Source organism: Cyrtonyx montezumae, unplaced genomic scaffold (assembly GCF_038088225.1).
Source record: "Cyrtonyx montezumae isolate F1298 unplaced genomic scaffold, pur_monq_1.0 scaffold_10, whole genome shotgun sequence".
NCBI lineage: Eukaryota > Metazoa > Chordata > Aves > Galliformes > Odontophoridae > Cyrtonyx > Cyrtonyx montezumae.
Genome location: NW_027071826.1, coordinates 31,267,757 through 31,387,914, shown reverse-complemented (window position 1 = coordinate 31,387,914; position 120,158 = coordinate 31,267,757). Strand labels below are relative to the sequence as shown.

The following is a 120,158-nucleotide window of genomic DNA, read 5'->3' as shown; positions in this document are numbered from 1 at the left end:
GGTTGTCTGGAGGCTCTGGGTGTCCCTGCTGCAGCAGGATTGGGTCAGATGGACCCAGGTGTCTCTGGCAGCCCCAGCCACCCTTTGAGTGCATATAGCATCTTCTTTCAAAAACCTGTGTATCAGCATGTTGTGTAGTGCTAAGCAGATTCCATCTGAGTGGTTGTTAAACTTTATCAGCTTTCTTCCTGGAGGAAGCAGATACAAGGATAATATTAAATTACCATAGTAATTTCATCAGGTGAGTTTATTAGCCAGTTTCCCTCTCCTCCTCTTTCCCAACTTGTTGACATGGCTTTATGGGACTGTGTTTCACAGCTGTGGTCCTGAGAAAACATTTCCATGGAGAAGTCTGTGAGAGTCTTAGCTGCACTCTCATGGCTTTCCTTGTGACTGGCTTTAGGCAAACTGATGCTGCATCCATGCTGCCTTCTCAGAATGCTTCCTATTAGGAGCTCTGGCTGTGACCTTGCATGCAGCTGAGGGATGTTCTGTGCCTTACAAAGCTTCCTCAGAAAAGGATCTGTGAGAGTGTGCACTGATTAAAATGAAGAACAGTGCTGTGTAGACTCAAGCCATGGCTGTCCTTGTCATATTGGAAAACTTTTTTTCTTGCTACTGTAACTGATTCTGGCAGACTTCACTCACTACAGGGAAGGCTGTGCGTCTCACACTTGGCTGCTAAAACCAACTTTCCTAGAATAGTGCTCCTATTGAAGGAGGCTAACTGTGCTAAGTATGCCGAACAATTATTCAAATTGCCTTGTGTCTGATTGGCAGTTATTTGCCAAGCTTTTGTGCTTGTGTGCGAAGTAAAACCTCTGTCAGTAGGCGCTGTTTCTGCTTTCTCACTCAGTGGGCAGGTCTTCCAGCCAAGTCTCCCTCTGATAAGGTTCTCTTCCCTCTCATCCTTCTTCACCACCTCTCAGCAGCCTAACATTTGTGCCTGGCTTGCATTTTTTGCAATGATGCAAAGGCAGTTGTTCTTAGAAAAACTGCTGCTTTTGCCTGGTATCAGCAAATACTGCTATTTGTTAATTCAGCGATGTCCCTTTAGGTGGTTAGAGGTTATGTGAGCTGCACTGGCAGATTTTGACTTATGCACTGAACCAACTGTCAGACTTGCTGTTACTTACTCCTTTTCTCTTCCTTTTGGAAACGGATGTTGGCACTTAGCTGTGTGACAGCCCTCTTTCTGTCTGCTGCATCTGTTGTCATAGGACAGATGACCAGACCACCAAGCGTGTTTTTTTGTATGATGTAGCTGAAGCTGTCCAGTTAGACTGGTAACAGGCTCTGATCAGCTCCAAACTGAGCCCAGAGATATCCTAGAATCAATTATCTGACTGAATATCTGTTTTTTAAGCACGGTGCTACACTCAACAGCAGTAATGACTGGCCTCTAGTTAGAGGCATGTCTTTGAAAGACCCCTAGTGTTGTCATGGTAACTTTCAGCTCCACATCTGCCCACTGTGGTGCGTCCATGCCGTGCCTCCCCAGGCTCCTGATCGTGCATGGTGGTTCCAGCTGTCAGAGAGCATCAGTCCACATCATCTCTGTACTGTCTACTGATGTGGATTGGATGGGAGGGATAGACAGATCTTGGCTAGTGATCACCAGACAGATGGCAATGCATCCAGTACTTGGGAAAGTGCAGCTGAACGCAGGTTGCGCGAAGCCCAAAGAAAGCAAGCAAGCTAGTTTTGCAGAGGCAGGCAGAGTTAGAAAGAGAGCTGTACTTCTCTGTATGTCTGTGGCTAGCAACGTACCTGTGGAAGGTGATAGGGAAAGGCTTTGAGCAGGCTGAGAAAAGAAGTGCTAAAGAAACCTTTTGTTTGTTCTTATTCATAGCGATTGTGTGAGGGAAGTGTTCTGAAGAAAGTCAAATGAGATGTAAAGAAAACAATGTCTGAACTTGGGGTGGGAGAATTTGGGAAACTCAGAACTGGTTGATTTAAAGGCAGCATTTTGTGGGGATGGAGAAGTAGCAATGTGAGCTCTATGCCATGCTCCTTTTTCATTTTTGACTATTGCTTGCTTCAGCTACTTTAATTCTCACTAGTATTAAGCACTTGATGAACCACTAGAAGTAATCTGGATGTTAATAACACTGGTGCAAATAGATTAGAAGCTCCGTCTCTCTGAATCGGTTTAAATTTTGAGTTGGTTTTCAAGGTATATTGCTAACATCAATTGAAGAACATCAAGCTGTTAAATTGGAAGTAGTCTAAGTTAGATGATGCGATGGTTATTTTCCATTCATTGGGACAGTACTTTTAAAAATTATTCTTTTTATTTTTTAATTTAGAACAATGGAGATACTAGCAGTCTGATGTTAAAAGTTGTTAGCATGAGGATTCCCAGGTGAGGGGAACTCAGGCTGAAAGAAATTGCTTTGTTAATAGGCAAAATATTTAATAATTATCTCATTTAAGTACCTAAGTTATACATGAGTTCATATACAATAGAATGGTGGGTTCACTTTTGCAAGCATTTCTTCTCAGCCTGTTTCAGTAAAGGTCTAAATGTTTAAAAAGATACAACAACTTCTATCCCCATTCCTTTGTTATTTTGCTTGTGGCTTCTTTTTTTCTTTCTAAATAGCAAATATGATACAGAGTCTGGGTATACAGTTCAGAGACTTAATTATGAAAAGTGAGTAGTAATCCATGATTATGTGGATGTATATTCCTGTTTTTATTGTGTGAGTAACTAGAATGGTTTCTAGTGAACTTAGAAAACACGTCATGCAGCTGTGCTTATGCTCCACTGTTGTGAACAGGTACACAAAAGGCATGCAGGTCATACACTGTAATGGCAAAGATAATACCATAGGCTGCAACATGCCCTTATATAGGGGAAGTATTCACCTGTGGTTGGCTTTGCCGTGTTAGAGGATCATGGTCAGGGTGAGAAATGAGTAGAAAGGAAGGCCAGAAAGGCCCAAAGGTCTCACAGAAGCAGAGACTTCATCCACATCCCTGCAGTGCTGTGGGGCTTCTGAGTCCCAGCTGAGCTGTCGCATGCCATGTGGCTGAATTGCAGTAAAAGTGCCACGGAAAGCCAGCTTGTCTGCCAGCCAGGCACTGGAAGAAAAGAGTTCTGCAAAGAAATTTCGGTCTTGAGTGCTTTTTTCATTTGTTTTCTTTTTCCCTAGTAGTCATACCAGCTTTGTCAGTTAATTGTAAGATACCAAGAAAGCGCTGTACAGAAATTTTAAAGGAATTTGATCAGTCTGTTAACTTTCTTTTAGCTGCAATTAGAAGGAAGTGTTTGAATTTCTACTGAAATTATACTGTGTAACGATTTATGGGCTCTACTGTGTTCCACTCAGATACTGAAACAGATCTTCAGATGTTCTTGTGTGAACCTTTACACGTGTTGGGATAAGGAAGAAAAAGCTGTTCCGGATCAAGTTCTCCTTGCCTGGCAAGCCTTGATTAACCTCTCCTTGAAGTGCTGCTATGTCACGTTTTCGTTACTTTCTTGTTTGTAATGTATAAATACTTCTAAAAATCCTAAATGGGGACTGTAAAAGCACTGGTCAGCTGAACAAAAGCGCACAGTTGTGGCATGAAGCTGAGAATAAAACAAATGCAGTCCAGCACAGGGACTTCTGTGGCTGTGGTTTAAAAAAAAAAAAAGAAAAAAGAAAGAAAAACAATCGAAGTTCTCCCCTCAGGGAAACCACTTACTACTTTTCTTACTTACTGCTCTAAGTGCTATTTTAAATGCTGGCATCAGAGCACATATCACTGTTCAAGGTGAATGCTGCTGTATAAAGATGTGGACTGGATTTGAAGGAACCAGTGACACGTGATGTCTGGAGAGAGAGAAAGGCATTGAAACCATCAGGAATCAGCTGCTGTTGCACCATTTGCTTGTGGCTCAGTCAGTACCTTGTAAGCATCTATGCTGATTCTTTGTGAAGCAGGTTCTGCTCTTCCATCTTGCAGGTTTATTTTTTGCATAAAGTCAACGTGCCCTTGCTTTTGAAGTGGTTAAAGGGATTTACTCAGCTGCGTGACCTGGCTGAAATTTGTTGTGACAGTAGTGATATTGAGCATTTTAGAAGTGAGACTGTAGGCTGCTCTTTAATAGGGGCAACCATTACAGAGCTTAAAAATGGCATACTTTGTCAAAAGAAAAGCGGTATTAGGTCTACGTACTTCCTGCCACATGTCTTCTGGGACTTGGAGTTCGTGGCAGGAGGAGAATGGCAGAGTCGTGTTTCTTCCTTGTCAAATGTAGATTTATTTTAGGAGCACCGAAGTGGAAACTGTTTTTCAAAGCTTTGCTTTTCTGTGGCCTTCTAGTGGTATTTTTTTTTTCAGTGCCTAAAATGCATTTTTTTCCTTCTTTTCTTATTTATTTTCTGGGCCTTTGGCAAAGCAGATGTCACATTTCTCCACCTAATTCTGAAAGTTTTCTGCCTATCACCAGCTTCTCCATACGCTGGAGAGATGCCAGAACTTTTTCACGTGTTAATTAGAGGCTTGAGTTTAAATACAGGCTGATGCATTTTCTCTGAATTTAACTTTATTGTATTAACCAGTCAGACAACTTGAGAGAAAAGTGGTTTTTCCCTATAGAGAAGAGATCTTTGTTTGCCCTTATACTGGTAGGCAGAGAGATAATTGCATCTGTGGGACAAGGTTGGATTAGCATGGGAAAATCTTGGTGTGCCCCAAAGCTGTCATCTTGAGACTGTGATTTAGAGAGAAATTTGAATTTCCTAACTTACCTTTTAAAGGTATTCTGTACTTCTCCCTTATGGATTACTTCTCAGGTGTGGAGAACAGGAAGATTTTTCTGTGAAACCACCATAAATGACATGTTTCTGTCATTTAAACATTGCCTTAGTGAATTCTTTCAGATATATAGTATTTGATTGTTTTCATCCATGTGGTTTTCATGAGGACACTTGATGTGCCTTCTTCATCTGAATGTGCTTATAAGTGAGTAGTGCAGTAGGGCTGAAAAACTGATTTAATACTGTATACACACAGAAGTTATCCATCATTACAATCATGGCCTGCTTGCTGAAGATCCATAATCAATGAGAGTTAGTGATTCAAATGATTTCCTGGTTATGAACAGTGACTAATCTAAATATATGTCGATAGTTTTGTTTTGTTTTAATGAGGAAGGGCCAAAAATATTCCTACAAGTTGGGATGCATGAATGCTAAGTAGACTGTGAAGCAAGGGAAAACGAGGAATTCATGCCAGTGAAATATTGTCACAGATGGTGAAAGAGATGAGTCAGACTTGGATATGCTAATAGCTGTTATTGATGAAGGAACTCCTTCTGAAGCAGTTGTTAGTATGGTTTAAGCTTATCATCTCTGGACCTGTGTGTTCATTCCCATGCTTTAACAACAGGCTATTCAAGAGCTCAGGGCTCATAGCCATTGCTCCCAGTTGCTTGCACACACGGCTCATTGGAGAGAGTCTCCAGCAAGATGAGCTGGGATCACTGACTGGATGCATTGTTTGCCCCTAGCTAAGAGTACATGTTGATTATTTAAATAGCTCAAAAGAGCAGGAGGAGGGCAGAAGAATGGAGAGCTTTAATCTTTTACCAGCGCATACTCAGTTTTGGAAGCCTGCTTATTGGGCACAATGAAAGTGTCCAATTATATATAGTAGGAGGAAACTCTGCCTGTCAGTGCAATAATCTGTGTTGAAGAGTGGGATGTTCTTAATTGTGCTTCTTTCAGCATACTAATAATGAACTTTGCCATTGGAGGAACAACTTCAAGGGAACGAGGCCCAGATGTCAAATTCAAATATACATAACTGGATCAAGTGTTCGTTCTGAGTGGTGACTTTGAAAAACTTATGTAAGTGGGCAGTGTCGGTGTTGTCTAAGCAATTGTTTGTTGATGCCAGCTATGTGCTAGGGCTCTAGATGTTTGTTCAACTCTGCTGCTGACTTTCTAAGCTTCTACTGAAGCCCCACTCTGCCCCTGCATGGAGGGGACCTTCACAGACATAACTTTGCTTCTGGTCAGCTATTGAAAAAGGTACCTCACGTACTTAATGGTATCTCAGGAAAGGGTGTAACTGTCCCACAGCAGTGAAGATCTGCCCTGAAGTGCAAAGAGGCTTGAAAGAGTTATCCATGTTAAGCATGTGCTCTTTTGCCCACTGGTAGCATAGATTCTGAAAACCAACCTTGAAGATCTAGAGCTTTTGATGTTTTCTGCAGCTAAATTCCTACTTTGAAGACAAGACAAACTATCTTAGTTTGCCCTTTCATAAAACTCTGCTTTTTATGACTTTAAAAGAATAATTTTTTGTCTGAAATATAAACAACGTTGCTACTAGGGGGATCTTTGAAAAGCCACAGGAAGAATACTTTCAGCTTTGCAAATGGTTCCCTATTACAACCCTTGCTATTATCTGCACAAAGCTGCTTTTTGCACTCTGCAAGTTAACAGGAAAGTTTTAAACAACAGTTTCCTAGCAGGGAAACCTAGTGATTGAGCTAAGTGATACTTTCTACTAGATGAGAGGCTTAGCAGAAGGGAAAATTAAGCCATTAACTAGAAAACCTGCTAAGTGATTTTTATATTTTAAGCTTGCATGCAGTATGAGCTGAGCATATTTTTAAGTCTCAATTATCACTTCTTGCTGTGCTTTTCAGTACTGAATTTAAAGTTGACTGGATGCTTCATAAAGAAATGAACTGAATTACTGAGCTGTAGGAATTCATATTGGAGTGAGATGTATCAGCATAGAATTTGTTTTTCTACCAAGGGATGAATTCCTGTTATGAACCCTGAATGCTACTTCTGTTACGGCCAAAACAGATGTGGTAGTTGATGCTCTTGTTTAAAATCATCTTGTTCTAAAGTGATATTAAAAAGCCTGTGTGAGAAGTCAGCAGTCATCTGAGTGCACGTTCATGTGAGTAATGGGAACAGAGTGGCTGCTGCTTTGGGTTGTGTTAGAGGTCTTCTGAATTCAGAGCTGACTGTTACCAGTCTGTGTCTGGGACCAGTACTGGCTATTTGAGAGAGGCTCTGTGGGAGGTGCTAAGAAGATGCGAGGAGAGTTATGAAACTGCACAGTCATTACCTTGCATCAAGTTTCCTCTGGTAATCCTATTCCTAAATACTGATGATGTTAATGCTGTTATAACCAGTATCCATTAATTTAATCAGCTATTAGAATTGTAAACAGACAGGTTCATCTCAAGAGTTAGCATGCCTGTCTGCTGACTCTTTTCTACCTGTTTCATCCATTAGTCAGATAAAATGTTTCACCTCCCTGTATAGAAATTGCTTTTCTGTTAGTGGCATCATTTGAAGTATTGCTGTTGTATTGCTTGTCTTCTCTACCAGTTAACTAGTGTGTATTTTAAGCAAAGAAACATCCAAGTTTTGAAAGTTGATGTATTCTGCTGCCAACCTTCTGTTACTGAGAATTATTTAAAAAGATAAAAGATAGAAGTTGGTCACTAGTTTTTCTTTGCACTGTAATCCTGCAGGGCTATCTTTGAATTCTGCATTCCAGCAGCTATTCAGCTGATTCATTAAGAAGGTGAGCAAGGTTTAACTTGCTCATATTACTGTCTGAACCTTTTAAAATTAAGAAAAACAAACTTGTTTTCCAGTTATTGAAAGAGAAGCTGAACTTAGTGAGGCTGCATGTTTTTCCTCTGTATCTTGTTGTTTAGAAGATCAGCATCCAGACCTCATCCTTTGATACTTGCAGTCCAAACCCCTTTGGATTGTTTATACTAATGATCCCTAATTCTTCCACTAAGATCATTAATGCTACCTTCCTGTTTACAAAAATATCGATGTGAAGATGTGTTACTGAATGCAGAAGTTGCTCTAAAGTGAGAGTTCTGGTCCACCTTCTGCAGGTGAGCTCTGGGTAGGGACTCTTATTTGCTCTTCCATGAACTTCATTTTTTCTTCTTTTCTCATCACTCAAATTACTCTGGGCCATCTGCTTTATTTACTGTTCTCTAGATGTCTTCCTGTGGTTCTTCAGAACATAATAGTGTGTTTTCTGCGCTCCTGTCCTCTGGAACAAAAGTTGACCTTAAAGAGAGTGTGATTTTTGGTTGATTTATCAAAGAAAAGCTGCAGTTTTTGCTGATATTTTGCAGATCAGAAGAGTGCTAACCCAGAAGATTTTCTGTGGAAGGCACTATGTTCCTATGTTCCTTTCTAAGGCACTCTTCTGAGCAGCTGTCAGTGCTCAGCTTATTGTGAACTCACTGACTACTACTGGGCTTTTGTGAATCTCACAAGCTCTGAAATTGTATAGCAGTCAAAGCCAGCCCTTTACAGATGGCCCACATGATTCAGGAATTATTAATATTTCAGTGAAGAAAGTGGATGACCCCCCAAAATAGCAGGTAGTGCTTTGCCTTTGTGGATGATTTCATAAAGCTATTACAACCTATAGATGCAACCCTTAGGGGTAATTACTTGCTTCTGTGCAGAAATGAGGAATTTAGGTTGTTTTAACAGCTCCTTTCCACTGCTGTATCTTGTTCAGAGTTGGAGATTTCTTAAGAATACTGGCAGATTTTTGTATGCAAAATGTGCTCTCTTTTCCTTGTCTTTATCTTTCCCTCTTTCAAATATCAACAGTTATGGCAACAGGAAGTCTGGAGGCAAATAAGCAGCTGATGGTGTTCCTAATGCTCAGAAACACAGGCTGGAGTCTCTCCTGAATTCAGTGGTACAGTGACAGAATCACAGCAGAATTGCTAGTGGTGACGTAGAGTGCATTTTGAGCTCTTAGGGTTGCTGGATTTAATGAAATATTACTCATGCAAAATCTTCTACCAAAGCTGAACAGCATGTTGTATACAAATGCAGATTACATGGTCTAACATCTTAAAATGCCTTTCCTATTTGTGTGTTTATTCTATTTCTATTTCCAGAACAAAATGAAGTTTTGCTCAACTCTTGCTCTGATATACCTATATTGTGCTTCAGCACATTCTATCTTTGTCTACTGAGTTTCCTTAGCCCCCATAACTGCTTCAAGTTACAGGACAAAAATGGTATTTTACAGTCGATCATCCAGGAAGGTAAAAAACAATTGGTAACTTCAGCCCCAGAATTAGATTGTGCAGAAAGGGTTTACCAGGTCAAATTCATTTCTTATGTATTTGAAAGGCATTGAGTGGCTGAATATGTCCTTAGTATCTTTGAACAAGGGTGAATATTCCAAAATTCAGATTCCAGTCTACTCTTTCTCCTGAACTTCGAAGATATTTTGGTTGGAATTTCAATCCAAATGCAATTGCTTGTCTTTATCTGCATACTGGTTTGAAAGTAATATTGAGTTGAAGCACCCTCCACACTTCAGGGAAGTTCAGATTTGAATTTCAAGAGCAGGGTGGATTGGGAAGAAGACTGAAGGAGAGTCAGCAGGGTTTCCTAATTACTAGTAATGCTTTAATTAAGTGGAACAGAGCTGCACAAACTGATAAGCTGAGTTCCTCTTTGAAATATTTGTCTGCTAGGAGATACCCATACTGGAAGTGTATCCTGCTCATAGTATCAAACCTTTGTGAGAGCCATTTTATCCTGTCACTTTTAATGAAAGTTAAACCAGGAGTATTTGGAGTGTGTCACTTCTGGCTGACATCTACTTCATCTCCATTTTCATGCATTCAGCTTTATGTGTATAAGCTTCCCCTGCAAGAGTACAGCTTTGAATATACGGAGTTCTGCATTCCTGTACTTTACATGGAATACCTGCAAAACACATTTGACTGAGAACTATTCAAAATCAATGCTTAGCTTGTAAAATATGGGAATGTGCGTTTGTGTCTGTGTTCAGTGACAGGATTCAATTCAAGAATACCCTCCAAGCTGAAACTGTAAGCAGCTGTAAGCAGCTTCAGCTGTTGTCAGCAGTAGTAGGTAAGGCCAGCTCAGCATATGTCAAATTGTGTGGTGGTATGCGTCAACAAAACAGCTCTTCTGTAGTCACAGTCAGACACTGTTCTTAGTGCTGGGGCATCCTGCAGTACTGCAGCTGCTGCTGTCTGCATTGTAGGGTTCAGGTCTTCACTTTGCCCCCTCTTAGCTTCTCCTCCTGCCTCTCTTACTCTTTCCCTGTGATAGAGTGGCCATGAAATGCCAGTCCTGCAGATGGCACCCAGTCCCCCTGGGTTTTGGTACCCACCTGTCTAGAAGCAGTCAGAGCCCTTACAGCATTCTAGGGGTTCAAGAGCAGAGAAAGAGAGATTGGGGCTGTGAAATTTTATCGAAGGTTGTTTCTGCATTGCTCAGAGCAAGCTGTCACAGTGTGCCAGGCTTTCAAAATGTGAAAAAGAATTGGAGTCTTTACAAGCTCATCCAGAAAGTGAAGCCTTTGCCACTGTACACAATCAACATGAGAATTCAAGCCAAGCTGACCGGGGACGCAGGGAAAACAGCAAGAAATCACAGTAGCAGGGAGAACAGGGATATTCTTACCTCTTTTGTTTGAAGAGAATCTTCTCTTGGGGATACAATTCTCTTGTAAGGTCATTGTGTTACAGTAGAATTTAGGCTTCAGTTACCAGAGATTTTGGCATCCAAGGATGTTCTCATCACTGTCTGAGAGGCCTTCAGCACCTAGAAGACTTGGACTGCAGCTCTTCACCCATACTGGTCTGGCATTCGGTCTCTTCCTTTTCTTCCCTAGACCTTGTGTCGCTTTCTGAGTGTGGTAGGACAGTTCCTCTTTCCTCTGTGCCGTGATTCCTGACGGAAATTGGTGCTGTTTCTTATCAGTGAAACCTGTTCTGTTCCATGTGTCTTTTGGGTTTGCTTCCTGAAGTCAAAATTGCTTCTGTCTGTAGTTTCAGTATATTAGAAGGAGGATGTTGCTTTAAAGCAAATAATGTGAATTCTAAAAATAAAAATGCTTTTAAAGTGTAATTTGTTTCGTGAAGAAGCTGAATATAAAATGAACAAAAAAATCCTAAACAAATCTTAGGCTATTCAAAGCAAAACAAACTTGGCACATTTATTTAATGTGTTAATAAGCGTCCATAAAATAGATGGTGGTTTCAATCTGATATGACATTTATTTTTCAGTCCTGTGGAGACAGCTGATGAATCATACATAGTTATGGCACTTGTGAATCTTAAGTCTCCTCATGACTGAAGGTAAATGTCAAAGATACCATGTGTTAAAACAAGATATCTTGCTTGGCAGGTATGGCTTATTCAGGAGAGAGACTTTTCTTTCATACATATACTCTTTACATTCCTTTGATTGTATTGGTTCCTTGAGCATCGTCCTGCAGCTACCTTGTGTGCTTGAATACCTCCTCTCCATTTAGATAAATAACATCTTCTTTGGTAGTGAAGAAAGAAGAGAGTATGATCAGTGAATTCTTGCTCTGGCTCTGATCTAGTAAGCAATAAACAAAATACATCTGTCACCTTTGCAGATCAGAGCTGCAGCATGAGCTAGGTTAGAACTGACTTGCTGGAAGGCAAAACTTTTATGGCTGTGAGCTCTGTTCTGATTGACCTTGACATCCTACCTGAGTGGGAGCAGGCTTCTTCTGTCAGTGCTCAGACCTCCAGCCTGGCCTTTCCTTAGCAAACAGAAGAGGTTTCATACAGTCAGACAGAGCAAAGGACATTTGATGAAAAACTTTTGTCACTCAGTCTTCCAGGGCTTTTCTGAGGGAAGTGAAAGCTTTCCTAGAGGACCTGGATCTGAAACGGTTTCTTGAAGAGTTTTCACATCTCCTGGTGGTCTCTTCTAGCTTCTCACTGCTATCACCACAGAGCTTGTTCCTGTTGATTTATCCCAAACCTGGGACCTCAACAAACTCTAATGGTGGGTCTTTTTGAACCTTATGAAGTTCAACATAGCAAAGTGCTGGGTTTTGCACTTGGGTCGGAGTAATCCCAGATACTGCAGACTGGGAGAACACCTTGAGAGTAGCCCTGCAGTGAAGGACCTGGGGGTTCTGGTGGATGAAAAACTGAACATGAACCAGCAGTGTGCTCTTGCATCTCAGAAGGTCAGTGGTATCCTGGGCTCCATCAGAAGAGAGGTGGCCAGCAGGGATGAGGAGGTGATTGTCCCTCTCTACTCTGCACTCATGAGGCCCCATCTGGAATACTGCATCCAAGTCTGGGTCTCCCAATACAGGGAAGATGTTGAACTGTTGGAGAAGGTCCAGAGGAGGGCCATGAAGGTGATCAGAGGGCTGGAGCACCTCCCCTGTGAAGACAGGCTGAGGGAGCTGGGCTTGTTCATCCTGGAGAAGGCTAAGAGATCTCATTGCAGCCTTATAATATTTAAAAGGGAATTATAAACAAGAAGGGAATCAACCTTTTATAAGGGTGGACAGTGATAGGACAAAGGGGGAGTTCTTTTAAGCTCAAGGAGGTAAGGTTTAGATTGGATGTCAGAGGAAAGTTCTTTACAGAGAGTGGTGAGGTGCTGGAACAGGCGCCCAGAGATGTTGTGAATGCTCCATCCTTTGAGGTGTTCAAGATCTGGGCAACCTGGTCTAGTACCAGTTCTGGAGGTTGGTGGCCCTGCTGGGGGAATTGGAACTTGATGATCCTTGGAGTCCCTTCCAACACAAGCCATTCTAATTCTATGATAAATCCAACAGTAGTGGCACTGACGTTGAGAGAGGAGAAGAGAGAAATGGTGTCCACTTTTTGGGGCAGGGACAGTCGCTGCCTGCAAACTTTGCTCAGAAGTGAGCGCTGTTCTTTTTAGGTAGCATCTGTGTGAATGCTGGACCATCGAAGGGGAAGCAGGAAGAATATGGCAAATTCTGTCATTCATGCTAGCATTGCTAGCTGAACAGCCTCCAGATAATGTGCTGTATCTGCCATAAACGCAGCACGTGATTGGTCCTGATGAGCCTATCCATCTTCTCCCTTCACCTGTGCAACTAGTGTAACTCAGAAAGAGTGGAAGACTCCAAATTCATACCGTAACTGTAAAATCTTTGTATTCCTGATGTCTGACTGAATCTGCAGGAAACAATAAAATATGCTTTAGGCCAGGCACAATGGAAGGATGGGATTGGTATGAGCGAGAGGTGAGAGTACCGGTTTCATTATAGCTTGGCCTCAACAAATCAGACGTCAGGTGTTACCTTTGTTGAGTACATCTAAAGATAAAATTAACAAAGTATTTTGTCTGTGTGAATGATCCAGTGAAAGACACATCAAGGAAAAACAGTGGAGCTTCAAGTTGTGATAGTCATCTTCACAAAGATGTGTCCCTAGTAGTCCAGAGTGGATGGAAATACCACTGTGTGCATTGCACAACACTGGTCTTTCATGCACATATGAAACATGCTTCTGTTGTGGATTTTTCAGTTCTTAAGTGAATCACTGATCCACTCTTCCACTGTAGTCTCGGGGTCATATTTTGTTCTTTGGCCAGTGGTGAATAATGGAGCAGTTATAAGGAGTGATGGGGATGTAGTTCTGATGAAAATGGTTGGAATGGAAGGTAGGTTAATCCTGTCCTGGTGCACACCTTATGCATATCTATAAGGACTGCATGTGTGGAGGTCTCCTTACTGCCAGCAGTGAGTTTCGTAGATGCAAAATTCTTATTATTCTGAATTGTTATGGGTATATGTGGGCAGACATGTAGCAAAAGATATTGTCTGCCCCTCAGCTGCTGGGAATAGGATTTCAGGGCTGAATGAGATTGAGTGGCAGAAGCAGGAGATGCCACTAAGCAGATTTTAAGAAATTTCCCTCAAACCAATATTTGCACAGTCTAGCATCTGAATCTCTCTTTTTTTACCACATTCAGGAGATGGGATTAGCAAGGAGATTTTAAAAGCAGTGTAGTTTGAGATAATGGAAAACACCTGACCTCTATCTGATTCCATCTGGAATCTCAGTAACAGCTGCAAATGAGACCAAGCTGAATTCCACCAGCAGAGCAAGATCTCAAGAGCACCTTTGGAGTATGCCTGGAATACAAAGCACAGCTAACTCCCTTGTATTTATTAGCATACCAGCTCTCTGAGAGGGAGAGAGAGGATGTGTGTATGTGCGACTAGATGGTTAAGGTGAAATTGTGCTGCTTAAATTTGTAAGGATGAATTTGTAGAGTTTTTGCTCGTTGATGAGGTTGGGATGCTTTTAAGCTGGGAGAGGTGAAAGGTTGAATGCCTGCTGAGATTCCATTTTGTCAGGCAGTTCCTTTCTTGATAATGATGGGACTTGTTCTGCTGTGACACATTTTTAGTAAAAACTGTTTTTTCATCTCAAAGGCTGTTTTGTTTTGTTTTTAGATTTTTTTTCCCCTCCAGGAAACATTGATTGCCTATGCAGTCTCAGTGGGATTTACCAAAAGAAGTAGAGGCTTTTGGGGAGCAGACTATAGGGATTTTTGCGAAAGTTAATAATGCAAAGAAAAACAACGCACTGAGCTCTTGTCAAAAGTTGGTTTATTTATATGTATGTGAATCTTTATGTATATATGAATGTATACTCTTCCCTCATATTTAATATACACTACACATATAAACGTAATATAAATATATCATGAGGCCCTGAACTCCTTTGAGGAAAAGATTACTATGTCAGTATTTTTCAATTTAATCAGACAACCCTTTTCAAAATCAGCTCTAATAATTCTGATTCCTTTAAGGATGGATGAAATCTGCACCTGTGACTTCACCCGTCAGTTGGCTCCAGACTTTATTATGGATCAAATGCTGTTCATGGTCTAGCCCTTCTTTCCTTAATTCTTTGAAGAACTGTTAAGTCTATAAGCTCTCCATCCTAGTGTGCTAAAATTGGTAGTGTCCTGCATCTCATAGAGCCCTCCAGAGCTTTACAGACAGACATTCCAGAGTAGACCAAGGATGCATCAGGAATTTGAACCACGTGGTTTTTCATCCACCCTCCTCAGCACAGTGTGCCCTCCCATTGTATCTTCTTCATGTCTGCTCAGGCTGTACCCTTTACTCACTCTATAGGCTTTCACTGTGCATGCCTTTGTGTTGCAGTAGAGCCTTGCATAGATGTGCTCAGCTGGTTTGGCGCTGGAAAGAACCATCTTTGCTTTCTCATCCAGCTAGCAACATTTCCCCTTTGTGTAAATATGTCAATTGCAGGTTTCTTTGTTTCCCACTTAAGGAGGTGTGTCCCAGCACTAGTAGGCTGGTGTGTGTGCAAGCCCAAGCTATTTGCTGGTAGTGCTAAGGAAGCATAGTTATCATCTGTCACTTTGCCACTTTCATCCAACTAAGGGTTTGCATTGTTGTGTTACTGCCTGCCAGGCTATGTCATCTGTCTTATTTAGTGGTGAGCAGCAAATGATACAGGACACACCATTTAGATCTACGTATTCCACAGGGCTTTATTTTCATGAAGAAAACAGGCAGTGTTGCTGTGGTGCAATAACAGAAGTTTTTAGCTCTTGCAGAGGAAAGCTAGGAGTTGCCATATCCAATAATACTTTGACAAGTTTTGGTTTCTAGATCAGTAAGGTTCATTCAACTCAATTTGCTGAAATTCAATGTGTTTTTTTTTGTTACATCTAAAAATAAAAAGGAACTGTGCCATCCACAGGATTGTTTCCCCGTCCTTCATCAAATAATAGATAACAAGAACTAAAAGGAGTTCTTGATGGTAATCAACAGAGATGTCAAAAACAGACTAGAAGCTAATCCTAATATCTATTCTTTCTGAAAATCTGAGACATAAGTGTGCCAGGACTCTGATAAAATGCTCTAGGTGTGAAAGTCAAAACTCTTGGAATCAAAAAAGGTCAGTTTTGAGCTGTTACCTCATTTTCCCCTCCTTTTCTCCTCTTGTCATCAACTTCTCTACAAATCATCTCCCTCTTATAGGTGTTCCAGGATCACATGAGCAGTGGAGATGCTCCTCTGTTCTTGCAGAGGAGCTGTTGAGAACTGTTCCTTGTCAACATGAGTTCTCTGGCCAGAATTTCCTCCTGAATTCAGAGATGACTTCTATGGCAAGAGGAACCTAGGAGGAGGAGAATGAATAAGACCATAAAAGAGGAGACACAGAGGATATTTCTTGTTCTGTTGTCGAGAAAGTGCAGTGGCATAAGTCAGGGGTGTAGGAGGTGCATAGAGGCTGTTTCTTCCTAAAAAGACCAGACAATTGTTACACCAGGGCTCTGTTAGCAGACCCTGTAGGAGACACATCAGCCACATTCTACTAAGCCAGTTCTGCCTAGGAAGAGGGCTTTGCTCATCACCTTTCTTCCTGTCATAGCGCTGTGACTTTGTTCTCCCACTCCCTGTGTCTGGTGGGCGAGATTAGGGGTTAGAAAGGAGTGCTGAAATGGGAATTCACAGCTACCTGGTAGGAGAAAGGGACAGGACTGAAGAGGGTTAAAACCGTTCTGTTCCAGCAAATGCACATCCATCTGAAGTACACCAGTGCACTCTAAGTGTAGCTGGTATCTTTGGGGTCTTAGCATAAAAGCAATGATACTGAGGTTTTGCTATATGTTCCTAGATGCTGATGTCACTGCAATGAAAGTGTGTGTGAAACTGGGGAAGCGTGTGATATCCACTAAGAACCATGGGGTTATCCTACTGGAGAAGATGAAAGAATGGATAATTTAAGTACACAACTTCTTTAGACAACATCTGTTGCAGACTGAAAGGTACTATCCTCGTATTATTGTATGGCATGTCATAATCTTAGATTCATGTGACAATCAAAATGGAAATGATAAGGATTAGAAGAAAAAATTCACAGTACAAGTAGGCATGTCAGATTTGAGAAGCTGGAGGATTTTACTCTCTCAGTCTATTGTTGCCTTCCCAAGTGCGATCTTGTACTTATCCTGCCTCAGTCAGAATGACATTAAGGCTGCATATTTGATTTTTCAATAAGGAATAGTTTTCTAAGTAATGATCATACAGTAGCTTTAATTCTAAAAAGTCCTGTCCTTCAAAATAACACCTCCACTCCAATTCAGAGCTGCAGAACCTTTCTTGCAGTTATTTTGTACATGAGTTACTGTCATGGATGGTGGCTGTGATTACTGCTGTGCAAGGGGACAAGTAAGGCTAAACAAGCAACGTGTATTCTTTCAAGACACACAGAAATGAAACCTCTGGAGACAGTGGAAGCAACTATCAAGCAGTGAACTCTGAGGTAAGTCTGAGCAGGCCTAAAGCGTGAAGTCTTGGAGTGTTTGAAAATGCAGATAAACCAAAGGTGTGTGTGTGGGGGGGGGTGTCATTGGCAGACTGTGTGCAGGCTATCCTTAAGAGCCAGATGGAAGGTATCCAGAGTGACACTGAGACAGCAAGGCACAGAGTCACAGAGTTCCCTGGGAGGAGCAAGCCTGCTATGGGTTTTGTTTTTGTTGGCAGAAATAAGACTTTGCATGTGTTGCTGTGGGCCAGCAGGACTGCACCTGCAGAACCCCTTTACTGATACAGTCATATTTCCTGATAGGAACATAGATGGGCTTCTGATACTAGCAAGCTGCTTAGTCAGAGTGTTGCAACCAGTAGAAGAAAAGTGCTGCTGTATTTGTCTATGTATTTTAGTTCAGTTAAGTTACAAGGCTTTTACCAGGAGTGAGTTGATATCACTGTCTTGGGTTGGTTATGACTGTAGTTGTGGATGAATGTGCTTTAGTATTCATGACGCCCACAGTTAGGAGCTGGCAAACTCTGATATTTATTTGAAGCAGTGCTGCCATTTTTATATACTTAATTTCTTCAAGCTTAGTTATGAGGATGATTAGCAATTCAGAAGAAGAGAGTTATTTGTACCTTGCAAAATTATATACTTAAGCTTGTTGCTTTGAGTTTTTCAGTGATTCGGGGCTGGAGAAATCTATGCTAGCATTGGAGCTTGTTCATAAGAATGCAAAAATCACTTCATTAATTCCTATCATAATAAGGTAGTCCATTAGCCTGCAGTGCCACCTAGCCTCCTTATCCTTTTGAGAGCAGCAAGTATGGTGTGACTAGGAAAACATTTGTGTAATGATCCTTTTCCTCCTTTGTTTAAAGATATAGTTCAATTTCATTAGAAGATTTTCATTGTCATTCTGATAATCATTATACCAGTATTAGCCAGTGTTGGGAAAAAGCAGTGGAGAAATAGAGACAGTTTTCTTCAAAATGTTAGTTCTTGGCACAGTACAAGTATTACTCATAATTTGTAAGGTCTGAGCTTGGTGAGGAAGCAGCCAAGCTGGTGCATGACTATGAAAGTTTTAACTGTCTGATTCATCCCAAAGTGATTCAGAGACTATTGATAGTTGTCCTGACAGGAGTTACCTTCTCTGTGGTGAAGTTGGAGGGGTTAGTGACATACCAGTAGTGCTCTGTTTAGTGTGAAGCCATACTCTTGGAATTGTAGGAAAAGACTAGGATATTAGCACAAACATGGGATGGGAACAGCCCCCAGTCAGGTAGGATGCAGGAAGTTAGTGGAAGATAAGAAACATGTCTTTACATCCATGAGCTCTGTCAGCTTTTGACACGGCTCTATGCCTCCACCAGTCTCTCTGTCCTGTCAGCTGAATCTTCTCCATCACTATTAAAAGGCAGAACTTTCCTCACCCTTTGGGTGGTTAGGTTCACATTTCTTACTTGCTATTCAGGTGTTAATCTGACTTGTATGTTGTATTGTTAGTAGGTGAGGAGAGAAATAAAATAATCAATTTATGACCAGTATACTTCCAGGGCATCTGTGATAGCTTCTGCCTTCCTAAATAATAAATGCAATTAATCTGAAGTTTTGCATATATGTAGCTCCGTGGAAATAAAAGCACAGCATTTTGCTTTGGCACCATTAACCTGAATCACTTTGCATTTAGGAGCTGAAAGAGATGAGAATGTCAGGTCCTTTGTGAAAGACAACAATGGTGACTAAAGCTCTGGCCGCACTCAAAATGTAAAGAAAAATAGGTAAAAAGTGGAAAATGCTCACTGCCACAGTCTGCTTTTGTGCTGGGGACTCTGTCAATTAATTTGCTATTGCCAAGTAAAACCTTAAACCAATTGTAATGAATATGAGTAGGATGGGACACCATTATTGGTTTTCTTTGATATGGTTTTCAGCTTATATTGCAGTACTCAAAACAATTGGTAGCCAGATAGGTCATGTGTATCACAGCACGCTTCTTCGGATTTGTGGGTGGGAGGAGTGAGAAACGAATCTATTTAGTTCCATCTCCAAATCCTGCTGTATTTTCCTCTGTATCAGTAAATCTTCCTCCAATGTTTGATGATCTTATGAAATGTGAACAGTTTTGTTTGAGAAGGTACTGCAGTGGATCTGAGCATGACTAAATAATCAGCTGAGCAGTGCATGCTTCTCTGATGGTTAGCCATGGCCTGCTCATACAGATGATGTGCAAAAGCATGTTAGAGCCCCCAGGATTTGCCTCTGCGCTAAACAAAGCCCATCACTAAGTGTTGTAGAGTTGTAAAATGCTATACATATTATGAAACCATATGAATAATCTTAAGAGTTAACAGTGAAGCCATGCTCTCCTGTTGCTTTGAGGGTGAGCTGTCTGTATCTAGCTGATCAAGAGACACGAGGTACTCCTAGGGTAATGGGTGCCTACCATTCATCCGTCTATGCTTAGGCATAGATCAGTGTCTTGCTCTTGAAAATTAATAGAGCTTTTTGAGTGGGAGGAGTTAAAACTAGGAAAGAAATCTGCCAATCAAAGCTGCCATGGAAGTACCTATAGGTGGTGCTGGTCAGTAGAGCACAGTAGTCTTAATCATCAGAGGGCACTTCTGGATGCACCTGCATCAGATATGTCTTTTGGTGCATTCTTCTAGAAGCTAAAAGGTTGCTTGTGTTGTTTGGATGCTATAATAGTGCCAGAGAATCGCAGCATGCTGTTGTATCAGCTGGCTAATCATGCAGCATGGGACAATGGAAGGTGAAATAAGAAAAGGGAATTAAGAGTTGCAATTCTGAAAAATAACCATCAAAATCAAAACCCTCAGCGACCCATAACTGATTTGCAAAGAATGGATGCAATCCACGTAAAGGCACTGAAACAGTTATAGTTACTAACCGCAGTTGCTGAGCTGTGAGACTAGCTTACAAGCTGCATTTTACTCTACTTTGCACACCATTCAATGTGATATTTTTTTTATGTTCAGGCAGCTGATCAAACTGCAAAGAGAGCCTAGGTAGAGAGAAATGAATGCTTAATTTTAAGGTGTGATGCTTACATGCATCTTTTTATTGATGTCTCATACCTTTAACTTTTCTGGAACGCCGCTATGATTCAACTGCAGAATATGATACTCAGCTGGACAGAAAAAGAGACCTAATACCCATGTATCTGATGCCTGCACAGTAATCAATAGGCAGTTTGGAGGTGCTGGGCCAGCCTAGCTAAGCATCTAGTGAATGTGTCTTAGAGCATTGAGTGAGCATCCCGAAAAGGGTATAAAATGCCATAATCTGAAGTTTTGGGTGCTGTCCTTATTGGAGTGTGCTTTAAATCTACAAGAGTCCATGTTTCCTGCTCCTTGTAATGTAACCATCAGGTGATTATATCTCACCCTCGTCTTTGCACGTGTATCATTGCACATCAGTTCTCTTTGACCCTGACTGTATACACTGCAAGTTTTCTGTTTGGCTAGATTTTGGTCACTTTGATTCCCGATACCTCCATGATGCAGGGCTGGTGGCATGTCTTTTCTCTTGCTATATACCCATGCCATCTCTTTAAGTTGCTGTAGTGTCTTTCTGTGTGTTTGTACAGTGTCTAATAGCATGAGTCCCTGCTGCCCTCGCTGCATCTTATAAGTGTTACTGTACCATGATGTAAATAAGTAGTCTTAAGATGAGACTGACAAAAAACTCTCTGAAACTAAACCTGTTTATCTCCTCAGGTATATAGAAAGTTACTGTTACTAATATACCTCTTAGCTGCATGTAGTGGCTGCTCTTGAATTATTACTTAGTGCCATTAATTTGTTAACAGTATTAGTAACTACTTGTCTAATCCTTACCATCAGAATGAGCATGGATGTTCAGCATTTCCACCCCACTTTCCCTGTTGTATATCGATTGCCTGTCAGCTGACAATGTTGCTTCATGTAAACTGTCTAAACTGCCCCTGAGGGCCCTGCCTGTTCTCTCCTGGGCCTCTCCCAACCCTTTCCATTGCCCAGCAGCCCCATCTCAGTCCAGCCCAGAGTGGTCAGTCTCTGCCCCAGCAATGCCTACCCTGGTAGGATGTTGGATTCCAGCCCTGCCCTGCTGTGCTGGACCTGTGCATCAGTATCACAGCTTGGCTGGACCTTCTTCATCCCTGTGAACCTGATGATCTGGACACTTGGCTGAACATGGCTGCCAGCTCCAGGCCTGCCCTGTGCACCTTGCTCTTGAGTTGTGGGATGGGGCCTTGGATAGTGAAGATCCTGCCCTGCCAGTCATGTTATTGCCTTCAACTCTCCATCCCCATAGAAGCAGCCAGCCTTCAGTGCTCCCTGACAAATAACCTAATATTCAAAAGTTAGGAATTGTAGCTGCAATGAGAAAAGAGACAAAATGTAACACTGACTCAATGAAGGAGTTGAATGCAAATATTAATTTTGCTACCTCAAGCTACTGACACATACCTAGCTTTCAGCTGTGGCTCCCCACAGTCTTGCTAAATCCTTTAAATCCCTAATTTGACAGGGTTTACTTCCTTTTTTGGTGCAGTCTGAAGGTAACTATTTTACCTACTGCATTAACATAGAACAAAGGACAGGCCCTCTGGCATTGCTGGCATCCTGTGCTGATTTCCTCTCCCCATTTTGTTGTCATATCCCACACTCAATAACCAGGGCACAATCAGCCAGCTCTTTGTTATGTCTCAGGTGGAAGTGAGATAAAACTCTTTCAAATCAAAATGCTTCCTGCAACATTCCTGGAACAAAGCTGCAAAGCTCCAGCACCCATCCAAGGGATGATTTGTTATTGTAGATGGAGGAAGGGCAGCATGACTCTCTTTACATTCTAGAATATCCTGCACAATCCTTAGGGATCTGATAAAATACTGTCTACTTTTTAAAATGCCATTTTATGCTTCCTTTAAAAACGGTAGTCTTGGCTAATGTACTCAGAACGGGATAAGAGTGACAACTTGATGTGGGCAAAAGCACTACATACAATCCAAAATGACAAGTTGTTGAAAAAGGTAATGGACAGCCAGGGATGGTGTACCTGATTTGGAAATAAGACCATTACATGTCTTGACATTTAAACTTGGCAGCCCAGCTGTGAAATGTACTTGAAAGCCCTATTGTCTACTGGGTTTCTAAGGAGCTATGGAAAGTGAAGGAGAGTAAATTAAGGAAAGGTGTTAATTTAAGCTGGAATTCCTGACTAGTAATGCAAGTAGACAGACCCTCAGGTACCACCATCACCTCTAATGCTTCCATTAGTTCTCTCTTGAACTTCTGTTTTTCTTTTGTTCTTGTCCCCGGTGGAATATTGCGGCACTCCTTAGAGTGCCCAGCAGTGCCACTTTCCTGACTGGGAACCTGGAGGAGGTGGTTGAAGTGCTCTCAGTTGTGACCTTGATGCTATGTAATTACTGAAGGTAATACCTGATTCTTGGTTTTCTATTTCATGTTGGTTGGTAATGTTACTATCTACTTTTAACCCTTTCACTTCTTTTTTTCTTCTTTTCTTGCATTATCTGACTTACAGGCAGTGATTCTTGAAAGTACACAGTCTTATGTCACAAATAGTAAGTGTGAATGACCAAAGTTGAACATAAATGGATGCCTTCTAGGAGGGTGCCAAGGATATGGAGAAACTCAGAAAACTAGACCTTGCAAGAGGCTGTTTAGATGTGAGCTTTAGACACGTATCTGGGAAAATGTTTGTTTTTGCAGTGTCCTACAAGTAGCTTTGGGATCTGCTTTGATTCTGAAGCTACTTTTAGGACGCAGAAGGAACGAACAGCTTTGGGATCAAAACAGATCCCAAGAAAGAATCTCCCTTTCTCTTTGTATTTGCAATTCATTTGAATGCTTTTTAATGCTTAGACTACGGTGCCCGTTAGCAGTGCGGCTATCAGCAGCATTGTACTCACACCTCTGAAATGGAGTAGTTCTGTTTTATGAGTGGTATCAGCCTGAACTTTTGGTGAAGCATTTTAACACAGCCCAAAGCAAACCAAGCTTTGTCAACAATTTATGTGACTACTAAATAGCTTATATTAATGTCAGGACATCTGTATTCAGGTTGATCCCTTCTGACAGGAGTTATAGTAAGTGTCCTACAATAGAATGAGGTAAAAAGGGAATTTTCAAAGGATCCCTCAGACAATGGTGAGACTATGTCACTATGTGGAACAGCTTCTTTGTGAGCAGGTACATTTGTGATATTGCTCTTGCAGTTATATTTCAAGTTAGGGTGGAGTGAATCTCGATCTTCATGTGCAAGTGACACTTACTGTCTCTCCTACAGCGTTATGTCCTTTAAATAACAAATGCACATTTAGACTGGCTTTGATCTCTTAAATTTAAAGACAAGCTTTCAGATTTAATTTTTTTCCTTATGTTTCTAAAATTAAAAGTGGGTATCCACTTTTATTTATTTTCTTTCCATAGGTGATTATTTTAGAAATGTTTTCAGGACAAAACATGTAAGCTTATGTCTGTCTGTCACCCGTCTGAACTACTAAGTATTTATAAGTGTCTGTCACAGGAATGTGGGCTTTTAGTCTTCATTTATTTTGGTGAACTTTGCAGACACTAGAGTTAATTTGTCAAGTAAGCAAGTGGACAAATGTGGGAAGAGATTGTGTGCTGCTCATCTTTTCTAATTACATCAGCTGATCTTACATCATCTATTCTCTTTCCTTTCTCTTTCTTGTATTTTTAAAACAAAATCTCTGCCAGAACAGCAGATAACCAAAAGTAACAATCTGAGAATATCTTTGACAGTTTAGCAGGATCCCTGTGGGATTCAGTAGGAGGTTTGCTTTACAAGTGAGGGCACAAATGATGGAGCTTAGCTCCTTTCAGTGGGAGCCTTTTATTGCTTATCGGTCTTTAGAATGATGCTGGGGGTTCAATCTGTCCTCTAAATAATGTCTGGACACTGAGGTGGAAGGGAGGAGGAGGCACCCTCTCCCACCCACACAGACTGTTCCTGCAAGCCTCAGACTGCCAAAACCAGATGGTTTAAAATGCCCAGCAGGGTAACTGGGGTGGTGGGCTGGAGTGCTGGCCCCAACCCCAGCATCATGTGCCTGGAGTTGCTTAGCCCACTCATTAAATAACTAGCCTGAATGAAATTGCTGTGCTGGAGTCCCTGCCATACTGCACACTCAAGACCGAGCTGTGTTTTTTCCCTTTCAAAATGCAAATGCCTGCAGTTAGGGCAAAGTAGTTCGAGGTCTCCTTTGTCACCAGCTGGGGGATAATTTTCATGGCTGACTCTCTGAAGCTGGCAGTTAGCTATACAGGACATGAACGCTCTCCTTCCAGGCTTGCCTGCCTGCAACAGAAATCCTCCTGCAGACTGCTTAATAAGTCATTTACAAGGCTGCATCTCTATGGTCTTTTCTTTCTGCTCCTGACAAGGAGAGGTGATCCCTTCTCATAGACAGGATGGTTCCCGTGTGACTCGAGACAGGATCGGGACGGGCTGGGGCATGCTGGGCTTTGCTGATGTAACAGGCTTCCTGCAATTTTCATTCAGATCTGGTTGGCTGAGAGCTGGCAGAAAGCCTCAGATACGCCTCCAACGCAGATGAGGTCATCCCTGCTTTTTTTTCTTCTTTTTTTTTTTTTCTTTTTGGGCTGCTCCAGAAAGTCTGCGGTGTCTGAGCATTTAAGGTCATCGTGCCAATTCGCACACCATCTCGTATCTGTACATGCGGGAGCCCTTTTCTACTCGAGCTACACCCCTTCCCAGCACCGTCACAGACCCTTCTCTCCCTTTAAAGGGAGAGGAGGAGCAAAGGGAAGATGAAATTACCGCAGTGGATTTTATAATTGACTCTTGCATCCTGGTCAAAGGGAGGCGTTTGCTGGCAAGATGTTGCAGAGCTGCCCGGGTCTAACTCGAGCGTAAAGTAGCTCCAGGACAGAGGAAACTCCAGACCCTGCCACTAACAGAAGTGAAACTACTCGCCGTGCCCGGCCGCTTCATCCCTTCCCCGCCCTCCCACCGTGTGCCGTGCAGAGATGCGTCCAGCCAGCAGAGGAAGGGGTAGGTCTCCCCGGCTGTCAGTCAGCAGGGACTGCCCGGCCCGGGACGAGCTGATCCCGAAATAAGGACTCTCCCTGGCGGGCAGCAGAACACAGGGAAGTGCCCGGACCCGCGCCGTGCCTGGAAGCGTCGCCCGCGCGGCGCCCTCCTCCTCCCTCTGGCGCCGCCGATCCCTCTCTACCTACCTCCGAGAACTGTCTGTTAACTTCGGCTCCGACGCCCGGTCTGCCCGCCCGGCTGCGGGCAGGATGGCGGCTACAGCATCCCCATTGTGCCCGAGGGGCCGCCGGCCCCTTCCTCTTCCTCGTCCCGCCGCCGAGCCCCGCGCTGGAGCGCCTGTGGCACAGTCTCCTGGCCGTGTCCTGCCGGGGGCGGGCAGCCCTCTCCGGAGCGCCTGAGCTCGGGCCGAGCCCCAGCACCGCGGACAGCTCCCAGAGGACTAGTGCGCCCGGCTCCCTGCCTCGGGGCCGCTGCTCATTGCTTTCCACAGCCCCGTGCTGAGTGTAGCAGCACGCTGCTCTGCCGAGGACGCCGAGGGACCTCCCCCAGGCACAGTGCTACCCGCGGCGATAGAAGAGGGTTTATCTTCAGGCTCGGAGTCTGTCTTCTGTAGATCGGGATTTACGAGCACTAATGGTGCTTGGTTACGGTGGTGCACAAATCTACAGACTCCAAGGTGCGCTACTGAGTTGGAAAGAAATCTGGGATCTGTCACGTTGGGGAAGGGTAAAAGAAGCCCTATACAACCAGCAAAACAAGCCCAAATCTTTCTACCTTCCTACAACCAACTTTACACCCCACTTCCTGACCGTGAGCGTTTCTCCTCCCTTCATTCTCCTTCCTTTGGAGGCTGTAGAATGAAGCATTTCCTTCTGGCTGTCTCAGGGTAAAAGGATACCCTGGGGGCAGCAACACACATCTGGCAGGGATTGAAGGGTTTAAATCCAGCCTCCACGGCAATCAACAATGGCCAATGAACCGGTGATTCTGAATGTGTATGATATGGTGAGTATGAAACAGTTTTGTTTATGGGGAGCAGCGAGGCTAGGTGGGAGCTTATGTGTGGAGGCAGGCATTGTACAAAGAGGAGTCCAGCACCGTTCCTCAGAGAGGATGATATCCACCCTCCTCCTGCCTTCTCTTCAAGTAGGCATGTCATGTTCTGGCTGTCAGAGATGATGCTGACCGTGGCATTTTTCTTTGAAATGTTTAGCATATTGTGCCAGACTACAGGTAAAACCATGCTAGATTTTCTGCAGAATTTTTCAGGAACAGCAGTGGGTGAGGGGAGGACTTTTTAATTTCCAGTGTCCCAGTTAAGGAAGGAGATGTAGTCACCTCTCTCTCTTTACGGGAGCCAATTGTCATTTAATTTTGAGAGATCAAGCACTGCCAGGATGCAGGAAGAGGGTCAGGATATCATCCAGGGATGAGAAGTATCTGTAGAATTGTATTAAGGATGTTGTTTCCAGGCTAATAATAATCTGGATCAATACCTCATGCATGAGATCATAGTTAATCATTGTCTCCAAAGGTTAATTTCAGTAGGAGTACGGAAAAGTCAGAACAGGTGGAGTTTCAGCATGAGGAGGAGAATAGGGACATGCTCCTTGGAAATGATTTTTTTTTTTTTTTTTGGAAGTTCATCGTGTAGCAAGTTGGTTTCCTTGCTCTCTTCTTGCTTAGAGGATTGTAGTTGGAAACTATCTGTGCTAAAAAATCAGATCTGAATCCTATCCTTGACACAAAGGCCTACAGAGAAGATGGTTTGGCTCAACCTGTTTTGCTCTCTGGCTTAACGTAGGCTTAGGATAAGCATGTTCAGATGAGGAACGTTTTGATAGTGATTTACTTCCTCTCCTACATTTGTTAATGAGCTGAAGATTAATAAATAAATACTTTCAAATCTTCCAAAAAATGTAGTGACCTTTACTATGGAAAAATCTAACTCTATGAAGCCCACTTTCTGCCTGAGCTCCATACATCTAGTCCCTTTAATGTTACTGCATACATTTGCTTTTTGTCATCAAGTGTTAACAACTTTCAACAGGAAGCCTGTAGAGTAGCGTGGGTATTCATATTGGGAAAATCCAGTCACCAAAGAGCAACGAGTAGGCTCTGGTAAATGCCACACCTCTTATTACAAAAATTAAGTGATCTTTTGTTGTCTGGAAAAGCTGGGTTATTTCTCATGGAAAGAGAGAGTAGTGAAGACTATTCAGATAGGACTGTGTCTGTATTGAAAGACCCTCTGAAAAGCACAACCAGAATAGCTTGAAGCTGCCTCTTCCAGAACTGTTGTAGGCAAAATCGACCAAGTTGGTTTAAATTCTTAAGATTTACTTTTCAGTTATTTCAGTGATACGTTCAGATGATTGGTAGCTTGAACTGTGAACTTCCCCAAGCTGTTCTTGAAGTAAGGGCTGGTAACCCAAGCATCTGGTGGCAAGTTCTTGGTAACCAGAGGCTGATATTGCAAATCTCAAAGAATTCCTAGCTAATACTTTGAAGAAGGTAAAGGGATTGTGTTGCTCTTCTGTTGTATGCACTATCTTCCTTGGAATTTTTTTTTTTACTTTGTTCTGCTGCAGGCTGTGGTCTAAACTTTCTCAGTCGCTATTGAGCTGTCCCAAATCAGTGAATGTTTTGCTACTGAGCTGAAAAAATCTGAATACTGGACAAACTTGGTCTTTGCTATTTTTTTTTAATGTCACTGACTCTGAAGATGAAGCCCATAGGAAGCTGGGGAGAAGGAACTTGCTATTTATGATCACTGTGTTTTGAGATGGAAACTTGGATGCAGCGAACTTAATTGAGGTCACCAGTTTAATTCAGACTGACTTTTGCTTCCTAGCGAGCCACAGAAACCTGCACATGTCAGTACTCCATGGGTTAAGCACAAGTGTTAATGCTCTGTACATAGGAACCATTCTATTTTTGTATAGCATATTTGGCTACCACTGAGTCACCTCCAGTTCAAATTCTACATTATGATTATTGAAGCTTCATGCTTTTCCATTGCTGCTATGATTTTAACACCATGGAGTTTGGAATGTAGCCATGCAAAATCTGCACTTTGTTACATTGTGATGGGGAATTGCGGGGGAACTGGGAAATGAACACATTTGTTTGAATGGCTGTTGGAAAACTAGTCTTGAAGAAAAAAAGACAGCTGGGGATAACAATTAACTGGATGTAAAGCTCTGCTTTGCTGACAAGAATCATGACCCCTGTATGGCATCTGGAAGCACTTACACTGCAGGAAAGCTTACCCTTAGGGCAGAAGTTCAATTATGGGCTTTGTGCAGCTATGAAATACCCACTGTATGTAGTCTCATGTATTCAAATATTATAGCCATTTATCCTTTTTACCCATTGGATAGTACTAGGCTTTAGACAGAGGAAAAAAAAAGCTTGTACTTAATAAGGTGCATTGCACAAATTACTGAAGCAGGTAAACCCATTTATTAGACTGATTTTCTTCAGCATCCAAGAACTGAGCAAAAATCACTGGGCATTCTAAGTGTTCAGAATATTGATATAAAAAGCAATTTCTTAGTCTCCCAGCATGCAGGGTGATTATACTTTGTTTACTTGTTGCTGAAGAACTTCTGCACACCTGTACTCACTTGCAAAAAGAGAGGGAGAACTTTGCAAGAGTATTTTAATGAGTATGCAGGATACTGAAGTCTAACTTAAGCATGAGCATGAACACTGAATAACAACACAGACTGGGGGCTTGATCATGGATAGATCTCTTTCCCAGTTTGAATCCATTTCTCATGTGGACTTAAGACAACCGCTGTTTGTAGACTTACTGGAAATGACTGGGTCTGATCTGATCGGTCAGTTATCACTTTACCTTTGATTGATAAAACAATTTCCCCTTCATAACTTGCAGCTCCCTTCCCTCCAACTCCCCTTAATAAGCTATTTATTGAGGATCATCTTACTCGGATCACAGGACTGATTTTCTTCAACAAGAATCTCATCCTGTTTCCTTATTGCTTTATTTTTTTCTGTCTTAGTTTGGAATAGTTGACTAAATCTTTGTAACATTAATAAATGTAACTTCTTTAAATCAAACATAAGAGTGACTGCAGATATTGCCTGAGTTTAAATCTTTAGCAAACTAGCTGAACACATTCAGCTAAAAATAGTCCATTTGGCAGAGATTCAAGCTGGGGGCTCTCATGATGTTTTCAGCTTATTTGCACAGCACATTCATGCTACCAAATTTAAAGAAAATATATTTATATCACTGCTGTCCCTCTCTTATTGCAGGTATAGTTGCCCCAAATTTCCACTGTCTTTGCAGCTGATAACTCCCAAAGCTTTCACTTTGATCTGCTGGTATTTTTGCTTATGCTTTATGCTGGTGAAAATGAGCCCCTGAGCTGTGTTGCAGAGAAGAATGAGAACCCTGGTCAGTGGGCAGTGTTGATGTAGCATCTATTTGGATGAGAAGAATGAGTCTTTTTCTCTTCCTTGTGCCACCTTTATCCTATTGACAGAAAGGCCTCAGGATACCATTGGCCTTCTTGGCCAAGAGTGCACATTTCTGGCTCACGGTCGACCTGTTGTCCTTCAGGACACCTAGATCCTTCTCTGCAGAGCTCCTTTCTAGCAGGTCAGCCCCTCACTTGTACTGGTGCATGCAGTTATTCTTTCCCAGATGGAGAACTTGCCCTTGTTGAACCTCATAAGGTTCCCATCAACCCAACTCTCCAGCCTGCCTAGTGTGTCAGCCAGTCCTCCCAGCTTTGTATCATCAGCAAACTTGCTGAGAGTGCATTCTGTCCCTTCACCCAGGTCTGTTGAAAATGCTAAACAAGACCGGACTCAGTACAGTCCCCTTGGGGACACTGCCCTCTTGGGACCACTGCTATAGGCCTCCAGCTTGACTGGCTGCTGATCACAACCTTCTGAGCTCTGCCAGTCAGCCAGTTCTTAGTCCACCTCACTGTCTTCTTATTTGGCCCATGCTTCCTAAGTTTATCAATGAGGATATTATATGAGACAGTGTCAAAAGCCCTGCTGAGGTCAAGGAATCCTCCTTGACCATAAGAAAATTACATTCAGTTCACTGTGACCACAGCTCTTAGTATTAGCCAGATGGGCTGAGATCCTACCTGCAGAGTGAGGGCTGAGGAAACACTATGAGGGTGGCAAAGTAGCTCCCTTACTCTCTGCAAATATCTCTGGTGAACAAGCTGTGGTACTAAATGGTGACAGTACAGTTGCTTGTGCACAAGTCCTAGCCTGTGTTTTTTGTACCCTCTGTCCTATTGCCAGGGAATGTGTGTATGTGTGGCAGGGCAGAGGCTTTGCAAGAGAGTGCCCTTGCTACAGAGAGAATGATGGGAGTAGAAGGTGAGGGCTGACCTGGATTGACCTTTCTGTTAGTGATATTGCAACGTTTCATCGGGGTTGAGTAGGTCTATCGCTCTCCTTAGAAGAAGTGAAGCAGTTCTAGCTGTACCACAGGGAACACGGACCATGCTCTGTATAGCTAATCAGCTTCTGGTCTCCCAGCAGAAGCTGATCGCAGCCTGTGAGTGATTCAGGTGGGGAGAAAAGCTTTGAAGAGTTTGCTTATTTCTGACTTTATAAATGCCTTTCAGCTTGCTTAAAGAACAAGGTCTGGCAGGATAATGCAGTACCAGGTAGGGAGGATTCTCAGACAAGCAGCTTGTGGTGGGGAAGCCTGTACGTGGTGTTGTTCTACAGCAGACACTGAGATAGCGTGAGAGTTGGATTTTGTATAATTTATGTACTCTGAAAAGAGAGGACAGGCCAGTGATCTGTGAGGAAAGGCATAAAGCTGGAGGCTCTGTTTGGCCACTGTACAAATGCAGAATGCTTTAGTGCTTTAAGCTAATTTCTCTCTTACAGAACAGGAGATGGGAGCTCCTTTGCTGCCCTTTCTTTTCAGCTGAAAGGCATTTTTCTTTAACATGTATTGCTTGCATCTGCTGTGGAGGCAGTTTAAAAACCAACACAATCTCACTATTCTAGCATTGCTTTTTGTTTTTCTGTGCAAGTGTGTGACTGTGGCCACTACAGTTACGTGCTTCAGGATGAAAGGAGTTAGAGGTTCCTTGTATTTCCAGCTTCAGTACATAAGGAGTCCTTGAATCTATTTTAGAAGCGGCAGCATGATTGCAAGCAGAACACTTCATTCTCTGGTGTGAATGTTTTAAGCACTGACTAGATCACAGAACATTTTATTATCTCTCTGTTTGGAGGAAAGAGTAAGTCTAGTTTCTCAGATAAATGTCAACATATTTCTGATTACTGTAAGTAGAAGTCTTGGATGCTTTCAGCTCGTTTAGCCAGGCAGGAGAGAATTCCTTTCGTAGGTGGTGGTCCTGCTTCTTGCACTACTCACTAGTGGTGAGCAGCTATGTGTAGAGAAATGCAGCATCACCTAACTGTTTCTAAGAAAACAAATAGAAAAGGGATCTTTTTCATCAAATAGCTTGATAGATGTAGTGTTTCCTGGTGTGATGTGCTGAAGAGATACTCTAAGTTAATGCAGCAACTTGTGGTCTTGAAAGGTGAAGTGATATAGTCAGTGGGATCTCTTCTTTCTCTTTCCCCTTCATATATTGGCCAGATAATTAATTTATCAAACAGAGAACAGAATGCTAAATATTGCCTTCAGGAGATTTTAGTTAAATTCTGGCAACTCCTGATATATTAAAAAAAGAAAAATGTTGTTCTGAAACAAAAACACTACTTATTAAAACACACTAAATGAAATGTTTTGACTTTTAAAAAAAATGTTTGCATATCCTCTGGCCGAAAGTATTTGTCAAATCTGAATCGCTTCCATTCTCAGAAACACATTATTCGCTGAAGTTTGCCTTCTTGGAAAAACTTGGTAGGGGTACGATATCTTTATTTTTTCTGTGACCACTCTCAAAGCTCATAGGAATTCCCTCTTCCATGAATGAGCTCTGGCTTAGGAAGCTCTGCAGTGTCTTATTTTCTTCACAGGTTTCTTATGAAGTAAATTTAAAGGTAAATCTTTAAATTGCTGAATGACAAAGGAAACATTATGGTCTTGGGATTTTACTTTATTTCTGACTCCATTTAAACAGAACCTTGATCTTTTGTCTACAAATCATATCACATAGAGCATACTGTGTAACAAGACAGAATGGTGAGATAACAGTTGCCTGGTGTCTAGTAGTATGTTTCCCTACAGTGGTGTAAAATATGCCCTACATAAGTGCTAAGCTGTTTCTTTTTCTGCAAATAATTGAACTTGCCACTAGTCACAAGCAGCAGCGAGAGGGGAGGACCAGGTGGATCTCAAATGCTTGTTTTCCTTTCCTTCCTGGGGTGGAAGGTGGCTTTTTGTGGCCTTTTGTGCTAGCCCCCTTATGGGACTGGGTTTAGACTGTTTAACTGTACTTGTATTGTGTAATAGGGCTTGGGTTCACAGTAAGCCAGGTAAATTATCCCCTGCAAAGTCTGTAATGGCAATAATCATACTAAGATACTAGTTGTTATGGGTCCAGCAAAATCTCTGGGAAAACTCTTGGTTAGAAACCAGAGGCTGATAGACCAATACTGAGTGAGGGAAAGCAGATAGTAGAGAAAGTTGCTGAAATTGGATGTTAGCAGAATCCTTAGCTCGAGGTATGAGAGACTACTTTACCTCTCTTGGATGCAACATTTCCTGGTGCAAGTGTCTCTGGCTTTAAAAGCGTATAGTTTGAGTGCTTTAGCAAATTTACTGGCAGTAGATTCAAATCTTCAAATAAGTCAAAGCTCTAGCTGAGCAGCCTGGCAGTGGGTGAAGATGGGGGAAATCTAGGCTTTCTTTCTGCTTTTCTCCCAGGCTGCATCAATTCAATTAGAGTGATGACAGGCTGACCACAGGCAGGCCAGGCACGGAGTGGGATTTCTGCCTTGCTCTGCCTGAGAATTGGAGAAGAAGGAGAAGAAAGGTAGTTTGGTGGTGCAGATCACGGATGTAGTCAGTGTCTGATTCAACCATGCGAGAAAAATGATGACATGGAGATAGACATCCTTTCTCTCTTGCATCTTTGGAGAGAGGAAGTTGGAGAGAGAGAGATGAAGAGATGAAGCAGCTAACACTAATCTGCAGTTGAGTTTAGCAGTTCAAGAAGGACCCAAAGTGCAACTTCTTATCTAAAGCAATTAAGAAGCTGTGGAGTAAGTGGCAGAGCCTGGGTTAATAAGTCCAGTGATGAAGTGTGCCCATTTATGCATGATAAACGGGGTTTTGTTGTCTTAGCAACAGCCTGAAGATTTTGTCCATCAGGGAACAGCCTGTTTTGATGTTGTCAGGGTGACAGGCTGGCTTACCTGTCCATGTTATTGCTAAGCTTCTCCAGCACTGCAATCCTGAAGCTGACGATTTGTGGATGAGATGTTTTATGAGCTCAGTCTCCTGACTGTATCTTTCTACTGTACATGTAGTATCTCCAGCTACAGCATTCACCCCATTAGCAGCTCATTGGTCTTGTTGCCCCATGAACTGACTTGAATTGATTCAGTGAGGATAATGTGAGAATTCTCACTTCTGTTAGTCTTATATGCACTAGGGAAAACTGCTATACTACAGGCTCTCCTTTACTTCAGCGCTGGCAGTATAAGAAACCTTGATGAGAAAGGAGAGCTGAAGAAAGGCTAATGCAGTATGAAAAACGTGTGAGTTCTGCTTCTGGAGTAAAGCCTCACAGGTCCTCTTGTAAGGCTCTTACGGCAGTTCTTAGAGGTGCCAATCTGACTTAGTATCTCTAAAGTCATTTCAGTTCCTGAAGAGGCAGGATTTGTCTTGTTTATGGGCAGGATTTTAGGTGTAAGGTCAGTTCTAACTTGGAGATACAAAAAACTTCTGTTGCTGCTGCAATTTTTGTCCTTTAACCTCATCTATGGGCAAGGTCACAATCAGCTAACCTGTCTTCTGAGCATGGTTCTGAGCAACTCTGAGAGACCTGATTGCTTACCCTTGTGAAATTGTGTGAAAGCTGGTGACTAGTGAATTTTCTCTGGTGCTTTTTGTGGTTTCCTCAAACATCAAAGTAGGTTTCTGTTAGAACATGGCACTTTTGGCAGCAAGGTTTAGCCTCTGGCTCATTACGCTGTCAAGGTTGTTAATGTCCTCTTATTTTAAAATAAATCTTAGTATTGTTAAAAGTTGATGGGTTGACAGTACAGGAGACTGTCACTCTTAACCAAAAAGACCTGCTCTGCCTGTAGCAAAGCAGACCCTTCTGCCTCTTGTGCTTCTTCTGTAGTTTATAAGTTTGAGCCACTCTGGTGCCAGGGCTCAGCTGGCCATCTAGCTTCCCATTGAGATGGCCCCTGAGGATCAATTAGACATGCAACGGGGGCTTCTGCTGCAGAGCTGAGCACCAGTGACTGAAACAGAACCACTAAGATGGAACAGCTGTCAGATGTGTTTCTAAAGGTGATGGTGGGCAGCTAGGTATATATGTGTGCATTAGTGAGATGGACTGAACTTCTTTGGTTGTTCTAAGACCCTAAGATGCTTTATTGACTTGGGTTGTGCTTATGTAATTCTTTGTTTTGGTCTCTCTTGTTCCTGTTGTTATGTCAAGATGATGTAGCTGAAGCTGGAGAGGGGAGTAGGAAATCAATCAGTATGTTAGATCTATATTTCTGCTGGGAACTACTGCCTTTCACAAGCTGACACAAATTTTTTGGTGGGATGGGGGGAAGAAATTCAATGTTATTCTGTCTAAACACTGGATGTTCTTGAGTGTGAAAGGTCTAGGGGGTGGAAACAACCCATTACTTCAGAGCTTTATCAAATAATCATTATCAAATAATCAGCGAGATTTCTCTTCTCAGGGCAAAATATGAGGCTACTTCCTAAGAGTGGAAGATTTGTCTTAATTTGTAGATCAGTTTTTCAGTGTTGAATATTAAGGTGTGTGGAAAAGCAATGGTAAGAGGAAAAGAAATGCTGTTGTCTACCAATTGATTTTAGATGGGCAGGGATGCTTATTTACATAAGGGATTGGCAGATGCTAGAAATGCTGAAAGCATTTCAGCCAGTTTAATAAGTGCCTTCATCATGTGGGTCAACACAGAGGTCAGCTACCATGTGGATACTGATGGGTTCACATCTCTCTGGGAGGTGGAGGATCTGGCACTGTGAAAGCTCTGTTGGTAACCTGCTTTGCTTAAACTTCAACCCTGGATCTGTTACTATGTTTCACCTCTAGTCTTAAATCAACAGGGAACTCCTCAATATCTTCTACTAGTTATCAACTGGATGTTGATGTAAGAAAAGGTTCCTAGGCACTGATTGCTACCCAGGGGTTAGAATGCATGAGGACCCCAGTGGTGAGTTATTGGTGGCCTTTTCTATAGGTTAGCTTTCTGTAGGTGCATGATGCAGGAAGACTTGAGTGTTTCTAGACATCTGTTCTTGATCTTATGTGTCTTTCACTTTTTGAGACTACTTGGAGCAGATGACCTTGTACTTGCCCTGTTTGTCATCTTCTTCCAGCTCTGAATTTGCCTGATGAATGTCAGATATAGCAGAAAGAAAAGATCAAGAAGTTAAGAGTGGAACTAGCCTGATAAGTCATTCTCTCTATTGTTAACATGTACTCTTGGGTGGCTTGTAGGACAAACCTCAGCACACTTCTAGTTGGATGAAATTTGGGCTGTAGGTATTTCCAGATGGTGCTGAGGTGCTTTCTTAGCCAAGCATTTACATGGAAAATGAAGGGCTCCGTTTACTTGTCTAAGCATAGGCACTGGGGCAATTTTAGGATATCAGCCTGATGTCTGATTTCCCCTCAATGAAGGTCCAGGTCTCTTCTCTCATCGATTCTGTAATTCCCATAATCATCAATCTTGTTGACGTGCCTGGTGTATTTTGGAGCATTGCAGATGGCATAATATTGTTGATAGTTTCTGACATAACCATTAGATGTGTACTGGGGAAGAATCAGTGGTATTTCTGCATTTGATTACTATCATCTAGTGTGCTGATTCATCTAGAGTGACAGAGACCTGGTTAAAGTCCCTGAGGGAGTCAAACAAACTGCCCCTTCATGAAGGTCTGCCACAGAAGCAGACGGCAGGACACTCAGGATCTGGTCATTCTGGGCCTGCTGTGTCAAAACGTGTAATATTTGTTTGAAATATTCCTTTAGTGAAGAGTAGATGTTTCTAGTGGGAGCAAGCTGCTCCAGGAGGGTGTCTAGGCTGGATCCATGTTATGGCATTATTCGTACTTGTTCTCTGGTCCAGTGAATGTGTATTTTATATAAGAAGGGATCTTTCATTTGCTTCCTGTGACAGGGAACTACTGTGAACTACTTTACCATGAGATGCTGAGAAAACTCAACTCCAGATACACTATGAGAGTATGGTCAAGTTGCTTCCTTCTGAATCCCCTCTAGCAGGCTGGAGAGGTTAGGAATTTGGCCTGTGTCCTCCTAAACAAGTGCCTGCACTCATTGTTATCGGTTAGAAGCAGAAAGCACTTGTTACTCCGTGTAAATAGAGGCCAACTGTACTCCTATGGCTTTATTTCCATTCAAGACGTTCTCAGACTGAAGTCCGGCTTTGTTTGCTGACTCCTTAGATGACTGCACAACTTGAGAGATCAGTTACTTATGCAGCCTCTCTTCTGAGTCTGTTGTAGCATTAAGAATACACAGGCTAATACTTCATCTTAAACTGCCCCTGTGACGAGGGCATTATGGAAAGGTGGGAAGGCAATGCTGGGTGTTTCAGAATCTGTACAGCCTGGAGCTAGAAGTGCATGTTCTGAGCTGAAATCCACCCACTGGCTTTGGCTGATCTGTCTTCAGTTCTAGTGCTCATTGTTCTTGATTGCAGTGTCATTTGCTGTGCCTTTGTTCACTCTAATTTTTATGTCTGCTTGTTATCTGAGACAGCTGGCTATCTTCTCTTTGGCAGATGTTGGAATGTGGAATGAACCAACTCCACTTCCTTCTGCTGAAGCACTGTGCCTCTTGGGCTTGCTACTGTGTAGATACTGGGGGCAAAGGTTTGAGGAAGGGAATGTACCAAACTAAAACAGAATAACTCTGGTGTAAGCCAAGTAGTAACAGATCAAAGAGAGGCAAACTATATCATTGCATTTCAAGCTCAGACCTTGGGACTAAAAGAAAAGAACTGCTATGAAACATTATTTTTTTCTAAAGCCTAATAAGCTTAAGAGAACTGTGGCTTCTCCAGAGCAAAAACTTTTTGAAGAGTAAACAAATGCAAGCCATGTGAATCCTTGCAAAATTTGCTTCTTTTTACTGTCTGTGGACAGTTCTGGCTCTTCCCTCGTGTAGATTGCTGCTGGCAGGAGATGCTGCACCTTGGTAGCCAGAGGCCTTGACAGAACAAGGCAAGTAGGCAGGATGGATGCTGGGAAAGGGAGGACAAAAAGGCAGCTGTCCCAGTCCTTGTTAGCTGGATTAGTCACATATCCTTTTGGCCTTGCAGCACTTCTGAGTGATCTTTTCCGTCCCTTGTGTCGAGGCACAGCTAATGAGAGGGACCATTTCTTCTGGGTGTTGAATCAGGGGGCAAGAGAAAAGGAGGACAGAAGGGAGACACTTATACTTCACTCCCTCACAGTATTTCTTCTTCGGCTCTATGTAACCAGTCAGCATTTGAACTTTTCATCATCCTTTACAACTCAGCCTATTTCTGAGAGGAGAGTAAGGAGCAAAATGCAATAAAACTGACCTCTTCAAAATCCTTTGCCGCAGTGAAGTTATTCTAGGAAGCTAACTGTCCATCTGCGGCCTTAAGTGCTGTTTGTTATGTGGCATGCTATTGAAATGCTCCAAGGATTCCCTTTGTAGTGTGTAATTACTTTGAGATATGCAGCTCAGCTCCTGTTGCAGCTGTTGTTTTGGATAATCTTGATACAGTTAAAGCTCTTGCTGAAAGAGAAAAAGATCAAGAAAAAAAAAAAGCAAATGGAAATTTCTAAAGTTAATGTTAAGAACAATTTAATATTCTCTAACATATCAGGTGCTTAAAAATCCTGTACTTGGTGCATCTGAACTTTTATTCTACTTCTCACACCCAGAGGACTTTGAAGCATGTTTCCAGCTGTCTGTTACTTCTCCAGAGGTCTCAGAGGTGTCTCATTAAAGCTGATGTTAAAGCCTATTGAATACATAAGGTAGCTTCTAAGGATGCATCTCATTTAGGAGAGTTGTCACCAGGAATTGGCTGAGGTCATTGCTGCTCTGATTCCCCAGTGACTGGGGTAGTGAAACTACCTTGAGAAGTGCAGGATAATACCTCCTCATGTGCTGGGAGACAAAAGGTGATGTGCCTGGAAAAGGCTGCTGACTTCCTAGGCGCATGCCAACCTTGTCACCTTCTCTCCCTATCAGGTCCCCACCCTCCTCCTGCAAAATGCAGCCTCAGCTCACAGAGCTTGCAGATGGGAGGCATCTGTCCTTGAGCTCTGTGTCTCCAGACAGTTAATTATTAATCATCACAATATCCCTTATGTCAAGCATCTGAACTGCTCATGAAGCATGGAGATGTGTTTTATCAGTCAAGTTAGTAAGGTTTCAGTGCCCTGCTGCTCATTATTTGTGATACTGTTGTTCTCTCAGAGAGCTCAAATACTGGAGGTTGGACAAAAACACCCAGAAGTAATGCTAATCTCATCTGAGCCCCACACCTGATGCCACAGTACGCCCAGAAACGTGCTAGCAGGGACAGTGTTGTAGGAACATGGAAAACGGAACAGAAAGTTAAGCTCACATCGTGGATCCTGTGGCAGTACTGGTGTTATACCATTGGGTATGTTTGGAGGTGTAATGCTACTGCAGTATAAGTATGTCGTCCTCTGTGAGTAAAAGCACGTAAATATTTGTCTCCCTTGAAAGGCGCCTAAATAACATTTAGATCTTGGGGATGCAACTAGATGCCTGTCTGCAAGATGCTGTTGTTTACCACTGCTCTAGGAACAGTGGGACACATGAGCTTGTGTGAGGCACCTGCAGTTTGTGTTCAGGTAGTAGGCTAGGTAGGAGACACTTAACAGACAGACCAGAGAACTGGCATGGAAAAAAAAGAAAGTCACTCAGCTTGTGTCAAGTTGTAGGTTGTTTCTTAAGGTTGGGAGTATTCAGATATGAGAACCTGACCTCCAGCTCCTTGTAGCTGGGACTATCCTAATTAGGAAAAGGAATGGCACCAGCATTTTATTTGTTTTTGCTTACATACACTGACACAGATCTGAAAAGAAATCAAAATCCTAACTCCTTTTCATTTATCCATTGGACAGTTTTTACAAGGGGTAAACTTGTTTCCCTCTTCTTGTTTGCAGAAAAAGCCTTTTGGACGTCATAGTGTGAGGGTTACCCAAATAAAAAGAAAGTTACTGATGTTTCCTCTTATCAGTGTGGCACAAATAACTTTACTAAATACCTTGGAGCCTGCAGCTGTTGCTAGACAAAGTGGTAGTTTTCACTAAACACCGGGTACCTGAGCTCTCTTCAAAAGTGTTCTGAAGGCTCTCAATAGCAAGAGCATTTTTCTAATAAGTTGCTTGAGCTGACAAGCAAAAACAATGTTACGCTTTCCTGCCACCATTTAAAACCCTACTGTGTGAATTCTTCAGTGTATAAGTAAAACAACTATTAAAACAGGATCATGCGTGTGTCTTACTTTTTTCTTCCACTGTGATACAATTAATGCTCAGGTTCTCAAGGATCTCCAATTCTCTTCCATCCTACCTTCTATCACAGATGCCTTCACAGAGAATGAAAGAAGTGATGGTGAATCTCACAGGATGCCTCTTTTTCTCGGTGAATTGATGATGGATTGTCACTAATTAGCGTAGCTATGGTTCAGTTTGCTTGTATTTCATTCCCTCCTAAGATATCATGATAGCAGACAAACTTGGATTTGTGTGTAGTAATAGAAGGGGAGAGATGTTTTTTTCCTCTCCAGTTCAAACATAACATCATGTTCAATGACACCGCTATGTTTTTGTGAAAAGTACAAGTGCTTTGAACATGTGGGAATAAAAGCTCTAAATAGATTGTGTAATGCTGCCAACAAAGCATGTCCTTGGACCCTAGCCGAGAACAGGAAACTCTTCTTTTTGACTAAAGCACTGGATTTTGAGAAATACCATGACTATAGTCCTAGTTGTCCCCCTCTCTCCAGTAGTCATACTTACAGCAGGGTGCTTAAATCTCTTTGCCTTGGTTTACCTCACCTGTGGGAAGGGACAGAGTGCTCTTGTTGGGGTGGGTGGAGATGACTGTGGGATGCAGAGGAGTTAAACCCAAACTGCTACTTGGAATCTGAGGTGTAACTGCTTGGCTTGGGTTGAAGGAAGGGCAGCTGGCAGCAGGGTTTCTGGGAGGTGCACTGGAGGCCTGCTGATGGACCTGCCTGACCCATGCCCAGGTGAGTGGACTCCTAGGTACCAACTCTGCTTCTACTATCTCACTGGCTGCTCCTGGCCTTCATGGGAATGGGGTGATCTCCCCTGTCTTTGCCTCCTGCCTGGGGATGTTCTTTAATCAATCAGCCCATGCACCTGCTCCTGGCCTTTGCTTTTACTGGCCATTAATTGCATAGGGCAGATGAAGTGTTTAGAGGCAGCTGCTGTTTCTGTCATTAGTGCCCAGGCTTCCTAGGAGAAAGCTGCTGGCTTTGTGACAGATGAAATCTGAATCAGAGGGAGCATTTTGTTTTAGCATGTACAGAAGGAATGGGAGAGCGAAGTAAGGAGGAGGGGAAAATGGTGCTCAGTTTGCTATTCATTTAATTATGCTAGGAAAGCCCAAACAATCTGAGGTGACAACGTGCAAATTGCAGATGTGCATGTTGCAATTCATTGGCATTGTTGCAGATGTGTGATGAGTAAGAAAATAATTCATTGCAAAGAGCCACGTGCCCTGTCTTGCTAGGACACATTAGTTCCCTGTGAGCAGTTCCGTGCTCTGGGGTTGCTGCAGATATTTTCCAGTTTAAACCAATTTTGAGTATCTCTGTGTTGCACTGTTGTTGCCGGCGCTGGAACAGGAGGGTGCCCAGGAGATCTGCTTAGCCTTTTCAACCCTGGCATGTGATCCTTTCTGTCTTCTCTGCTGTACTTTCTAGTGCTTCCCTGGAGAAGGAAAAAGCTGTTATTCTCATCCCACAGCTGAGGAGCTAGCATGCAGAGAGCGTGGCTTGTCTAATGCTTAGGTGCTGTGCTATCTCATGGGGTTTGATTCAGAGTTATGTTTGTGAGACTGTTCTTCCTTTTGTCCAACTTTGGCTGCTGAAAGTACTCGAATTTCTTTTTAAGGATTGTGACAGATGTCTCTATGCTAAGCATTTTATCGAGGCTTCCCAGTTTACTTGTGCTTTCCTTTGATGGATTTTGAATAGTTTCCAGCAGTGGAGGAGATGGTGGGGTCAAAAGCGCTCTTCCAGAGCTCATTTTTCTTAGAATGAAAGTGCAGGCTCTGTGTTGCTGTCATGATTTCCAAATTGAAAGAAAACTCCTAGGATTTCATGTTGTACTGTGACACTAACAGGATCAAAGATGGTTCTTTCCAGACCAATTAACTTATAGAACAGCTCTGGTAATATAATTCAAGAAGCTTTTCTGAAAAGATGTCACTTAATATACAGGGGTAGATGAGCAAGAGCTACAAGAATTAATGCCCCACTTTTTTTCCCATGATCCTGTCAGGCCTGTTCAGGCCTTGGACTGAAATAGAAAGAGATGAGGAGAAACAGTCAGTCCTAGTTTTACCCAATGGCTAGGCAACGGGATTTGCATGTATGTTAATCTACCCAAACTCATCTTCTGCTTTAGAAGCAAAAAAGATTGCTTTGGGCCAGCCTGAAGTCATTAAGCTGGCCAGTTTATACGGATTATCTTTTAATGTGATGGCTACTAGATTTGAAAGTGGTTTTGAGTTTCATCTGAGACTTGTCAAAATAGAAAGCAACCTAGGATTTTGGAGATTGGGACACAGCTAGATTACACACTGGGATTACTGGAGAGGGTGTGTTTAAATGTTGCATGCACATCTGTGATCTGTGAATGGCTTGACAGACTGCAGGCTTTTGGGAAGAACTAGTCTGGCAAAGGAGGGGAGAGAGCATCTATCAGTAAATAGGTGGATAAAGATGTTCTGTGCTGCTTTTAAGAAGCACCAATCATCTTTATAACTTTGACAGGTGGCACTGGGGCAGGGAGGGAGAGATTCAGAGAATTGTGTGGGTGGTGGAGAAATTAATCCTAATGAAATGGAAGAACAAATCCACAGTGGGCAGAAAGCTTTGGATTTCTGCCTTGCTGGATATGGCTAAATGCAAGAGAATCCCTTTTGCATGCAAGAGCTAATTGGGCAATTACCATGTAATCTCAAAACCATTGCTTAAACTGTATCCTGACTGTCAAAGAGTGTGACAGATTTTCTTCCAGCAGTTCATAAGGCTTTCCCTGAGTCTTTCAGATAGGAGTTTGAAATAGGTCTCCTCTTTAACTCTCTCTCTCTTTCAAGAAATACAATTTTGCTCCTTTTTAAAATCACTGTTATAAGAACTCATTTCCAAGAGGTTTGCTTTTTATTTATTTATTTAAATGTTTTTGTTATTCTTTACACAGAAGAGAATACATGAACATAAGAATGGCCAAACTGCCTCAGGACAAGGGTTCATCTAGTCCAAGACTGTTGTTCTTCCCATTGCTGGAGACAGAGCAGGCCAGGCATATAACATTTCTGGCTAGCTCAGAGCTAATGACCCATGGCTCTTTCTTTCTTTCAGTTCTCTTGAGTGGATGCATCAACCCTCCTTTGCTAGGAATTTGTCAGGTCTGGTCCCAATTGTGAAAAGCCCCCCAACTACCCTGCCCTGAAATGACTGCCACTAGCTTCTTTTGATGGGTCCTGTAGCTGACATTGACTAGTCAATTTCTATCTACATTTTTCATGCTACCTGCAACACCCTGTCCTATCCCTTTGTCTCATGACTAGCTATATCCTTAAGAACATATCTGGAAGAATGTCATAAAAAATTTTTAGAAATTACAGAAATGTCAGTAAGATCACTGCTTTCTCAATATTCACTGATTTTTTCAAAGAATATCAAGAAGTGGATTTCATGGGGCCTCCCTTTGCAGTAATTATGTTGATCCTTACTCAAACAATCATTTTTATTGATCTTTTACTTATACCCTTTATTACAGCTTCTGTTAGTTCATTCGGACTAGACACCTAGTTCACAGATTTGTAGTTCCTGGTTCTCAAGTAGACCTCCGTTAAAAGATTGGTATTACAGTTACCGTCTTCTAGCATTTGGTTCCAAAGATGCTTTATACTGGAGAGGGTGCCCATGATATTTGCTAATGCCCTTGTTTTATTCTCCTGTCCTTGTAGTTTCTCAGAAACTTTTGCATGTGTATCATTCTGTCCCTGGGATTCTTCAGGGCTGGTTCTGCCTGTTCATATCATACACTCATCTGCGTCTACTTCAAACTTCCGATTTCCTCACTCTTCCTACTCTTTCTACAAAAATAAAATCGGGAGGGTCAGGCATGGGGACCTCACCAGTTTTATTTTAGTGGAAACAAGGAAGCTCTGATTTTTTTAATTTAGTTTCTTTGCAATAAATGTGTCAAGTTTAAGTTCTCTGTTTTACAGCTTTGGTACTGCTTGGCCCTACAGACTTTTCTGATGTGTCAAAAGGATTGATGGAATAGTTAAATGTTGCTATCCTTACCTTCTTCAGGTCTATCTAAAAGCTGTAAGTGACAATGTCTTTATTTGCTGTTGAAAGCCCAGATTATGAGGCAATTTGGATCCATAAAAGAGCTCTGCATATTTTGAAGTTTTCCCATCCCTAGTTAATGGATTCTTGCTATCTAAGTCTTTTATGTGACTTGATTCAAACTAAAACATGAGTGTTACAATGGTAAATGATTCTATGCTCCAATGAACTTGTCTGTAGGCTCCCCTAAGCAGTGGTATCTTAATACTGAATGAAGACTTTAAAACACAGTACTGATTCCTTTTTACTTCAGACATCTTGCCAAGGCCTGCTTATGATGTGAAGCATGTTGTTTTCCATCTCACCTTTCTGTTGAATGTAGTTGGTATTCTTTCTCTCAGAGGGAGTGTTTCTTAAGAACTGGCACCAACGCAATGATTCATCATCAAACTTGTCTTGCTCTTATTCTTTTGACCATCTGATCTGACAAACAAAGAGGCTGTGCCTTGCTAACACTGAATTGGAAAGGAAAGCCAAGAAGATACGTGCAACTGCTCAAACCCCACTGGCATTAGTATTGGAGTGAGGTAACAACCATGGCTACAGGACTGGATAAAATAGAAATGCAGCTGACATCGCAGTTTTGTTGGGTTTCTTTTTGCAAAGAGGAGAAGATGCGTTGGTGGTTTTTATACATCTAGCACTGTTTTCATGCTTGATTACCTGGAAGCTACTGCTGCTGAAGGATAGAAAACCAAGCTGTGTACTTGCTCTCATGGCTCACAGCTTACAAACACACCTCTGAGGATAAAGCATGCTGGGAGAATGTTGAGAAAAGGGCTTTGTTTGTATTTTCCTTGCTGAAGGAAGCTGGCCTCTGAGCAGGCTAACCACTGACACGGCACAAGCATTTCTAGAGACTCAGCAGCACTCCTGTGCAAGTGACTGCACTGTGGAGGAGGTATGGTTAGGAGAAAATTGTTCCCATAAGGAGACTTGCCAAGGATGATTATATAGTGCTGCACCTCTGATGCACTTCTAGATACGATTCTAGATTTTATTACTAAAATGTATGTGAGAGGGGGCTTACTGTCAGTATAGCTGTGGCTGACTATGAACGGGCTCTGGGCATGTTTTCTTACCATTAGCAGGGCACCTCACGTAAACTGGAGTTAAAATGCTGCTGTTCCCTAATTCTTCTCTGTTTTATTGCAATTGTATGTGTGTTTGTATGTGTGAGCAAATACATACCATTTCTTGTGTAAGTTTTAACAATGTTCTTCAGATGGAGGAGTTAATACTCTCTTGCTTAATGTTGGTATCTACTTTCCTCTGCTGTTAATAAATTATTTTAACGTAACCGTGAGTCCTAGCTATGAGCTGGACTTCCACTGTATTTCATGAAGACACTGGCAAGTGGAGCAAGAGAGTTCTGGCTAAGAGTTCACAAGCTACTTTTCAACTAGATTTGGTAGGATGCATGCAAACAGGGATTGGTTTATTAGCTTGAGCGAGCATCTCTAACCAATCTCTAACCACTTGCAAAAAGAAGACTTCCCCAGATTCAAATGTCCCTTTGGTTGTGGAGTCCAGACAGATACACCTTTGTTCCTTCCCTGAAGTCTTATATGGATTAATTTTTTAGATTTCTTTGGGTCTTTTTCACTGGCAGAGAAGCTGAGGAATATTTTGAAGTGTTAAGGGAAAGCACAGTAAAAGGAATTAATACAAGTGATACCAAGCTTACATTTCATAGCACAAAAGAAAGTTTACCATGAGATGAAATACAGCATCTGGGCTGCTGATCTTATTTGTTTGATGAATCTGTTTACCTCTTACATGCATTCATCTAACTCGGGAGAAGACAGATATATGGAGTGGGAACTGAATGGTCTCAAATCTATCCATTCATCACTTCAATGACTTCCATTCCTGCAGTGACCCAATACTTCCCTATTATATGGGAATAAAAATCTTTCTTTTTCTCTTGGTCAGCAAGATAATTATCTTCACTTGCAGATTTAGTGAAAGAAAGGAGATCTACATCTGCTGCACAATCCCCTTCAAATCCCCTTCATCTCTTGTGAGAGTTTTGTCTGTCCTATCTCAATGGGGTCCAGCTCTGTGGCATTCTGCTTGTATTCTCCTGCTTTACTGTCTGAACATTGCATAGAGCCAGCAGATCACTTTAGAAAGAGGGGTAATTTCTCAGGTGTCCAACATGTTGGCAGTATTTTTGAGTATTCACAGAACTTGACTATTGGGTTTAGTAACCCATTATTAATTGTATGGTGGGTTTTCATGGGTTTTTTTTTTTTTGTTGTTGTTGTTTTTTTTTTTTTTTAGTACTAATCAAAATGTGAGTGTTTGGTTTCACTCCTAGAAACGAGGTAGTTTGCTTTTGAGAGAAGTTGTGGCTCCTTGTCAGCTGCGACTGAGTAAGACCTTGGTTTTTCTGTAACAGGTATCTGGACATCTAGATGATTCTCGAAAGAACTAAATCATAAACTAAATCATAGGGAGAGTTTAATCTGAGAGCAGATGTCTTTGATACTAGATGATGTTGTGAGCTAGATGAGGCATTCACAGTGTTTACCTTGTTTTCTCCTGTATTAGCCTGGCCATAGTTCAGATTAGCTGTCTACTCTGCATACAGGAAAATTTTTTGGCAAACCTCTGAGGAATCTCACAGATGGTAACATTTGCCTGCTGTGGTACAGATATACAATCACTTCCCTTTTAACTAAAATAAATAGAAGCCAAAATGCAGTTGCAGTATCTAATGGACTTTTGTGGAGAAATAAAACTGGGGGAGTGAGGTGGAATATTCCTGGTGAATCTTACTGTATAAGGCAGAGATCATTCCCCTTAATCTTCTTGAACTGTTTCCTTATCCAGCCTTTCCCTTTCAATCCCTGATCTCACCACATGTGTTTCAGATGTACAGGTACTGTAAGATGAGCATCCTTGAAGAAACCAGCTTGATGAATTGCAAGGCCATTTCAGGTCTTTTTCTAGGCATACACACAGTGGGCTAGCATAGAAGTTGTGTTTTGGCAGAAGTCTATAATTTTTACCATACCCAGCAGATGGAATTACTTCAAGCAGCCTGAGTGATATTTCAGCACTGGTCTCACACATGCTGTGGTGTTTGGAGGGAGGAGAGAGGACAGGTTTACTTTATTTCCAAAGAAGCTGCACATGTGGCATGGTTGTGCCTGTCCCTGTGCGTGGGGTGTGTGACTTGTGAAAACAATCACAGAGGCTGTCCCACTGAAGGGCTGTACAGATGCACACATTTCAACCTGAAATTACATGATTTTCACCCCAAACAGGGTCTTCATAGTGTAATAAATGCTGATTATTTGTTGCTAACTTCAGTGGTTAACCGTCATTCCCATCTTTTGGTAATGGATGGTCATTAAATGGTATTAGAGCCACACATCCAGTGCTGCTTATTAAAGTCAGTGGGAATCCTTGAAGAAAAATAAATCCCCTGTAGCCCTTGAGCAAATCAGAGTACAGAATATTGCATTAGAGTCATTAAGAAACTCCCACAGCTTTTTAATTTTTTTCCCAACTGTTATGGCATGCCGCATGTGTTAATCATTCTGTTGCCTCTTCATACGGGGGTTAAAGTATCCTCAGAGCTGTTTGTCAGCATCCAGTAGCTGATTGTCACCAATTAGAAATGATTACTCAGACTTCCAAAATTATCAGTGGCTAGTGTTGCTTTCAGTCATCTTAAATTAGTGTTAAAATTACTCAGTGTAGAAGCCATTTGGTCGTGGGTTATAAAGGAGTTTCTATCTGTACTTCTCTACTTGCTGTTTTCTTATCAGTTTTGTGTTTTGTAGTGGATAAGTACTCCAAAAACCAATGTGACATTAGACTAGGTTACGTGGCAACCCATTCTTTTTAGATAGTACCCTTTGTGAGGAAATGTTCTTTGCTCCACTCTTTTATCATCTTCTTTGAACCAGCAGAAACTGGCCTTTTAGGGAAGGTGTATTTGAATTCCCAGAGCACAGCAACATTTCTTCACTGCTATAGCTGAGTTCCTTGGCTTCTGTTTTATCCCTTGAATTTTAATATGGAAGCATCACTGCAGTGCATTTCTTAAGTAATTATGATGCAGACAGAGACTTTATGATTATGGGACAAATGTACCAATATACTTTTTCTTGTAGGAAGAGACAATGCAGAGAGATGAGGCAGAGTGTAAAACTGGCACTGTATTTGTAGAGTTTTATCCAAGACAGGACAAAGCTCTGTAGGAAAAAAGGACAAGGCACTTGTTGAGGAAGGCTGTGTTTTCCTGTATTTTCCTAAGATAAGCTGGTTAGAAACATTGCCAGCTAGGCATGGCCCCTGGAATCTCTCCAGGAAAAATCTCAGCTCGCACTTTGAAAGGGTTTCCCCCGTCCGTGCTGGAGAACAGATTCCCTTCCCAGAAGCTTAGAGATAAATATTGATTTTTGCAACAGCAAATTAATGTCGGTGGCACCCAGCCAATTTCTATCATGGGCATAGTGAGATATTTTGAGTGTTCCACCAAAGCCAGCATGGCTTCCTTGGGTGCAGACAGCTCACACCCCACTCTTCTGACATTTCTGCTGCTGACTCATGGGACAGGCACCATTGCTCCTGGTAAGTGAGTGAGAAGGCCAGAGTGAGAACTTACACGTCTGTGTGCCATGTAAATACTGAACCTGATAACTTGATTTTTGGCTTTACACAGCGCTTGTGTGGAGAGGAGATCTAGAGGATGTTTTTTTTTGTTTGTTTTTTTAAGTGGTTACTTTTATTGCCTATAGGAATCCAGATTCTCTAGTAGTAGCTTTAATTCCTGGCTGTGAGGTGCTGCTGTTACCATTGTGAACTCCAAGGTGAGGTCTATGTCCATGGACTTTCAGCAGAACATGAATTGCACGTGTTCTTTTTTGACATCCTACCTATGGGATTGTCTGTACAGTCCTTTAGTGGTTTGTCTATGGATGTTTAAATGCAATTCCATCTCCCATTTGAAGCTAAGATACTTTTCCTGATTTTTTTCAGGCAGTAATTTTCTTTACTTTAAAGTTGATCTGCCTTTTTAACCCCTTACTACTGAAGAAGTCAGCATTTGTCTAACAAATTTTAGCCTGCCAGCATACAGATTCCTTTGAAGTTGTCTGCTGTCTCCCTTGAGCCTCTGCAAAACAGGTATAAAGCAGTATGCTGCTGTATTTTTTATTAAAGGAATGGAACAAAAGGTCTGCTTGTTTCACTGCCTGTGGTGTTCCTAGCTCTTTGGTGACATTATGAAAAGGCTTCTTGTCCCTTTGTGACGACTGTAATTTACAAGGACTTTGTTACCTCAACCTTCTCTGAGTAGTTATCTGCGCAAGAACTTAGCAGAAGTCAGAAGTTGCTTTAACTAGTTTCTTAGGGTAAAGAGAGTAGATGTCACTATATTATCCTTCTAGGAGACTGTTGTCCTTGGTGAAAATATTAATGGAGTAAGTTGTAATGAAAAAAATGATGATAGTTGTGTAAAAAAGCAGGGCTGTTGATGTGAAATGAGGATTGAGTATGTTTGGATGACCTGGCCGTCTAGGTAAATGGCATAGAATAACTGAAAGAAACACCGTTTGGGTAGAGGGGCAGCTTCTCCAGTCCACCCAGCAATGGATTTCTATCCAATGTTAACAGCAGACAGACTTTTTTTTTTAAAGGTATTATCTTTCTCTCCAAGACGCTCCGATGGCTGTACCTATGAATCAGATCCTACTGAGCAATAGTTCATTCTTGAATTACTAATGGATGGAGAGAGGATAAGAAAAGAGGATTCAAGCTAATCTGCCCTACTTGGTCAGATATAGGCAGTCGGTGTGCCAACAGATGTATATGTGTTCTGGCTGAGCAGAAACACCCTCAAGGAGAAAAGCCAGAGCAAAAGAATCAGTGCTGTATGGATATTTTGCCACTGTGGGAGAGAAATTCAGGTACCCAAGTAGGGTGAGAGCCACTGGCGGAGAATTCTTAACTACCTGTTTATATGGTGGCATGGATCTCTTTCTCTCCTGATGGACCTGTTTATGTGCACATACATCACATTGGTGGAGAAGCTATAGTTTGTGATAAGGATGTTCATCTTGGATGTGACAGGCTGAAGTTCAGATTCCTGCTACAAATCTGCCAGAGCAGCGAGATGTACTGTGCATTTCAGCACTTTGCAGCCAAGCTGCAGCTGTCAATTAGCTGCTCTATGGAGAGCTCAGGATGCATGGTACCTATGTCCTGGTTTTCCAGACAAAAGCAGATACTTGGGTCTAAGCAAACTCAATAGGTAGACTGGAGATCACGTTTTCAAAGGATGCACTAAATGTCACTTTTCCTTCTGTACTACTGCCTGTCAGGACAGGGCTAGCTTCTGGACAGAGAGGGTGAAGAACCACAGAATTGGGCAGCCTCTTGGATGTGTCAGCTCTTGAGGAAAGCTGTTGGATGGAAGGGTGAAGCACAGAGCCCTGCGGCCATGCTGCTGGCTCAAGGTTGGCCATGACTTATCTGTTTGTTCTACAGTCTGCACTCGCACTTCGTTTGCCTCGTGGTAAGCTGGCCTGTAGGTTATTTATCTCTCTGTGGTTTTGCACGAGTCACCTGAAATGTTCTTTGGGAAACCTGCTTCCTGACATGCTCCAAGGACTGCTCTGGGGGCTTACAATGTGAAAAGGTGTGCAGGATACAAAATACGCTCAGCTGGGAATGTTAATAGCTTCCTAGACACTACCAGTGGAAAACATTTCAGACCATTCAATACTTCGTCTTGCACAGGCACACTAACAATTCCTTGATGTAGCTTTCGGTCATATAAATCTTTCCTTGTGCTTTCTTACTGTCAGAAAACTCCAGAATAGTTAGCTTAAGTCTGTCTTCATTTTGAACTGAGCGTGTTACTCCTACTTGAATTCTTTTGTACCATCCTTCAAAAGTCTTCTTGCATAATTCATGTCAAATGTTTGCAAATTTCTCATCCGTAGTCCTTGTTTTGCTAAGCTATTAACTCTTTTGTATTAATTCTGTTAAGTCGGTCGGTGATTGCTTAGCTGTTCTTCTTGAAAACTTCTCAATTTGTCATTGTGAGTGCATCTCAGGGAAAGGTATTGACACTTAGCTGAGTTCCAAGCACACACAAGTTCTCCAGGTGTATTCCTTGCCTTCTTCCACCTTCTAACCCCACTTTCTTTTGTCCAACTGGAAAATGACTAATATGTGTGAGTCATACAGCAACTAATTCAGTCCTGCAACATATGAATAATTCTACTGCACATGAACAAATCCTGTGTACAATTTATGTACATCATGCCTGGTTTTTCAAGAGAGTTCAATTCCCCTTATGCTGTGAACTTGGTTTGTATTCAGACGGCAAGCAAGGTACATCTCCAAAACAGAGGTTTTACTGTGCATAGGAGCTTTATCAGAAAATATGTTAAAAAATATGGCTGTCCTAAGACTGAGAACAAACCTAACTCCAACCATATAGACTGTATCACTTGAAGCAGTGACTTTACTAACACTCAGTGGTATACTGTGAGCTAGGGCAGAGTTATTAAGGCCAACCTAAGAGTTAAAACTCTTCAGTATAATCCTGCAAATGGATGCATTTTTTTTTCCTTCTAGCTCTGTGTTCTTGAGATTGATTGTACAGGAAAGTTCTCAGAACTAAGGAGACGGAGCATGTGAAGTGATGTGCAATAGCAGCAGGGATAGTCTTTCTGAAAGGATTATTGAGTGCACCCATCTCCAGCAACACCCCTTTCAGTGCTTGCATCAGATGCCTGCAAACCTACTCTGGCCTCCATCAGGCACACTCAGAACTGAGGTTAAGGGAAGCAGGCAGAGGTTGCCATATGCTTCTCATATGGCACAGATAATTTACTACAAGCATCATGTTATGAACGCAGATGCCCAAACTGGCATGTCATGACTGCTGTGACAAGCCCTTGATCTGGTGGGTTAACACCTGCTAGCTTCTGTGTGAACATGCAAGCAGCAGAAGGCATGGGGATGTTCCTTCTACAGGGACAGAAAACAGTTGCTTGTTCTAGCCAGCTAACTGTCCTCACTCCTCTAATAAGGCAGGTCCCCGCTCAAGTTCCAGAACACCAGTTGGATGAACCTTCACTATCCCCGAGAGGAGTTGGCTGCATTTAACTCAGAACTTGCCAGTTCAGCTACCATCTGAGCATCAGGTTACAAATGTGTATGGCTTGAGGGTTACGCAGGGGTGAGCTTTCTCCCTGGCATGGTTATAGGAAAGGAGCTCTGCTCAGCATGACACTTGCCATCAGTGCAATAGGGTGGAAAGTGGAGTGGCAATGGAGGAAGTTGATGACTGTAAGAGACTTCAAGCGATGTTAGTATACTAAGCCAGGACTATGCCTGCCCTTTTGTAGGATGAGGTGGCAAGTGGAAATGCTGAAGGTATTTCGTTCTCACAGCTAATTATTTTCATATTTTTAAGTGTACAATGTTCAGAATATACCCTGAAGTTAACAGCTGGAATACATGTTGTTTCCTTTCCGCATAATGATTAATGTTATTCTGTCCTGCTGTTCTTCCAGTAAAATCGCATTACATCACAACATTGAAGCATAAGTAGATTTCCAACTCTCCCTCAGCAGCAGCATCAGTTTTTAATCCACATGCGGAGTTCAGAAGCCACAGAAATAAACCCTTTATGTCTCATGACTGCTAAGATTTCAGCATTGGTTCATGCATCAGGCAAGTCAGAAATGTATCATGATGTCTGAAAAACCACAGCAACCTTCAAAGAAATTCCTCCTGAAGAGACAGCTAAGGAATGTACTTAAACCAGCTTGAGGGGGAAAAGATCCTGATGAAAAGTAGAACAGTTGGCTGTCACAGTCCTGTGGGTGTCTAGCCTGACTTACCTCCCCAGGGTACAGGTGATGCTGTGCTAGCAAATGGCCACTCTGACATGTTGTGATGCTTTGTCTCTTCTCTTACTTTAGCATTTATTGGACTGTAGGAGGGAATGCACTTAGCAACATAAACTATGAATTCTAGCTGTAATTGTGTGGAAGATTTCCTGTTTACTGAGGTGTATTACCAAGAAGAGTGGGAAACTGCTCTCTGCAGAAGTTAAGAAGGACCAGTCTAAGAGGTTAAAGCCCCTTTCATCCGAAGTGCAGCGGAGCAGTCAGCTGCACACAGAGGTCCCTTGCCTTTTTCTTTCCGTAGTGTGACTCTGCTCCTGAGATACCTCCAGCCAGTTCTTCTAAAAGTCATCACGTCCAAATCTGGAGTCTTCTCTTGTATGACCCTTCATCTAAGGGCCATATCTAGCTTCACTGAGGCTGCAGCCTTCTCTGCACTTGGTTGCTCTTCTGTAGGAAGCCCTGGAGTTCCCCAGGCTTTGATCAGTTCTGCCACTGTGGTTGTTCACAAAGATGCCTGTGACTGCTCTCTGTGATCTGCTTTTCTTGAGACTTGCCAGCTATTACCTATCACAACTGGAGCCTGATCCTGTGGGTTTGGTCTGTTAGAGAACTTTCTGCAGTACTGTGTTTCTTTAACATTATCTGGCATTTAAGTGAAGTTAGCATACCTGACTAAAACAGGCACTTTTGGCTAATAGGATTTAGGGAGACTTGATAGCTGATGCAGCAGGAAACTCGCAGACTGATCCCTTTTGCCAGCAGCAAAGAGAACGTGGCATAGAAAGTGATCCTCCAATCGAGAAGACTCATTTTCTGAGTGCTGCAGGATGAGCACCTATCCAGACAACTTTTCCCAGGTATAAAGTACCAAAGACAGGTCTCTGTCATCACTCCTCTTCTCAATATCCTGTTAAGCTTCTTTCTCAGTTGATGTTCTGCCTGCATGTATTTAAATCCTTTTATGCTTAATCTGTATTCACAGTCTATTAGGGAAATAGCATTTTAGATTTGGTTAATATAAAAACCTTGACCTTCTGGAGAAGAGAGTGTAAAAGAGGCACAGGTCGCACTGAAATGAGCTTGGGTCTCAGCCAGTTCACAAAGAAAACTTACAGCCGCCATGCTGTATAACTGTCATACCACATGAATAGTGATGTTTCTAATTTTTTTGTCTTATTATTATTATTATTTTATTACCAGAGCTCTAGTCCAGAAGGAATGAACAGCAGAAGGACTTGGACGTAATGGCAGATCTGTGTGTGTGCCTGGGGCTGTGGGACATAAATGAATACTGCCGTAATATGACTGAAGTGCCTTGACAGAGATCTATAGGAAGCCTGCTGTTCTTCATGTCTATAGTTGAGATAACGCTTCCTCTGTTACAGCAAGCATTATATAGAGAATATTCTGTGAGCTGTTTTGCACTCTTTCTTTCCACCTCTGCATGCCCAAGATTCTAGATTTTGGTTTAGAAAAATGCACTGGGGGAAACTGAAACTCTTTTGAAGGTGCTGAGCATTTGCATCTGGCCTTATCGGGCTTAGATTTCACTCCTAGATTTCCTGAAATGATGTTCTGTAGCTTCCCCTGTAGCTTTGTTGTTTGTGCTCTCATCTTTCACATCTGAATCAATACAAGTCAGAAAATAATGCCAAGGTACCACTCTGATGCTCCCTGGCTGGTCTCCTGCATCAATCAGATGTTCTGTTTAATACTGGCTTTTGGCTTGAGCTTAAACAGCACAGATGAATTTTTCTGGTGTTTGATATATGACCAACCAGTGCATTTATGACTATTCACGCTTCTCTGCATGTTTTCCTGAAGTTGCCTAGGTGAGGTAATGGCGGGGCCAAGCACTACAGTGCCAGGAAAAGGCTATGCGGTAGGAAAGGCAGAGGAGAGAAGACATGCTCCATGTTAGTCAGACTCCTTTCGTGGAGCATACCAGTAGCAGCTAGAGTCATGAGTGGCCTGCACTGGGATCTGTCAAGCCAAGACTCTCTTGTGCAGTGAGCCAGCTGCCCTGTCTTGTGGGCAGTCTTGTCTCCAGTCTCGGGGTAGCTAGTTAGGTTGGGCTGCTCAGTACAGGGACCCTGGAAAGAATCTGATGATGTCATGGAGAATAATGGTCTGAAATAGGGCAGGTAAAGAGAAAAACAAGCTATAAAAACTTGGATGCTACAATATGATATTGATAGAAGGTTGAAGTTAGTGGGGTATGGATGGGTCTCTTTCTGGAAACCCATATTTCTAGTAGCAGTTCTCAAAAACTCATGTTCTGAAAAGTCAAAGGGTAACATTATCTACAAGTATTGCACTATCTGCTTTTTCCTGTCAAACCTAACAGAAGCATAGTGGTATAATGAAGCTCAGTTTCTTATCTAGAAATCTGGGATATGGTTTACTGTCCCAATAAGACTTTCACTTCTATCTCTGCGGAGTAAAGATGAATAAAACGGATAACGTAACAACTGACTCACAGCATCTTCCAGAATCTAAGCTATCTCACCAGACATTTGGATCTCTGAAACAAACCAACCATGAAATCAGGGATGACTTGAATAAAAACTGGAAAATTCCAAATTCCACTTCATCAGAGACCTGCATTAAAAGATCTTAACTGAGACACTGCAAAATGCAAATGGGAAGAGGTTCCTCTCTGGGTTTGAATTTGATTCCTGGGTTGTCTCCTGCTTTTCTGAATCAGCTGCAGTCTGATTTGTCTTTGTTCTCGCCTCTCATCCATTCTGAGCTTTTGTTTGCGACGGAAATAAGACAGAATGCTCCAAGTCCTTCTGTATAGGCTTTACAGAGTGATTTTGCAGGCAGCGTGCAAAGCAGACATGAATCACAAGTCCTTTCAAGATCCTGCTGAATTCGGTCCCTTAGCTCTTTCATCTGGCTCAGAACAGGTTGCAGATTTTTTTTTAATCTAAGCAATAGTCAATTTACTCAAGAGATGAGTATTTGCTGACTGTTGCTGCTATACTTATGCTCAGAACTGCAAAGCCTTTGGAAAATGAGGTTGGCTCATGCTTGTGCCTACAAACTGGGTTTCAAGTCTGGCTTGGATTCTCTCTTCCAGCTCAGCAAGTGACTGACATGTTCACTTCAGCGTAGCTTCCTCCTGAGACAAGCTGTGGGCTGTGCCCCACTGCCGTGAAGTGGTTGCTACACGTTCTGTCGCACACTGGAGGCACATTCTGCAGTACCCTGGAGATAGGGGTGAGCTGAGGACAGCAGCAATGATTCAGAGCTGCTTTGCATTTTGGTCTTGATAATAGTTCACTGCAAATAAAAATCTTCAGTATTATCTAAGATGCAAATCAGATCCCACTTCAATAACACCCCTGCATTATTAAGGTTACTTGAAAGAAAACACTAAACAAGTAAAGTTTTTGCTTGGTTGAAGTTCAGGTGTGGCTGAAGTTGCCACAGTTCTATCCATAACTGTTCATTAAAAGGCTTTGTATTAAAGAACACAGCATTTAAGTACAGAAAAATGTGTGTTATGGCTGTAATCATTCAGCATCTGGCATCAGCAGAGAAACACTTCTGTTCCTCTCCCTTCCCCGTTGGTGGAGCCTCTTCACTAGCTGTCCTGCTGTCTCAGCTCCTGGGCAGAGGTTGTTCTGGGGCTGTGGCCATGCTGGCAGGTGGGCGATGGGAATGGCTTGTGACGTTCCAGTGCTCTGCTTATATAAGGCAGCTGTGTTTAGTGCATTATTTTTCCCATCTGTTTGCTTATTTGTTTGGATGCAACATAGACTTTAATGAGGAAGAAGGGAAAACTGTATTTGAAAGTGGCTTTCAGTTTAAGTTCTTTGTTTGAAATACATAAGCCAGATGTGGCCTGGCCTCTGCAGATAGCCCTGACTAGCTAACATAGAAAAGTACTTCTGATTTGAAAAAATCTTCCTATTAGTTACTCCTGTAAGCAAAGCAGCTGGTGTGATCCGGGTGTGTTCTGCTTGTATTGTTGCTGTGAGCCAATAGCTCAGCCTGAGGGAGAAGGTAACCTACTTACCTTACCCTGCAGGACTGCAGAAACCAGCATTTCTCTGAATCTTACTAATGCTGAGAGCCTGTGGCATTAACTCATGAGGCTGGGAAGCGGAAGAACTGAATTGAGGGCTTTATCCATATGAAGTGGTCTTGGGTTCCTCTGCAATTGTGTCTGGTGTCATATGGGTTCCTCCCACATGCATCTCCTTCCATAGTAGGAGCAGGGGTATCCCTCCTGCAGTGGGCAGGGAGACGGGTCTGTCGAGAAAGGCAGCAGAAGACAAGTGGGCATTCATCCCCAAACAACAGGCCCACTACTCGAGGTCTCACTGCTCATGTCTCATCTCAGCTGGTGGATACTGAGGGCTGCTTGATCTGGCTTCGGTCCAGTGCTCTGGTGTATACAAAATCAAGAGTTTGCATAATTAAATGATGAGATAAATGGAGGTTATATAAAGGTTGAAGAGAACAGTGGAAAGGGTTCCAGCTTGGGTCAGGTGCTGGCATCCTGCACAATACATTACCTATGATACTAAAGCTCAAAGAACAAGAAGCATTACAGATCTTTCTGGAAGGAAAGGAAACTGCTGTACTGCCAGAAGCAAGACTTTTGGGGGACACGGTGTAAGATTATCAATTCTGGCCAACCCCACATCAAGTCGGGCCGGGGTCTACACTCTGCATATTAAAGCTACTGTGTTTTTCCAGAGTAGCAGTGGTCATGCAGAAAGTGTTTCTACGTGATTTACAGAATTACTGCATTCAAGGCAGTCATCAAAAATACATAAGAAAGCGGAGTGCAGGAGGTAGATGGAGTGTGCCAGAACTGCTTGAGAGCAGAGTTCTACTTACCACGTGGCAGCTCTGTGTTGCTGGGTACCAGGGAATGCTGCAGATCGTTCTGACTCCACCAGAAGCTGCCACCTGATCCATAAGAGAATTTACCCTTAATGAACCTGTCTTATAATCATACACAGGGATGAGTGAGCACCACTCACTTTCTGTGCAGTGCTTGATTACAATAGGTTGCTCAGATTTACTAGAGATATGTTTTCACTGCATACTAGCTGTAAGTGAACTGTAAATACACCAGGCACTGGCAATTTCCACTCACTGCCTGAAAACATCATCTCTGCAGCAGCACAGCTCTGCAGCTAACCTAATAAATACTTGCGCTGAGCAGGGCTCATTATCTCTAGTGCAGCACTGCCCTGGCATGGCTGTACAGCTTCCCACTCCAAACAAAGCCCAGCTAGGCTAATTCTGGATGTCTGCACTGTCCTTCACGGTGTGGTGGAAACAGGCCCTGAGCAGTGCTGGCAGAGGAGCAGTGCACGCGTGCTGTGGTGCTCCTCTGCTCTATGCTTAATGGGGAAGAGTTGGACCCCAAAGCAGCAGTGGCTTAACAGCTCCTCTTGAAAACGTGTCTCGGAGCTGGGTAATGTGGTTGCCTCGCTCCTGAATTTGGAGCAGCCACGCTTTCATCTTTTCTGAAACAGTGCTTGATAGTGTAAGGTGCCTCTGAGCAAAATATTGACTGGTATGTTCAGAACTCCTTTTTTCCTATAAAGCAATTACTGATGATGTAGATAACTAATAAGTGGTGCTCCTCTGACATACAGGAGAAATGGATTTGTCTCCAAGATCTGGTTGCCTAAATAAACCTACCTAAAACTTGCAGAAGATGTTGAGAAGTGATGCAGAATAGTGTGCAGGAATGTATTTGGGAATGCTTTAACACAAGCTGTTCAAGATCTTGAAGATAAAGACAAGTAAATATGAAAAATAAAATTTAACTATTTAAATGAGGAGAGGAATGAATGACCATGTGCTACAGCAGCCGAGTTTATGAAGGTTCAGGTCTGTTTGTGTCTTAATATAGGAAAATTCCTTATATGGCAAGGATCAGGTGAGCATGTTTTGAAGAAGTAATCCCAGTCTGCTGTATAAACACAGAGCCCACTTCTGTTGCTCTAGAGAGAGACACAATTTGTCTCAGAAAAATTACAAAAAATACTTCTTGTCCTTAAGAGAAGTTGCCTAGAGGAAGGGAGATGGAGATGTGCCCTAGAGCAAGACTGCATGTTTCTTTCCTGCAAATAATTCCAAATATGACTTTTTTTTCTTACTATAGTACTGGATAAATGAATACACCTCCACCTTGGGCATTGGTGTCTTCCACTCTGGCATTGAGATCTACGGCAGAGGTATGAAGTGTTTCCTTTTAATTATCTGCAGTACATGGATAAAAAACAATGTGGCTGGTCTGATACGGTAAAGAATCCTAAATTTATAGCTTTCAGCAAGGGATGTTTGGAGCAGAGAAAAACTCTTCCAGTTCTGTTTCAGTCTGTTGTGTAGTTCAGCTAGAACTCATGCTGTTCTGCCATGAACCAAGTAGTTCTTCTGATCTTCAGCGTGTAATTCCAGGCTCAGTAGCTTGTGCAGACATGTAGCAGGATAGCAAGAACCAATCAAATTGGAAAGACCTGCAGTGAAGGAAGGGAAAGACTGGGATGAGGGACAAGAGTTGCATCAGTAGCTGTATTGAAAGCTATGTAAGGAAAGTCTGTGCTAAATCTGTGAGAGGGAAAACCAGCTTTGCGGTAGTTCCTTATAAATGTCTGCGGTCTGTAAGTTTTGAAATTAAGAAATATTTTGGAAGAACTCTTCCAAATGGTTTGAAGCTGAATAAAGCACCCAAGGGATGTGGTCAAGGTATCTGTGAGAAGACATGTAGCACAGCGAAGCCAAAGGACAAGACAGCATCACAGACTTTCCATTTCCCCCTTCAGACAATGTTGCATGGCAGTGACTGGAATGATCTCACTCATGGTATTTTTAGCTAGTGCCATGTAGCAGATAAAATGCCGGGGGTGCTGTGTTCTGTCTCAAGCACAACTGCTTTCATAGGCTGTGCAAGATAGCCCATATAACACGGAGGTGCCTCCAGGCTCAACCCACATGCTAAGGCAGCAGAGTGTAATCAGCTTGGGCTTTTTCTGCAAAAATTTCCTCATAGCTGCTTGCAAATCCCTCTGGAAGAAGAGGACAGATTTCTTCCTACACTAGTTAAGGCTTCTCTCAGCTCGTTATCACTACTAGCAGCCTCTTGCAGTATTTCCAGATGCCTCTGCCACACAACTTTGTACTGACAAGAAGCCACCTGGGCAAACACAAAGAGATGGAAGTGGAGAGCTTTTCTGGCATTGAGAAGTAGATTAGCAGTGCTAGATACTAATTAGCAGTGCAACCAGTTGTATTAATGTTGATGGAGACTGCTCTGGAACTGAGACTGTGAGGTTATCCTCAGGCTTCTAGGTAACTGGGCAGAGAAAATGTCTTTCAGAGGCTGGCTGAAGCTGATTTTGGCAATGGCCCAGCCCCTGGTGCTGACACTGAGCTTAGCAGACAGCTGCCATCCTGACACAGAGTTCATTCGATTACTCACAGTCTGTCTGTTTTCTTTCCTTGTCAGAGTTTGCCTATGGAGGGCATCCCTACCCTTTCAGTGGGATTTTCGAGATCACACCTGGCAGTGCGGTAGAGCTTGGCGAGACCTTTAAATTCAAGTAAGGGCCCTTTTCTGTATCCTCACCCGCTAGCAGTTGCCTCTGCTAGGAGAGCAGGGAGGTCCTTTCCTCTGGGTTCCTCCCTCCTCTCTCATTAGCACTCTTGCTGCATCCTTGACATGATCCTTGTTCAAAGCGAGCTCCACAGGGTTCTTGATGACAGATAAAACGGTGTACACCAAATGAGGAGTGGTGCTGATAAGTGTTTAGCAGGGTTCAAAGTATAGTTATAAATCAGTGTAGTTCTCTCTTCCCATTTTCTTTGCTTTCTGTGCTCCCTGTTTTACCTGTCAGCAAGAATGGGAGTAACTGTGTTATGCAGAGCCAGAGCCCAGGGAAATAAAAAACTACTCTTTTTATGAGCATCATTTAGTTATAGATACTGCAGAAGTCATCTCATGTGTTTATAGCTACACTGTCACAGAATACAGAGTAGCTACTAGAGGAGTCTGAGAGGATACTTCATTAAGGCACTGTTCAGGGTACTTAGGCTTTGGGGCTGTGGTTCAAGGAACTGCCCACAGGGACTTGACTTCCACAGTCTGTGGGTTTACATTGGGGGATGCTGGGGACTTTAGAAGAACAAGCACTACTGAATGGATACTGAAAGAAGCAGTCTGCTCCCTCTTAAAGCTCTATCTGCTCCTTTCTGGCCCACGTGGAAAATGTCACTATCATGAGAAAGCAATCTCCTGTGTCCTACTGCAGTTTTCCGCTGAGGAGCTACGGACACAGGGGGAAGCAAGCAGACCCCAAGAATTAAGATATCCCTGGTGGTGAGCAGAAGGCTCAGGGGACTGTTCCTGTGCTTTAATCTGCTCTACAGATAAACTTGAGAATGTTAGCATGCCATTTTGTTAGTAGGAATCTGTCTGATAGCCCCAGATATGCATACCCATGACTTAACACCTGTCCTTCCTGCCATTGCCTTATCATTTCCTTTTCCTTGGTAATGCATGACTCTCTTCATCGTAGCTTTCCATGTTTCCTGTTGTGTTTTGTTTTTACTAGAGAATCCATTGCACTGGGCACCACAGACTTCACAGAAGAGGATGTGGATAAGATTATGGAAGAGCTGGGCAAAGAGTACAAAGGCAACGCATACCACCTGATGCACAAGAATTGTAATCATTTCTCTGCTGCTTTGGCTGAGGTAGGCACAGCTATTTTCTTACTCTTTTTATTTATTTATTTATTTTGCTGTTTCAGATCTGCAGTAGTGCTTACAGAAATAGGAAATAGGAATATAGGAGCAGAACTGCCAGGTCAGAGCCAAGAGTCAAATCTCCTGTCTCAGCCCTTAATATTTTTGAAAGCCTGTCGACATTCAGAAAGAGAGCATTAGGAGGTAGAGATGCAGCAGGTTTATTACTGGTTTGCTTTAAACTGCCTATAAAACTTGGACTCCCTGCACTGAAGCTCATTGAATAGGCTGCTGAGCAAAAATTGCAAAGACAAACCTGGCCAGCACTCAGACTAGTATCATTTTAAGAGCAAGAGTGTAAACAACCCTCAGTGATCTGAAAAGGAATAAAAATTGCTTAAGTGTTTTGCTAACAAAATATTGCAGTGTTCAATTTGTGATTGTTCCACTTTTTTTCTTCAGCGTGCACTATTTAGAATGCCTTTCTTAAAAAAAAAAAGTATTGATTTTTTTTTCTCAGATTTCTTTGATGATTACACATTTCTACTTTGCCAAAAACACTGAATTGTGACAGAGCTGGTATTTCTATTCAGAGAGGGCTGAAGCATGGAGAAGTGCAAATTTATCCTGAATTTCTGTTAATCTGGTATATTCCATTTTTCAATCGACCAAGATCTTACAGTTCTGAGGGAAAGTTGCCTTTCTTCCATTCCCAGCTGAGGTGTTCAAAGCTGATGTTAAGGAGTGTGCATTCAGCACTTGTGTAAAAATGAATTCAGGATCTTGACCCAGTGCCAGGAAAGTAATGAGAAGCAGAAAACGCGAGTGACCTTCTATCCAAAAACAATACCATGTTTCTGTGTTTTTCTGCAAGCAAACTCTTAGGAAAACCAGTTCTTTATTGATTTCACCTTTACTAACTATAGGAAGGGAAAATGAAATGAGTCCATTCAGTAAATGCTGTCACGTTAAAATAAGCAGGAGGAAATTGTATTGGTACAGAATGAGTTTCAAGAAGTACAGTGATAAATCAATGAGTTAGCTGAAATACTGTTTTGGAATCAAATAATGAAACAGAAAGCTTACAGATTATTTAAACAAAATGCAAACTTAAGTATTTTGAAGGAAATCTGGGAGAAAGCTGTATGATTATTAATGAAAGCTTAAAAAAAAGCTTTATGCGAAGCAGTGAAATAAGGCCACTTTGACGTGTAAAAATTCTGTCTTATGTCCAAGCCATAAGCTCAAAGCCCTTTTTCCTCATTTCTGCTAGAACATATCAGTAAACCTTTTACTGCCTTTTCCTTATCCAACCTTTGAAATTAAGTCAAATAAGATTGATGTTAATAGAAAACTACTAGCATATTTTAAAGTTTAAGATTTTTACTTAAGGTGAAGTAAACCTTCAATGAACACCTTTGCAGGAGTGGAATTTAGGGTTAGGTTTTCCTACATTACTTTCTTAATGGATTAAACGTGCCCATATGCGTGGACTTGCTCCTGCCCCATAACACAGCCAGATAATAAAACAAATGCCTCTTCGTTACTCATATGGAATGGGTAAATCAAGGTGGGAAACCCACCTAAAATATTAACAGCATGATCTAACTACTATAGAACTCAAAAGGGCAGTTCAATAAATCCTTCATAGGCAAGCAGAATTATTTAGCTGCTGTTGCTCTTCACATATGTTTGTGCTCATTACCCTTCTCTAAACTATTAAAAATGCAAAAAAAAAAAAAAAACAACAAAAGGAGGTGCACTTCAGGTCCAGGAGTAGGAGGCCCTGGATGATCTCTAGCATCTAGGTACAGAAAATGGACCCTAAAAATCTTAAATAGCCAGTGTTAAGACACTAAGAAATCAAAGCGATTCAATGTGTCTCAGTCAGCAATGCCAGAAACACATGTGGCTGCCTTATGATAGACTTCTCCATTCTTTCTTATAAGCACACTCATTTGACAATCACTCTGCTTTAGATGAGAGAGATGTAGCATAGCTTATCTCAGGACGATTCTGACCACATAATTGAATACTGCTTGAAATCGGATGAGGCAGAACCTCTTGGAACTAAAAGGCATTAAAGTTTCTATTCTTATTTCCCAGCATCTGAATGCTTGCTTGACTTTGCAGCCTTTAGTGCTTTCTTTTATTTTTGTGGTTCCCATTAAATAAAATCACAGAACAAAACAAAAAAAGCAGCCAGCTACCTCCCCAACAGATTAGAGACTCTAAGCCCTAGTGTGTAAAGTTCCAAGGCAGAAGCTTTCAGCTGGTAAAGGTGAGCAGAATGCATTAACTGTATGACAAGTAGGTTTTCAAGACTGTGGAAATACATCACCACAGAATGTAGAAAAGAAAAGTGGGATCTGTGCTCTAAATCAGTGTTGAGACTAGTCTTGGTATTCATATTGTCCTTTCTGTGAAGGAGTATAAGAATGTTAATTAGCATTTATTTATGCACAGCTATGTTATGTGGCAGTTAAAAGCAGAAAATAGGAGCAAGTATTCAAAGAATTAAAAGAAAGGATGTTAGAAGCTTTGTTTGGCAGAATAAATCTGCCTGGGACATAAACGGTGTGATGAGTTCAGGAGAAGGTTGTTCTGAGCCTGCTGACTAATGCCAAGCAAGTCACATCCCTGCTTTGTGCATGAGCACCCTATCTTGTACACTGGATTACTTCCTTCCTTTGAAAAGTGCTTTGAAGTCTTTTGATGAAAGCTGCCTTATCTGCCAATGTGAATTACTGGCTTGTGGCTTGTATTGCTCCATATCAGCAAGCCAAGAGGGAGCTGGAACTTGATGGCTGTGTGTTGATGTGTGAGTTAATGTGTTCACACAAGTATGTCTGACAGGCCCTATGACAGCCACGTACTTGATAGCCGTGTTTGGCCTTCCTAATGTCCTCACTTGACTGTGGGCTTGCTAATTAGTATCCATACGTACAGATATTGCCCTGGTGGCTGGGAGGATCCCATGTGGTCACCTGGACTGAAGGAGCTGCAGCCGGGTGCCCTGCTGGCCAAGGCCTCAATTCTGCAGAGGAGGTGAAAGGGCAGACGTAAGACTGACATTTCATGGCAGCTTCCTCAGAAAGTGAATCAGTGAACGTGCGTGACCAGGTTTCTTCTGCTGGGGATTTTTTGAGAAATACTTCATTATCAGGGAACTTTAGGATACCTGAGAAGAACTGCCCAAGAACGTAAGCCTCTGCCTATTAACAGCTGCACATCTTCAGTTCTGAATGAAGTTCTGCTGTAATGCATTGCAGAACTTTCTAGCAGGCAGTCATGAGGGAGAAACTAGAAGCGCTCCTTGAGCACGTGCCCAGCTTCAATTTCAGGCATCATTTTGCAGTTTCCCTTTATCCTCACAGTCTGTCAGTGTGGGAAGGTGAGGGAGCTTGGCCTAATTAGTGAAAATTAGTTAGTGTTGTCACAGCCATTCTGACTGCTACATGATCCTGTGGTATCTGTTTTTATAAAAAAAACCCAAACACTGAAGCAAATTATTTGTTGGTTACAATGAAGAGGTTCATCAAACAGAAATCAGGAATTTGTCTACAAGGATCTTGTTTATTTCATGCAGTTCGTGTTGATGGTGATCAAAATCGAGTAGTGTCAGCACCATGCTCTCTGAGGAAACTCATCAGGAGGATGGACAACCTTGGGGGGCTTATGTCTGCAGTTTCTCCAAAGGAAAAACACTTGGAGTACCAGTAGCAGAGCCCAAACTTCCTGTGTGCTGAGCTGTGCCTTGCTGAGTGTTGGTATTGTGGGTGCTTCAGGGAGGGGATGCTGCACGGATGCAGAAAGGGTTTTAGCGTTCTGATAATGTTGTGTGTGTGTGGATTAAGTTAGGACTACTTCAGTATTGGGTGAAGTCCTTCTGTTTGATCATCTGTTGGTAAGCCACTGTGTTCCTGACAATCTCAACTATACATGCAAATGGCCCTCCAGGAAACAGCAAAATATTTACGTTCCTTATGAGCTGCCCTGGCAGACGAAAGAGGTTATTTAAACTCTCACAGTTGGAAAAGAAATTTTGGCTACTGAACCTTAGAGTAAAAAAGACAAAGTAAAAAAGACAAAAATAATAAGATCTTTCCATAATAGATTTGCTGATTTTCCTGGTTTTCAGAACAAGATGTGATACAGCAAAAGGATATAAGTTGCAAATTGCTGTAAAGCAAACATAAAGGAAGAAGAACACATCTGTGCTTTCAGCAAAAAGCCAAAGTCAAAGTAATTGCTGGCTGTAAGCTACCCTGCAAGAATCCACAGGTGTGAGGTCCCAGCCATACCGATGCTTTCCAGGAGCACTTGTCACTGCAGCCTTGGGAAACAAGGAAGTATGCTACGAATAGTGTGCTTGAGGTGCTGAGAAACAGATGCAATTATGCTATCACCAAACCTATTCTTTGAGCATATATAAGGGTAAGTGCATGCAGATATAGGGAACTGTCACATTGCTGTCAGAGGGCTCTTTTCAATGCAAGAGCATGGCTTGTGATTTCTCTGAGTCTCTTCAGTACAATTTGGACTTGTGGAAGGCAAATGCATAGTTGGCACTGCTTGTACCTCCAGATACATGTAGAAAGGTTGACTGCCAGTGGATAAAATGGGGGGCAAATAAGTACCAGCCCTAGTCATTTGTAGGCACGTGATAAGTATACAGTGCCTGAATACAGCTTCTTGAGAACACAGCAGTAACCAGAGGATCAGAGGGAGCATGAGTGCTTTCTCCTTTAGCGTTCTTCAGTCTAGTGATATTTCTCAGTACTGAGAGTAAGGATACCATGTCACTGCAAGTTACAGATTCTGAAAAAGCTCCTGGTGCTTAACCCATTCACAAACAAGATGACTCATTTGACTTTCCACCAGCAATTTCCTTTTCTGAAGCTCAGTGTCTTAAGATAAGCTATGAAGCTCCATTGTTACCAGAGTGACAACAGATGCTACAGCATGTCTCCGAAAAGGGCAAACCAACATGGGAAAGGAGAAAAACACCTTTGAAACAGTACCAGAACTAGAAGATAAGTGAAATAACTCAAGGAAACCACTCCTTCTTCCTTCATCAATGTGATTACTGCCAAGAAACTGGAATGGTTGCTATTTAAATAAATTGTTTAGCACCTTACTATAGACCGCATGATGAAAAGTTATCAGAGAAGTGAGGCATTTGTAAACATCACAGAAAATAACCCCTCTTATTCCCCAGTAGCCAATGGTGGCACAGCAATAAAGTCAGTGGGTCTTCTGAGCTCTTTTGGCAAGATCTGAAGTTGATGCTCATCAAAAGAAATAAATTGAGAGATACTGATTTGATTCACCTTAAAGATTGTTCATGTTGAAATGTTACCCAAGGGCAGCTGAGACAGAAAGTTTTATTCTTTTACCACGTCTCCTCTCACTCTTCTTGAAAGAGGAATAATTTCTTGTGATTTATATGTATACCAAAACAAGTCAAAACACTGTATTTTATAGCAGCTTCTGAAATGATCTGTCTGTCTCACAAATGCTCTATTTGTTGTTGTTGTTGTTGTTTTATATATATATATAGAGAGAGAGAGAGAGCTTAGGAGACGGCCAAGTCTATTAGTAGGACCAGTTTGGAATTCTAAGATCATTTTCAGAGAATCCTAAACCTGGAATAAACTTGGCACAGAAGTACTTGAATGAACTGATATGAATTCTACTGGAGTTAACAAAATCAGAATTTGGCTGCAAGACTTGAGAGATGGTGAAGCAGAGTTAAACATCTGAAAGAGAGGTCAGACCCTGGCACAGGCTGCCCAGGGAGGTGGTGGAGTCACTGTCCCTGCAGGTGTTCAAGAAATGTGTAGATGGGGTACTAAGGAACGTGGTCTAGTGGGCAACAATGGTGATAGGTGAATGATTGGACTAGATAATCATAGAAGTCTTTTCAAACCTTAATGATTCAATGATTTCAAGATCCTTATTTGTTTCCTAAATTGTGACCTAGAGAAAGGTATTAAAACTGACTATAACCAACACTGAAGTTAACATATAAGGCTAACTTCCATATGTGATCATCCTTCAGAAGGCTTTTAAGGGTCAGACTGATATCTCCACCTTCCTCTTGTACCCACTGATTCTTTTCACCCCTTTACTCCTTAAAATACCGATGGATCTCTTTCCTTATTGCTTAGTGTTTCTTCATCCATAGGACTGGATCCAAGGGGCAGTGCTCAGAGGTGCCATCTGGGAAAATGGCTAAAAGTTGAACTAATTGTTAGGGCTGAACTATGATATCTGGAGTAAGTAATCAACAAAAGCAGAGCCTTTTAAAGAAGAATCTGACAGTCTATTAAGAATTCTCCTACAAAAAGTTCTAACAGTCAGTGATACACTCATCCTTGTATAACTACAAGCTTCCTGGATAGAGAAAAGGTCACTGAGGTGTGAGAGCAAGTTGGACTACATATTTATTTACCTTTTCTCCTTCCAACAAAAACTCTCCTGAAAATCAGACATGAGATGTTCTGGAGCTGTGTGTCCCTCAGCCTCTTCTGTGGGAACTGTCCTGTTTTAATTATTTATATAAACAGATAGAAAACACACTTCAAGAGGAGAAGAGCCCTGAATCAGAATGAGCATGTTTGTGGTTTTAGAAGCTCATTTTGAAGTTGTTGGATTTGTACAAATCTCCAGAGAGAAAAATACTTGGGGAAACTTGAGGTCTTGTCTTGTTGCACTGAAATGGCTGTCAAAAATAGCCCTGGTGAGCTTGGCCTATTCTTTGACACAGGAATGGAAGAGAATCTCCTGGGTATCTGAGGTTGTTTAGTTCAGCATTGGAAAATTCTTTAGCATCCTAGATGAGCCTGGCTACCATGGGTGTGAATTGTGGACCCTGTCAGAATCAAACATTTTGCAGCCAGAATCTTCCTGATGCAGCACTGCAACATTCCCTGGGAGTTCCCCCTCTCCTGAAGTCAGCAGGGCTCTCAATTCAGTTGACAAAGATGATCTCTAAATGCTAATAGTCTGTAGGTTAACTGATGGAGTCTGCTTGGTGAATCCTGCATGTGAGGATTCAAGCAGGCATCTGGCCTGCCTACTGCTGGTTGCTGACACTGGAGAATGAGTATTAAATCTCCATGTCAGATTGAATGGACATGCTTAGTAAAGCCACACAAACTGAATCTCCCTGTGGCTGCACTTTAGGGAGAAGAGATGGTGGCCAGCACTCCTTTCTTTCTGTCTAGTCACTTGCCCTTTTTCAGCTAAGGCTGAACTGACAGCCTTTAACAAACTTGCATCAGAATCTTGTTTCCCTTAAAGTAGTTTGACTTTCAGGAAATTTGCTGAGAAAGGCAAGTTTGCTGAGTCAAAGACCAAACGAGGCCAACTTTTTAATCACAATGAATAATTCAACCCCAAAGCTTTCCAGGTCCATCCCCAGACACACATGAGCTCTTGTAACATTATTAAAACTAGGAAGCTTTCCGTAGCCTGGAAGCTCAGAGAGAAGTTATTAAACATCAGAGAAGGGAACTGCAGGAGGCATTTGTATCACAGTCAAAAGCAACAGAAGCTTTTATAAACCATTCTGAAGCACATCCTAAGTTGACAACTAATACCCTTGGGTTTTTTTTTTTCCATAGTCAACAGTTGCTAAAAAGTCTCCTCTGTTACGAGGAGGAGATGTGTGTTTTGTTGTGCTCTTGTTGGCAGAGGACAGAGCACTCTAGACAGGCAGGAAATAGGGACAGAAATGAACAAACCAACCAACCATAAGCAACCACAGGGTATGAAAGAACACGAGTAAACCTTTGTTTCCAGGCACCTGAGCCAGTCCTTACACAAGCTGACTAAAAGACGTTCTTTATTTTAGTAGCCTTTGAATGTTGCTAGTTCTATAAGGAACAGGATGTATTTTGTTTTCTGTTTTTAAAACATGACATAGATCTAGAAGAATAGTATTAATAAAGACATCCTGCACTCGTAAATTATCCTCATAGTTTCAGACGGATGTCATTTTTCTCTCCATACTGCCTGTAAATATGCATGAATTTGACTGTGTGCTGTTAGTAAACTGCTACACTGCATTCCAGATGTGCTACTGCATTCTGTAGTCGCAAAATGAGATTTCTTAGGGTAGTTTGTGTGTTAGTTGAAATATATGAAGTATTTGGGCAGTCCTTGGAATGAAGGCTACAATAAAAGTATATTTTTTTTCCCCATCATTAACCTTTCTAGTCTTGCTACCCTGAATGAGTGCTCTATCCCAGTGAAAATGGTTAACAGAATAAGTCCAGTATGCACCTTCCCAGTGTCATGGTAATTCCTTTTCCTCCATCTACCTACTTGTGCAGGGGAATAGTATGAGGTAGCAAACAATTTGAAACAGAAATCGAACTCTCAAAACGTCAAGTTCTCAGGACATCGTTAAAATCTTTTGAAAATGGTCTGATTTTACTACATGTGGCCCTGAAATTATTTCAGGTTTTCTTTATAAAGTGAACTATCTAGCAAAAAATATTAAATGTGAAGATATTTTAAGAGAAAAATGGAAATAAAAGAAAAAAAAAACAAGCCACCAACAAAGAAAACCAACATATCAAAACCGAAACATGTTAAGTTCCCTAGGACTGGTATAAATGTGGATGCGTTGCATCATCTGTTTTGCCTTTCTGCTTTATTTTTGCAGCTGTCTTTCCAAACCAAAAGCTCTGTGGCCTTTTGTTATAACAGAGCATAACAGCTTGGAGCTAAGTTAATTCATACCCTCAGGGAAGTTCATCTCTAGCTATACCATCATGGAGCTTTTGATAAACGATAAATGAAAAGCGTCAGAAATGTAAATGTACTATCTAAGTGTGTTGAAACTGGAAGCTTTTGCTTAGGAGTCCTGCCAACATTGCCAGTCCTTTCCCTGTTCCTGTGGCTTCCTGTATTCCCCATACTCATTGCACTGCCATCCTCAGTAACCTGCTGCTGTGCGGTGTCAAGAAAGAAGGCTTCAGACTGAGATGGAAATGCAGGATTTTCTTGGTTACCTGTTCAGGAATAAGGATGCTGTTAGTGTCCATTGCTCCATGGATGTGGATTGGATGGCCATGTGCAACATACTTTGTGTATGTACATATATATTTACATATGTTATAACAGCTGGATGATCACACTGGGAAACAGCTGTTCTCAGCTGCTAGTCTTGAAGCAGCACCTGCTAGGAAAAGTGTTCCTGTCCACATCACCATGATAATACAAATAAATTGTAGTTGTTCATTGTTTTGGTATAAAAGTTGTTATTTTAAATATCAGTAACAGGCCCAGACTTAATTATATTCAGAATTCCTGAAATGGTCATCTTGCTGCCTACCTTGTCATCTTGCTGTCTGTGCTTAGAATTGGTGGACTTCAATGCTCAGAGAGTGCTTGGCCATGCTGCAGTGTTGATGATAGACAGCTACTCAGTGATGCCACTCATAATTTGGCTCTGAACATGGTCCATCAAGATGTCATATAGTTAGATTTCCAGTGCAGAGCTAGAGGTCTGTTTCTTGCTGAGATATTAGTTTCCTTAATTCTGTGAGCACTGGGCAAAGGTATCCCTATACATTGGGTTAATGGTCTTTTCCACGTGTCTTGAAGTACTAATTTGATTGTATTGCTGTTTCTCTCTTTTTATGCATGTTCTTTGGCTGTCCTAGCAGAGCCTACAAGCTTTGCCTGAGTATATGTGCTGGTTTGTGTCTAATGCCTTATTCTGAAATTCAGCAAGTCATCATATTTGCTATATTGTTTAGGCCTCACAGGAGCTGACTCATGCTAACACTGGAAAAATTCCCCTTAGACTCTACAGACCTTGCTCCTAAAGTGCTGTGGGATACATGTTAGACTCCTTAGGTGCCAGTAAAACCCTTTCGCTTTTCATAATATGTGGCAAGGGTAGTACTGTACAATAGCACAGTGGATACGTTCCCTGTGTGGATGCTACCTCATTTTCAGCAAGGCTGCTAAAGTGAAAGTGATAGTGCATGGCTTAGCAGATGTTCAGTGCTGAACTCTCAGAGGCACAGTCTGATGACAAGAATTGAAATAATTAGCATGCATTGTTTGAAGAATGTAATAGTGCCTCTGAACATCTTGATTTTCAGATTGGGGCATTATATGGTGCTTTAGAAAGGGCTCACTTAAGAAATATTCCTTGACTTATAGCATGGTTGCCCAACATTTTGGCTTGCCCGGGCCACATTGAGTGAAGAGGAATTGTATTGAGTCACTTATCAAATATATAATATAGTTAATGTATCTAAGTAACAAAACTTATTTTTTATATATTTTTATTTAAATGTAAAAAACAGCAACCAACAAAAATATATAATTAGTGGGATAAGTGACCTTCTATTTATGAAAATAATTCATAAGTGTCTGGTTCAATGGCACTCGTTGCAATTCTTAGTGAGTTCCCATGGTGCTTGTCAGAAATTTTTGATGAAATATTACTCTTCCTGTGATTCATCCTTGAAAACAGTTGCTTACAAATACGCGTACTGCAAAAAAGTGATGACATATAAAGCATGATTGTGAAGCACAGGATATTTTTATCTTTTAAGACAGGTCTTCTAAAAGTCTACTAAGGAAACATGATCAAATTCTTTTGAGTTAAATGTCTGATTGCAACTCTATACATTCCATTTGAAAATGTGTAGATAATGTATTTGTGTCAAATGAAAATGGAGTTGTGAATACGAAAAAAAAGATTATCTTTTGGAAATCTGTAACCTATTCTCAAATACTTTTATCAAAACTGAAAGCAAGGCTGCTTATTTTAGGCTATTCACAGGACTCTGTTCAGCCAACACAGAAAAATGCATGACATTATTCGCCATCATTTGAGTTTGCCATAATTTAAGTTTCATTTTGAACAGTTACGGTTTGAAACATGGCACAGATCAGTTGATTTTCACCTTGAAGACACATTTCAGCTCATCTAAATGAGTGGTCAAATCCACAAAAAAAAAAATAATGCTATTATCTGTGAGCCATTTTTCACTTCCAACTTCTGGCACAAATTTTCCTTTTGGTTCCATAAATGAATTTATTTCATTTTGCAAATCATAAGATCTTTTTAGCATTTTACCCTGACCACTTTTCTTCAGAAAAGTAAATGATATCCCTATAAGCAGCATCCACACTTTTAAGGAACTCCTGGAACTGGCAGTGATTCAGTCTCTTGGACTTAATGAAATTTATAGCTTTGATGACAATTTGCTTGATGTTATCCATTTTTAAATCTTTTGCACATAAATTTTGTTGATGTCTGATGCAATGATATTTCATCAAAATGAGTTGCCAGTGCTAATTGTGTCATCTATTAATTTTATAAGTTCCTCTTTTTTTACCAACCATCTCCAAGGCACCATCAGTAGCTATACCAGATATGATGTTGACAAGTGTTAAGGAAAATTGCTTTAACGTAAGTTTTTACTGCTTCATACAAATAAAGAGATTAGTTATCTTTTAATTGCACCAAAGAAGCTGTTTCTTCAGTGACATTATATACATTATCAATACCTCTGATGAGAATGAAAACTTGAGCCATTTTTTGTGGCATTGGCACTTTCATCTACTGCCAAGTTGTACAGTTTGAAATTAGCAGCTTTACTCTCCAGATTTCTTTCAACAGAAGCTCCTGTTTCTTCTGTGCACACGACTACAGTCTGGTGAGACTGATTTTAGAAAAATCTGCTTTTTATCAGGACACATTATATCTGCCACGCTTTCCAAACATTGCTTAATAAACTCACCATCAGTAAATGGTTTTTATTTTTTATTTTTATTTTTTGCAATCAGATTTCCTACCATATAGCCAGTCTGTTCGACTGTTAACTTTTTTAAAATGATTGTGTTGAGATGACAGACTTCTTTTCAGTTCCACCGTTTTATCTTTACGAAGCATTGCTTGATATGCATCGAATTTGGTGGTGTGTTTTTGTAGATAATGTCTTTTCAAATGGTAATATTTGAAAGCTGACAGCTTCCTTACAAATTAAGCATAGTGCCATACTATTTGTCTTGACACTGCATTGTTCTCAACAAGTGGCTCCAGCATGTGCCATCATTCAGCACAGCCCAAAACCTACTGTATTCCAGCATTTTGTCTTAGGATCTGCAACTACTCAGCCCTTCAGCCTCTTTTGAAAGGGGCTCATCTTGTCAGACTACTTCAGAGTATGTCTAGTAGATGCCAGTAGATACAGAGTGCTCAGAGTGCAGCTCGGAGCTTCGCTCTCTTTTGAAAGAGAAGAAAGAGGAGGAAACAGCACTGTCCTCTGCAAGACAGAAGACTCAGCCTCGTCCATTGCTGGATAGCATTTAAACATGTGTTTTCCAGCTGCTCTCCTGCTCAAACGAAAGCTTTACAGGGAACTTTAAGATCTTGCTGAGAAATAAACCCTAGCTCTCAGGGTATTTAACAGAGGGAAGAGTCATGGGTTGCAGTTCTTACTCCCAGAGCTGTTCATACATTTTAACCAGGGACTCATTAGTGCAAAATGACATGGCTTAAGATTCTGAGACCTCGTCCTATGTCCTACATGAGCTGCTTCTTGATGAGCTGAGATCCTGGTGTGGATTTGACAGCTGAGCAGAAGTAGCACCCAACCTGTCAGGTCCTGTTTCTCCCTCAGATTTGGCTTCGGCCCCAAATGTCTGAACTGCTGTTACGTTTTGACTCTGCAGACACCAGCTGGGTCACTCACAGCTGTAATGCAGAGTTCCCAGAAGCAACTGCAGCTCTGGGAGGAGTGTGCGACTGTCACAAGGTGCCACGCAGTGGAAGCTGCTTGTATATGCAGCCTGCACAGGGGCTTCTGCCTGAAGTGCAAACTGGTTTTGGGGAGCAAGCAGAAGCTTATCCCCTTCAAAAGACAGAAACCCACTTGTTTGTCAGACAAGAAAAAGACTCTAAAATTCCAGTCTCCGAGAACCTTTAACAAAGATAAGAGTTCTGCTTGTGGAAACAATGGATGGTAGCAAGGTTCTGTGAGTTCATTGCTCCAGTGTGTGGTTTTCCAATGAGATTGTCTTGGAGAGCCACAGTAGATAAATTTTCTGTGGACTCATATTCAAGTGGAAAACACACTTCCTCTTGCTTCTGTTGTTTTATTTAACCTCAGTTGGCTTAGCCCCATCACAGTAAGGTTTATTTGATGTTTCTACATTGGCTAAATATTGCTGGGTGCTGTAGCACAGTACATTTTATGACAAGGAGCTGAAAACAGAGGAGCAGGTTGTAGTGTCAGTGGCATTCCCTGCAGTTGCTTTTTTGCTCCTGTTGAGTATTGTGTTTTGCTGAGGAATTGTAGGCTTCACTGACAAGAAAGATACAAGCACGACTGAGGAAAGGGGAGCTACTTTGACTTCATCATTATCCTTAAGCTCCCCAGCCTGCCCTTTTCTGCCTTATGGCCTGCTGTCCACATGTCTCTCTGTCCTCAGGGGTCTCCTCCTAACCTCATGGATTTGTTCTGTGTGAAGAAGCTCCTGTAAACAAATGGCAAACATTTCAGCATCGTTTCCACATTGGGAAGAGCTGTTTCAGTTGCTAGGGGATCTGCTTAGAAAAGAAAACCAGATCTTAAAATCACATTTCCATTCCAGGCAGTCTAGCCTTGTGCTGTTCTGTTCCTTCTGGTAATTACCTGAAGAATCGTTCTCACTTTTTGGTTTCCTATTAATGTTTAGGGGGATGTTGTTAGTAAGACTTATGGATGCTTGAGAACTAAACTCACATGCATGCATACATCACAAGGAGCCTGGACTGAGTCACTTTCTACACTGGCAGAATGTTGCTTAAGTTCTTGGGGAAGAAAAAAGAGAAATGCTACAAAATCTAGAGGTAATTCTGCTGCATTTGATGGCTTTAGCTCAGGTTTGATGTTTGAGTATAAGATGTTGAATGCAGTTTAAAAAAATGAGGAATATTCTTGTGGAACTAGAGATGTCTGGTGAGAAAATTGAATAGATCAGCCAGTTTTCTATGGATAAGTCTTAGATGAAGGTAGAGAGAGCCAGTGCTTATTGATTCAAACAATAGTTCCAGCAATGGAAACCAAGGATCTGGATGGGAGAATTCCTGATGAAGGAATTACCCACAGATTATAAGTCTCAATAAGACAGATTCATATGGCTGTATCAGAGGTTAAGCATAATGCAGCACTGTTCAGAGTTGAAGTAGAAGGTACATTTGAGTTGTAAGTTCCAGGATATTTGGTAAAGAATGGAAATTTATGCTTGCAAGTGATCTTAGCAGCCAGATGTTTCTACTCATTCTTTGATACCTAATGATAATGTCTTCAGTTTCACACATTAATTTTTAAACAATATATGTCAAAATAAACTAAGTTCTGTAGTGGAATTAGCATGGTTATGGGTTGACTGCCTTCTCCTCACCTTATTGGAAATTCCATGCTGTTGGAGTTAGTGTACTTAAGGTGAATGCTGGAATGGTGCAGAGATTGTTCTGGACAGACCACAGGACACATGAAGAACCAGATGGTCATCAGTTCTTAGAACTATAAAGCAGGCTAGCCTGTCCTCTAACAACTGTTCCAGTGCTGCTCCCAGACAAATCTCTTGAAATCTCCAAGCAAGCTCTGCATTTTTATTGTCAATAACAGGCATCTCACCAGATAAGCTCTTTAGTGGACTAGGGACAAACACCCTCTTAGCTTTTGCAGTAATTGGTATTAAATTAAATGTAGTTTCAGACAGGAGGAAGGTGGCAGAAGGAGCAGCATGGACGATCTTGGAACCATTAATCCACAGAAAGTGGGATTAGTGGGGTGGAACTTCCTCCCAGTCTGTCCTGTAAACTGTGTTGAAGGAGAATTCAGGTATTATGACCATTGTACCTGCCACAGGCTTCAGACTCTAGAACACTGGTGTGGGTCTGGCTGCAGTGGCAGTATATTCAGCACAGACAGCTCTTTGAGGCTTATTAAGTTCCAGGTGCCTCTACTGTGCCTGCTAAAAGAAATTTCTGCTAAAAGAAAATTAAAAGAAATGGTAACACATGGAAAGGGATTTTTTCCTTATTTATTCTAAGCCAGATACACCTACTAAAGCCTGGCACCTGTATGTATTTGTGATCAAAATTAGTAGAAGAAACTTGACAGTATGCAGTGAGTTGTTTCATTGTGCTGAATATGATATAAAAGGAAATCAGTATTTGTGCTAGCAGAATGTAATCCACATTGGTGCCAGGATCCAGACCAAGTGAGATGCTGGGCTTGTTGTGTTTGTTGCTCTCTTCTTCACTTTTAGGAAATACCACACAAGGAGATATTAAATGGTATATGACAATAGGTAAAAGACTCCCAGATACCATAACTTGACTAATTGGGTGTATCAGTGTGAGGATGAAAAGTGAGCAGAAAGAACAGCTTCTCAGACGTCTCCATCTGCCTCATCAGGCTCAGCTTCTTGACTGCTCAAGGTCTGCCCAGCAACAGCCTAAATCTTTCTGCAAAATTTTTGAGCCAAAGATATGGAGGGCCATGAGCTGTTTTCCCCAGTCACTGCTCTGATGCTGATAAGGGCTATGGCTGGCAGAGCTCTGTATGCATGTTGAGAAGTCACTGTGTGCAGTCATTTGCATTTAGAGCTGTTTTTAGCTGTAGAAGATACTCCCTGAATTCAAACAGCTCTCTTCAGAGCAATGGGGAATTCACCCTGCTGAGATGATGGTGCAGATGGAGATAACATTGCCACTACAGATGCCTTTTGGTACTATTAACTATGTTCTTTTCTTGTTTGCTTCACAGATCCTGTGTGGGAAGGAGATCCCCCGCTGGGTGAACCGCCTGGCCTACTTCAGCTCCTGCATCCCCTTCCTCCAAAGCTGTCTCCCCAAGGAGTGGCTGACCCCAGCAGCCCTGCAGAGCCACATCAGCCTTGGCTTGCACAAGGAGGAGCAGGGGGACACAACGGACGAGGAGTCTCCCTCCACCTCTGCCACCCCCTCAGCCTCAGGCACCTCGCGAACCTGTAGACATACCCGGGTCTGAGCTGTGCCCACTACAGCCTCCAGTAACATTCTCCTCTCTTTTGTGCTGTTTCTTCCTCAGTCACCCTTTCACACACCGTGGCTTCTCCCCTCCTTTTTGATCTGACAACATAGGGGAAAGAAGACCCCTAGTTCTGAGGAGGAGAAACTTCAGACCCTTTTCAAAGGGCTGCTACTACAGTAGTTTGGCAAAATGATTGTGAACTCCAACACTGAGCTGAGGAGTGTGGCAACTATGCTGGATTCTCCTCCCAGGATCCCCATGCTCCTTGATCCACTGAGAAAGCTGCTCTCTCAGACATGAGAGCTCACATAGGAGCAGGGAGCACCATACTGTGATGTTCCTTCACTAGGACAGTTTTATCTTTTTATCTCTCCCTCCACCCACTTGAGCCCAGCAGCCTCCTCTCTATTTTGGCTTGGGTTGCCACATGGCAAATTTCCTGCCTGCAACCCAGTGAAGCAAGCAGAGCCAGAACTCAATCTTCTCATCTCTTAGACCAGCAACAAGCTCCACTCAGCCACATCCCTTTTGTAATTATCAGGTTTCTAACTCATGTGAAGGAAATGAAAGGTGCTGATGTTCTACAATCACCAGTTTTCATTATTCAAATTTAAGAGCTCAAATGACTGCCCTGCTCTTGAAAGTAATAATGAAGAGAACCCAGAAAACGAATGTGTTACCATGGCTTTTCTTTGGGGTCAAAAAAATAAAAAAGAAAGAAAGGATGGGGCTAGTGCTTAGAGGCAGCTACTAAGTAGGTGCAGAGATGACTGTTGACCATATTGGTGCTTTTTGGCACAAACCCCTCTCAGTTCTTCTACTTCTAGGCAGTGTTCCTGGTTACCTCTTTTTTCCTTTCCCCAGCCTGGCAGATCTATCTCCTAGCTGACATTTGCTGGCTGATTTTGAGGGAAATGGCCCTCTGGAGCAGTAAGATGAGGGGAAGAAATCTACTGGGAAGATCAGTACTTCCTTCAGCTTTTTCTCCAGTGCCCACAAACATAAAACATGCCACCCTTCCCCAGTCTTTGCCGAGCCAACCCAAGAAGGTGAAAAATAAATCATGAACCCGTTTTCTTCTCCTCCCTTTCTGGAGGTGGAGGGGAAAACCTAGGGCCACATCAAGAAAGCATGGATGACCCTTCCCATGCATGGGCCACCATGGTGCCTTCTGTTGTGTGCACTATTTCAGTGACATGAAAAATGGGCAGAGCTGTCTCACTGGTCTCTCCAGGCAGGTTCTTGATATGAATCTGGTCCTTGGATGTATTTCTGCTCATGGTGATGGCTGACAAGAAAGCTGAGGAGGGAGAAAAGGACAGGTATGCCAACCCTTCCACTCAATTACCTCACCAAGAGTTTTATTCAGAAGATGCAGGAGAGCATCAAAGGAGAAACCCAGGCCTCTCTCTCCCTTTTGGCTCCTCTTGGAGACACAAGGAAGGATAAAAAAGAACAGGCATGGTGTTGGCAGGAGGTTGCTACTTTTGAAATGCTGTACCGAACAGCTGATATCAAGTCAGGACTTTCCCCTCCATCCAGAAAGAACTATAAGTCCTTCAGAAATGTTGCTTTCTTTTACTGATTGCAGTAAGACCAAGAGCATGCTAAGTCCAACCAGCTGTTCCTTTAGCTCAGGTATATAGAGGTGTGCGCTCTCAGCACTGAAGGTCCTGGCTATGATGCACATCTTGTCTGCACAGACAGCGCTTCAAGTTCTGTTATATGTGCACACTCCTAGTGAAAAAGAAGGCTCTGGAGAGATGTACTGTGTGGAAACAAAACTCATGGGATGGTCCACTCCACGGCTTCCTGGAGTGATGCGTGTTTGGGCAATGAGCCTTTTACAACACGCCTCCCATTTTCATCTTCTGAACAAATTGCTGCAAGTTCTGTACTGAACGTAAGTTATACTCTTTATTAACCTTGGCTACTCACAGCCAACGCTGCATTGTGAGCAGTTCTACAGCTCCTGGTATCCAATTCAGCACCAGTCTTGATTACCCTGGCTTGTTCAGGGCTGTTTAGTAAGATTTCCATCCTGTTTCCCATTTTGCTGCCCAGAAACATTACACAATGTATTGTTGTGTGCTCTCTTCACCTGCAGTCATGGCCATTGTAGCCTAAACCAGCAATGCAAGCAAGGTCCATTCGTCTGAAGTTCCCAGGGTGCCAATAGCCAGCAGCACAGTATGTGCAGTGAATTTTAAAATCACTTTGTAGGTCCTTGAGTGAGAAAAGACTTTCCCAGAGCTTTTGTGTAGACCAGGGAAACTGTAGTCAGAAATGACACATTTCTGACATGACAAAAGCCAGCCAACCAGCACCCTCAGGTTTCCATTCTGCACCTGAGCTCCAGACAAAACATCATTACACATTTAGGAGAGAACTACGGCTTTAGTGGCACGTTTCACAAGGAAAACCCTCTCACAGTATTTAACAAGGTAAAATGTTTAACTGGCTGTGCTGTAACACAAGCAAGAAAGCTGTACTCAGCCTTCTCGAGGACATGGATAAGTGCTTGCAGTATTGGGAGTAACACTTGGGGTGAGCTGTTGGTGTCATAAAAACTGGATGTTTATCTACTTTTATGTTTGTCAGTCTTTTATGTGGGGGTCATAACAAGGAGGCATGCAACCTCTGTTGTAAGTCAAAATGAGAATATATTCCACTCTTCAAACAGGTTTCTCCTCACCTCTCTCTGTTCAAGGTGATTGACCAACAATGACAAGAACAAAGGGACACTGTGGAAATAAAATATATATTGATGATAGCTTTATCTCTGTAATCTAACAGCATTTTAGATTATTAAAAACAAAAACATTTTTAAAGTCTAATTTACTGCTCATCTCTGGCACAGCATGTTTGATTTAGGCACTCTTCTTATCCTTCTGAACACAAAATTATTGTTATTGTCATGTAATTATATAGCATTTTCATTTAGTTTCATATTTGCTTTCTCTTTTGGTTTATAACATCATGGGAAAATTCCAGATACCAGCAGTTATCAGTGAAAACAAAAGAGCAGCTTATCACTCTTGACCAGAGCACCAACACAACCCCTTAAGGGCCCTTTTAGAAGTTGGAATATGACTCTGCATGTGGCCATCAGCAGCTGTGGATTATTTCTCTAACAGAGAGAGCTAATAGCTAATAACAAAGGTAAGGTTAGCGTAATCCTGGAGTTACAAGTCAAACTGTTTCTAGGCAAAGTTACAGTGAGAGGAATGAGGTAAGTAATAACATCTCAGTGCTTCTGTGTCTGCAATAGCAGCTGTCTTGGCTTTGAGAGGTTAATCTCAGGAGTGCTCTTTGGTGTCTTCATCCTGTCCTCAATACAGCTCAGAGATGAGCATGGGCCTGATCTCATTCTTGTTCTCTCCTCCCTCAGATGAAAGTTGGCATTTCTGGAATTCAGATATTTGAGTAAATGGAAGAATTCATTGAATTGCTACTAGGAATAAATAACTAGTGGTTCTAGATCTTGGAGGAGTCTACCTGCACAGCCAGCTTTGTTTTGAGAGAACATATAAGGTTCTGGGGTACAATGTGATCCGGATAAGGGATAACAATGCAGGAGAACTGATGGTATGATCATGGTAGTCCGTTCCTTTGGAAATAAAAGGAAAGATGTAGCTACTGACTGGACTTCGGGGACTGTGTTAATAAGCTTTGATGGAAAGGTCAAAATCACAAAGGAAGCTGACAGGAAGGATGTCCGTTGGCCTACAGAAACTAATGGGGGCTTGCAGGTGCAGTGTTGAGCTGACTTGTCTTTTGTTGTAAGTGGAGATTCAGCTGGCTATGCAGCGGTCATCCAAGTGAATATTAACAACACCTATGCCGTACACGTCCCTGCTCTCAGTTTAGCCACGAAGTCTTTTCCCCCGTAATTTTTTGTTTCCTCATTTCTGAGGCTTCAAAGCTGTTTCTCGTGGAGTCAAAGCGGCTCCTTCTTCCCGCGCACACACGCAAAGGGGACTAACTCCATCTCAGCAGCACAACTCGGGGCTAAGCGTGGGTCGCTGCAGTTCTGCAGATGGCGCTTTGCTGTCACAGTGACGGCCGCGCCGCAGTAAGCTGCGCTGGAACTCAGTGCCGCTCACGAGCGATATCTTGGTATAACGATACGGCACGCTAACACAGCGCCGGGCGACGGACGGGCGGAACCCCGTATCTCGGCCGCGCCGGCAGGGGGAGCGGTGTGGGGGGCGGCCCGGCGCCGGAAGCGGCGGCAGCGGGCGGGACCCATGGAGCGGCTGCGCCGGCTGTGGCGGGGCCGCACGATGACCTTCGGCGTGCCGCTGCTGGTGAGCGGGGCGGTCGGGGACGGGTCCGAGCCCTGAGCGGGACGAGTTTGGCGGCTCCTGTAGGGGTGGCGACGGCGAACGGCAGAGGTCCGGAGGAGAGCGGCGTAAAAGACGCAGCGGGAGTTGCGCTGCTGGGGGTTCCGGGGAGGGATGCCGTCAGCTCGCGCAGGGAACTTGCGCGCAGTTGTTGGTAACGCTGTCGGTCACCAGTGCTTCTCGTGGCGTGTGGGTCAGCTGCCGAGGCACAGGGGACTCAGGTTTGTGGCGCTGCTGGGGAAGGGACTGAGCAAACCAGCGGCTGGCAGCAGCGTGCGGGTCCAGAGAGGTGGTGGGGTCTCCTCTGGAGACGTTCCAGACCCGCCTGGACGCCTACCTGTGCAACCTGGGCTAGGGAGCTGCTTGGGCAGGGGGTTGGACTCCATGATCTCTGGAGGTCCTTTCCAACCCTTACAACTCTGTGATTCTGTGAATTTCATCCCGATTCCCTTACTGCAGCAGCAGAGGCACTGAATGTGTGCCAAGAATGGGAGGAGCGTGCCTTTGTGACCTCCAAGTTCTATATTTGGTGATAATACTGACATGTGAAGTCCTGTTAGATTTTTGCGTGCAGTACATTTTTTCAACTAGACAAAACCTTATTCTTTGGCACTGCCAGACTTCTCATCAATTGTGTATTTTAAAAATTGTAATTATTGTTATTATGTAAATGAATTTTCATGCCTTGCCTCCTTGCACCACGTGTTTGGATGAAAAGCCCCTTCAGAAAGATTCCAAGGTTAAACAGATGGTAACTCAGAGACAGGTTAGGCTCTCACTATACACATGCACGATCAAATATATTTATAACAAATATTTATTCCTTTTTAGCATAAATTATCATCTTGATCCTTCCCCCCCCCATTTTCATCTGGGAGTTGTTAGAATATTTTTGTCTGGAAGGGATTTTTCTCAGTTGATCCTTAAAGCCTCAAACTGACAACAGCTTTGCCAGGAAGATGTGTCAGTCACAGTGCTTGGTCACACTTTTTCTGAAGACGATGGTGTTCCTTTGTAAGCATCAGCGAGTCTGCTGGGGATGGGGTTTAGTCCTGCAGCAAGCCCTGAGCTGTGACTGATTTAACTCTGCAAACTTGTCACTTGTTCTGCATGGCATAAGAGGGAACAATGTCACCTGCTGTGGGATGTCGGCACAGCTCACGTGCTGCCTGCTGGGCAGCCTGAAGGCTGCAGTGGAGGTGGTGAGAGCTGCATGGGTGCCAGGCTGAGTACACAGGCATAGCTCTGAAGTTCACTGCTGGATGGAGGGCTGTGCTGTGGTGACTTAAGTGTCTTTGCCAGCTGCATTGGCATCTCTTTCCTGTCACGGTGATGTAAAATCTCTCCTTATTGTGTGAAGCCTACCATATACAAACATTTTCAGGATGCTTGGCTCTGTTCTAGGAGAACTTCATCACTACTTAAAAAAGGTGAACCATTAATTTGCGTGCTCACAACACTTTCCAAATTTTGCATTTGTAGTTCTGCCTTTGACTGATTTCAAACAAGTGTACACTGTAAGGTCCTTCGTACCCCGTAAGCTGCAAAAGCCATGTGCAGCTGTGGTTCCAGTTCTTCTGTCAGTTTGTCAGAGGGGTAAAGTGAAATTCTCAGCATCTTTGCAGGCAGGAGCCACAGTCTGTGCCTCATCTGGGGATTTCCATTTCACACTTATTTAAGTATATCTCTCTATATAAGTGGTGTTTCAGGTTTCGAACCTGTAGTACATTACAAAGTTTTTCATGTCTGTAGGTGTGGATTTCCACATCTTTTCTGTTTTTTGCTTTCTTCCTTTTCCCTCATCATATAATGACTGTGTTCACAAGTACTTTCCTTGTAGGTCTCTTCCTCTCTCTGGATCTTTGGTGTTTCAAGTGCTGTATGTAGTGTTGCCAAAAGAGAGAATGAGGGTAGCCTGGAACTGTGAAAGATCTATTTTTCTGTGAATAAATGTTTTCTTAAAATGTATTTCCACTAGTGTTCATGCATGCAGGCTGTCCTGCATTGTCATCTATGTTGCTGCCTTGAGCAGTGCAGGTTTTCTTTGATGGATGCTTTGTTCCAGATGTCAGAGGAGGAGAAGAGTGGTGTTGAGTAGTGCTGTGGCCTCGTGGTCATTTCCCAGGAGACCCACAGAGAAGCCCAGTGGTGTGTCAGGCCATGCAATGAACTGCTGGTCTCCTAGCCTTATTTCCCTGCTCCAAACGCCCCCATTCCCACACATCAGGACATGGATTTCTGTGTCTGTGGATAAGTTTCCTTCACTAATGAAGACCAGCTCAACTGGAAGCTGTGGCTTATGCTCTCTCTGTAAAAAACTGTTGTTAAATTATATTCTGATAGCATATGAAAAAGAGTTACTGCAATCAACTTCTTTTTTTTATTTCTAGATGTGTCAGTGCTATTGTTAACATTGTTCTCATTGCCCCCTTGAGCAATACATGATGGGAAATTGCAGGAGTTTCATTGACATCTATTACTTCCTGGAGCTTTACAGTGAGGTGTGACATATGCAGAACCTTCAGCTCGTACATTTCTGAGCTCACCTTTTCAATCAGTGCCTTCAACTTTTCTTTTTGTCTCTTAATATTTGAAGGATATTTTCTAGATAGGTTTAGACAAACAAATAGGTATTCCTTTCTACTTTTTGAACCTGTGAGTGCCTGGAATGGTAATTTCAAGAAGGAATTTAAATCTTGGAGATTTTGGGTATCCAGCAGCTGCAGTTTGGCCACCATAGCAAACTTGATTTTCAGACAGCTGCAGAAGGAAGGGTATCTGGAGAAGGAAGGGTATCCAGCAGCTGCAGCTTGGCCACCATAGCAAACCTGGTTTTCAGACAGCTGCAGCTGCTGGGTGAAGTTCCCTGGTCATCTGAGCAGCCTGAGCCATCAATGTGTGTAATGCAAAGTGACAGGACTGTGGCTGAAAATGCCCTTTTCTGCTAATTGCTCACACTGAGGAACATATGGCTTGCTGTCTCTTCTGCATTGTTCTTAGGTTGGTTTCTACTTAATGCGTTTGCCATGCTTTCCAACCTGTTATGAAATGGACATTTTAATAAACAGTTTTTTTTTTTTCTTCCTAAGACACAGAATAGTAGCATGGGAGGCAACAGGCTGAGAGAGCTGGGAAAAGATAAGGCTCCAGGGGGACCTGACAGTAGCCTTTCAGTATCTAAAGGGGCTATAGGAAAGAAGGACAGACTCTTTAGCAGGGGCTGCTGTGACAGAACAAGGGGAAATGGTTTCAAACTAAATAGGGGAGGTTTAGACTGGACATAAGGAAGAAGTTTTTTATAGTGAGGCTCCGAAACAGGTTTCCTAGTAAGGTGCTGGGTGCCCCATCCCTGGAGACACTGAGGTCAGGCTGGAGGGGCTCTGAGCACCTGTTGTAGCTGTGGGTGTCCCTGTTCATTGCAGGGGAGTTGGGCTAGATGGCCTTTAAGGGTCCCTTCCAACCCATACGGTTCTATGATTCCAAGCATGTGGACTGGTTTTGCTGTATTGTGGTCTGTAGTCACCCGTATTGCAACTGTCAAACTGACTGCTTTCAACATACTCCACCTTGAGCCATTTAACACTGTACTTGGCCCAAGTGTAATACTGTGCCTGGAGTTCCACGCTGCGTGGCACCATGCAGGTCTGCATTGCTGGCTGCTTGTGACTGCCTCTGTTTGTGCCAGGTGCTGCCCCAGGTGTGGATGCAGCCATCTACTGGCTATTTAATCTTCTTCTGCTTGTAGTGCAGTTTGTAAGCTCTAGCATATTCTCTAAGTCAGCACTCCCCTTACTTGATTATGATCTTGAATCAAATTAAGGGATTTGTATTTTTGTTTTTTTTTTCTCTGATCTGAGCTGATAACGATTCCTGTTGATTATGAAGAAAGGCAGAGCCGGTTCTGCTCCCACTGGGAGCAGAGTGAGGTCTCAATCACTTTCTGAGAGGATTCTGCGTGGTTCTGTCAGCAGCCCTGGTGAGCAGCTCCTGCAAGTGGGAGCTGGCAGAGGAGGGCGCTTCAGGCTCGCCTTATTTCCCTGGCTGCACAAGGTGCTGCTTTGTTTAGGGAACAAATGAGAGACTTCAGTCCGTGGGCTGCCAAATTGCTGTCTTTCACCAGCCCTGCACTGTGTATGTGACAGTTCTTTAAAAAGGAAACCCCAAAACCCTTTTGACTGTGATCACTGCAGACTAAAATAAAATAATTCACGGCTGTTCTGGTTTTGAAGCTCACAGTGAATAGCTGGAAGGTTTTGCAGCAGCGGTCCTGAAGAAGAGGCTGAAAATTACCACATTCCTTCACCAGCAGTATTTATCATAACATTTTCCTGCTTCCTTTACACCATAATCTGTGTTGCCAGCACTAATAAGTGTGATCTGATTTATGTAGGACTGTGCAATAAATGTAATGTTCCTTTGTGGTCTGCCTTTCACAGTCAGCCCTGTAGCAGGGATGAGTCTCTCTAGCAACAGGGATGCTTATAACACCACCAATCGCTGCTGCCTTACGAAGTGTTTCCTGTTACTGTTTTAGCCCAAGAGACTGAAAATGGCTCCAAGAGAGTAGAGGTCTGCTCTTAACTAATTCTTGTGCTCTTATGAGTCCTCGGTGAAAATCTTGCTGTCATTGGTGACAAACACAAGTGTTACCCATCCTAAGGTGCAGTAAAGTGATCAGCCTGATGCCGTCCATAACTGATCACATAACACACTTCCTAACGGGGGAGTGAACAAATAGATTTTAAAAAAAGAATTAAAGAGAATTTTATGTCATTTTTTTTACATAAGACATTTATTGAGGTTGCTGAGTGTATGTGACAGATGGTGCTCTTATGTCACATCCTATCTTTCATTTTGTTTTGCAACACACAAGTCTTCCATGCATGCATAATTGCATTACAACATTGTGGGGTTTTTTTAGGTTGGTTTTGTGTGTGTGTGTGTACTCACTGAAACATAAAGGAATGATCCAGCATGAGTCCTTTGATGGGGGTTGTGCTCGTGGTGCTGCTGAGCTGCTCACCCTTTCGGGCACTGAGTGCTGCCTCACCGTCGTGTTCCCTGGTTTTACCTCTTAAGGTAAATTTCATGCGTAAGGGAAAAAGCACAGCATCATTTCATTGCTCTGCTGAATGCATTCAAGTAATTAAGCAGATTGTGTTCACTGCGTAATAAAGTTTGTGCTTTGCATCCTAAAGCATGTAAAATTAATGGTTCCTTTGAAGTGAAAGAGTTCCAGTGTATCTGAACTTTCCAACTTGAGTGATCTTCAGTTGCCCATGTGTTTACATTTTAGGATTTAAGAATCCGTATGATTGTAAAATCAGAATGGTGAAAAATATACTTAATTTTCATTTTGTATGGAGTTATGTTCCCAATTTTCAGCTTAACTGGAGTGTCAAGTTGCATCTGACCTCATGGAAATGTTGCCAACCTAATTGTTCTATTTATATGGTATCCTGAATAGCTCCTGCTAGGATTTCCCTTGCGTCTCTTTTGTTGGGCTGTGGTTGGAACATACTGGACTTTGCTTTGCCCTTGACTTACACCAAGCAAACTAATCATTGTAATGCTTTTTTATCTTGCAAGGAACGTACAGGTTATCTCCATTTTATAAATTGCAAAATTAGAAATGTGAGTGAGAAACACAGAGTACGCAAAGCCAACAAGCTAGGAACGTTGCTGAGACTTGTAACATCTTACCCCACTTCTGATTATTTTGCCTGCCAAATCCAGATCTATCGTTGTTTATATGTCTGTGTTCTTTCCTTTAAATACAGTGATACCAACTTATTGAGAGCATCTTCCGTTATAATACCAGAGAGAATAGCAATATTTAAGCCAAAGCCAGTACTTCCTGCAACACACTGTCAATCTGAGTACTTTGTTACCTTTAATGCTGTTACAGTTGCACAAACTCAGTGTTACATTCCTTTTCTGCTTTGCTTCTTTTACTGGCTTTTGAATGCAGTTAAAAAATATTTAATTGAAGAGCTGTCCATGACTGCTGCGGTGTAGAATCACCAAGGCTGGAAAAGACCTCTGTGATCATCTGGTCCAACTGTCCACCTACCACCAGTATTTCCCTGCTAAACCATGTCTGTGTAGCTCTGTGCTGTCAGCTAACTGCCTTGACATGCTGCTGGCTGATTAAATAAGTGCTGGATATGGTGATGTACTTTGTTTTTGTGATGAAGTCTTAGACATTGTGCTTCATTCTTTAAGACACAAATGACACAATATTGTCACTGTATTCTTTATGTTTCATGTATATACTGTGCTTTTTATACAGTCTTACTCCTAGACTCCCAGTATTACACTATGTCATATTTCAATGGCAGTTTCTTACGACATCAACGGATTTTGACTGATAGAGTCAGTCATTCTGATGTCACAACCGTAAAGTGCTGTTTGTAACTATAAGCTTGCCTATAGCACTGCTGATTTCTTTTGTTAGGATGTAATGTTTGCTAACTTGTAGGCTGTTAATTAGCATAACACTGAGTAGAACTTAACGAATATCAGCTAACGTAGATTTTTTGCTGAGATGTCAACTATATTAAGATTCATGCACTGTGTTCCTTGAGGCTTTCAGCGTATGGTGTGAAGATACCATACCTTCAGTTGACAAACTTGATTTGGCTGAACAAATCTTAAATAATTTTCAGTACTTTTATGTTCTGTTTCCTTTACTCTTTCTTAACAGAATATTTGTATGTGAAGAAGGCATTATTTTTCTCTAGATATTAATACTTATTTTTCTATTATTAATCAGTATCCACAAGAGCAGCATTAATACCTTGAACTACAAGTATGGGGCTGTCCCATTTGTGGTAGGCCTCTCGAAGTTGCTTGGTACCCCATAAGGATTTTCTTACTGACTTTTTGAAGCTGTAGTTCTGTGATGTAAGCATCCAGCTGCCAGACCACAAAACTTTGCTCTGTGTTTCTGTGTCAGGGACATGGTTCAGTAGGAAATATTGGTGATAGTTGAACAGTTGGACTGGATGATCTTGGAGGTCTTTTGAAACTGTAGTGATTCTGTAGTACTTTTTTTTTTTTTTTTTTGTGATGATCCTAACACACAGTTTCATTGTGTTGTTTTTCAGCTCTACCTTATTGGGGGATCTTTTGGACTCCGTGAGTTCGCTCAGATAAGATACGATGTCCAGAAATTACATGGCAAGGTACTTCAAGCGGTTTTCTCTTCATTTTGTTTTGCATATGTGCTGACTCTTAAAAGATAGTTTGCTAGAACAAGTGAAATATTAGTATTGGGAGATATTAGTATATGCTCTTAGGCAGTGAGCAGTGTAGATAATAAAGGCTGAGGTGATGGCAAATCTTTTTGCCAACTGTGGAAAATGATCAACAGATTGGTTCCTACTCTTCTTTGTAAGTGGCAATTCTGAATCTGGAGAAAGGAAGAAAGGAATTGTATCGCATCTGGAAGGAGGTTTTTTTTTTTTTTTTTTTATCCAGTTGACTAAACAACTTCATATTTTAAAAGGTGCACAAAAGAAAGTTGCCAGCCATTGGATCAGGCTGCCCATGGCCCCATTCAGCCTGGCCTGGCAAGCCTCTAGGGCTGGGGAACTTTGTTGTATGCACGTCTGCTGTTGCAATGCAGAGGGGCTTTCTGGTCTCAGTGCTGTTGACTTGCAGAAAGTGTGAAGCTTTTTTAAAGATTGTATAGTACTTCATATAAAAAGTGTTTGTGTGAGACTCCAGACACCATGCATAAGAGGTTCATTACAGAATTTGTAACAGAAGCAGGAGTGGGCTTTCAGTGGCTTTCTACTGTCAAGTTTTTCAGATTCGCCTGTTCAGAGTGTGGAGACCTTCATGTTTGGACTTAGACAATTGCTGTGGGCCATTTAAATCACTTCAGTAGTTGTTCTTTACTCCCTGCATTGCATACCTGCCCATGGCCCGTGGAGCACCATGCAGGCTGCTACTGCTCAGTCTCTTACTTGACGTAGCCCATAATACAGGGGAGAAGAATCTTAGAGCTCTTTTCTACAGTGCTGAATACTGGATGGTTACTTTTTCCAGTCCTGGGCTTTCAGTTGTAGCATTTAAGTTTTCCTCCAGTCAGGTGGGGATCACAGCAGGGGCAAGAAGTTATCCATTGTTCCTGTCAGTTTCTTAGTCAGATCTGTACTCAATAAGTTACAGTTGACCTCCATTAACTGCACGGTGACCACAGCCCAGAGTAAAATAGCAGTAATAGTTATGCTTATTTAGATCTATGAGGCTCTGTGTCTCAGCGTTTATAACCAAGGGAAGCATCATTGAATTAGACAGCAGTACATGAAAGCTCTGAGGGGAAGCTACTGCACCCTGGAGTTCTCTGAAAAGCTAAAAGAGGACATCTGGATTCTACTCCAGCCTCTATTACTTAAGGCTGCAGCATCTCTTTTGTGTTTTCATTATGATTTTATTTTTGAATAGATGAAATTTAAATAAAAAACAATGCAGTATTAGCTGCAATCTACCAACACCAACTTTAGGCTAGTAGTTACAGTGAGACAAATGAAAGTAATGTGTTCCATTAGTTTCTGTGTTCATGAAAATAGAGTTAAGAACCATTTTAATTCAGTAACTGCGAGAGCATAAGAGATTAGAATGTAGACTTCTTTCTCTTTATTTGTTAAAATACTTCACGTGTAACTCAGATAGACAGCAGTAATCTGTGCAATTTAAAAATGCTATTAAAAAAATTGTAAGATCTGTTACTGGTGAGACATTTTTCTCTTAGAGTAGGATGTTCTTCTTATGTAACATACTTGAACTAGCAGAAGTCCTTAACAGAAAAGGGACGAGTGCACCTCCTCGGGAGCTGGACAGTTGTATACAAATTGCAGTAGACAATAATATAAATGGAATGTTTTTTTTGTTGCTCCTCTGGAATACAAACTTCACTTAAATAACACTTCTTCCATATGGATCTCAATAAGCTTTCAATGAATTTAAATTAATGAAGCTTCATAGCCTTACTGTCAAACATGGCATGTTTATTATCTCCATATTACTGCTGAAAAAATGGAGGTTGTGGAAAGTTAAGCAACCTATGCAGATGTAGGGTAGGGTTTGTAATACCTGAGTGCCTGTCTTTATTTACTGTGTATTAAGGCTGTGCAAATTGTGGTATACTGCTTGTTATGAGCATGACTGCTAAACTTGTGTTCTTGCTAATTTGGTAGCTATGTAGACAGAACTTAGCTCATCTGATGCATGGCATTGGGATTGGTTCAGAAACAGAGATGCAGATGGTGAGGGGCTAGCAGCAAGAGCAGATATTCTGTCCCTTTAGAATATCGTCTTTGGATATCAGAGCATTCTTCACATGCATCTCTTTCAAAACAAATAAACCTCATTGGGTACACCTTGATTTACTTAGAATACCAAGACCAGCTGTGTTCTGGAAGCACACTGAGCAGTCTGCATTTAAATAAACTTGTATGGAGATGCTTATTGATGTAAATGCCTTTTATGCTATAACAAAATCAAGGATTTCTCCATCATCTGTTGTTGCCAAAATATCCATCAATGCAGATTAGGTAATCATTTCTTTTCTGGGAAGAGTTTATGCAAATTGCAGTTGGATATGGAAAACCAGATATGCTTATGGGAAAACCACCTTGAATTAATGGAGAAGCAATGGGTGGGTTTGTGTAGGCATGCTTCCAAACACCTTTATTCTCAAATGGAAAACGAAACCTTGTCTCTGTCTTACTTTATTGTTGCACATGCAGTTGAGCAGAGACGCCTTTAAAGCAGAAAGCATGATTTCTATTTAATATACAGAAAATGTTTTAAGTTTGTAACTTTTTTTTATTTTCATTTATATACTGTGTGCTCACTTTTGTCGTTCAAGGCATGGTTAGAGACATGCTGAATCAGATCTGATTTTGGATATAAGAATCTTGGACAGAAGTAACAGACAAAGTGATCTGTACTATTGGCTGATAGTCGCTGGGGAGGGCTGAAGAGCAGCAATGTATCAACTGCCTGGGGAAGTCCAGGCTTTCAGCCCCTCAGCAAACCCTTTTGACTAATAAAAGCTCTGATATGGCTTTGTTGAGGAGTTGTTACTGGGAGGCACGTTCTCAGTGAGAGGAGATAGAACCAGGCAAGTTCATGCAGCACAAGTGCTTGAAGGTAACCTGAAATCTCTGGGTCATCTTGTCAGGAAGCAAACCATCAGTTGGTTTTAAAACCTGCAAATAGATCAGGCAGTGTATAAGGGTGCATCACTGTACTGACTTTTCCAGTGGTTAGATGATATGTAGATGCTGGTTCATTCCTCTTTTTCTTTTGTCTTAAGCAATGTGATAGCACTCCAGAAGTGGAATGCTAAGAAGTCATCTTAGTAATGTTTTACAAAGGTATAAATGACTGCAGAAGGCGGTTACTGAATGTTAGTGAGTCTCACTTTCTCTGTGAATGGAAGATAATTAACACTGCTCTGTTTTACGTAGGGAATAGGAAGGTTAATTAATTCAAATAGAATTATTTAAATTCAAATGAGTATTTAAAAAAACATATCCTCAGGTGAAATCCATTAATTCAAGTGCTTGGGGCCAGGGTGAAATAGTGCTAGCAGAAACAGGAGCAGAGAACATCCTGTTTCCATTAAGGTCTTGTGTCAGGTGGGGATGCAGCTGGCAATTGCCTCCAGGAAGGTCCAGGAAATCAGCCCAGCATTTACTGGTTGCTGTGAGTGGCTAGTCAACCAGGGGTATCTGCCTATTAGAATGCTTTTGTATTGCAGTCAGAAACATTCCTCTGCTTCCGATGTGTGCTGAACTTTGTTGGAAAGCATTGATCACGACAACTGCAGCAGCTTGATATTTAGATGAGGCTGCAATATCTGCTCAGAAAGGGGAATAAGCGCTGCGAGTGAGTGGACAAGGGTGTTTTGCTGGCTTGCGCATCTATGTTGCTGTCATTATGTGTACCAACTCAGGTGTGTGGAGAGGAGTTGTGTGCAGAGCCATGCCCTGAATTACTGCTACTAAAATTGCCTGTAGGCTATTGCTTCTGTTTGATTGAGCTGTGCTTGAAATTGTATTACATCTCAATGCTCCCTAAGTTCAGAACTCTGGTTAAAACTTGACTGACTTCACCACTGCAAGGGAGTAATCTGCCAGGCAAGGTCACTGCAATTGGACTGGACTGTAAAAGCACAAGGTTTGTTCTAACAATAACTGATGGGCATGACTGTATGGTTGCCAACCCCGGTCATTCCATACACTCAGTTGTCTTCTATTTTCTGTAGACTTTCTGCTTGATATTGTTCCAAGTGGATATAGACTCATCCTCTGGATTTTCAGGTGTGCCAGCACCTCTTTCCAATGTTAAGGTCAAATTAAATTAATGCTGTTAGTACTTAAAATAGTCTAAATTGGATTATTTGTATAATTAGAGTTATGTAAGTGAAATTAAAACATCCAGTATCTGCTCAGCTAAATCTAAATGCATGCTTGTGGTGCTGTGCATTGTCTGGGCTTCACCTTGCTCGTGTTTCCACTGTCCTGAATGCAGTGCCTACTTTGGGAGCTATCCAGGCAGTCCAGTGTAGATGGTTTGAGCCAGGAATGCCTCTGTAGTATTCCTTTTTCCTTATTCAGATAGGTGCTTGAGAAAGATGTTCTTGTTCGACTGCAGAAAAAAAGCAGAGATTAAGCTCATAACTTTATTATTACCACATTCCAGTGAGATGCACCATCCTTAGTGTGGCGGTATATTTAGTTTGACAGGTAAATAATAGGTGAGATAAACATTTGTGTAATTTCAGGTGTAGAAGGATTAGGTCCAATTTTGAGCACATATCTTACTGCCTCTAGAAATACCCATCTCTATTCAGTTGACTGTAGCAGAAGCCTGAACAGTGTTCATGCTTCAAATTAGAAGCCTGCCCTTAAAAGTTCTTTCCCTGGAGCTTTTTGACTTCTTTCAGAAGGAAAGCTTATTTGATTCACTGGTGGTCTTTGAAGTATGAGGGGATTCTGGAGAGTTGCCTTCTGCTGCTCCCATGATGTCATAGGAGCAAAAAGAACCTGTTGGATGCAAGTGTAAACAAAATCAAATCAAAACCTCTTTAATTAATGTTCAGTGGATTGTTTTGGATGGGGAAGGTGTCTTTTCTAAATTTGTCACCAAGGAAACATGGAATCATTTTAGGCTCTGTCACTGGACCTGGTAGAGTAGCTAAGACTTCTCAGCTAGCTTTTGGCTAACGTTTATTTACTTAGAAATTCACCTTCATGCATTTGATTGGTTTCAATAAGCTGATGACACAAGCACAGTGTGGCAAGGGATTGATGCTGATAATTCTGTGTTTATTTTTACTGAAGCAGGTCAGGTTGGCCTGAGTCACACACCTAACAAGGACAGACTTTGACTAATTTCCTTGTGTATGTTGATTTAGTTGATTTTCAAAGACTAAATTCATTTATGATCTTGGTCCTGGGTCCTCCAAAAATTAAGAAAATAACGCACTGAAACCTTCGATGCTTTAGAGTCTCCAGTAGGCAGACATTTATGATTGCTTGTAGGGAAAAAAATAATCTTTGTCAGTCATTTCTTGTTATGTAATGGAGCACTTTTTTTGCTAAATTAAAGCAAACCTTGCTTTCAAGCATGGCCTGCTTAGTGGAGGGTTTTAGAATTGGACGTTAAGCGAAGCAGCCTGGCTCCCGCTGGCAGGGGGATTTGAAGCTTGTTATATCTTTTGACTGTGGTTTGGAATCGTCCAAGGCAGTAATTTCTGCCCTGCAATATGGCACAGAATTGAAAGGTAGCAGAGCTGCATTGTGGTGGTACCAGATGTTCAGACATCAGTTTTCTGTTGTTTCGGTTCAGTCCGGAGGGACAGTATGGAAATAAGCTGCCTATCTGTGCTGTTCTTGAAATTTTGGAGGTTCAGCTGCTAGCTTTGGATTAATGTATTTTGCATTGATTTCAGGAGAAATTAATCAATTTTGCCTGAGCTTAGATTACTTTCCCACTTCATCTGTAAACAATGTTTACTGAATTTGCTATGCCAGACAGATATTTAAGTTTTCATTCTTCAGACCTCCTTTCTGTTTATCATTTTAACTGCTCAAAAGCCAAATATGTAGCCAGGTGTGGGTTCAATAAGATTTTTCTCTCCATTCAGAGGCTGATACTTCATGTGTGCTTTCAGATGGTTTTCAATCACCTGCACCCACTGCTTATTGCCACCACTGTCAGCTAAAAGCTCTGTAGGACAGCCTGGAGATAATGTATGGCTCATACCTGCCCTTTCACATAATCCCTATCAAGGTGGAGAAAAATGAGACTCTGGTGAAGGAAGCCTGTCCTAGTGGTACCAGGAGACCTATGGACACCAAAAGACACATTTTTTTCCTACCATCCATGCTGGGGTGTCATGCTATGTGTTTTTGTACGGATACCGTAATGAAATTTGCTGAATGACAAATGGCTTCTCTTTAAGAAGCAGAAAGGTGTTGTGTTTTTAATACTGATTGGAAATAATTGATTTGAAGATTCATGGGCTTAGTATCTGTCTAGATTGGAAGTTGTGATTCCTCTGTTCTGCAGCTGCCTGGATGTTTATCACTGCTGGCTTGAAGGTCCTTCATGTGCTTAATATTCTGCTTCAGGCCAAGCTCTCTTGTACCAGAGATTTTATGGCGCTGCATTGCTTGGCATTTATTAAGTATATAGGAAATATTTTAGGCTCAGTTAAATATATTTTTCAACCTCTGTTAGGACAGTTGTGACCTCCGTTAAGTGAGCTGATGAGTACAGACTCCCAAGTTTTTCTACAGAATGACTGTAGAAGTGTAGGGGTGCTTTCTGGTACCTTCTGGTTCAGTCAGCACCCCCTTACCCAGGGAGTGGAAGGGAGTCTAAAGGCACATATCATTTCTCTGGAAAACTCCTCAGCCTTTCCCGTTGTCATTCTGTAGTTACTGTTGCTCTAATTGCTGCCTAGTGGGTATTCCCCTTCTGGGCATGTTAACTATCTTGCCTTTTTTTTAATTTATTTTTTATTTTGGAGGACTAGTTCAGGCTGTGGATTTTGCTGCACAACCAGGTGCTAGATGCCTCTAAATCTCCTGGATCTTGAGATGTGTGTGGCAGCATAGTGGCTATTGCTATGTTGCCTGTTCTGAACTAGCAAATGTCAGGTGGCTTGGTGCGTTGTTCCAGCTTTCTTGTATGTGGATGCACTTAAAAGATTGCCATGGAGTGAATACTTCATGTGAGGGCTCATGTCCTCGTTTTCCTGGACAGAAGTACAATTTCTGTCTTACCTGGCATATCTTACTTGGGAGTTCTCAGTAAAGGCTGCTTACTGCATATGTTCTGGACGGTTGCACACGAGGTAACTCTATTTGGATGGCTGACAGTCCCAGTGCATATATATTCTGCAGGATTTCCAAGCATCTAGCAACTGCGTCAGAGCTACTGCATGACTATGCTGCCCAGCATCTGGAAATTCCAGGCAAGTGGCCAAATCTATCTTTTTTTTTTGTCTGGATTGAATTTCTGGGTGGAAAAAAAAAAAAAAGGGCTACGTCTGGAGAAAGCTGGGCATCTGGCAGCTTTATCTCAGATTATTGAGCTTCTCTGTGACAAAATATGAAATAGAATGCAAGTATTCTGGATTCCCTGTTTTGAAACAGAAGCCATTTTTCCATTTCATAATTCTTTATGGTGTTTCTTTTCTGTTGTCAAGATTAGATTCAGATGAAGAGAAGACCATTAAGTGGAAGAACTCATTATAGTGCGATTGCAAGTGGAACTAATTTTGGTATATAAAACGTTGATAGATTTCACTTTTTTTATGTTTTATACAGTACCAAGTATTCTTTGTTTGTTTGTTGTTGTTGTTGTTGTTTTAAATCCTGTCACGTTGACACAATTAATTACCACTATTTTTAGCCATGCAATTGGAGGGATTGCAAGTGTGTAATTTAGCTTCAGGTAGCTTTTAGCTAAAGCATAACATCCATCTGTTTTCCCCTCACCTCCCTCAAGCACCAGAAGAACTTTGCAAGCTCCTCATGAAGCCCTGGCAGTGGGATCAGCAGGCTGAAGCTCAAGCACAAGGGCTGATGTCTCGGTCCCCAGAAGAGAATTTTCTGATGCTCTTGACTTGTAGATCTCTACGGTTTTTACCAAGAAGGTGTTGAAAACTCCTTACCTGGAGATGTTCCCATTTTAAGCGTGATCTCTAAGAGGATCTTTTTTGTGTTTTGAGGCTGGAAAGACTTGAGTCACTTGATTCTGTTGCTAACTACTGCTATGCAGCTGAAACAGCAGAGCCCAAGCTCACATCTGGAGTACAGTCACTAATGAGAACACACCTGATCTGTCTCTGTAAGTGCCTGTTACTGCACAACACATTTATACTTTTGCTTGTGATTTGATGGGTGACGTATTTTCTGTGAAGTCTGCACTGAGCCTCCTGTGTGTTACGTTGGGCAGCGCTTAATGACTTTTTTGATGACACAGAAATGAAAACTAACAACTGAATGTTGTAGCTGGTGTAACATGGTATCTTGCCTCTTTGGAGTGCAGCTGCAGGGCGGCAGAAGGTCTTTGGGTTTGTATGTTGTCCTAGTGTGGGCAGAATGGCAGCCACGAGGTCAAGAAGTTCATAAGCTCTCTTTAAAGCCCATCCACTTCTGAACTCTCAAAGAATATTTATGTTCTTACACAGCCTTCCGTCCCCTGTAATGAGTGGGAGCAAGAGGCTGCTCGTTTCAGTATTCCCAAAGGAACTTTTCTTTCTTCACCGATACAAGGAGAACGTAGGAATGCAAGCTTTGCAATACTGCATAGAGAGAGAACTTGGCCTATTAGTATCAGAAGTGTATGAATTAAAGTCTTTCTCATTCATAATTCCCATTGAACTTATTATAGTTGTTTTTTCATGTTGGATGTTTAGGCCTTAAAAGTACAGTAGTGGCCAGAGGGCTTAGGGATTGCATTCTGCACAGCTGTTGCTGAGTCCTGTAATATTTTCTAGTACTGGCAGCATTTCATGCTTCTTTTATGTTTTTCTCTGCTATAAATAGATATGTCACATTTGAAACAGTATGGTAAGTAACAAGATCCAGTTAATCAGAATATCTAATGGCAAATTGATATCAAATGGCAAATTGAACTGCAAATTTTCATCTGGCATAATGGAAAACCAAGAACTTCATTAGTCATGTTTAATTTTAATTACATCACTTCTTAGCATTATGGCTTCCTCTAATATACCCATCAGAATGTCTGAGCCTTTGGCAGGTAAGATTTTATTTATTTAGAAAGAGTGACAAAGTGTCTTTCAAAAGAGAAGAGTGCATGATATACAGATTCTAGTTATTTTATACATAAATCCATAATTAAAATATAGGTAATTTGGAAGGCAGTAAGCTCTGTACAAGTGTAAGAATAGGATTCTTTTTCTGTGAAACTTCACTAGATGTCAGTGTGGAAAGTATTTTTTACTGTAGAGTAAAAAAGAGCTGTTATAAAGGCAGTAATTCCCTTAGAACACGGATATTTAGGATGGCAGTTATTGGAACTTGGTAGGTTTTTTTCAATATGTAATTTGTTTCCAGAGTTGCAGTTTTGAGGGGACCAAAGCAATTGCATTAAGCTCACACCGAATTCTGGAAGTTGTTTCTGTTAAAATTCCCATTAAAAAAATGTCAGCATTGTTACAGTACTTACAGAAAGTTCTGAGACTTGTGTATGAAAATGGTGTTTTGAAACATAACCAAAATCAACTGGAGAGGTTAAAACCCAGCAAAATAATTTTTTCTTTTGTTTTATATTGATAAATATTTGGACTCAGCGAAAGACCTCAGTGTGTATTTTCTTGCTGTCATAGGTGGTGGGTTGTAGTCTTTTCTAACCGTAATGATTCACTGATAAAACAGTGTGGTGATAGGCTAATCAAAATGAGCAGAAAATGCAAATGTAATATTATTTATTAACAGCTGAAGCATTATAAGGAATTTTGAGAGGTTTCCTGAGTTACTGAAAAGTGCTCGCTGGTAAGTTAAGGTGTGATGAAGCTCATATTAAATATGTTAAAATCTTTTAGTAGATTTTATGAATTTTTCATAAATTATACCCAGTTTGAGGAGAAGAAAAGGAATTTTTTGAGTACTGCTTTTGTTACATTTCCTTCTTCTGGACTGATACCTTAAGGGCATTTAGTTTGTATCGTGTACTTCACACTGTTTAAGTGGCTGTAGCAGGATGGGTATCGCATACTAAAGAGCTTTCACAAAGGCACCTTGAGAAACTCTTAGTGTTTCTGAAACAGATATCTTACTCCTCTCACTGTTTTGCTTTTTAATGCTTTGTGATGGCTGATTCGGCAAATTCTGCAAGCCAGTTCCTCCAGGTTAAGTGACCAACGGTCCACATTTTGGACCACAGACCAGAATGCACTGCTGCCTTACTTTTCATCCCTTCCTGTAGTGATAGATAAAAGCATTAAATCCCCTATCACTCAAAGCAGGCTGAGCCATTTCTGTCTGTCTTGCATAGTTTATTTTGGGACCTTGAACATATTTTTCCAATTCACTTGGATGCTCTTACACTTTTATTTCTTGTTCAAAAGAAACTGAAAAGGAGACTGGGAGGAAATTACACACAATCCTTGGCAAGTTCCTCCCTTTGTACTCTTGGGCTACAGAGAAGCCAAGGTATAGTAAAGCTCAGGTGTGCCACCCTTGAGATCCCATACTGGAGAGCTCTGTTGTCCAGAGGTGGTTGGGTCTGTACTTAGGGCTAATGCATCTTCATGTACACAGCGAGATTTGGGTTTTCTCGCAGGGACCTTTCAAAAACACTGAGGATTTTGCTGCTGCTTCCAGACTTTTGTACCAGAAATAGCAGTTTTTGTGATGAATTTTACTGTAAAATGAAATCTGTGGTGACATATTCAGATCCAAGGTTTAAGGTGCTAATTTATGTTCTATATATCAAACAAATGTGCACCTGCTAATCAAGCAGGATATGAAGGCATACCATTCATTGATTAAATGCTTGAGTACTTTTTTTCTCAGAAATCAGAGCTAGAGAACTCTTGTTAGCTATGATGATTTTATATGAAGAAATCTAGATATGCTTAACTGATGAAGGGGTTGGTTTGGTCTCCGTATTAGCTTTTAACATAATAGTTTGCATTGCCCTTAAGTTATTATGTGAAAATTCATGGTCCAGATTTGGAGACTGTAAGTGTTGTTGTTTGGTTGGTTTTTTTAATCCCTCTGGAAGCAAGTAGGAGATTTGGATTTTGAGAGATCACTGGCACATTATGTACCAAAGCTGTGGGAACTGCTTCTGTAATAAGATTTAATATTGCTTCTTTGGAAATGCCTGCATTGATTTCTGTCAGAGGCTGGATGAAACATTTATTTTTTTTAACTCTGTGTTCTATACAGATATTAGAAAAGAGTCAAAGAACGTGAACCTGAGCGTTGGATTTGTTCTTAGTATCTTGCCAGTATGCAGAAGTATTCCTGTCTGAACTTGAGCAATAGCCTTACATAGTTGTCTATTGTGGGTTACATATTTGGAAGAATGTTGTTGAAGGCTGCTGGGAATGCAGCTGCATGTAAAGGTATTTTTTCCCCTGCCCTTCACTCTTGCTGATGCTCTGACCTTCGTTCCTTTACTGCCTTCAGCAGAATGACACTTAGCTGTGGATTACAGGCACACATCCTGAGTCCTGGGATGCATCCTCTCATGTCCACAGCTGCCCAAGCTGCTTATAAGCCACAGGTTGGAACATTTGTGATAGACTTTTGTAATAACTTATTGGAGTCTTTTCTTGAGGAAGATATAAGTTGTTCTGCTTAAAACTGCTGCTTTTCAATCTAGAGGAGCAGATGTGATCTGTGCATTCAAAGATGGTACTCTGTGGGACAGCCCAAACTGGTGTTTTTTTGGTTTATACTAGGTTTAAAAAATGGGTGTGGAGTACAAAGTGCAGGATTTCATGTAAGCAGTCATTTTGTGGGCTGCCTGTGTTGTGGATGCTGCAGGAGAATTGTGGCCCATCTGTTTATGCTGGTGTGAGCAGATGGGGGGGAAAAAAACGTTTAATTCATGTTCATTAAATCCCATCCATCACCCTTCCCGTTTCCAAAGTAAAAGCTGAAATCTTTCAGTGGGATTTTATTTTGTGGAGAACTGGGTAAGAAAGGATACCCATGTTTTAGTAAAAATAACTAACTAGTTTTAGGGTAGACAAGTCTTCTGTCTTCTGGAAATGTTTGCTAGAGGGAAGGTTTTGTGAAACTGGTGTGCAAATATTTGGTCAGGCCCTGGACACCAGTGTACAGCTGATGTGAGAGGGGCCTATTCAGGCACAGGACTCTCCTCATAGCATGAGGATAGCCATCCCCTGACTGCATTGCTGTGCAGCATGAGAGAGCCCACAGTTGTAGAAGGTGTACTGTACTCACAGCTTGGCTTGCCCTAAATCCCCAGGCCACAGATAGTGAGAATGTGTGGGTAAGTAAAGGATTACGGTGGTGAAGGTAGGCTATCTGAATTGCACACCTGGGTGTGTGTTTGTTGTGGGTGACGGGATGCTGCCCTGAAAATCAGAACATGGATCAACTCGCTCCTGTCTGAACACTGTATGGCTCTACTCGCCTACTTCAGTGCACTGACAGGAGGTAGTGATAGTGTTCTTTGGGCTCCTTGGTGGCAGAGCCATCCTTTGGGTATCCTTGAGGTAAAATAAGTGATGTTCACAGCTTTCACAGTCACTGTCTATATTATTTACTACTTAACCAAAATGATCACTGAGGACCAGCACAAAAATGTTAGCTAGAGAATTTTTAGTAGCAGCATTCTTAGGTTTATAACCATGCCAAGAATATTTGTGTCACATATAAAAAATACCCTTTACCCAAGAGAATGCAGAGGGACTTGCAGCTTCAACACAGCATGCTGCAGGAGGCCTTGGCTTCGTAGGGTCCATAGGCTCGAAATGTTCCTGCCCGTTTTGAAGCGATGCTCCTGGTCTGTACCTGGAGCCAGGCTTGAAGGGACATATGCCAGCTGGTTCAAACTGAAACACTGAAACATCTACCTTAACGTGGGAAGTGGGGCATCTTTTAAAAGGATTTTAGGGACTTACAGCTTCGAGTAGCTGCCTACTGATATTTCTAGGCATATTTCTGTGATTAATTCCTATTGGGGTTTTTTTGTTTGTTTTAAGTAATCTTCGGTAATCTTGAGAACCTTTAGAAGTTTAGTAAGGGGAAATTTGAAGATACAGGGGCTTGTGAGATGAGACAAAATTATAGTTTGATAACTTTGCTCTTAAACTTTTTTTGAAATTTGTTTATATACCTGTCCTTGTGTTTCCAAGTGACGTCATGCAAAATAATCCTGTACAGAGTGAAGTACTCAGAGAGTGTTTCACTCACATTGCTGTAAGCTCTACACAGAAATAGTAGGGGGTGAACCCACTTTGGGGAATGGTATCTTTAGTACTGGTGTCCAAGCCTTACTGATGGCTTCTCATGAAAGCCGTCCAGATACTTCTATGATGCCTATCAGCTTTTCGGCAGTAATTTAAAGTTGTGCTGTAATTGAAAGAACAACGTGCATCTTTGAATTCCATTTTTAGTGACAGGGCTTGGATTTAAATGGATCTTAAAGGACTGTCAGAGATTTTGCTTGGCAGGCAGTAGGCTAGTGCAAGAGGATGTTGTCTTCTGCTCCTGTCTGCCTCCTAAATGATGGTGTGGAGGTTACTGCCTGTGCCAGGCTGTGACAGCATTTGGTCTTTGCCCTTTCCTACCATCAGCTATATCAATGGAGATTTGTATTCACAACATAGCTGATGATTCATTTCAACACGTGGCTGAATACTTGTAGCTCTTTCAGCAGCACGTGTGTCGGCATGGCAGTCAAAATGAAGCAAAATGTGTGTGCTTGTGCTTTGCTCTTGTGGAAGGCATGTGATACGTGGCACTTCTCTGGTTATACCCACACTGTGAGTGTTCCTGGTTATAATCTGGAACTGTGGTTCATACTGATGTTAATCTGCTTTTTCAGAATGGCAATAGGCCCATTCCACTTTCCTTTTTTCTTACTGTGTTGTCACAAGGATCACGCAGCATGGTACAAATGCTGGGAATACAAAGCTACAGAGCATGCTTTCCCTCAACTACCCTATCAGTTCTAAAAATTATTTATGACCTGTTTAGATTTGGCAACTGCAAAGTGGGGTTTCACAGCCAAGGCTTTAGAGCACGTGTGACTTGACTGCTGTGCAGAGTCAAGTGTGTTTTAATTATACATCATAGGTATAATGATGTAGGGAATATATGTGGGGAACAGGAAAGGTAAAGATAAGAGGAAATACATCTTTGCTCCCTGGTATTTTTGTGCAACTGCAAGCAAAAACTTACATATTCTGCCGGTTGGACTCGAGTCTTTTGTTGTCTAGCAAATATTAAGCACTTGCCAAGATGTGTAGTTTGCCCTCAAGATAGTGTGTAACTGCTATTTTTTTTTCCACTAAATTAATTTGATGAATGAAATTTGTGCTTCTAAAGAAGCAGTTTCTCTTTGTCTCTCATTTATGAGGTAGTAAGAAATTCAAACTATCCTCTTTCATTTTTGCAATTTTGTCAGTATTACAAAGACAACACAGAACAGTTAATGAGTTCTGGGATGCTGGGAGTGTTTCTGCTTTATCTGGTCTTCTCCCTTCATACAGATAGAGGAGAAAAAATATGGAAGGAAGTATGAGGACAGAAGGACTTTCACTGCTTGTTTCCCTTTACCTTGTAGGAGTTAAGTTATGGCTGTGGATAACTAAGTAAAGATGCTGCTACAACCGTGTTATCTCTGCCATCTTCTTATTAACTGAAGGGAGAACATAGGAAATAAAACTCCCTCTTCCTTGCTTCTTCACCTGCTGGAACATTTATTTCCCCTTGTCCATATGCGTACTGTGAGAACGCTAAGCGTAACAAATGGTGTTTGCATTTAGTTCTGAACACACTGAGGTCTGTGATCACTCTCATCTCAGTGAACGCAAGCTCCACAGTGTGCCTGGCCGCCCAACAAGGTCCTGCTTCTGCGCCTGTGATGGATGGGATCGCTGCTCTAATGAGACATGGCTGTTGTTGGAGGTCACAGTCACAGAAAGGGAGAGGCAATCTGTCTGCAATGAAGGGCAGCTCTGTGCAGGCCTTGAATACCAAGGCACAGACATAGCATCTCATTTTTTATTTGGTGTAGGAGACCAATATAGGGCAGAATCTGAAGGTAGAAGCCAGGCTGTAGAACTAAGTATATTACTAGTCCCCTCACGCATCTGTTCGTTTAACAACGTTTTTGTTTAAGATCTAAAAATGAGAATGATTTGTCATGGTAGATTTGATATTTTAATTGATTAGCCTAAAGACTGTGTTTGAGTACTTGTACATTTGGCTGATTTCTGTTTGAGGAGAAAGACGATGATACACTTTCTCTAAGGATGAAGAATGCTTCTGCTCTCAGGCCTTTATGAGAAAGGCTAAGCAAGGAAAGGGATGAGCACAGCTCCGTCTGGGCTCAACTGCATAAAATTAATCTGCTGTTGTTCACTCATATTTCTGTTCTTGGGTTTGTTCTTTGACCAACTGCAGGGTGGCAGTAATTGCCAGCATTGTTGGTATAGAATCAAAACTAGGAAAGAGCAGTGTGTTCACCAGATAGCTGGAAGTTTGGCTCACGTGTAGACTTTGTAAAGCAGAGCATGTGCCTGTTCTCTGAACATACCATTCAGGAGTAATGAAAGTGCAGGTCTAATTACAAATGTGCTTCTGGTTTGATATGAAAGTTTGTCTCTTTTCAACCCAGCTCTTGCAGTATATTCGTCATACTAGTATCTGAACAAACAGCATATGTTTAGAGGAGAGGAAGGTTTACATGTAACAACACTTAGTTTATTTGAGGTTTAAATTTCTTTTAGAAAAATTCTTAAAAGCACCTTTTTTTTATTTTTTTATTTTTTACAGGTTGATCCTGCTTTGAAGGAAAAATTAAAGCAGAACAATGTGACGCTGGAGTCTGAATATAAGGTAAAATAAATATGTTGCTTGGGGCTCATAACCCTGGCTACCCTTTATTACCCTAGCTGCTGGTGGGGTGGGTCTGTCCCTATCTAAAATTAGATCAGCCATCTGCCTTTGACTCACTGATGTCCAATAAAAACAAGGTTTTATGTAAAGGAAGATTTTTGAACATGCAGTGCTTCTTTCTGAACACAGCCTTACTTTGATGTCCAGGTGCCAACTGCAGTGCTACAAATAAATTTCACTATGTCTGTGGTTTACCTGGTCTATAAAAATAGAGCTGATGCTGGGCTTGGATGGTATGTGTTTCTGTATGTGCCAACGCTTCTGCTGCTTAAGTTTTGATGACCTTTAGCCTGAACAGCGTACTTGATGTGCTGCCTCTTATCATTTCTTGCTTTTTAAACCTCTATATCGCTTTCAAACAACTATGATTACTTTTTCACTATATCTGGAAATTTTATAGAGAAATATTTCCTTCTTTCCTCCATAGTACCGTTTCCTTCACACATTACTGAGCTCCAAAATGGCTATTTTGTCCAGTTTAATATTTAGAGTTTCATAAATCTTCAGGGCTGCAAAAAGCCTGGTTAAGAGAACTGGCTCCTCATATCTAGAAGCAAAGCACAAAGCTGTTCCAGATAATTTTTCATGTTTTAAAATTGCATGAATCAGATGTCCAGTTAGCACTTCGTCTGTCTCCGTGGTCCTCACGATGGATATAGCATTCAACACTCCTGTCACGAGCCCTTCAGGAGCTTGATTGCACCCATAGCTCTCACACTTAAGTGGCTGAATGATGGTACATGGTCTTGCTAATAAAACCTTTCTATTACATCACTCTTCTGTGACTCGTCTATGAAAGAACTCTCAACCTTTTGCACTTTAACGTATGTAATATTGCAGAACATCTGCCTACCTGCCAGATTTATGACAGTGTTCTACCATTATAGAAAATAATTTGGGGCCAACCCTGTTCTATAACAAACTGTGTTCTGTGGTGTGGGAAATAAAAAAGATTTGATCTCTGAGTACATGTGGAAACTCAAAACATACAAATCCACTCAGTTCCGAATGCCCCTGCAATTACTCTGTCTCTCATTTTCCATAGAATATACGTGTCCACTTTGATTCATTTATACAGAAGAACCACAAGCAATAAAAAGAACCGCATCTCTCCATTTAACTCACTGCCTAACCACAAAATCAACTGATCTGTATTCAGATATACTTAGATTTCTTTCCAGCAAGATAAGTAAGTAGTTGAAGGATAATATTTAAACGGCCGTAATTGCATCAACTTTATGAAGAAATCAATGGTAATAGGATGTGGCCAGCATCACAACATATTACAAACCTACTCAGGTAATGAGGTTCTTTCCTGATGGCCAGAAGTGACAGAAGCAATCTTATTTTTTCTTAATCTAAACCGCTGAGAGTTCCCATGCTGAAACTTTTCCAAAGCAGTGCTTGGGTTCTAGGGCCAGACCAGTACAGTAATAGAAATGAATGTGATTTTGCACATAATTAGAAGAGATCCAGGTTATTGTTTTGGACTCCAGTCTCAATGTGTACTTTACTGCGAGTGCTGACTTGCAAGCAGGAGGCATACTCATTCCTTGCTTCACTGGAAGTGGTGGAACCACCAGCAGTTCACCAGTCAAGCATGTACTTCACGGCCTCTCTGTCAGTATTTGAGTTGTAATCAATACTTAACTGCCTCTCTGTTCTCATGGACAAAATCTAACCAATCGTCGAGTTACCGCTGACATTTAGGAGAGCAGTTTTCTGTGGACCCCATGTGGTCTAACTCTGAAGAACATCTAATTCTATATTTAGGTCACATTGGAGGATTAAACTGGTGGCTGTTACTAAATATGGTGTGATGAGAGAGTTAAGGGCAGTTAAAAAAAAAAAAGTTGCTGTTTTAATATGTGAAGCCTTATTTTACAATATTGTTAGCATTGTATCTGCAGCTGTTACTGAGGGTACCAAGCCAGCTCTTTGGAAGCATGACTGCTTGATGTGTGCAAATGTCCATTACCGTCCCTTCCCCTGACTTAAAGTTATCTTGTCCTTACAGATGTCTACACACTGCATATGTACTGGATTCTTTTAGAATGTAGTAATTTCTGATTAAGGATATACCTTTATTTGATTATTACAAAAGACAACAACATTTCTCTTATTTCATGCCTGTGGAAGTGTGCACTTTTTCCTTCAGAGTGGTGGTGATGAGAAAAGATGTAATCATAGATATAAGCAACTTACTGCAAGGAAATTGACAAAGATATTTTCATCTTCTTGTTCACTAAATACTATCCTCCCAAATTAAACAGAGTTTACATTTTTTCATATAAGAGTGTTTCTGGAAAGTATGCTGATTTGAGCAAGGATGAATTTGCATCTGGGTTACACACTACATTTCTTATACCTCAGATCTGTTAGTAATGCCATTCATAATGTTGTACCAAAGGAGCAAGCTACCTTTGCACATGTTCACTGTTGTTCAAGCATTCCTCTCACACAGTTGTATTCTCATCCAGCCAATTAGTCCTTGCTGCTCCCCTTTGCCTAATAAATCACAGCTCTGTCCACTAGTGACACTGGTACTAATGGAAATGTAGCTCTGCTGCTGAGCTGTGTCTTGTAGAACACACTGTAAAAAAATGTCAAGTTCTTGACCTGCAACAAAAGTCTAGAGTATCATATCTGAAAGTGCAAAAATACTGTTTGGAAAATGTGTATCTAACAGACAGAATATATTCCTTGTTATTGTTTAAACGTAATGCCAAAATTGCATTTCTTATTTTAGCATTTTGTTTCTGTACTTTTGAGAAAATAGTGACGAAGTACACAGTAAAAAAAACCATAAAAATCCTGCCTCAGTCAGTCACATCAGAGCAATAAGGAATTGTTGTTTAGGGCTTTTTCAAGAAAAAAAAAAAAAAAAGCAGCGAACATCAAGCCTAAAAAGGACATACCAATAACCTACAGAATTATAATTTTATGATGGTAAAATCAGTTGAGTTTAAATCGGATATGTTTTTAAGCAGCAGGAACTGAAGTACAGTTAAATAATGTAAAATTATTGCTATGAAAATAGTAAATGAGGAAGTAGAGAAGATTGATAAAAGGACATCACAGAGGGTTTTTTTTTAAAGGAAGCTGACAAGTTGACATATCTAGGCAATATTGAGTACTTTTTTCAGTGATCTGGAAAGAACTGTAAAATCATTACTGATGTACGAGTGACACCAAATTATTGAAGTAGATGAAGTGTGGCCAGGCAGGTGCAGGACCTCTTTAGCATTACTTGGTAAGCCAGGCCTGTCAAGTGAGCAAAGTCGTCATTAAAATAGCCACAGTTATCTGTTCAAAAATTGGAAATGCAGGTCAGAGTGGACTATGTGATGAAATGCAGCAACTCTTGAAAAAGATTTAGGAGTCAGTGAATGAATAATTCAGATTGATCTTCTATGGTGGTACTGTGGCACAAAGAGCTAATTCAGTCTTTATAAATATAAACTGGAATGGCAGATGGGAAGAGTTGACTTTTACTTCTGAGTGTGTTATTGATGAGGCTCGTACTCAAGGACCATATCCACTTCTGATGTCCACGTTTTGAACAGGACTTTAATATTCAAATAGGTTGCAGAAAAGGCTGAATATGTGCACTTGGGCTTGAGAAAATGCCTCAAAAGAAACTTAAAGATTTGGATACTTTTAAAGGTACCTAAAGGAACACTAGTTGTATATAAATACCTTCATAAGAAGAAAGTGCTAGCTACTGACAAGTTCTCTGATGTGACAAAGATATTAGAAGCAAAGGCCATTATTAACAGATAGGGACGTTGTTTGAACATAACAGCAAAACAAAAAAAGGTCTGTCTTACAGAATATTATTAAATCTGCAGAAATTTTGAAGTTTTTCTTTGAGTGGTTGTGAACTGTAGGACTTGGCACAAGTTAAGTGAGTTGAGTACAGTGCTGTGTGATAGTCTAGAGAACACCATTCTCCTGACTTATAGTATCTGAGTATTTTGCAGATTTTGTTCCTTGTAACTTGATAGATCAAATGAAGGTCAGCGTAAGCTCTGAACAGACGTCTGTTTGTCTTGGGAATCACAGCAGAAGCATTGTAATTGCAGTGCTAAAATGTTTATCCAGGGTAGTTAAAAAATCAAAATCAGATGTATGATGAGGTGGTTTGGGAACATAACTTGCGTATGTACTCTCTTAAGAGTATTCAGTAGATACATTAGAGATACGAATGGGAGGACGGTACAAGAAGATAATTCCCCAATAGCAGAGGCTGAAATCTGCAAGCATTCTGTTGGTGCCACTGTTGGTACCAGAGGATTACTGACTTTGTTGTTATTGTTTCAGAATTAACAGATTGGCCTCTTTGGTTGATCTACTTCAGTGTCTGTGAGCTAAATGCTAGTGGCTATGTTTCTTGAGCTGTTTGAGAATTGTTAAAGATACTGGGGAAGAAAATTCACCCTGGTTTCTGACACCAAGTGAGATGAGATGATGTTCCTTCTTCCTTTAACCCCTACCCATCCTTTCTTCTTTGTCAGTGTTGTTAAGCAAAGCTGCTCCTGTCAACCACAGGTTCTGCCTGTTCTTCAAGTTGTACCTCAGCCAATCACTGGATGAAATTATTTGCATTTCAGTTACTCAAATGTAAAATAAACTGGGGACTCCTTCACTATAAGACCTCATCACTTCTGGTTTTGTAGAGAAGGATACAGTGATGTTAGCTTGCCACAGAGACTGCCATGGGCAAGACAGGGGGAGGGTTAAAATAGCTTGTGCTAGTTTTATTCTGAGTGGATATGCGATCTATACATAAGCAGTTTACTCTTTGCGCTCCCAAAGTTCTTGGGTACTGTACTTCAAAATATAATTAAAAAACAACAAACAACAAAAACAGTCAGATAAAGGTGAAATTTGGTGGTGGGTATGGAATAGGGTCTTAGGAAGTGGTGCTGTGGAAAAGCTTTCTTCCAGGAAGAGAGATACCTCCTGAGGGAAGCTAACAGAGCATTGCTTCCCACCGGCCTTATTTCTTGAATTCATCTTTGCTGAACAGTTCTGTAATTTTTTTTTTCTACTCTTGTTTATAGTGTATCTCTTTGCGTGGGATTTTCTGTAGCTATGAGCTGTTTCTTTTAAGTATGTTACATCTGCACTTGTCTTATCCCCACAAGATGATGCTGATTTCTCACAGGTAAAAACCCAAGTAAGTCAGCTAACGGTACAGTCAGGCAGCAAACTGGGCTGCCATGTACGAATGTGTTAAACAAATAATCTCTTCTCCTTTTTCCAAAACAGACATCTTTGTACCTTCTTGCATCCTGATGTGGCTTTTTAACCCAGAAGAACTGAGCAGCTCTCATCATGTTAGGGCCAACTCTGTGTGTTTTCTGTCACCAAGAGTTTAAAAAACAAACAAACAAAAAAATAAAACCCACAAGAAAACAGTAGGGAAAGTGGCATCCACACGGCACAACTGAATTTGTTCACTTATGGTCCTGGGAGATGCTGCTGTCTTCTACCAGGCAGTGCTGGGGACGTTCTTCTGTGGAGCTGACTATGTAGAAATGAAAAGCACATCTGTCATTACTGGGCCCCCAGTGGGGAATTGCTAGATCTTTGGTATAAAATGTCTCTGAAGTAGCTTTCAAAATAGTATATGGGAATTTAACCACGCAGTTGAGGCTTTATACATTCCTTGCGTTTACTGCCTCTGAAGTGAATGCAGCAAAGTAGATAGTGTTTATGGAATGGACAAAAAAAGAAAAAGGAAAGCAAAACTAAAATGAAGTGGCCAATGAAAAGCCACTTTGCTAGGCCACTGAGATAAGAGCTTCCTTAGAAACTATCTGAAATATTCTGTGACTGCCAGATGATGCTCATATAGGCACTCAAGCTGTTTGAAATACTTCAAAAGATTGCTCTACAGTTCTCACATGCTCTTTGCTTTCTTCTCAAATTATTGTTGTCCATCTTTAGTACTCACACTGTACAGTGCAAACTGTACTGTGCATAGAAAGTCACTGTCAGAGAGTGGGATCGTGTATGTCTTAAGAGACTTATTGATCAAGCAGGAAAAAGAGACGGTGCTTGAGACTGATCTGGATTCTGGACAGTTTTTAATGAAATAATCAAGATCCTAATAATTGAATGGTTGTGTTCCCTGTTTAACCCTTGATGATGTGATATCTTTAGTTAAGAATTGAGTTTTGCCCAAGAAGAAACCTTTTTTTTTTTTTTTTCCTGGAAGAAATCATTGAGAAATAACAAGGCTGAAGGAAATGCTGTTAACGATTCAATCAGCAATGCTCCATCGTGTTCATGGCATCCTCCCAGCAAGTCACGGGGCAGGCAGCGTTCCGCTGTGCCGTCCTACAGCTCAAACAGGAAAATGGAGGAGGTTCAAAACTGAAATATACTCCAACCAAAGTAATACCCCAAACTTTACCTCCCAAAACTTTCTCTTTATTCTTGGAAAAAATTCAGATTTTTCAGTCTTTCTCAGGTACAGCATAGATTCTTTCTGATTTAATTTTGAGGACCCATTTTCTTATGCCCACACACCTAGTTTCACAGTGACACCTGATCATTTCTTCTGGTCGTAGTCTTTTAACCCTTCCCTCTGATATTCATTACTGCTTTTTTTCCTCTCATGAAAGAAGCCTGTAAAAGCCTATTTTTCAGATCTCTACAGAGGGAAAAACACCAGGTGTGACTTGCAAGTCCAACGTATTTTGATCGTTGTACAACACTTTTTGGTTTAGATGTTCAAAAGTATTTTTTTATATAATTATTAGACAGATATATTTTGACAAACTTGAGATACACGCAGTGAAAAAATAGTTCAACTTGGAAGTATATTCATAGTCCAAGTAAGAAATTTGACAGAAACCTTCTCTGTGTTGCCAGCCTAAAAATTCTGCAGGCATTGTTGGGCTCCAGACAGGGACAGGCTGTGGAAATCCATCTGCTCTTTCTCCTAGACACAGACCTGGAGGGTTCAGGTGTGGTTTGTTGCTCTTTCTGCACTCCTGCACTGCAAAAGATCTTGCATCCCCTTCAGCCAAGCTCAGCTTTAGATAGTTGAAAAAGAGCCTGCACACATCCCAAGAGTCTGTCCCTCTTTTACAGGGGTCTGCTATAGAAACCAGGACAGACCTTTGCAGAGTTCATTATGATACCAAGTTGGCAAGATCAGACAACTTGGCTAAGTCTCCTAGGCTGTAAATTAATAAAATAAACTTCAATAAGCAGCTTTTTACTTCCAAGCACGTGTTAACTGTAGCTTAATAAATCTTCCATATACCAGGAAAATGGAAGCCATGCTAAATGTACTTCTGTGTGGAATTTGCTTAATTCAGTGTGGAATTTGCTGAATTTTGGATGTTTGATCTTGCAGGTGGACTATTGCACTCATGCTGTTCTTTATACATTGAATGTTTCAGAATTTCGTATTTGAAGAAGGAAAAAAAAGATAAAGCAAATGACCCGTGCAACTTGATTTCTCTTGACTTCATCCATAGTGCTTTGTAAATCCTTTGAACCCAGGCCATCCTGTGTGCTGTGCAAGTGTATGCATAAATAGCATCAAGTTATTTTGTGAGATTTAGTGTGGTTTCTAAGATTTTCATATTAAGAGTGAAGGAGGAAATCATGACCAAGTTGTGTAACCATATAGTTCTAACCAAGTACCTTAATTGTTTGTTTTATTAAGTAATTTGTATCACTGTAGTGTCTTCACGCGAGGTTATGAGGGCACTCTACAAGCATTAATTAAACTCAATGATACCTCTGAGATGAGGGATAGCACTTTTCATTCTTCAAATTGGGAAAAAAAAAAACGCTCAGACAATTTGGCATTGCAAGTCTGTGATACGGATCCTTTACAACATTGCCAACTAAAGATATTTCTGTTCTCATTCACTCTCAGTCCTACAATTCCTTTTGCTGTGCCATTTCAAGTGTTTGGATAGTCTTATGCTTCAATAGAGTTTATCTGTAAACAGTATGTGCCAATGTAGTTAATTTAATCTGATTTGGAGCACAGCCCCACGGTGCTAAATTGGCCAAACTAAGGGGAAAATAACCTATGGGGAAAGAGTATCTTAACCACATTCACGATAAGTTAATTGGTTGTTGCCATAGGGGAATGGCACTGGGTCCTACTGAAGGCAGCAACAAGAACTCTTGGTTTCTTCTGTGTGGATTTTGCCAGTCTTTAGCAAAGCTAAAAAAGAGAGCCAAACCTGTGGAGGCTTAAATGCAAAAACCCCACATTTCTTCCCTTACTGAACAAAAATATTCTGGCCATTGCATTCAATTTCCTAATGTGCTTATGTATTAATAATATAAAAACTAGACATTCTCTTGTTGGAAAAAAAAGAGGTACCTCTTATTAATCTGAGGGATGCTAATCACAGATAATTAAATATAAATTAATGTCACATCCTAAGCAAAGTGAGTGAAACCAAGATTTTATTACAAAAATGGGATGTCAGAGATGTGACTCTGAAAGTGCTGTGGAAAAGATGATAATAAGGCCAAAGCAATGTGATGATAAAGTTGAGGCTTTCAATCCCTCACAAGACAGCAAAATCCTTTATTCTGCACCTCTGCATCTACGTGTCAGAGTGGAGTTCCTCAGTATGTCTTTCGTGGACTTCAAGCTGTTTTGACAGTCTGGCAAGATCGACTAGGTTTAATGCATTTCTTCCACTGCTTCCGTGAGAATGTTCTTCCCTGGCTAAGCTTTTATCTGCAAATGGCGTTGCTTAGCATAATAATGGGAAATAATTGTCTCTTTGAATTAGAGTCATTTCTTTCTATGGCACTCGTCACAGAATTTATTGCAAGGCACCGTGCAATAAACAGGATTTTCACATGTAGGAAGCAGACTAAAGCCAAATGTTTATTGCAGGTGGCACTCCTGAATTAAGTCCATCATTGCAGCAAGGCTCTAAGCACATTTTTGCTGACTTGGGTTTGTTGCGGCGTGACAACTATCCTGCAGGAGTAGAACTCAAACCCTTTAAGAAAAAAATATCTTACTGTAGGGCTGACAGAGGATGATGGCTTTTACTTACTATCCAAGCAGGCTACTAACTAGGTATCTGAACCAGCAGTTCCGGAATGAAGGCTTCTTTCTGTCCTCAGGGGTGCCCTGGTGCCAGGCAGGCTGTTTAACAAAAGTTCCAGAAGTCAAGTATGTGGCAAAGAGTTGGATGTTCTTTTTTGTTCAGTGCCTGCCTGCATAGCTGCATTTTTTCTTGGATTTACAGCTTCTGTCAGTCCTGTACTTTTAAGAGGCAGTTTAGCTGATTTAGGAAGTGAATCAGTAGATTTAATGGACTACACTGATCTTACTTTAAACAGCTAATTTTCATTATCCCTGGGGCTGTTTGAGACAAGCGGGGAAAGCGGTGCTGGTCTGATCTGATTACATTTCATTGTAGTCTCCAATGATTGACTATTTAGTACATTTGAACTGGGAGAAAAAGCTTTTCACTTTTAAAACCGCCAGATTGTATGGATTTAGTAAAAGCTAGAAGTGGTTTACCTTCTTTATGGTGAAATTAGGTGGGCACAGTACAGGTGGCTAAAAATAAAATAACTGAAATAAAAAACATTTTTAGAAATCCAACCAGGTTCACTTCATTTGGAAGAAACACTGATGTCGTGCCTGAATTCTAACAGAGCCACATAGTTTGGGCAGTTTGAAGAAGCTTTGTATCATGCGCTGCTGCACCTAATCAGAAGAGAAGTAGTTACCTTTAATGCAAATATAAAGAAAATAAATAAGAAAAATGTTTCTTTCTGCATTCAATAGACTCTTTAATTCTTTGTGTTTTAATTGACGAAAAATAATTCTGAATAGATCTCATCTGTTCCATAGTTTGAGGCAATTCCGTTTACTGCACAGAGCTGTGGTGGTTTTATTCTGTCACTACATCACAGTGTGCTTTCCAGGTGCTTTTATTCTTACCATTGGAAGAGTTTTACAAAACTCTCTGAAAAGCCCTTGTGAAGTCAGGAGCAGATTAATACAAACTATCGGTAAGGTTCTCCAGAATGCATATCTCTTGATAAGACTTGTTTATGTAGCGTATCTTTGGGTGCTACAAGCTTGGTGGTATATATTTTAAATGCTGTTTCTTGCTCAGACTTTGTGAGCCGAGCACCTTTGCGAATAGTTTAGAACTTCACAGCTGTATGGTACCTCTGTGCTTAATAAAATCAGCAGGCCTTCCATCTGTTAAAGCACAAGGTTATTTCTACTGTAATTTCCTTGAAACTTCTACCTGAATTAGGTGTTAAATTCCGAATTTGCAGAGTGGATAGTTGCTGATGCATGGGATGATGCATACTTTCCCTAAGCACCCTCCTTCTCCCTCCTCCTGGGTCAGCTCAGATCCAACTGAAATCAAATACCAGCTGGTCTTAAGGTGCGTAAAGCAGTGAAGACTGTGCCTCAGAAAGACCTGTGCCAGCTCCACTGTATGAGAAACTCAGCTGCTTCTACCTCGTGAAAGTCTGCTGTGTTTGTGCGTGTTCTCATAGATCTTCTGTTGAATGCTGCGTAATTTCTTTTGATATCTGACAAACCTCATTGCAAGTTGTACAAGTGGCAGAAATCCTTTATATAACATGAACTCATAGTAGCAGGTCTGTTATAGCTGTTGAATTGTTCTGCAGCTTTTCGAGTCCCTTAGTGTTTGCTATTTTTTTAGGTAATTGATGGCATGCAAATTAAACCACAAGCTCAGCTTAAGTACATAGGCTGCTCCAAAAGTAATGCCTCCTAGTTATTTCGATGCAAACTACAACAGGTAGAAAGAGCACAATAACACTGTTAGAGCAAAGTGGGGTGGGGCTCCAGGTCTGCACCTGCTGGGTGCTTCTGCATCTCTCCCAGTGAGACTGTGGAGGTGAAGTTTGGGTGACAACAGCTTCCTCAACAGCAACACCTGATGGGTGAAGTTAGAAGGGCCTCTCTTCCTCCTTTGTGATCTCCTCTCAGGTAGATTAAGACTGTGGTGAGCACTTCGTCTGAGTGAGGATAATAGGAATAGGTAAGGAGATCATTTAAAATCTAACTAGTTTTTAAGTATATGCTAACAGTTGGCCAGTTAGCATATCACATGTATGACTTTATGAGAGACCTATCTCTTCTGGGTACCATATAAAGGTAGGCAGCAGAAAGCATTGTGCACTTCTCTCTGGTTAAAACTGCATGGATTTGAGGGAATTGCACTGTTACTGTCTCTCATAGTGCTGGATAATTCCTCTTTTCCAGCAAGGTTTGTATCTGTGCTGACAGAGTACTTCAGGTCACTACTAAAAGTCTTTTGATGCAACTATACCAGCGCTTATCACTTCCAGCTCACCACTAGACAGACTTGCACATGAAGAACTGATCTGGAAAACAAGGTGAGCAAAGAAAAAATGAATATAAGAATGCCTTCAGTTATGTTCAGATGCTGTACGTCTTCCTGTTCTACCTTTCCTTTTCTGTTGATAAGCAGTGGCAGTAATGCCCACCTTAGTCATTTATGTAGCTATATGAATGCTTACAAATTATTTCTTTGTTGAACAACTTTTGGAGGGTCGACGATCATCACCTCTGTGGCGATGCTGTGTAGCGTGCAAATAGAAAACAATTCAGATTAATGCATGTTTTAAATCATAATGCTTTCAAGGTGACACTTCTGTTTGATGTTTATCTGCAGAAATTGGAAAAATCTGACTTGGATAACTGGGAGAACATCAGAGGACCCCAGCTGTGGGAAGACTCCAGGACTGTTCAGAAGCAGCGGCGGGAGGCTGCCCGTCTGAAGAGAGAGTGATTGAGCAAGTCTGCTCTGCTGCCTACAGAACCAAGTCTCAGGCTGGACTACCTTATTTTCTAATCCAGCATCAGGAACAGACCTGGGAGGGGGGAATTGCCCTGAACAATTCATGCCACTGTGTATATAACTAAATGTGAAAAAGGACTATGTTGTATGAAGCTCTTTGTTTGCATCCATTTGCACAGAATTCCACAGGCTGTATATCAGAATTCTCAATTAAAAAAAAAAAAGCCGATTATTTTACTGGGAATATTGCACTTTTCGTTTTTCATTGTTTTTTGACAACTGCAGTTCAAAAGTGAGGTGCTTCAGCAAGAGTCACATTTCAAGAGTGTGCCACAATGAAAACAACAGTGCTGTCATCCTGATATGTGTGACCAGTTAAGTGCTGCTTCCGAGAGCCCCTGCGTGACTTCAAGCTCTTAAGCTTGGAAGGGAATCCACAGGCATGTGAACTGTTGGGAAACAGTGAGCTTGTTTTTGGCTAAATAATATTCTTGCATTTCATTTTCAGGAACTTGTCTGTACAGGAGCATGTGCAGAGTGTCAGCTGGTAATTGGTCAAATAGCATTTGTTTAGCTGTGGACTGATTTTTTGATTAGTTTAACTATCAATGTCTGCATGCAGGCAGGACCTTTGTGTTGAAGCTTCTCTGCTTAAGTTAGAAGAAGATTTCCTCACCAAGAGCTGTGCAGTTTTCATGTGAGCAAGCACTGCAGCAGCATCTTCCTGAAGCACTGTGTAGTGGTAAAGTGCATCTTACGTGTATTGTTACATGTATATTAGTGTGCATGCACAAAAATGATTACCTTTGGATGAATTATTCTGAAATATCTTTTTGTCTTTGCTACTTATTTGCTACTAGAAGAAGATATGCTAACACTCATGGCCCTTCTGCTGAGACAACACAATGAAGAAATAACCTCACAATTTTTCAGAAGAAATAAAGCTTTTGATAGGCTGTTACAACAGACCTGTAAAACTCCTCTTCAGGGAATGGAGTACTAGAGCACACATTAACAGTAGATTCTGGATTCAGAGTATTCAGTGACACCTATATGTAAAAACCTTGGGAACTCAAAGAGGTGTGATTAATTCTCTCTGCAAGGGATTTGTCAAATGCAATCAAAATGTCCTTCTGGACACTTTATTTACGGGTAGCTTCCTTTTGCTCATGTAAATCTTTCCTCAGCATGTCGTTTTTTCAGTCTCCTGTGGTAAGGTCCAGTCTTTCCCTCAAGAAGAGGAATCTACCTTGATTTTTGAAGAGTTTGAGAAGCAATTCATATAGCAGAAAGTAAAATGTCCTAGCCATGTTTTCTGCAGGCTTTGTTCTAATGGAGTTGTTAAGACCATGAAAAAGTGTCGTGTCTCACCTGGAACAAGGCTGGAGCTGTCTGTGTTTTTCCCTGAGCAGAATCGTGTGCACCTTTGCTTCTAAATAAATGTGCCAGCAAATTAAAATAACCACATGAGAACCAAGAGGAGCAGTGCACGACAAGGCAAACATATTCTATAAGGAAATTATTTTAAAAACCTAGAATATGAAGACATTAAGCTTTGATGGAAGTAGAGAAGGAATATTTCATTGTTTCAACATACTTTTTTTTTTTTTTACCTAGAAGTTAATATGGCATTCTCAGGCAAATAAGATATAAAATAGGACAAATAAGGAGCAACTCAAACTACCTTGCTTGCTAAGCATTTCAACTCCTAAATTCAAATTCTGGTGCAGCTCTACTGGCAGCAGCAAGATTGATTGAGTGCAGTAAGTGCAGTGACAGCCCTCCCTGAGCTAGGGCTCCTACTAATACTAGCACCATGGCTGCTGCTAAGATACTAGCTGGACCACTGGAATTGCTTCCTTACATTGTCTGGTGTAGACTCATCCTATGAGGATTCTTCATATTCATTATGTCTGTTCCCGAGGTAAGCATCTTCCTTTCCTAGCCTTGACTGAAGTTGCCTTTATTTTGCGAGTGAAGAGGAATGAGTAGCTCCCAGTCTTGCAACACTGGCTCACATTGTGGGTGAATACTACCCCTGAAATAAGCACATGACTTTCTAGGAACAGTGCATAGGAGAAGTTACCTTTTCTCCCAGTGGAAGAAGAAAAGATATTTCTCTTTCACGAAGCCTTTGTGTGTATCACTTTCCTTGATGGCCAGAACACACACTGAAAATATCCCATTTATTTTTAGGAAATTGATACAAGGGGAATTTGGGAGTCAGTAATCTTATTTTAACAGTTTTGGAATGTGGTTGCAATTAATTCTGTGGAGAACGCTTTTTATGTTGTGATTTAGGACTCAGTTTTGGCTTTTGATATTTCTTCATGAGTTGCAGTGTTCCCCTACTTCACTTTCACAGGCACTGTATTTCCTATAGTTTCCAAGGGCATATTTGTAACCACCTTTGAAATGACATTTCTGGAAAGTGATGGAATTATCTCAGCATCTCTAAACAAAAATAACATGCCATTGGAAAACATAACTTGCTCCTTATCTTCAGGATACATATGAATGATATGATAGTCCCAATTAGGCTGACTATTTAATGATCTTCCACTTAAAAAGTCCCGCTTTCCCTCCTCCCCCTGCCCCCCAAGTTGATTCATTTTTGAATTAAAACAACAACAACAAAAACCCAGTAACATTTGGCAGGTTTAGAAGCTATCCTCTTCATAAAATGTGTAGAGCTGCCTCAGGAATTTCTCTTTATTGCCATGCATTTGGACGACAGCCTCGTGTTTTATGCTTTTCTCAGCAACAGAATTGGAAATTATACTTATGAAAGTACCAGACCGAGAGAGACTATTATGGTCTCTTAAGTTGTCACACATTCTGAAGTAGAAGACACTCCAGAAACGTGGGGAATTGTAGTTCAAAATACAAGGGAGAGCGGCAAATGTTCGTTGGTTTGGGAATCACGCTTAGTTTGGATATTTATTTATGAATTATCCTTCTGAAAGCCACTTCTGGTCATCTCCAAAGTACTCAGGGGCAACCCTGCTAGGTTTCTTACATCCAGAACCTGTGGCTGAGAGTCCAGAGGTGATGAAATAAAGCTGTTGGGGAGAGCTTTAGCAGAGGGTTAGCCTGGATGGTCCCTAGAGGTTCCTTCCAAGCCCCTGTGAATCTGTGAGCTCAGTGTAGCACCAGTGAGTATCCATCTGGATGGT

At 41.6% G+C, this 120,158-nt stretch overlaps 2 protein-coding genes across 2 annotated transcripts; both read left to right on the top strand.

Annotated features, from left to right (window-relative positions):
• The first annotated feature begins 25,862 nt into the window (after positions 1-25,862).
• On the top strand, positions 25,863-78,412 carry LOC136060331 (deubiquitinase DESI2-like). The gene is made up of 5 exons (XM_065754756.1): positions 25,863-26,192; positions 59,013-59,085; positions 60,357-60,450; positions 61,462-61,603; positions 77,395-78,412. The coding sequence occupies exons 1-5, from the start codon at positions 26,154-26,156 to the stop codon at positions 77,635-77,637; spliced, it is 591 nt and encodes a 196-aa protein (XP_065610828.1). The 5' UTR covers positions 25,863-26,153; the 3' UTR covers positions 77,638-78,412.
• Positions 78,413-81,876: 3,464 nt separating this feature from the next.
• Positions 81,877-118,343, top strand: LOC136060308 (cytochrome c oxidase assembly protein COX16 homolog, mitochondrial). Its single transcript, XM_065754707.1, has 4 exons — positions 81,877-81,950; positions 89,096-89,173; positions 105,032-105,094; positions 116,857-118,343. Exons 1-4 carry the CDS (start codon positions 81,891-81,893, stop codon positions 116,971-116,973), a joined length of 318 nt encoding a protein of 105 aa, XP_065610779.1. The 5' UTR covers positions 81,877-81,890; the 3' UTR covers positions 116,974-118,343.
• Positions 118,344-120,158: the final 1,815 nt, after the last annotated feature.

Bases quoted from the DNA above. Each gene is read 5' to 3' on its own strand.
- LOC136060308 (XM_065754707.1), top strand. From the start codon at position 81,891: ATGGAGCGGCTGCGCCGGCTGTGGCGGGGCCGCACGATGACCTTCGGC. The intron at 81,951-89,095 runs GTGAGCGGGGCG...GTTGTTTTTCAG, and splicing joins CCTTCGGCGTGCCGCTGCTG to CTCTACCTTATTGGGGGATC. The intron at 105,095-116,856 runs GTAAAATAAATA...GTTTATCTGCAG, and splicing joins CGCTGGAGTCTGAATATAAG to AAATTGGAAAAATCTGACTT.
- LOC136060331 (XM_065754756.1), top strand. From the start codon at position 26,154: ATGGCCAATGAACCGGTGATTCTGAATGTGTATGATATG. The intron at 26,193-59,012 runs GTGAGTATGAAA...TTCTTACTATAG, and splicing joins TTCTGAATGTGTATGATATG to TACTGGATAAATGAATACAC. The intron at 60,451-61,461 runs GTAAGGGCCCTT...TGTTTTTACTAG, and splicing joins GGCGAGACCTTTAAATTCAA to AGAATCCATTGCACTGGGCA.